Source organism: Dryas octopetala, chromosome 2 (genome assembly GCF_963921425.1).
Source record: "Dryas octopetala chromosome 2, drDryOcto1.1, whole genome shotgun sequence".
In the NCBI taxonomy this organism is placed as follows: Eukaryota; Viridiplantae; Streptophyta; class Magnoliopsida; order Rosales; family Rosaceae; genus Dryas; species Dryas octopetala.
The window spans coordinates 18,834,057-18,953,218 of NC_141367.1; the positions used below are offsets into that span (position 1 = coordinate 18,834,057).

The 119,162-nt window shown below is 35.2% G+C and overlaps 16 protein-coding genes and 2 non-coding genes across 26 annotated transcripts; 6 read left to right on the forward strand and 12 right to left on the reverse strand.

Annotated features, from left to right (window-relative positions):
* Positions 1-1,151: 1,151 nt before the first annotated feature.
* Positions 1,152-4,151, forward strand: LOC147293728 (putative folate-biopterin transporter 8, chloroplastic). Its single transcript, XM_086232586.1, has 2 exons — positions 1,152-1,928; positions 2,567-4,151. The coding sequence occupies exons 1-2, from the start codon at positions 1,424-1,426 to the stop codon at positions 3,718-3,720; spliced, it is 1,659 nt and encodes a 552-aa protein (XP_086088712.1). The 5' UTR covers positions 1,152-1,423; the 3' UTR covers positions 3,721-4,151.
* A 1,498-nt stretch (positions 4,152-5,649) lies between these two features.
* LOC147293729 (pentatricopeptide repeat-containing protein At3g12770-like) lies at positions 5,650-7,700 on the reverse strand. Its single transcript, XM_086234177.1, has one exon. It carries the CDS (start codon positions 7,680-7,682, stop codon positions 5,784-5,786), a length of 1,899 nt encoding a protein of 632 aa, XP_086090303.1. The 5' UTR covers positions 7,683-7,700; the 3' UTR covers positions 5,650-5,783.
* A 1,395-nt stretch (positions 7,701-9,095) lies between these two features.
* EMB1895 (ARM repeat superfamily protein) lies at positions 9,096-13,252 on the reverse strand. Its single transcript, XM_086233717.1, has 5 exons — positions 12,496-13,252; positions 12,345-12,401; positions 12,022-12,225; positions 10,045-11,936; positions 9,096-9,699 (listed from the first exon to the last, which is right to left on the reverse strand). The coding sequence occupies exons 1-5, from the start codon at positions 13,201-13,203 to the stop codon at positions 9,162-9,164; spliced, it is 3,399 nt and encodes a 1,132-aa protein (XP_086089843.1). The 5' UTR covers positions 13,204-13,252; the 3' UTR covers positions 9,096-9,161.
* Positions 13,253-14,888: 1,636 nt separating this feature from the next.
* LOC147293731 (transcription factor MYB24-like) lies at positions 14,889-16,047 on the reverse strand. Its single transcript, XM_086231433.1, has 3 exons — positions 15,891-16,047; positions 15,488-15,617; positions 14,889-15,387 (listed from the first exon to the last, which is right to left on the reverse strand). The coding sequence occupies exons 1-3, from the start codon at positions 16,045-16,047 to the stop codon at positions 14,889-14,891; spliced, it is 786 nt and encodes a 261-aa protein (XP_086087559.1).
* Positions 16,048-22,410: 6,363 nt separating this feature from the next.
* Positions 22,411-26,666, reverse strand: LOC147293732 (transferring glycosyl group transferase). Its single transcript, XM_086232712.1, has 5 exons — positions 26,585-26,666; positions 25,669-25,703; positions 24,280-25,037; positions 23,760-23,923; positions 22,411-23,652 (listed from the first exon to the last, which is right to left on the reverse strand). Exons 3-5 carry the CDS (start codon positions 24,884-24,886, stop codon positions 22,576-22,578), a joined length of 1,848 nt encoding a protein of 615 aa, XP_086088838.1. The 5' UTR covers positions 24,887-25,037; positions 25,669-25,703; positions 26,585-26,666; the 3' UTR covers positions 22,411-22,575.
* Positions 26,667-27,690: 1,024 nt separating this feature from the next.
* LOC147293733 (transcription factor MYB24-like) lies at positions 27,691-28,805 on the reverse strand. The gene is made up of 3 exons (XM_086232452.1): positions 28,649-28,805; positions 28,323-28,452; positions 27,691-28,204 (listed from the first exon to the last, which is right to left on the reverse strand). The coding sequence occupies exons 1-3, from the start codon at positions 28,803-28,805 to the stop codon at positions 27,691-27,693; spliced, it is 801 nt and encodes a 266-aa protein (XP_086088578.1).
* Positions 28,806-48,103: 19,298 nt separating this feature from the next.
* LOC147293734 (Surfeit locus protein 6) lies at positions 48,104-50,471 on the forward strand. The gene is made up of 2 exons (XM_086233178.1): positions 48,104-48,274; positions 49,213-50,471. The coding sequence occupies exon 2, from the start codon at positions 49,213-49,215 to the stop codon at positions 50,275-50,277; it is 1,065 nt and encodes a 354-aa protein (XP_086089304.1). The 5' UTR covers positions 48,104-48,274; the 3' UTR covers positions 50,278-50,471.
* A 939-nt stretch (positions 50,472-51,410) lies between these two features.
* Positions 51,411-52,686, reverse strand: LOC147293735 (AWPM-19-like family protein). Its single transcript, XM_086233974.1, has 3 exons — positions 52,291-52,686; positions 52,025-52,202; positions 51,411-51,885 (listed from the first exon to the last, which is right to left on the reverse strand). The coding sequence occupies exons 1-3, from the start codon at positions 52,418-52,420 to the stop codon at positions 51,624-51,626; spliced, it is 570 nt and encodes a 189-aa protein (XP_086090100.1). The 5' UTR covers positions 52,421-52,686; the 3' UTR covers positions 51,411-51,623.
* A 9,886-nt stretch (positions 52,687-62,572) lies between these two features.
* Positions 62,573-70,565, forward strand: SUVH9 (SU(VAR)3-9 homolog 9). Its single transcript, XM_086232222.1, has 2 exons — positions 62,573-64,891; positions 70,101-70,565. Exon 1 carries the CDS (start codon positions 62,798-62,800, stop codon positions 64,823-64,825), a length of 2,028 nt encoding a protein of 675 aa, XP_086088348.1. The 5' UTR covers positions 62,573-62,797; the 3' UTR covers positions 64,826-64,891; positions 70,101-70,565.
* Positions 70,566-70,952: 387 nt separating this feature from the next.
* LOC147293737 (uncharacterized) lies at positions 70,953-74,808 on the reverse strand. 2 transcript variants are annotated; one of them, XM_086232223.1, is made up of 4 exons: positions 74,461-74,808; positions 72,631-72,691; positions 72,211-72,346; positions 70,953-71,367 (listed from the first exon to the last, which is right to left on the reverse strand). In XM_086232223.1, exons 1-4 carry the CDS (start codon positions 74,598-74,600, stop codon positions 71,282-71,284), a joined length of 423 nt encoding a protein of 140 aa, XP_086088349.1. In that variant the 5' UTR covers positions 74,601-74,808; the 3' UTR covers positions 70,953-71,281. The 2 variants fall into 2 exon arrangements, with proteins under 2 accessions (XP_086088349.1, XP_086088350.1); XM_086232224.1 differs by having other exon boundaries at positions 72,631-72,701; positions 74,461-74,738.
* Positions 74,809-76,595: 1,787 nt separating this feature from the next.
* On the reverse strand, positions 76,596-76,677 carry TRNAS-AGA (transfer RNA serine (anticodon AGA)). Its single transcript has one exon. It is a non-coding gene; the product is annotated as a tRNA-Ser (tRNA).
* Positions 76,678-76,731: 54 nt separating this feature from the next.
* Positions 76,732-83,460, forward strand: GATB (GLU-ADT subunit B). 4 transcript variants are annotated; one of them, XM_086232966.1, is made up of 9 exons: positions 77,398-78,059; positions 78,459-78,671; positions 79,559-79,699; positions 79,817-80,020; positions 80,495-80,692; positions 80,773-80,841; positions 82,461-82,577; positions 82,712-82,803; positions 82,931-83,460. In XM_086232966.1, the coding sequence occupies exons 1-8, from the start codon at positions 77,433-77,435 to the stop codon at positions 82,790-82,792; spliced, it is 1,650 nt and encodes a 549-aa protein (XP_086089092.1). In that variant the 5' UTR covers positions 77,398-77,432; the 3' UTR covers positions 82,793-82,803; positions 82,931-83,460. The 4 variants fall into 4 exon arrangements, 1 of the variants encoding a protein (XP_086089092.1); XR_015120514.1 differs by lacking the exon at positions 82,931-83,460 and adding an exon at positions 76,732-76,950 and having other exon boundaries at positions 77,397-78,059; positions 80,773-82,577; XR_015120513.1 differs by lacking the exon at positions 82,931-83,460 and adding an exon at positions 76,734-77,033 and having other exon boundaries at positions 77,397-78,059; positions 80,773-82,577.
* A 3,387-nt stretch (positions 83,461-86,847) lies between these two features.
* TRNAS-AGA (transfer RNA serine (anticodon AGA)) lies at positions 86,848-86,929 on the reverse strand. The gene has a single exon. It is a non-coding gene; the product is annotated as a tRNA-Ser (tRNA).
* Positions 86,930-90,068: 3,139 nt separating this feature from the next.
* Positions 90,069-91,590, forward strand: LOC147293741 (Adenine nucleotide alpha hydrolases-like superfamily protein). Its single transcript, XM_086234270.1, has 3 exons — positions 90,069-90,107; positions 90,207-90,946; positions 91,443-91,590. The coding sequence occupies exons 2-3, from the start codon at positions 90,525-90,527 to the stop codon at positions 91,588-91,590; spliced, it is 570 nt and encodes a 189-aa protein (XP_086090396.1). The 5' UTR covers positions 90,069-90,107; positions 90,207-90,524.
* Positions 91,591-92,556: 966 nt separating this feature from the next.
* MSH1 (MUTL protein homolog 1) lies at positions 92,557-105,431 on the reverse strand. Of its 4 annotated transcripts, none has more exons than XM_086230572.1 (22): positions 105,130-105,431; positions 104,223-104,358; positions 103,995-104,092; positions 102,611-102,686; positions 102,302-102,421; positions 101,484-101,531; positions 101,054-101,118; positions 100,445-100,530; positions 100,041-100,205; positions 99,567-99,676; positions 99,339-99,444; positions 99,167-99,242; positions 98,796-98,854; positions 97,841-97,908; positions 97,209-97,382; positions 96,505-96,711; positions 95,696-95,952; positions 95,392-95,535; positions 94,616-94,673; positions 94,168-94,467; positions 93,224-93,919; positions 92,557-93,003 (listed from the first exon to the last, which is right to left on the reverse strand). In XM_086230572.1, exons 1-22 carry the CDS (start codon positions 105,246-105,248, stop codon positions 92,773-92,775), a joined length of 3,399 nt encoding a protein of 1,132 aa, XP_086086698.1. In that variant the 5' UTR covers positions 105,249-105,431; the 3' UTR covers positions 92,557-92,772. The 4 variants fall into 4 exon arrangements, with proteins under 4 accessions (XP_086086698.1, XP_086086697.1, XP_086086699.1 ...); XM_086230571.1 differs by having other exon boundaries at positions 98,796-98,869; XM_086230573.1 differs by lacking the exon at positions 96,505-96,711 and having other exon boundaries at positions 98,796-98,869.
* Positions 105,432-106,588: 1,157 nt separating this feature from the next.
* On the reverse strand, positions 106,589-108,500 carry LOC147293743 (uncharacterized). 2 transcript variants are annotated; one of them, XM_086230576.1, is made up of 3 exons: positions 107,992-108,500; positions 107,129-107,200; positions 106,589-106,965 (listed from the first exon to the last, which is right to left on the reverse strand). In XM_086230576.1, the coding sequence occupies exons 1-3, from the start codon at positions 108,466-108,468 to the stop codon at positions 106,885-106,887; spliced, it is 630 nt and encodes a 209-aa protein (XP_086086702.1). In that variant the 5' UTR covers positions 108,469-108,500; the 3' UTR covers positions 106,589-106,884. The 2 variants fall into 2 exon arrangements, with proteins under 2 accessions (XP_086086702.1, XP_086086703.1); XM_086230577.1 differs by having other exon boundaries at positions 106,881-106,965; positions 107,125-107,200.
* Positions 108,501-113,286: 4,786 nt separating this feature from the next.
* On the reverse strand, positions 113,287-114,438 carry LOC147293744 (uncharacterized). The gene is made up of 3 exons (XM_086230575.1): positions 113,916-114,438; positions 113,731-113,823; positions 113,287-113,548 (listed from the first exon to the last, which is right to left on the reverse strand). The coding sequence occupies exons 1-3, from the start codon at positions 114,393-114,395 to the stop codon at positions 113,468-113,470; spliced, it is 654 nt and encodes a 217-aa protein (XP_086086701.1). The 5' UTR covers positions 114,396-114,438; the 3' UTR covers positions 113,287-113,467.
* A 1,841-nt stretch (positions 114,439-116,279) lies between these two features.
* Positions 116,280-117,740, forward strand: LOC147293745 (uncharacterized). Its single transcript, XM_086234436.1, has 2 exons — positions 116,280-116,525; positions 116,924-117,740. The coding sequence occupies exons 1-2, from the start codon at positions 116,292-116,294 to the stop codon at positions 117,575-117,577; spliced, it is 888 nt and encodes a 295-aa protein (XP_086090562.1). The 5' UTR covers positions 116,280-116,291; the 3' UTR covers positions 117,578-117,740.
* Positions 117,741-119,162: the final 1,422 nt, after the last annotated feature.

Below are 119,162 nucleotides of genomic sequence, written 5' to 3' on the forward strand. Positions count from 1 at the left end.
TGCAATTTTGAGTTGAAAAATCTTCCTCATGGTTGCTAAATGTGGTATATAATTATAACTTCATATATGGTAAATCTGTAAAGGAAAAGTAAGGACTTGAAATGCTTGCTATGAAATTTAGAAACCAAGGATCTCCTACTTTCCTCAGTGAGCTGGTAATAATTATTTGTGTAGCATAGTATGACTTCAGTTACAAACTTACTGTTAAATCCAGATGAAAAACTGTCAAATCAGGAATAGTTTTAAGTTACCAAATTTATTAGCTAGTATAGTCTCTTCCAATCAGTGATTAGTTTCATCCTCCTAGAATCTACCATGATAATATTGATACCGTTTGTGTACTATATATCAGATGCACATGGCTTTTTCATGTTCTTGAAGAGTTGTTGCATAGCCTTGAGAGCAATACTATTCATATCCTAGTCCATTTCTATCAAGTCTGAGCATGTGCATGCAGTGTCAGTGTACCTAACTTTTTATATTTGGGTTTGCCTTGTTTCATGAAAGTTATCTTTAAAAAACAAAAAGCGGAGAGGAAATATTATCATTTCTTATTCTTGACTCTTGAGTAAAGGGTACTCAAGAAAGAGACCTTGTTTCTTGAATGACAAATTGACAAATAGGGTGAACATTGAAATACTACTGTTGGGACATGTGATCCAACGGTGGAAGAAGGCCACATATGATCCAAGCCCTAGACTTAAATAAGAATCTCTACCGCCAAAGAAGACGAACCCTAAATAGAAAGCCCCACGCGCTTTGCTCGTCCAAGCGACCTCCCAAACTCCTACAACCGTTCTGGCCATAGAGTGAGTTACAACCGCGCGTGTGGCGTGTGGAACTCCCAAGACTTTCATTCTCAAAAAACAGAACGGCAATGCACGGACCGCCGATCCAATCAGTCAGATCCCCTGAGGGTGGGTCAGAAAAATAGACTCAAAACAAATCTGCACGTGGGATCCACTCCCACCTATCCACGCTCGTTTTGGCGCGTGTGCACGTTCCTGACGGCCCTCTCCAGAGTCCCAAAAGACCCCAAACCCCCCAAGGACAGCAAGCCAATACAGAAACAGACAAAGGAAGTAATGGACAAAGACAAACAAGGCATCAGCCTCAGCTCCTATGCTCATCATTGTCTTCAATCTCTCTTTTCCTATGCTCAAAACTTCAAAATTACTAAAACCCTCCTCTAAAGTCCTACTACACTCTTCTAGATTTCTATCTCTCTCTTCTCTTATCTATCATATTCTTTCTTCTTCTCAGGGCAATTCAACTGTTGGGTTAGTGGGTTTTCTTTGTCTCTGTTTTTGTCTCTAATAACAGGCAGCCCTCTCCCTTCCATTTTTGCTCACTGTTTTCAGTCAATACTGCATCTAGTTCTTGTTTTTCTTGCATTTCTCTCAGTACCCAATAGGCCAATACCATGATTTTTTCATCAATTTCTTGTGAAAATCCATGGATAGCATTCAGCCCAAAAGTCCTAAGCTCCTCAAGAAAGCAACCTCCTTTTCACATAAAGCCCATTCTTTGTATTCACCGCCAGAACCCAGCTGAAACCGCCTTGAACAATCCCACAGAACCCAAAACCCAGCTCAGAAACCCCATCTTGCCTCTAAGCCGAACTCAAGTTGTTTACAGAAAAAGCCAGAAAAGCAGGGCTCTTGATGAAAGGAGTGGTTGTCCCCAACTGGGTAGCCAGCAAATGTTGCTTTTGTGTGGATTTGGGTACTGGGTGCAAGGTTTTAGGTGCTTTCCATGGCTGGCTTTGAACTTCCACATGGCTCACAATCTCAACATGCACCCCTCAACCTTGCAGCTTGTACAGCATTGTGGCAACCTTCCCATGGTGGCCAAACCCTTCTATGGAATCCTCTCTGATGCTCTTTATATTTGTGGTGCTCATAGAATACCTTATATTTCCATTGGAGGTTAGCTGCAATTCCTTTGACTTATCTCCTTGATGTCATTACAGTTTTAGGTCTTTTTTGCTCATATTTCCAAGTTTGACTATATTCATGTGCTCTTCTCCCTCAGAATTCTGTTAAATCTTGATATGTATTTTAAATGTAAAGCCATATCATTTATTTCCAAAAAGACGAGAGGCTTCATCTTGGTTGTTTACATAGTATTGCACTTCTTATTCTTTCCTTTGCTTGGTTTTGCTTTCTTGCTCTTTTCATTTTATTTTTCCCATTTTAACTATGCTATAGATTCTATTTGTCTACTTCATGTTCAAGAATTCTTTGATTCACAATGGAAAGTAGGAGTGATTAAATTCATAATTATAAGGAAACTTCTCTGTATAAATTTGATAAGTTTGACTAATTTTATGCTGTAATTCATGTAGAAGAGTAGCTTAACCTTAACATGTTATCTGCAGACCTGCCCCTTTTCTTGCAAGTTGCAACAATGGTAAAGTGGAACCTAAAAAAGCTGTTTAATGGTGTAAACAATGTATCAATCAGAAAGTAAAATGGACCATATCTGGATTTGAAAAAGGCAATAAAATAAAAGTGTATACTTGAAACCTCTCATGGGAGAATCTGATGGAGTTCAAACTTCTCAGTTCTTTTGCAGGTCCTGTCTTGGGGGCCACTGGCACTGATCCCTGTTGCAGCTCAAGCCCTTCCTACCCTTATGGTGTGTGTTCTTCTCAGTAATCTTGGAGCATCCATTACAGAAGTAGCAAAGGATGCTCTTGTTGCAGAGTATGGCCAAAAACACAATATAAACGGCCTTCAGTCTTATGCATTCATGGCATTAGCTACTGGTGGAATCCTTGGTAACTTTTTAGGTGGATATTTCTTAATGAAAACACCACCCAGAACCATGTTTCTCTTATTTTCAGTCCTACTTTCCTTTCAACTTGCAATTTCGTTGAGAATAAGAGAGGAATCTCTTGGTTTACCACAGTTGTCAGATCCCAATCTTATAAGGAAACCAATCATGGAAAGTATTAGAAAACAATTCTCTGATCTAATGATGGGAATTCGAGAGGAAAGCATTGCTCGACCTCTTACTTGGATTGTAGCTTCTATTGCCATGGTCCCAGTTCTCACAGGTTCCATCTTTTGCTACCAAACACAATGTCTACATCTTGACCCTTCAGTCATTGGCATGTCTCGAGTGATTGGCCAGTTGATGCTGCTTTCCACTACTGTACTTTATGACCGTTATTGGAAAAAAGTTCCCATATGGAAGTTGGTTGGTATTGTGCAGCTTGTGTATGCCTTTTCCCTTCTTCTTGACTTTGTTTTAGTAAGACAGATCAATGTTAGACTGGGGATTCCGAATGAGGTGTTCGTTCTTTGTTTTTCGGGGTTAGCAGAAACTATTGCACAATTCAAGATCTTACCTTTCTCAGTGCTGTTTGCCAGTTTATGTCCTCGAGGTTGTGAAGGGTCTCTCACTTCGTTCTTAGCATCAGCCTTGTGTTTATCATCAATAGCTAGTGGGTTTTTAGGTATTGGATTGGCTTCTGTGATTGGAGTAACAGCAGGCGACTACTCAAGCCTGCCTTATGGGATTCTGGTACAGTTCCTTGCGGCTTTACTTCCTTTAGGATGGATTTATCATTTACCCATGTCAGAAGCTGTTGTTGGGAAGGAGAGGAAGAGAGGTTTCAGTAGAAGAACTCAGAAAAATAGAAGGGTAGGTAGAGTGGTATATGGTTCAGCATATGTCTACAGGCGCGAGAGAGAATCCGAGGCACAGAGGTGAAGAAGCAACTTCTTATGATCACATCTTTTTTGGAGAGCAAAGGGATTGAAAATGGGAAGCATATGTTGGATTGCCTGAGCTACCTCCTATGATTGCAGCTGCTCGAGAGAATGGGAATTGAAGATGGGAGGAAGAAGAATCTAGAGTTGCCTCGGTGCTGTTCATTTTCTTCATACACAAGATGACTTGGAAAGAGGCTTCATCATTCTGTCACAAAGCTGAAAATTGTGACATCATGTTAAGGCAGTCAGTTAGAACTTAGTTGTAATACAACTTTTGTTTCACAAATCACTAATGTAAATAGCATCGGTTCTGAGCTCTAATCCCACGCAAAGAAGAACAAGAACAAAATGAAGAGCTTCGAGCTATGAGGTACTTAATGTGTGGCTGCACCTCATCCTAGAGCAATGAGGCAACTGTATACCTGGTATCTGCATCATGAATGGGGGGAGTCTCTCCTCTTTTGCTCCAATTCAATACCGTCCTTTCCTTGGATGTGCATATGTGCACAGGGTTCTGACAGCATAAACTAGAAAAAGGAACAAAAGAAAAATAGAAGAGTTAATGGATTCTTCCAGAGAACTACTTAGTCTCTTACCTTTGGGGTGAAACATACATTTTGAGATATATCTACTTGTCTAAATTGGAGATAAGGCTCAGGCAAACTCTAGCCTCCTACTTCCTTTTCCCATAAAACCAAGTTAAGAATTGGAGTAACTAGTGAGCAATCACAACAAGGAAAAGGCTAGAAGTGCTAAAATCTTTACAAAATTTAATTTATAAATTGACATGACATGGATATAGATGTGATGCTTATGAAAATTCAGCAGCTTCAGATTTTGGTGAAGTTAATAGAAATGGGGTTTTATTAGAATTACAAATTTTCTCACTTGGCCTCCTTTTTTCCTAATAAAATTACAACTTTATTCTGAAGCTATATTTTTTTATTTCAATTTGTCAGTTTTTCTAAACTAAAAAAAAGTTCATGGCCATTAGCCATGATGGCATGGATGTTAAGATCACTAATTTATGACATTTGTGTCCTCATTACACACATAGATCATGTAGAGTTTTGACATATTTTCCTTGAGGTATACCTAGTGTGTGCTTTGTCGTATTCTGAAGCATATACTCTTGCTCGCTTAGTGTGTGATTTGTCATAGAAAAAGAAGAAAATGACATGACATATTTTATGTGACATACTATGCATACCACAATATTGTACTCATAAATTGTCACATCATTTTGTAAACTAAATTTGGCAAAACCATTTTTTTGTAATAAAGAAATCTCTAGCATCACTTTAGCAATTAATTAAATGCCGAGCCCATCTTGGCAGCCGCTTCTTTCAATCCTTTCGCCAGCTGCTCAAAAGAGGAGCATAAGATTTTATTAAAGAAAATTTTATATATAAAAATATAGAATAATTCTCTAGCTAAAATACAAAAGTTTGGACTAGAAAATAAAAAAAATTAATTCTCTAGTCTAAACTTTTGTATTTTAGCTAATGTCCGAATCTAAATCCCCCACTGTTGACACATTTCACGGCTGAGACTTTCATTTTTATAGATAATAATAAATTGTGACTCAAAGTTGTTTGATTATTATATTGTGAATTTGTATTATTGATTATCTTAAATTTTACTTGAATGTAAACATATTATATTGTCAGACTGTCGGATACGATAATATTACCTATTATAGGATTTGGATTCTCTGCTTATCTTGTTTTTATTAGTTACTATTTAATATGGATATGCCATATACTACTTGTCTTGGTCTCATTAGTGATAAATTTTTCTGTTGGAATGTATGAACAATGGGAAGGAATGGAAAGTCTTACATACAAACACCCTCTCACAATCATCTCTCATATGTGAGGATCACATGACCAGTTATTGGGCATGCAAGAATTTCTGAAAATCTTCATAATAAAAATTAGTGTATGCCGATTTGTCATCAGAAGAATAGATGGTAAGCAACTAAGCAACAATCATTAGATCATATGTTATCTGTAGTACAAATGAAGGCATGCTATCCCTAACTACTGTATCAAAAAAGATCTATGTTGGATGCTCAAAATCAAAATAATGAGAATAGCAGGCTCCCTTCATTACTAAGATGAGGTGATCAAGCATCTCATAGATCAAATTAGAACAAGGATGTGCTTTATCCGCGACATAGAAGCAATGAGTCTTGCCATTGATGCTTATCCAACTGCACCCAGGTGCCTTCCTCAAACCACTTTCTTTCATCATTGTTCTCATTTCAGCTACAACATCCCATCTCCTAGAAGAAGCATAGAAGTTCGATAGTGAAATATAATTTGAAGGGTTTTTGGGTTCTAGTTGAAGAAGGAACTTAGAAGCTAGATCTTGCATGTCAGCATTCCCATGCAATACAGAAGCAGTAATTAAAGCCCCCCAAACACTTGGACCAGGTTCTACAGGCATAGTTTCGATGAAATTTAATGCTCGATCAAGCTCTCCTGATCGGCCTAATAGATCCACCACACAAGCACAGATCTCGACAGTTGGTTTAATTCCAAAATCAGTCATTACAGAGCTATAGACGGAAAGGCCTTCGTTTACCAATCCTGACCTGCCACAAGCAGAAAGGACCCCTACTATTGTTATCATGTCCGGTTTGATTCCAAGCTGAAGCATCTTATTGTACAAAACAATGGCTTCCTCACCCCTTCCATGTAATCCGTATCCTGAAATCATTGAACTCCAAGAGATGGCATCCTTACAAAAAGAATCATCCTCAAACACTTTCCTTGCAAACTCCAAGCTCCCACATTTGGAATACATGTCGATTAAAGCATTACACAGAGATACGTCATGATTCATTTCCCTCCTGATAGCGAACCCATGAATTTGTTTCCCACCCATTAAACCAGCATGCGAACTACAAGCAGGGAGGACACTTACAAGTGATACTCTATTGGGATGTATTCCATCTTCCACCTGCATCCTTTGAAAAAGAATCAATGCTTCATCAGAAGCTCCATTCTGCACATAGCCATTGACCATCGCCGTCCAAGTATATACATTTCTACACTTCATATGGTCAAATACCCGTCTACCCAAAACAACTTTGTTACTCCTAGAATACATATCAATCAAACAACACCCGAGATGAACATCAAAACCAAAATTAAATTCGAATTCATACTTCACAATATAACAATGAAGCTCCCTCCCATAATCCCAATTCCTCATATCATCATCTCCACACAAAGGCAAAAGACTTGAAACAGTAAACCCATTAGGTTTCACCTCATTCATCATCATGCATTTAGCAATTTCCCAAATTTTCTTATCAAAAACATGATCTACAGAACTTGCATACCCTGATATTAATGCATTCCATGAGCCCACATTTCTTTGAGGCATTTCATCAAACAGTTTCCTACTTTCACTAAAACTCCCACATTTACAGTACATAGACATCAGAGAATTGGCAACAACAGTATCCAAAACAAACCCAACTCTTATACTCTTCCCATGAACGCATTTCCCAGAAACCAAGTCCCGAACCTCACCCGAAACTTTCGCCATTGTCGCTAATGTATAATCATCCGGCACTACGTTACAACAACACATTTCTATAAACAACTCAAAAGCTTCATCATAAACACAATTTTTAACATACCCATTAATCAATGAGTTCCATAAATACACACTCTTGAGCTCAACCGAGTCAAAGACGAGTTTCGACTTGGTTCGGTTCCCACAAAGAGCATAAGAAGAGATGAGCTTTGTGGCGAGGAAAGGGTTTTGTTGGAGGCCATGAGTGATAATTTGAGCGTGAGCTTGTTGGGTGAGCGAAAGAGAGTGGTGGGTGATTGAGAGCTGAAGAAATTGGCGGAGATTCGGAGGCTGGTGGAGCACAGTGGCACAAGTGTAATAACGTGAGGTTATGAGGGTAAATGACTTGCGTGCGGAGGAGAGGTTCATGAAGCACGGAGAGGTAGTTTGAATTTGGCGGGGGATTTGGACTTCTGAGAGGCCAAGATAATATGAAAGAAAGGCTTATACGGTTGTACGTGAGAAGACAATTAATTTCAAGGGTTAATTAAAATTATACACCTCAACTATACATCACTTTTCAACTTAATAATTCAAGTTTAAAAAGTTGCATTAAGGTATCTCAATTACGAAACCGTGTCAGTTAGATACTTCCGTTAGCCTGGCCGTAAAAAATGTCATTATCTGATGATGTGATACACCACTAAAAAGCTTCATTTCAATTTAGTACCTCAACTTTATTATATTTTTCAAGTTCATACCTTAAGTTCAAAAACTTGTAAATAAATAAATGTTTTCCAATTTTTATCTCAATTTCACCCCAGTTTTTGACCCATCAAATCTTCATCAAAATTATCGATCTTATATTTATTTTGAAGCTATGAATGTTCTCTTTACAACTATATAAAAATAATGCAAAAAAGAGTTATGAAACCCGAGATAATTGGTCACAGAGTAGGCTACTCAAAACTGCCAAATTTTTCAAACAAATTGTCAATTTCGGGTAGCCTAATTTGTGACTACTTATCTCACGTTTCATAGCTCCTTTTTGAATTATTTCTATATGGTTATAAAGAGGACATTCATAACTTCAAAATGAGTATAAGATTGTTGATTTTAGTGAAGATTTGGTGAGTCAAAAGTTGAGGTGAAGTTAAGATAAAAACTGTAAAACATTTATTTATTTGCAAATCTTTTAACTTGAGGTATGAACTTGAAAAACATGATAAAGTTGAGGTACTAAATTGAAATGAAGCCTTTAGTGGTGTGCCACGTCATCAGATAACGACCTTTTTGACGACCAGACTAACGAAGGTACCTAATTGACACGATTTCGTAGTTGGTGTATCTTAATGCAACTTTTTATGCCCCTTCTACTATTTTAAGACCCAAAAGAGATATGTTTTCTCTTCTGATTAATCAATATTCTTCTCATTTTCTTCTTTTAAATTAGAAGTTTTTTTATTAAATACACATAAATCTAATCATTTATTCTATCTAATTCAATCATATGCATCAAAGGAGGCTTAAGATTATAATATTTGGGTATGTGTTATAGAACTTAACAATGATGGGAATCTAATCTATGCCTTAGCTTGGGTAGCATGGAAATGACGGACAAGGATTAGGGGAAAATTAGCATTTTAGGTCTTATGATTTTCATGTAAAAATTTCATAAGAATGCTATTAAATATGAACATACGTTACCAAAATCAACACGAGACAAAGGGCACAGAGAAAATGAATACCATATATTACAAGAATAAAGAAAATATCATCAAGTAGATCAAAACCAGAAACAATACATCCCAAGAGGGGGAAGGGTTTAGGTTCCAAGTTCAATTACCGATGTAACAAAATGTACAATGAACAAGAACATTTACATGTTTGGCTTTATTAAAATTGAACTTACAAACTCTGTACAGTAAATACAGGTCCAGGATTCAAAGGGGGAAGGGTCCAACAAGTACCCTGACTATCAATACAACTGCTATGCCATTTAATTCTATAGGAACCCACTGGAAAACCAGAAACATCAAGCAGGCAACTTGAGAAACCTTGCCCTCTTTCATTCAGTTCAAAGCGCGCAAATGAATTCACAAACTCACCATCATTAGTACCCCTTCCATGCTTTTTACTCTTTTTTGTACTGCACTCTGTTACATACTGCAAGAGCTTTTCATTCATTTCTACCATGTCATCAGTTTCCCAAGCCTGATAACTTCCCTGCTTTTGCTCCTTGTTTTCTCCACTTCCTCTTGGCTCCTCAAAGCATACTCTACAGTAGAGGATGCAGTACAAATTGTTCAACCGAACTGGGATATCTGGTGGCACATTTCTTAATTGAAGACAAAGATTCAATGACAACTGGAAGCCCATGGAAACACAAATTCCATCTGGGTTTCTTGTTTCGTTGACAGCAAAGAGTTCTGACCCAAGGCAAGGCCTGAAATTTTATGTCAGTCACAAACATTAGAATGGTGATGAACATATAAAAACATAAATCATATAATATGATGATACTAGATAATCAAAATCATATAATATGGTTTGGCCAAAAAAAAAAATCATATGATATGGTGAAGATGTGGAACCCCAACCCATCCTTTTCTCCATGGACAGAGTAAGCCGTGGATACTCTTTCCCTACTCCTAACTCAGATATCAAGTAGTCACAGGGTACTTCTGTGAGGACTCAATCCAAGGCCTTCCAAACTCCAAATCAAGGCCCAAGGACACTGAGAAATCAAGAAAAATATTTTGTAGTTAATATAATTAAAGTGACAGCATACCTTAATTTAAAGAAGTACTTCGGAGTCCGGAAAGGGATCTGCATCCATTTCATAAGAATATTATATAGAAGTAGCAAACCATCCTTGGTTACTTGGGATAGACCTTCCTCATTATCCACTCTGTTTGCCTTACTTTTCAAGCTAGCAATCACTGAAACCGCATAACTACAAACACTGAGAATATCACTTGATTCAGAACCATTCTTAAATGATTGAATTCTTGAGTGGAAGTGACAACAACCCATGGGCTTTCGACCAGCCTCCAAAAGCAGACAGAGATTTGAACTGATTTCATGGTTACTGTGCCACAACCGCCCAACTAGATTTTGTATCAACATTGCGTCTAATCTGTTTTCTAGAATTCCCAGACTACTAAAAATAGCAGAATTAATTAAACTTGGAATGTAGAGAGCAAAACCAGTACATAAGGCCAACAGTGAACAACTTAAAGCAAGTTCTGAAATGATTTTTGAACTTTTGCTGTCCATGTCAATGAAAGAAGTTGAAACTAGATCAAATTCCTGTGCTAACCTCTTCAACTGCAGAGATATCTGAGTAATTTTCCACAAAGGTATAAGGTATTCAACCAAAACATTATTCTCAACCTGTTCTTTATTCATAATATTGTCCTGGTCAAATGGAATGTTTCCCAAAACTTTAAGTATATCCTCCACAAGTCCTAGTACTTTCACTCTTAAAGACAAAAACCACCTCTGGAAATAAAAGGTTTGGCCTGTTCTGACATCAAATTTTAATGTTTCCAAAGAAGAGCAAAGACTGTTGTAAGCCGCTGCTAGCTCTTTACCACAAGTACGCTCCTTGATAGAACTAGCTATGCCCCGGCCAATTTCACCTAATTCATTACTGTAAAGTGTAAAAGGGTATTTATACGTCCCTAACCCTTCTTTTGGCAATAGCAGCAGCTTGAGTGTCCTCTCAGAATGAGCAAATTGAACTAATGATTTCAACCAGCAGCAGCACGAATCAGAACGAACCTTCATTACTAACTGCTCAAATATAAAAGTTGCAGTGAGCCAGGCTCCCTCACATGCTGCATATGTCCCGACTTTGTAAGCAGACCAATTATTGTTTTCCGTCAGCATCCTCTTTGCACATTCAACAGTATGAAATTCATGCTCAATTGAGTAACTAAGAAAAGATATGCCTGAGTTTCTGTCAAGATTGCTACTTCCCTCACTCTCATTCACCATGTGACCCCAAATGGTTCGACAATGCAACAAAAGGGAGTATAATGTGTATGTATAACATTCAAACGAGTTGCTCTGACATACATTTTCGACCAGAAGCTTCACTTTGTCAAATACTTTGGTGGAGATGGCACCAGCTTCACTGAGATTTTCAAGGAAGGTCACCAAAAATCTGTATAAATTGAATACAAGCTTTGTACTGATAGTTTTGCTTTTTTCTCCTTTCAAGGATACATTATCTTGAACGAATGCATCTCTTTCTGTTGTAGCCATGAGTTTTTCATGCATATCCGAGAGAGACCTGATTAAAACAGATATTTGATCCAGCACTAAGACATGCAAATCTGGGAATTCTTGAATTAGAAGAAGAAGAAGATTGAGTAGGCACTTAACTTGTTGAAACACTTCAGAGTCAGTCTGACAAAGATTCAAAACTGCCTTCCCCATCAAGGTGATGCGATCTATGATAAGCAAGATCACCTGAGATGGCAGAAGAGAGGAACAACGCACAAGAGATCCCGACTCTGTGCTTCCTTTTAGTTTTCTTGACAAATCTACCAAAACAGAAATGGCTAACAAGACCTCTGACGTGATTGGAGATGAGGATGCAGTCTCGGCAATGCTTAACAGCTTAGGAAATTCGAAGGCCTCAAAGGGTAGATTGGGTAGCATATATAAAATCATCTGCACAATGCCTAATGTAAGTTAATAGAAATTGGACAACATTAAATCATTAATAAAATTTCATCTGTATGAGCTCAGAAACAACCTTACGCAAAGTCTGTAGAGCTTGAGATAGCACCGGTGACGGGAGTTGAGGTTCATCTAGTATGCTAAACAATGCTTTCACAAGACATGCATTTACAGGAACACGATACATTCCTTTACTGAAAATAAAAAGCAGGCATCTTAGTGCCGTTGCTCGAAGATGAAGAGTTCTTTCTTGGCTAAGAAACAAGAGAAGCAAGTCGACCTGCATTCAGATGTCAATAAGTATCATGGGTCAAGGATTTTGAGAGAGTATGGTATCAAAATAAGTACCTGGTCAGAAACAAGAACTGTTGACCTGTAAGCAAGTTTTGAGAGAGATACCAGCATGGCAACCTGATAATCCTCGTCTGAAGACTCTAACAAAAGCTTTAGACATGTCTGCAATGAAACAGCATTCAAAACTCAGTACAATCATGTCCATAAGTAAAGAACTAACAAAAAGTCTAAAAGCAACAGTTTGCAATAGAAGAACCTTGTAACCATTGTTTGCAAGGGAATGTGAGCACCCGATTTTCGCAAACACTTTAGCTCCGGCCAGCCTTATAGCAAGAAGCGTCCCCGATGAACTCATCATATGACCCAACATCTCCAACACAACACACGCGAAGTCCACCGATAACTCTGCAAAGCACCCTGCTGCAAATAACGAAGCTTTCACCTCCAAAACGTGAGAAGAAACCAACCCAGAAAGCACCAAGTACCGAATACTTGAACTCTCTTTCGCAAAATGCGCCCAACACCCAAATACCCCCAAAGCCAAAGCCTTTTCCTCAACACCCCCATTGTCAAACACAACCTTAACTCTCCTCAGCAACTCCTCCTGCATACGAACCCGAGTTTTGGACAAGACCCCATTGTACTCTTTCCTTTTGCTCTTCCTCCTCTTCCGGTACTCGAAGAGAAAGGCCTTCAAGATGCATAGCCTTGTGGGGTTGTCTCCGGACTCGAAGGCGTTGGCGAGACGGAGGAGGATGGCGTTGGAGAAGAGCTTGCCCTCGTTGGGAATTAGGTCGAACAGGTGGTGGACAGATGGAGAAGGATCTGGGTCTGTGCTGAACTGGTGGAGTTTTGGACCGATTTCGGATATGGCTTCGAGTGAGCGACCTGGTTTCTTGGAGCGCAAGGCTTTGTCGAGCTCTATGCTCCATTGCATCGCACATGCTGCTGAGTTTTTCTCCATGTTGGCTCAAAACTTCCAAATACAACTATAGAATCAGATAACTACTCAAAGAATTGAATTGAATTGAGGTGGGTACCAATAGAAGCACTCAAATAACGTATATCAAACATTCAAACTCATAATCCATCAGCGGCGGCAAAAAAAATATATTTTATTTTCGGTCAAGAATTGGCGGCAATTTACTGTTAAAAATAAGTTATAAGTTATAACACTTAATAAAAAAGTTTACAAATACCTTCACGGCTTCACCCCAAAAAATAAAAGGTTAAAAACGTTAAGAGAGAAATACAGAAATAGGAGAGAGAAGGGAGGTGAGAGTAATATTATCCTTGTTTAATATTTATTTATTTTTTATTGAATCCTTGTTTAATTTTTTTATCGTTGGATTGGATTAAAAATTTAAAAAAGAAAAAAAGGTATAAATGTATAATGAGCAAAGAAAGGAGTGTAAAAAGTGGTATTTCTTTCAACAATATTAAAGAGATTCCTATTTTTTTTTTTTTGGCCGGAAGAAATCCTTAATTTGAATCTTCTATCTTAATCAAAAAACTAAAAATAAAAAAACACTATTAAAATAAATCATTTGAAAAATTATTTTATTTAATTGATGTATTGTTATGTGGTGTAACTAATCTAATATATTATAATATGATCAATATTATTAATATTATATTATATAAATATAAATATGGATGTCACTTTTGTTCAGCAGCACTTGAATACCTGACAACCCCTTCATAGCCTGGTCATGGATTGTGATTTGTGAATGCTACCTTAACAACGACTAGAATGTCAATCTCTATTTTGTCTTCCAATGCCTATAGAGTGAAAAACACAGCTGAAGAGTGTCTTGCTGAGTTTTGGTCTAAGCCCAAATGGGCAGGGGTCCAATATGAGGATTACAATTACATTGGTGTTTTGAGGCCTGGGCCATTTGCTTCTAGTTGTTTTGGGCTCTTAGCCCACCACAAACAAAGACAAAAAAGGGAAAAGATTCACAAAAGAAAAAGAGAAAAAGAAGTCACAAAAGATAACATATAAAATAAGCACACCTAGATGAATCTAGTTCTTATCTTAATATAAGACCCCTATAACATAAAAAAATGGTACAGTAAGATTGCATTTCTCTCAATCCATTATTTAAACCAGCATAAAGAATATGGCGACAAACATGTCACTAAAAGCATGACATGAATAAGCCAGTACAAATGAAAAAAGTATTCCAGTAATCAGGTGTGCTTTCATGTTTGATCTCCAAGTACAAGTCATGTACAATTGGCTTTATTCAGTAAATGACATTTTAATCTTAAACAGGTTCAGTTATTTAATTCCTTGCTTAATTTATAATTTTAGCTTTCCCTTCATAGAAACCTTTTTCTTCTGTTTGGTTTTCAGTAAGGACAAGGAAGAAACTGAGCTAATGACATCTTGATTTCCAAGAGTGTCTGGTGGTACTGATACAATTAAGTTAAACAGCTTCCAATGAATTACATTTCTCATGCAAATGAAAGTGGACCATTTATTTAAGATGCATAAGGTAAATAAGTAGCTAGCTTGGGTTCCATAATTTACAACCCAAATTCAGACCACTTGAATCATTAAAGAGCTCTGGCTTTGAGAGCCTTGGATCAGTTTGATGACAATAGTAATTAAGATTATATTAACAAAATCAAAGCTGCTCAAATTCAACAGAAGGGAACCACCAAGTTGTGAAAACTAGCTTTGCCTGTTGCACATGCTGATGAGCCAAAATTGCCATGCACATCATCCAAGTTCCACAAACCATCCCACAGAAAATTGTCCTCATTGGAGGCTTCAGGCACATACACATTGCCATTTAGCATGGAATGGAAGAAGCCTTGCTCCTGATGATCAGCTGTGTGAGGGTATGCAATAGTACTAGTAGTCTCCATATCTTGCTTCACTTGAGGCCAGGATGGGATTTTAGTGTCAGTTTCATCCAACAAGGCCATGATTCTTTTCATGTCTGCTTGGTTAATCAGTTGCTGCTGCTGCTGCTGCGGTTGCTGATGATGGCGAAACTGTTGCCGCCTTAAGTGGTGAGTTTTTGCCTTTTCAGAGGCATCAGAAGGCACTTTGGCCTTTTTCTTGAAATGGGTCCTCCAGTAGTTCTTGATCTCATTGTCAGTCCTTCCAGGCAAACTTCTTGCAATTGTTGACCATCTGAATTTGTTTAATACAGCAATTAAGCCTTTAGCATATTATCAAATAAGCTCAACATTATAGGAAAAGATTAAACTAATTAATAAAACTAAAAATTTACCTGTTCCCCCATCTAGCATGTAGCTCTAGAATTATGCTCTCTTCATGTGGGGTTATCTGCCCCCTCTTGAGGTCTGGCCTCAAATAATTCACCCACCTCAGTCTGCAGCTCTTTCCATTCCTCTTCAGTCCTATATAACCAGCAAACAAAACATTTTTAGTCCCATTCATTCAATGCATACATAAGAAAAATGGCCAAGACAATAGGAAATAGTCCTAGTAATGTCTTAGCCATAACTAGTTGGTAACAGGACAAGAATGGCCCCTTATACACAAGCAGACTAGCAAAGGGTACAATTGTATGCCTGCACACTTTTAATCCCTTAGCAAATCAAGAATCAAGCTGCAATTAAGTTGGTACATATTTTGAAGGTCTAATATATATAGGGGGTTGAACTGCATACCTGCAAGTCTAGCCACAGAGTTCCATCTTCCTTCACCATGAACTCTTACATACTCAATAAGCAATCTATCTTCCTCAGCAGTCCAAGGTCCCTTTCTCCAACCCTCCTCTTCTATTATACCCCAACCCATATGACCTGCCATCATCCCCCAATACATGTGAAATTAAGCAGAACTATTATGTGATGCTTAGGTAATGCTTAGCTTGGAAAGTTTGTCTTCCAAATCCTATGGCTATTTTTGCTAGTGTTTGTTGCATATATATATCAGCAGCATAATCCCCTACTTTGGTCCATCAGTCAATTTACTGTCATTGTCAAATCCCCCCAATGCTCTCCACTGATCTCTCAGAAATATATACCATCATCAAATCTGAAATGACAAAAACAATCTGCCACAATGGTCTGAGATTGTTCCATCACTTCTTTTTGTCTTTTTATGATCCTTTAAGTCCTCACCTTTGATGTGTGATTTAACACCAAAATGATCAAGTGGCTGCAATGTTTCAATCAAGCAGCATAAAGATGAGGATGTTCAATAAAATATTTGGATCATGCTGTAAAAATTGAAACATCCAACCCAAAGTCTTGAGTAGAGAGGCTCAATATCATATTGAGCCAAAATCATATTAATTTAGTTGACAATGCTTTACTTCCCCGACATGAGATATCACTCTTAACAAGCCCCGTTAAGCCTAACACGTAGATTATTTGTTATGATACCATGTAGAAATTGGAGTATCCAAGTCAAAACCAATCGACAATAGGTGAAAATGACCAATACCATATAAATTATAAGGTATAACTTTATTCCTAGCATGTGGAATTATTACCCTCAACACATACAAGAGCATTTTAGGAATCCAAATATATGCTATTGTATTGTGTGACATATTCTAGTAAGGATCTAAATCTTTCAAATTCTAAAGTGAGACAAAAGACAAAATGAGGATCCCATGGTTTGAGGCCACGTCTATAGAGCTTATGCATCTGGCAAGAAGAATTAGAAGCTCTTTGGCATGGTAAAGCTTAGTCTAAGAAATTTAACATTAAAAATTAAGTGGGTGGTGGAATTTTTTGCTTGAAAATTACTAAAGGGCCAATGGGTTTTCACCAGGTGTGGGATTTGCTTACTTCTTAAGGAGATTGTTTCAGGTAATCACCAAAAAACCTGAATTAAATATGATTTGGTGATGCCATTCTGGGTATTTGGGACATTATAATATTTAAAGTATTGATGGTTTTGGAACGTTACCAAGGGGACACGTGGTGTTTATAATTATTGTTACTAAGGGGACACGTGGTGCTTATCATTATTATTTCTTCTTACTTTTGATAACATGGTGCTTTTTATTATATTTTTGGAATGATAGTGCTGTATGAACCACATGCAACATGGATATTCTATGTTGTAAAAGCTTTGTGGGCAAAGTTCATGAGCTAAGTTTCTAGGGTTAAACCAAGTGAGAGAGTAGAGAAATGAAATATAAAGAGCTCTATTCTCTTTATATAACAAAAAAAAAAAACAAAAACAAAAACTCATGAGCTTCTAGTCGAAGTGGCATAAAATGCAGAGGGTAAGGATAGAAATTTTAGATTCAAATTTGCCTAAATAAAACACAAAGGGGTGATGTGAAAATTAATGAGCTGTCGGTATGAAATATGATAAGACTTTGAAACTTTATTCGTTCAAATTTGAAGTATTTTGAGTAGAAATTAAGCATAACATCACAAGAATTTCTCAATAATCAATAATACAATATAACATTTCAATCTACGAATTTAGCTAATTAAATTGGAAAATTGCTTGCTCCGACCTCTCTCCTCTTCCCGGTTATTTGTGAATAAATACTGCCACAATATAACGATATAAAAACCACAAAATATTCTTGATATGATTTCTTGAATTTTTTGTAAACCTAACAAGAATGATATAAGCATTAAATTAGAAATAAATTATCCTTTTAAAGTGAGAATACATATATGATACTTGAAATTTGATGCTAAGTATTCTAAATGCCTAATTAAATTTTTAATACACGTAACACAATAAAATAAAAAGACAGTAATTCTCTAACCAAATTTCATGTGAGAACTGAGACGAAACTATCATTTCTATTATTTATTAACCAAATCTAGAGTTTGTATTCTCTATTTATATTTTCTGAATTGATCATATACGTTATTTCAAATCTTTATTTAATTATCATTTTAGTACGTAACTAGTCTAACACTAAACCCTAGCTTGATTCCCATTTGTACATAAACACCAAAAATATAAGTAGATAATCCTACTTAATCAATGCAAATTGTTTAGCAATTGGAGTAGCTTGAGAGCGAATTTGCTCACCACCACCTTATTGTGCATCTACATGTGGCTTATAACTTAACCGTAGTTAATTTTGTCTACGATAAATGCAATTTGGAATTATATTAAAGAGCTAGAAACTAATATCCAAAATAGATAAATAAATAAATAAATCAAGAACCCCACCACCCATCTCCACCACCCGCACCGCCCGATCTGACACCGGCGACTCTCCTACTCCGGTGCCAGTGACGTCCACCCTCCCCTTCATCTATCTCCATTTAATTTCTTTCTCTTTCCCTCTTCTTTGTCTCTCATGAGCTTCGTGATATTGAAAATGGAGTGGTTGTGTTTTGTATTCCTCTACAAATCACAAGCGTATTTCTAACAAAATGAACAACCATAATATTTTTCAAGTCTTGATTTCTCCCAAATATCTAAACTTCCCTGTAATAAAACTGACCATGAAACTTCACTATACATGAGCTTCCATATATTGCCCACATTTGCAAGATATTTATCATGAAATTGCAGCAGTCACACGTATTTATCTGATAAACATTTGAATAACAAAACTCATTTTTCACGAAAAAAAAAAATGACCGGTCAATGCTCTGATTTTAATTCATATCAACAAAGACAAACATTAATAAAAGGGTTAATTACATATATATACCTCAACTATACATCACTTATCAGTTGGGTACCTCTGGTTTAAAAACTTTCATTAGGGTACATCAACTTATGTTTTTTGTCAATTGAATACCTCCGTTAGTCTGACCGTTAGGAAGACCGTTAAATGCTTACGTGGCGCTAACGTGGCATACGCGGACCCCACTATTAAATATTAATTTAGCATTTAAAAATAGCCACTAAACCAAAATTAATAATAATAAAAAACCATTAAAATTATATAAAATTGAAAAAAAAAAAAAAAAAAAAGCCAACCCCCACCTAGCACCCTCCCTCCCCCACCCTTTCCCCACCCAGGCCACCGCCCCTCCCCCCCAAACCCAAGCCACCCCCCACCTCCCCTGCAAACCCAGGCCACCCCCTCCACCTCCCTCGCGCTTCCCCCCCCAAACCCTTAAACAATTCTCTCCCAATCCATTCTCTCAAGCCTCTCTATCTGCAGCACCAAGATAAGTCTTTAACAAACAAAGCCAGAAAAGTTTGAGGAACTTTCCAACAGTTGGAATCATTCAGCCACAAATTGATTCCAACTTACCTGGTTCTAGTGTTCCCAAGAGTAAGTTCAAGATCATCCGATACACATTCCTCAATCCTCTCACCTTCCCATGGTTTCACTAACCCTGATGTGTTACTTCCAAATGCAAACTCAGCTGCCATCCCATCTGACATTGGAACATCTACTTCTGTTTGTTTGTTATGGGGTTCGGGCCAATCCCCAACATACTCTGTGCTGAAATCTTCCCTACCCGAGTTCGAGGCCTCTGCATTGCCATTTGCGCCCTTACGTTTTGGATTTGCGACATCATTGTCACTTACTCCCTTCCGGTGATGCTCAAATCTGTTGGGCTTGGTGGCGTTTTTGGCATGTACGCGGTTGTGTGCGTCATGTCTTGGATATTTGTTTTCGTTGACGGCCACGGCGGCGGCGGCTGCGCTGGCCGCACTGGATCCCAGCCCACTTCCCAGTGGCAAGCCCTTTTCCAGAGAGAGGGAGAGGCCGACGGAGCGCACGCCGAGCATCTTCATGACCTCGATGGCGGCGATGCGGGCGCAGTTCCAGATCGGATTCTTGCTGAGCTTCTTGGAATGGTTGCCGGAGATCTCGGAGATGGAGATCTCTCCCGGGAGGACCTGCGGGTCGAGAGTGATGGAGACGAAGTTGCCAAGGCCGTCGACGGCGCAGCCCAGAAAGTCGAAGCCCGGGCCGAGGTTTGCCACGGTGGCGAGCGCGAAGGCCTTAACGGAGGTGTAGACGGGTTCGGGTTTGGTGCTGGTCAGTGAGGGTCTGGAGGGGAAGGATATTTTTGATATTTTTGATATTTTTATTAATTTTGGTTTAGTGGCTATTTTTAAATGCTAAATTAATATTTAATGGTGGGATCCGCGTGTGCCACGTCAGTGCCACGTAAGCATTTAACGGTCTTCCTAACGGTCAAACTAACGGAGGTATTCAATTGACAAAAAACATAAGTTGATGTACCCTAATGAAAGTTTTTAAACCAGAGGTACCCAACTGATAAGTGATGTATAGTTGAGGTATATATATATAATTAATCCTAAAAGAAGAGACTATTCTCTGTCATTTGCCTATCATATATTCTCATCAAATTAATGGGTCACCATAAAATTCCTTATTAATTATTATTTATTACAGCCACCAACCATTTAATTGGATAAACATTCATACGCTTGTTAGTGACAGAATCATGACACCTAATTTTCTTTGATTAATTATTTCTAGACAACACTAATCCTTGTCTAGTACGGAAAATCAAGAAAAGTGAATGAATAGCTTGAACTTGTTTAATTAGCAGCTAAAAGCTAGAAAAGATCTGATCATCATGTGGGTTCCTTATTCTACTACCCTTTTGCTTTGTCTTTCTTTACGGGTATCATTTCAAAGTAGATTAGGATAGAATTTAGGGCCAATTTTTTAACTAATCGTGCCCTTGTGAGTTTCTAGAAACATTTAATTACTGTCTAATCACATTTTGAAAACTTTACTTTGTGATGATCTGTGTATGGTTGTGTCCCATTGATTTAGTACTATGGGAAGTTCTAGATAGAATCTATGTTGTCCATATGGTATATAAAACTCATTTGGTCCTTGATATTTTTGTTGAGTTGGAGTTTCACTAGCAAGCGAGACAATTGGTAATGAGCTTAAATAATTTAATTAACTGCTTCAAGTTTTAAGTAGAAATGATGCTAGAATTAATATGATTTACACAAATCTTAATTAGGATCTTAGTTATATGATTGTATCAACGTATACAAGATTTGATAGCTCAATAGCAATAAATTAAGCAAGATTCATAGATATGGAATCCATACTAGTGGCCTTGTATGTGTCTTTACACTATATTTATATAATAGTTTTGCCCATTTCTTAATTATCAGTGCATTTGTAAGAATATATTTGAAGTCAAGCAACCATTAGTTGGTTGATGCATATTTAGTGAAAATTAGGATATATGCATATGTCCGATTCACATCTTTGGTTATAGAACACATGCTCTTACAGAGCTTTCGTCCTTTTCGTTTTAAGACTTACTGAAACGAACAAAAGGAAAAATGAGCAACTCACTTAAATTTTTTTAGTTCTTTGTTAATTTGTGTTGTCATTTTCTAAGTTTATCTAAGTTATCGTTTGGTCTTTAACCATATCTTGATGAACTAAGAGTACATGTACATGAGGCCTTTTCTCTAAAGTTAATTGCTTTCCACTTTTTTTTTTTTTTTGGGTAGAGTGGCAATTGCTTTCATCTTTGGCTCTACCTATAAAGTAGTATCTTGCTTTTGGAGAACAATCACTCAGTACTGGGCGGCTTTGCAACTGTAATCTTTCTCACTGATCACTGCTGACCTATGTGTGACACAAGACGGAAGCTGTATTATTATGTCGCTACAAAACTCATGCATGCCTCAGCATATCGAACTATTTTTGTAGGCCAAGTACTAAACCAGTGAAACGATGAGCCAATCACTTTGTTTAATTTTTTGAATGAAACTATATATAAATGTACATGCAAAACCCTATTGCAACATTTATGTTTAGAGTCAACATATGCTGCAATATATAGTTGTTTAATTGCATCTTTTTTTATATCATGAGATACCAAAAGCATGCACGCTGCTAGAATAAAAAAATTATTGAGTGTATCCGATATACCATCATGTGGTGTAACTAATTCAATGTATAATTATATTATTAAATGATATATTTATATTAGTAAGATATAATATTAATAACATTCAATTATGTTATGACACATTAAATTAGTTACATCATGTGACAGTGTATCAATTACACAATAATTTCTCATTAAAATATTAAAATGGACCAAGTCATTAAGGCCTCAATTCCTCGTCTAATCATTTTACTTGTACATTTTTATTTGGCAAGTGGTTTAACTTGATCACTTATCTTGGCAAATATTATAAACCCTGAAACCGTCACATCTAATTGCTAATACCCTTCTTATTAAAAATAAAAATAAAATTTACTAGCTCGGAAAAAAGTATACAAAACGCATTATGCCATAAGATTAATGCATAGCACATTTGGCAGATGACAATTATGCCTGGGGAAAAATTGGCCAGAATGAAAAAACAGATGGCTAAAGATAGATAAATTACAATGAAATGAAGAGATACAATTCGTATAAGTGCTACAAGATTCAGATGCTATGATTTGTGACAAAGAACAGCCTTGCAAGAAAAGTCATCATTTACAATCCAAACACCCAATTCTTGAAGCCGCTTCTGAACTAAATCTGAGGCCATATCATTAGACCAAAATACCAACTGTTTTCCATCCCCTAAGGATTGATTGACATTACTGGTACCGATTCTGAGACCAAGGCTTGTCTCATCAAGGCTCCTTACTCTCGCACCAATCTGTTCCAAAAACTTGGCCATTATATAACCAAAACTTATGCTCTGTCTTTTAACTAGCAAAGAGTTCACCATCTTTGCAAATTTGGATATAGTTTCTTTACCCCAAATATTTCGAGCAGAAGATGATCTCCCGGAAAAGAAAAGTTCCGAGCTCTTCCCTATGTAGAAATCATATGAGGGATCAGACTCAATAAATAGGTCACTGCTGACAGGAAGCATGTTCCCATCCACCACCCAGGAATTGTACCTAGATTCTGAACACTTTTTTAATACAAACACCTTGACTAATATTTCCTTCATCATTTCTACATAAGAATCCTGGAAAGAAATCAATTTGTAAGCTCCTACACCCTTCAGAAACTGGTCCGCACCAATCACTGGATGTCCTCTTCTTGCTAGATCAAACATGAAGTCAGACTCAGGGCCAATAAGTACATAGTTCCATAAATTTAGACTCTCAAAGTGGCAGAGCAAGTTCCTTATTACCATCTCGGGAACCCCAAACAGGCTCACAATAATAATGGTGTCATGTTTCTGCACAGAATTAAGAACAGACCCAAGTTCATCAAGGCTCCCAACAACTCTTTCAGGAAATACTTCTCTGAAACAAAAATCATACCACTTAAGATCACTCAACGGTCGCATATCCCAAATATCAAAATCAAGAGAACTTTCATCCAATATATGGGAATCAGGGCCAGCTGTTTTCCCATAGTTAACACCAGCATCCCTGTGAGAGACGCTAAGCGCTCTCTCATGTAAAAAATTGGTGTAGATATTAAAATAGCCACGAGTATGAATAAATTTAATAAACCAAGGTGTCCATATCTTCTCTCCCATCTTTTTGTACCACCCTGTTGTCACCTGCACATAAATTTCCACATCTCTACTGAGTAATAAGTGAAATGAAAAAAATGACCAACAAGAAATCAAGAAACATAATTTTTTTAAATAAAAGAAACAAAATATACCATGCCATCAAGAACTGGCTTAATGCCTTTTGCCTTGTGTTCGTCATACCACAACCTGAACTCTTTCCAAGGTTTAGGAAAGAGAAGCTGACCCCAAGTGCCAACCAGTTGGTACAAGAAGAGTCGTGTTCTATCATCCAATTGTAGTTTGTTCCCGTGTTTACCTATAAGCCAACAACAAATCAAATAGAAGGAAATTACAAAATTTCCTTTCCATGAATAAATAGTCCATGAAATGAACCAAACTAAAAAAATGTCCATTTTATTCAATGGATTAGAAAAGTTGAACTAGTAGCATGACACAATATGCAAACTAGTGTCTTGTAACATTCTTGTATAAATTACACCACTCAGATCGGATAGTCGGTATCAGAGAAAGTACTAGCAATTCAGTGCCATCACTAAACATAGGCCCTTTAACACTTTTTTTTTTTTTTTTATAGGAATTGAATTAAAGAAAAGGCATTCCAAGATTGATATTCCAAGAACTTTAAAAAAACAAAACAAAATAGGATGGTACCTGGGACAAACCTTGGTCGCTGTAGCGAAGCCCCGTAGATGTACGGACGATAGTTGGAGGCATTGTAATAGTAATTCACAATCAGACTTCTCATAAACTTGTAATAGAGCGGCGAGACCTCCAAGTCATCCTCCACAACGAACGCAAACTCGTTCTCGGAGCTGGGCCACCAGGCCTCCAACCATTGGGCCTGCAGGCCCACATTCGTAGTCCGGTAATGCACAAGCTTGCTCCCAAATTTCCACTCAAACCTGTTGACAAACTCCAAAATCTGATGTGATTCCTGCAGCTTGTTGTCAATATTTAAAGAGGCATCCCCGATGGCAAAATGGTCAATGTAGACGTGGAGGTGGACACGGTCGGTGAGGTAGTTGGCAGCAGCAAGGGAACGAAGGCAGCGAGTGACCGAGTCAAGGCGGTTGAATGCGAGGACCTTGACAATGAAGGTGAAATCGGGGTCAGAGCTAGGATTTTGGGCATGGAGAGTTAAATTAGGGTTTGGGTTTGTGGAGGAGAGGGGAAGAGAGGAGTGGTAGTACGAGAAGAAGAGGAGGACAAAGAGAGAGAAGAGGAGGAGTGGGAGGAAGTGTCTCTTGGGTCCCACCATTTCTGTAGGGCTAGGGTTGGGGTCTGAAGGTAAAGAAGGGCATTGTGTGTATGTTGGTGTAGATATTACAACAGCCAAGAGTATGAATTAATTTAATGAATCAAGGTGTCCATATCTTCTCTCCCATCTTTTTGTATCACCCTGTTGTCACCTGCACATATAGTTCACATCTTAACTGACTAATAATGGTGCATTTGGAGTGCAACACTGGAAGCTAGATTGGTTAAAATGTTGGAGAGGATAACTTTAATATTATGTTGCATTTGGTCTAATATGGGATGGAGAAGCTAGATTAGTTAATAATATTAGTTTGTGTTTGGTTTACTATAAAATTGAACTGAATTAAAAATAATAAAGTATATAAAAATATAAACTTCTTATATGTTTTCATAACATTAAATAAAATGATAAATAAATTAAAAAATAATATCTTAGATATCTTCATGGCAAAACAAATTAGTAAATTAAATATTAAAAAAATTAGATATACAATAAATTTATTGGAATGAAGCTTTTATGTATTAAAAAAGTGCTTAAAAAATAATAACAGCCTAACGACATTATCATTTCAATTATTTGCACAACTCATAACAAAACAATGAGTAAATATTTACAAAAATTGATCACAAAACTTTTCATTGCAACCAGGTTTTTGTAACATCCTCTCCATTTCATCAACACAAGAATTAGCACAAAAGTTCACTGATACAAGTCTATCACATATATCTCAACCATCTCCTTATAATCAAATTAAACAATCAGAAAAACAATTATCTACATACCCTGACATTTTGCTGGTCTGTTGAAATCAGAATCCCTGGTGGCATGAGAACAACAAAAAAATGTGAACAAGATAGAGGTTTTTGGTGAAAGATACAATGACCATACATGCAAGCTTCAACACTAAAATCCACAAGACCCCAGCTTATAAAATAATCATTAATTTGCAAAAGAGCTGACAAAGAAACTAGAGTACCAAAAAAAGAAAACAAGTGATATCATGTTGTGATACATCAGCCCAACAACTTGCCTTACCAACTGAAATGTAACCATTCTTATAGCAATAAGAACCTACAAATAATATAACAATCGAAGTTTCAAACTTCTTAAGGAAGCTGATCAACTAGAGAATCTTAAAGAATTAGAAAGATACTTTGTGATGGAAAGGGTCCATTTTCTACCATCTTCAAAAATCTTACTTATGAAACTAGTAAAGCATACATAGTTAAGTTGGGTTTTAGGCATAAGTTTATAACTTATAAGCTCCCAAAAGAAGGAATGTTTCTGAAATATCAAAAAGCAAAAACCTTTAATAGCCAGAGCGCCTAATTGCCTTAATTGACTCCAATTATGCGACTAATTTATGAGAAAAACCTATATAGTCTAAAACCAAAAATGCAATTTAGAGATTGCAGATTCTACTTTTAATCTAAAAGATCATTTAAACAAAACCAAACCAAACAAAAAGAAAACGAAATGCAACACCCAAAATCTTCCTAAATAGGAATGCAACAGCACCCAGAAAATCACATGTAAAAAAAATCAAACAGAGTGAATGAAACAAACCAAAAACAATAGAGATTCATCAACAACCTAAACTAAAAGTAACAAGAGAGGAAACCCAGACTAATACCACTACTAAAAGCATGGAAACACAAGAGAGAAAATCATGTGGTCAGATGTAGAAGAAGAACTCACCGAAATTGAATCGAAGGCAGAGAATTGATCCACAGATTGACAGAGCGAGTGAAAGAGAGCCCAGACAGAGAGCTGAGAGTTTAGCAATGGAATATAACGAAAGGAAGAAGAGGGAGAGTTAGATCGGATCAAGAGGCTGAGCAGAATGGAATGGGCTTTCAATTTTTTTAATTTCAGAAGGCCCGGTTCATGATAGAAAGGGTAATGGGCTAGAGACGCTAGACTGAGTTGTTTTTGTGTTTTTTTTTTGGTAGTGTTTGCAAGAGTTTTTTTTTTTATATTTTTTAAAGGCAAAGCAGGTAATCGCTTTGGACTCCTCAAATTTCATAAATTTTTTATATATTTATATACTATGTTAAGCTCAAATTGTGTACATGTTTATTCATTTCAGACCTCCAAAATCTCATAGCCGACCAAAGACTATTGAGCCATTCCTTTCAATCCTGATTAACTTCAACCAAACACCAATTACACCACCTAAGCCACTAAGCCAGCATAAAGAATATGACGACAAAGCTTGACATGGGTGAGCCAGTAGGCCCAGTACTAATGTGGAAAGTATTCAAGCAATCATGTGTTTTCATGTTTCATCTCCTATTACAATTAGTACTGTACACATGGCTCGGTTGAGTAAATGGCTTAAAAGGTTCAGTTTATCTTATTCCTGCTTAATTTATATTGTTTGGTCAATTCCCTTCATAGAAACAGTTTCCTTCATAAAAGAGAAAATTTGTTTGAAAATAACCACTTTTTAAGTTGTTTTTTAGGAGAGGGATAATGAGAGTCGAATTTTTGTTGTGAAGGTAAACGTAAATGCATGAAATACATAGATTAAATGTGATCAAAGCAAAATTCCATACTTCAAGCCAATGACATTTTGATTTGCAAGTTAAAGCTTCAATTAATTGCAATTCTCAAGCAAGTTAAAGTGGTAGACCACTTATTTAAGAAGATGCATGGTAGACCACTTAGCTAGCCTTGGATTGCATCATTTACAACCCAAATCACACCAACCAGAGCTCTGGCTTTAAGAGCCTTGGGTCGTTAATTTTGATGACACCAGAAATATAACACCAACAAAATCAAATTAAAGCTGCTCAAATATTTCAACAGAAGGGAACCACCAAGTTGTGCAAACAATTAGCTTTTCCTGTTGCACATGCTGATGAGCTAAAATTGCCATGGACATCATCCAAGTTCCACAAACCATCATCCCACAGAACATTGTCCTCATTGGAAGAGGCTTCAGGCACATACACATTGCCACTAAGCATGGAATAGAAGAGGCCTTGCTCCTGATCAGCTGTGTGAGGGTATGCACTAGTACTCTCCATGTCCTGCTTCACTTGAGGCCAGGATGGGATTTTAGTGTCATTTTCATCCAATAAGGCCATGATTCCTTTCATGTCTGCTTGATAATTCACTTGCAATTGTTGTTGTTGTTGCTGCTGCTGCTGCTGTTGCTGCTGATGAAGAAACTGTTGCCGCCTTAAGAGGCGAGTTTTTGCCTTTTCGGAGGCATCAGAAGGCACCTTGGCCTTTTTCTTGAAATGGGTTCTCCAGTAGTTCTTGATCTCATTATCAGTCCTTCCAGGCAAACTTCTTGCAATTGTTGACCATCTGAATTTTTTTAATACAGCTAGCAATTAAGCCTTTGGTATTGCCAACTAAGCTCACTAATACCAGAAAATAGAAAACTCAATTGGAAAAAGAAAGAAGGAAAGAAAGAAAGTTATACCTGTTCCCCCATATAGCATGGAGCTCTAGAATTATGCTCTCTTCATGTGGAGTTATCTGCCCCCTCTTAAGATCTGGCCTCAAATAATTCACCCACCTCAGTCTGCAGCTCTTTCCATTCCTTTTCAGTCCTATATAACCAGCAACAAAACATTTTTAGTCCCATTCACTCAATTAATGCATGTATAAGAAAATGGCTAAGACTGTAGTAATCCTAGTACTGTCTCAGCCATTACTAGTTGGTAACAGGACAAGAATGGTCCCTTATACACAAGCAGACTAGCTAGCAGAGGTGTATATATGTATATAGGGGGTGGAACTGCATACCTGCAAGTCTAGCCACAGAGTTCCATCTTCCTTCACCATGAACTCTTACATACTCCATAAGCAATCTATCTTCCTCAGCAGTCCAAGGCCCCTTTCTCCAACCCTCCTCTTCTATTATACCCCAACCCATATGACCTGCCATCATCGCCCAATGCATGTGAAAGCAGAACTTTTATGTTCTGCTTAGGTATGCTTAGCTAATTATAAAGTTTGTCTTCCAAACCCTGTGGCATTTTTGCTAGTGTTTGTTGCATATTTATACATCAGCAGCATAACCCCTACTTTGTTCCATCAGTCAATTTAACTGTCATTTTCAAATCCTCCCTAAGCTTTCCACTTTTTAAGGGTACAAATGATCTGATCTCTCAGAAATATATACCATCACCAAATCTGAAATGACAAAAACAATCTGCCACACCTTTTCCACTTGTAAATGGTCTGAGATTGTTCCATGACTTATTTTTAGCCTCTTTATGGTCATCATGTATGTCTTATACTTTGATGTGTGATTCAACATCAAGATAATCAAGTGTTTGTCTCTCTCATCATATCACCTGTTACTTGATGACATTAAATTTATTTCATGAAAATGAGTTCGTTTTCGTGCATTGATTTATATTGTCTTTATCATTTTAGTATCCTAAAATTTTAGATGTGTTTGAGAAATGCTAAATTCACGATACACGTATGAAAAGAAGTATGAGTTAGGTATGAGTTCATTGTATCAATCCGGTCAAATATTGTTGAATAACCCAATATAAGATGTTCGACAAAATATTTGGCTTATACAATGACATTTTAGGAACCAAAAATATGTTATTATATTAGGTGACATATTCTAGTAAGAATCTAAATCTTTTAGTTTACAACTTAAAACTCATGAATGCTAAAGTGAGACAAAAGAGAAATAGGAATTTCATGGCTAGAGAGGCCACGTATGCATTTGGACTAGAAGAACTAGTAGCTCCATAGCATACTAAGCATAGTGTAAAAGAAATTTTAACTTTAAATATTAGGTGGGTGGTCGAATTTTTAACTTGAAAATTGCAAGAGGGCCAATGGGTATGGACCAGGTGTTGGATTTGCTTACTTCTTAAGGAGATTGTTCCAAAGTAGTTACCATAAGATGGAATTAAATATGAATTTGGTGATGCCATTTTGGGTATTGGAGCATTATAATACTCAAGGCATTGATGGGTTTGGAACGTCACCAGGGGGACACGTGGCTGACAAAAAAAAAACCAAGGGGACACGTGGTGCTTTTTTAATATTTTGGGAATGATAATGCTTTATGGACCACACGGCACACGCGGAGTGGATTTTTAATATATGTTGCAATGCTTTGTGGGTAAGGCTGATGGTGTGAAAAGCTTGAGTAATGCTATTAGGTGGGTTTCAATACTCTTCTATGTAAACCCTTTTGTTTTATACATGAAATTATTAGAGGCCCTGTGCAACCATTTAAGTTGCTTCTGCTTGGGTGTTTGAAAGTGATCAATGCCATCGCTCCAAGTACCCAATAGGAAGCTTCAGCAAGGATAAAATTATGTGGTTTTGAGTTTTTTTTATAAACTTAACAAATATATACCATTCGCAATGGTTGTTCAATAGTTCAATGCAATAATTCAATTTTTGAACTATTTTGACATCTATTGAATTAAACTATTTACTTGCAATGATACAGTTCAATAGTTTCAGATCAATAGATATATCTTTTAAATGTCACCCGTTCATTGGTTTTATCTTTTTTGATTCTTTCTTCTACAAACTCATGTGACATGTGGGGCCCTTGTCTGGTGCTATTGCAATTCATACTAGGGTGTTATTTCATGCACTCTCTATTTCAATTGCATCAATTGCAATGAACTAAACTACACTGCTGCAAGTGGATTTTAATCTATTAGTTCAATTTCATGTAATAAAATTGCATTGAACACCACCATTGCAAATGCTCTTACTTGCCCCACATGCGCGGGAGGACATGTCAATAGACTTTTCATTTATACATTTAAAAAATGGTTTTTTTTTTTTCAATTTATTGTCTGAATTTTGCTCTTTGTCTTAATTATGTACCCAAACTAATTAATATTTGTCCCAATTTCATACTCAAATTTTTATTTTGCTAAACACATTGAGTTTGGTCATGTGCCTTGCACATGTCTTATACCCATACATATGGTCAATTTAGTCTATTCACAAACCTCAGTTGACTAAAATGCTCTTGATTTTGACACCGCTTGGTAATATTATTTGACGAAAGTCACATGATATACCAAATTGAGATAAAATAAACTTTTGTATATGAAATTGGGACAAGTATTAGTTTGGGTATCTAACTAGGACAAAGACAAAAGTTCAAGTACCAAAATGAAAAAAAAGCCCTTTAGAATAAAATTACAATGTCTTGTTTATCATAAAAGAAATCAATTAAAAAAAAAGATAGATTGATAACTGCAAAGTAGTGAGTAGTGAGGTTTAATCTGCTTGTTTTTTTACAAACTAGTTATTGGTCTAGTGATATTCCTCTTCACAATGTAAATGTCGAAATGTCTCAATTAAGTTCGACTCCCCCTTCCTCAAATAAAAAAAAATGCTTGTCTTTTTCTACTTTCATTTTTTAGTTAATTTTTTTATCTCACAGTTTTTTCCTTAAAAGCATAATATGTTGTTTCATTATTTTTGTTAGATGAAGTCAATTTAAGAAATTTCATTTCTTGTGAACTTATAACATTAAAATTCTATTCTCACTTTATAAGTATGTTGAATAAAATAGTCAATAAAATTTTCTATCTACATATATTGGGACAAAAAATTGCCTAATATTTTGGAAATAATTTGTTGATTCATTGGAATTGTAGAAAAAGTATACAAACATTAGGTTAGAAATTCAGTACCATGAATCCCTTTGGATAAGTGAGAATACCAAAGTGATACTTGGAATTCGATGCTAATACCAATAATATTCAAGTTATTCAACACATAAGTGAGGGACTGTAGCTCCAATAGTAGAGTTCTGCATTTACGTACGTACCCTTTCTGTGCTCTGTTGATTACTTGATTCTAATTAATGCATAAAATAAAAAAGATAAAGAGCTAGACAACAAATCTTCTTGAATAATTTCATGCAAACAGTACTTTATTATAATTGTGTGGCTCCATATATAAATTATGAGCGTGGATAGAGTTCATCTAACATCAGACATGTGACATAAAAATGTACAATAAATAATTCATCAGTAATCCAATGCTAATAATATTAATTGATGCCTCTGAGATAAAAGTTTATAATTATTGGTAGTTAACCTTAATTTAAAGACAATACCAATATACGCAGTAGCTATATTAATAGTGGACCACGCTAATCCATAACACATCCAACCCGCTTAACTTCAAAAGAATCTAGTGTAACATCTTATTTCAGTTCCAATGTAAATTATTAATGCAATCTGTAGCAATCGGAGTGTGGTTTGACCAGTCCATGCTTTCTGCTTTCATTTCATATAAACAAAGACAAATTAACACCAATAGAAAAAGATACTGCTCTCACTCCGTCATCTTCCTTTCTCTTCACTTTCAAAATGTGTCACCACAAAATAACCTTATTTTTATTACTATTTATTACAGCCACCAACCTTAATTGCATGAAATATTCATACGTTTCTTAGTCACAGTATCATATCAGATTTCTTTGTGATTAATTATTTGTACACAACACGTAATAATCCGTGCTTAGTACGGATGATCAAGAAAAGTGAAACCATATAATACTTGTGCTGCTGCATTATTAATTTGAACTTAATTGTTTAATTAACAGCTAAGCATGTGTACTGTGTTTAAAAGCTAGCTATAGCTAGAAAAGCTCTCTCATCGATCTCATGAAAATCCTTCTATTATTCTCTTGCCTTTTGTTTTGATCTTCTTTAGGTACGTGTGTGTCATTTCAGAGAAGATTGGGATAAAAAAATTAGGGCATTATGTGGGACTAAGGCCCAATATTTAACTAATTCTGCTTTTGTCTTTCATATTTGGAGGGAATGGTGTGGCATGGCATGGCATGTATCACACAAGAGTTTCTAGAAATTATTTACTGTTTATCACATTTTGAAACCACAATGATTTCATGATGATGTATCATGTATCATGTATGCATACTTTGTGCCCCATTGATTATTTACTACTTAATTAGAAGTACTGGACAGAGTACGTCTATTGTGCCCATATAATTGTTTTTAATTAAAACTCATTTTGGTCCTTGATATTTTTGTTGAGTTGGAATTTCACTAGGAGAGGAGCCAATTGTTAGTGAGCGTAAATTGCTTAATCAATTACTTTCGGTTTTTATTTGGGTGAAAACAGATTTGATCCTAGATCGAATTAGTATGATTACACAAATCTTTAGATCTAATCGCTATATGATTGTATCTACATAAAAGATTTGATAGCTTAATGGCATACTAAAGAAGGATTCATATATATATAGAATCCATGAAAGTGACCTTTCTGTATATTTGCACAATCTTAATACAGTGGTTTTTTTTTTTTTTTTTTGTGTGGGTCCATGAAGAGTATATATGGATACCAAATTTGTGTATTAAATTCTGTATATCAAGTGATGTCACACTGTTTTCTTGATTCATTTATAAATTTATTTTAGAGTTTATTTATTTTTAACAATAAAATATTAACATGTATTCTGAAATATTATTAGAAATCCAAATTTAATATCCATAACATTATTGTTGTAAGAATATATTGAAATCAAGAAACAATCACTTGGTAAATAATTGGTAAAGTACTTCTTATTCTCTCACACAGAATTTGAATCTTGTTCTCCTCCTATGGTGAGGTTATATATTGTATTATTGTGTCAATTTTGTGTCGAGCTACACAATCTCAACAATCTCCACCTAATGTGGGATTACCTCCATTTAGCCAAGAAATTTAACGACCCCAAAAAATTTTCTCCAAGCACTCCAACGTTGCACCTTTGGATTAGGAACTTCACTTGAGTTATGTGTCTACTCCTGGTTAAATGGCATAGCGAGTTTAGATTGGCATGACTAGGGCTAAGTCGATTTTTTCGAAAAATCGAAGAATCGATCGAAACTGACCCAACCGATCTGAAACAAAATTGTTCGACGAGTCCGAAGTGTCAGTGGCGGTGCGCCCATCGAACCGACGGTGGCAGTGCGCCTACCGAACCGACGGTGGCGATGACAACTTGGAAATCACAAACTATTGGTCCACCGATACCGAACCGACGACTTTCTTCTTCTTCTTATTATTTTCTCTTGTTTCTTCTTCTCTTCTCTAGTTTCTCTTCTTCTTCTTCTCTTCTCTTTGTGAGCATCCCACAGCCACCACCAGGAACCACCATCCACCACCACCACCATCTCGAAACTTCTATAGCCACCACCGAAATTGACCGACAACAATCAAAACCGCCCGTCGGTTTATCGACATTGTCGACATTAGTAGCGGTTAGGATTTGGCTATTCATACAGGGTGTCGATTAGTAGTTGGTACTGGGCTGGCGATTCAGTAATTGAACCAACCCTAGCCTTAGGCATGACGTATGAGTATTATTTTGGTTAGTTTGCATAGAGTTTGGAGTTGTCATGTCATCAAAACTTCAAAAATAATTGATGAATTTACGAATATAGCTTTAATTGCAAATTAAGTAAACGACAACTAAATATTTGATTGAAGTTTTTTTAACGTCGATAAATTGATGCATGAAAGATGTTTTGATGGACTATCAATATATCGAAAAATTCTACGAGACAGTTATTGCATGTCATTAGATGTTGGTAGTATTAGAGTGTAGATTTTCCACCATTAAATGTATTTGTATGTTATATAGATATTGTATAAAAAAAGCTTTCAAACTTTTTATAGTATATGCATGCAGTGATTCCTGACGTTGATGTGATGGACTTAGTGAGCAATTCTTCTTGTTGCTTTTACAGAACTCCCCTCTTATATCATTAAACCGTCACCAATTAATACAACACCAACATTATTTGATTCCAAATTCAAAGCAATGCCTATCATACCCTCTTCAAATTCGACTAATTCACCTGCCATTACTTCATGAAGACCATAAATACGAGCAATGTCATCGCCTACTTGCACGAATCTCGTGCCCACTATAAGGGGGCATAGTAAAGAAATCTATGCATTATCTCAAAATCAATTGGCAATAGGAAGAGAGGCCTAAGATCCTTATAGGGACTTATACAAGGCTATGAGATCATTTTCTTATTACTCTTGTACATGTGTGTCGTCACTCAAGTCTAGCACGTAGACAATTCAACATGGGAGCACGTGGGGCTGTTGTATTGGGCCCAACACATTAATAGCATGCTCTAATACCATGGAGAAAACTATATTTCCATCCCAAAACCAATGAGAAATATAAGGAGAGGCCAAATATCCTTATAAAGACTTATACAAAGCTATATTTTTCCAATGTAAAATAACACACTCCACATTCTCAAATACATATGGCGAACAAAATTTATATATGTCTAAAAATTATACAGCACATGTCTAATTATATTTGTGCTCAATGTCAAAAAGGTGTTACACAACTATATTTTTACCTTTTTGCATCTGCCCAATAAACATTTTTCTAGTAGTGTCCCTAGAATATTCAGTTAGAACTTAAAAGTAAAAGGGTTGTACAACATCATTCTATTTTTGACTATGCTTAAATATCAAAGCTCTACCGGGACACTATCACACTAAGCCATATTGCCATTGAGCAAACACATTGCCGTCTCTTTCACTCACCTAGAAGCTTTAATTTCATTCACCAATATAAGAAATTAAAGGGGAAAGAAAATTAAAGAGGCACCATTAAAGTGAAATTTGATTTTTAAAAAAGTTACAAATTAGCTGTTTTCCATTTTTATTTATACAATTATATTCGTGTAAAGATGAGGCATACTGTGCCAATGGCCCCTTGGAACAAATTAAGACCCCTCAGCTTAATGATAAAAATGTTGGCTGTTGATGCTGCCACAAGCCTGCGATATGTCCGTGACTAAAGAACCATCAACTCTGATAGTACTTGTCCGGGCTCATGTCTCTACTAACATTTCATGTTGTACAATCACTCTGAGTGTGCTTACGTGTGAAGTTCTATATATTATATAATGTTACCTCTTTTATCTAATGTAGAATAATCTCATTTTTATTAATTTAATATATATTATTGATCTGTGCGTTTTTATTTAAGTTATTGAAATTAATAGTATCTGAAAAAACACTTGCATGTAACAAGTGTATATATTCATTATCTCACAATTAAAGGTCACATGACTAATATGTGAGGAGTTTTGAGATATAGAGTTGGCGTATATACCCGTTACATGTAAGTTTTTCTCGTGATATTTTGATTTGATATTTGAAACATCAATCCTTAATCTCCCACTTGATTATTTTCACTTATTTGTTGTAGCGTGGGAATCTATTTGTCTCTTTTTCATATATTAAAGTGAAGAAATCTAAGTATTTATTCAAAAACTAATTGACAATAGAAGTAACTCAAGACCCTTATAAATTACTATGCAAGATTATACTTTTTTAATATAGGACAAATAGTAACCTAAGATCTTTATATGTCACTATAAAAAATTATACTTTTTCAATGTGAGACAACACTCCACATTCTCACATAAATTAAGTAGGCCCAACAAGGGCATTTGATGCATGTATGCTAAAAGTTGCATTGGTATAATGGTATACCACATAAACTGCATGCATTGTAGCTAGACTGTTGATCCGCAGAAGCTACTTGAGAATTGAGATATAAATGTTCAAGGTAGGTAAACTGAATTAAGGTTGATTAATTAGTGCAAATCTTAGTTGTAGAGCAGACTTAACATAACCCATTTGGATTTGCAAGTTAATTTGACTTCAAGTCTATGGGGTTGACCGTTGCTATCTTAACAGGTAAAAAGCAAATCTTATAATACTTTATTATATACATGACCAATTGCAACATGTTCAAACTGATTCTCAATTTCTTTGCCTGCCATATTCCTGCTTGTCCCTTTGGACCCCAAAACCATGGCTTTCGGTGTTTCTTACACTATTTTGCTGCTACGTACTCATACAGACCTAATTTTAAGTTCAAACTTTATCCTCACCTCCTTCACAATGGTCTGTGGAGAAAAAAAATAAAAAAATCTTCAATGCTAGTCCAAAGATTCATTATGAATGTGCAAGACAACTTATTCTGTCATTTTCTGAATAAAATAAAATGCTTTAAGTGTTTATGTGTAAGGAGTCATTCCTACTTAAAAATCAGTCACAATTTGGCATGTAGTGATTTACAAGAGAAATTAGACATTGAATTAAATTGATAAATAAATAAGAACTTGTCAAATAATGATTCACAATTAAGTTGTTAAGCTCTAAACTGTAAGCAACAGAACGGGTGTTGATCAACAAAGAAATGAAATTTTTCCAAAATTTTGTCACATCTAATTAAATTTTGGAAAATATTTGGATCACTCTATTGTTGTTATCATTTCACATTATATAAAATAAGCTAGCTACAAACTCATGAGACCACTCATGAAACCAAATTCAAGATTTTGGATCAACACATTTTATCAAAAGAAAAAAAAATTTAGATCAACACATTATCATTGATATTGGGGAAGTGGGCATCAAATTGTAGTGGACAATGGGTCAACTCCTAGTCAAGACTCTTGGAATTTTATCCTTCTAATTCAACTCAAATTGAAGTATTGCTAAACCTTTGAGCATCTGATCGATTTGTGGAGTCAACTTAATTAATGAGACCAATAGTGTGTTAACTAACTAATGTGTGGTTCTTATTGAAATTAATGGGATTCTCCACATGTATTTTTCCTTTGGTGATATTTTTATGTATTTATAACTAAGTAACATGAGTACTGCTATTTGTATTATTTCAACTATTCATTTTTTACATAATTTAATTAAAGAGGTGATATTTCATACAAAAATTTATTTATATTAAAGATATGGTATAAATAATTTTATTCAAATGATATTAAACAGCGGATCAAAATTTGTCATTAATGTTAACACGATACATATTCGTATAAAAAATATGCGTTAAGGGATCTAAGCTCATTCCATGTCACTTGACCTAAAACTCACGGACTGGTTTCATTAACATCAACACAACATAATCTAAGGAGGGGTTGCAATTGCTCTATTTTCACTCATAATTTCACTACAAAATGGTGAGATCTTGCCCAACTAAAACAAAAATTGTACGAAGCTTAATGTTAAATGCTGCAGTTGAATGCCAAACTAAGTAATGTACTAGCTAGTTCTTTTCGTGTAAAATTAAACAAAATAGCATCATTAAATTCTTGTTTTAATTTCTTTCACTTTTTGGAGCCGATCCTTATCGATCTGAATGCATCAACATCAAAAACTTTTAGGATAAAAAGGGGTAACCAAACTTGTTGTCGTAGATCAATCTCGACATATGCTATCAACTTCATTGCCGACTAATCGAGCTTAATGATGTCTGGTTTAACTTTCAAACACACATGATATCACACAAAAGTAGTAAACACTACAACTCATACCTAGCTACAGATAGACTAATTAATTAATTAATTAATTGGTTGTTGTTTATCCAAATCTTTCATTAAGCACTGAATCATGTAATTTGAGTGCAGCTGGGTTCAAGTTCATACTAGCTAATACTTTGACCCCATTAAGCCCTTTACAGTATGCACATACGTACCTTTCTAAGCAAACTTTTTGACCCTTTTAGAATGAGACTATCAACTATGCTCTAATCTTGGTCAATCAGTCAACCCCATTGGGTTTGTCTTTACCATACCCTTCCCGCACGCTTGGGTAGGCACACATTGCCATCATCCTACCTCACCATTATATTTATATGCATATATACTTAATTGATTTCTGTATGAATCCATTTCTGTATTCTATGTATATGTTGCTCTTTTCGCAAAAAGGATAAGTCATTCAAAAATGTTCTCAAGCTGTCATCAATTTTATTTGGTAACAAACAAATAAAAAAACTGTAATTGATTTATCTCTTACAAGGTTAGTGCATTATCTATTAAAGAGGGATAAATTAAAGTAATATTGTTTTGATAGATAGTCTGATAATAAAAAATGCTTATATTGCCCAATAATTGTCTGACAAGAAAATATTCTCTATATTCTTAAATTTTGTTTATTGCAAATTAAATTCATGTACAGTAGGGAAGGTTACACATGCTCTATCATGCATGACAATCTTTGTATCTAAATCGACATGTTTATGTTCATTTATTAAAATATATAAGATGCCTTATTTATAGTAAAAATGATATAGTCTTAGGGTTTATAAATTATGTGACAAAATTAGTTGAGGATTCATGAATGTTTTTTAATAAGGGTAAAATGAATACTCTCAAATATTTAATTTGAATAGAAATGCTAGATATGTACCGGACTTACTTCTTCTCTTCTCCTTACAAAATTAGTTGCCTCTTTGAGACATTTCTATATACATATTGTACGTTCCTAGCTAGATTTTAAGGACCCAGCCAATATATCAATGGGTTCAAGCATCTGGCATCTTAAAGAAGAAATCTGAATTCATGGGTCAATTAACCCATGTCCCTAGACAAAACCCTACATTTTCCATCACAAAGGCAATAAACTTAAATAAGATCCATGGACTTTTGTGAAAGAGTGATTGAACCTATAAAAGGTGGCCGGGATTTGTACTTGTGGCAGGAGATTATCGGGTATAAATTGAAGGTGGAAAAAAACCCAAGGAAAGTATTTGTTCTTTTTCCGGAATCTCAGAGTAGCATGAAACACATTCCAACTCACATGCTAATATTTTACTTATATTTTGTATACCAATGCTATGCTTATTATAGTAAAAAACCACATCATCTTAGAATTTATAGGGTTATGGTTATATATAATTTAATCATCATCAATATATATATAACATCAACACCAAAATATAAGCAGATAACTACCCATCATATACATCATCTAATGCATCTTTTTATATATAAGACCAATCATGTAGTTTTAGTTTCGAGTCTACATGGTGAGAAAATACAAATTCTCAAAGAATTTAAGTAACTGGAAGAATTATTGTGCCAGCTGTCTCAGTGTTCCAATATTTGGTAGAACCTCACTAATTATAGATAATACATTATTGGCTAGCTTATAACTATGGGCTCATCGATCAATCGATCAAATTCAAAAGTCCAAAGATTAATGGTTTGGCATATTTCGTTTTCACCACTTTTAAGCATGCATGGTAAGCAATGGACTTGGATCTTTTTGCTTACTTTTAAAACAGTAGTAAAGCCTAAAATTATGACCCACATTGTTATTAATTGTGTGCTCTCAAAATAATTCAGATCCTTCTCCACATAAAGAAACCATTTTGCTTCCAAAACCCCAGATGTGTAAAGTTCGACAAATGAGAGTACTCCGACATTCAATATTAGTGAGTATTTTATCTTGTTTAATATTTTTTTGACAGTTCAATGGAACAAGTCCAGACGTTTGTAACATAATGCAGTGTGGAAGTAAGTTCTCTTTTCAGACCTTAGAGGATGCACAATGATTTTTGCTATGCTAAATTGCTAAATGCTATATATATTTAGTATAATTGTTTAACTTTAGCTATACCTAGCTTTTGTAGATTTTGCTCCAATGACACAAAAATTATAGCTGAAGCAGCCCAATAGGAAGCCGTCACATGGTTTCCACTCACAATATTTTCCTTCACTTTATTATGGCCGGTCCCATACTTGTCTTAGTTCAAGAGATTGCTATGCTAAATTAGCATTTAGCAAACCTCCCCCATTGTAGTTCATTTTTATCAAAAAATGTTATCTTACTATAGCATATATTTAGCATTTAGCATGTCCATTGTGCATAGTGGAAATGAGAGTACCCAATTATGTTTTCAAAAGGAGACTGAGAACAACCCCTTGCTCTAATATACTTCATCTCATACCCTTGTATAGTTTGACAATTTTTGGAGTAACAACACATTAATATGTCAAGTGGTGTTACGGTCGTATAAATTTTTTTTTGTATAATAGATCTCAAGTTTTCAAGACTCCATTCCAAGAAATCAAGTCATTAGATTTGATCGTAGTCTAAGTAAAAGAGTGTTGTAGGCAAGGCTACCCATCGGTTGGTTCGGTTCAATAATGGGGCTTATCAAAACCAAAACAAAATTTCGGTATTTTTCGGTTTCGGTAATTTTTTCAGTTCGATAATTTTTTGTAAACTTCGGTTTTCATTCAATTTCGGTAATTTTAGTGTCTAATATTTTCAGTTTAATTATAATAATACTAATTATATACCAATATAAATTGCAATTTAATTAAATATGATGCATAACATATATATAATGTTTGATAAATATTAGGGTTGCCCATCGGTCGGATCGAATCGGTAAATGGCCTTGCCGATTCGATTACCGAAAATTTCGGTATTCAATTTTGATGCCGATTTCCGAATTGATTTTTTCGGTATTCGGTATTTTTCGGATCCTTCGATTTTCGGCATTTTTCGGTATTTTCGGTATTCATCACCAAATACAATCAGTCCTGCAATTCCAAAAAAACCATTAATCAAAACAAGATTTACCTGCAATTCCAGATCGGCGACTGAGTTGGGTGAGGATTGTGAGGTAGATCGAGAGTTAGAGAGATGAGAGATGGAACAGTGAGAGTCTGAGAGAGGCAGAGAGAGAGAAAGAGAGAGGGAGCCTCCGACATCTCTGGCTTCGATCCGCCGCCGTGGTTGATCGGATGGAGAATCCGAGCACACCATCGTGTCGATAGGAAGAAGACTTGGGTGGTGGGAAGCCTTGACGCCGCCTGGAAGGAAAGTCAACGCCGGCGACAGTGCCGGATTATGGGTTCGGGTTCGGGGTTTTCGGCTGGGTTCTGGGCAATCAACGCTCATGCGAAGAGAGAGGAGGGAGAGAGGAAGCTTTTGGGACTGGTCTCGTCGCCATCGACTGCTGGACGAGAGAGTTCTCGTCGGAGATGGTGATCGGCGCAAGGAAAGGGAAGAGAGAGAAGAAGAAAAAAAAAACTAAGAAAAGAAAAACTAAGAAAGTGAGGAAGAGAGTCACGGGGGGGGGGGGGACTCTATACAATCAAGAAGATGGAATTGTTTTCAAAGTTGATTAAGAAACCAAAGCATCGAGAACAAATTAAATAGATTGATTCATATACCCATATTTATGAACCTTGGAATTGAAACCCATCCGTTGTATATAGGGGTGGGTGGGCGCAAATAAAAAGAAAGGAAAGAAAAAAATGAAAAAAATGAAAAAAAAAAAATGAAAGGAAAAAAAAAAAATTTGGGGTTTCGATTGAGATTTTGTTTGAGGTTTTTTAGTTGTTTTAATTTATGTAATACATTTCTATATAAATAAATAATTAAAAATATCCTAAACCCTAATATAAACTATAGTATAAGACTATAATACCATAATATTAAACCCTAATATAAGACTATAATACTATATGTTATATGTTATATATGTTACATATATAAATTATAGTATTATAAACTATGTAGTATATACTATCAAATATATAAACTATAGTCTTATAGTATTATAAACTATATACTATCAAATATATAAATTATAGTCTTATAGTATTATAAACTATATACTATATTATATACTATTAATTATATAAACTATAGTCTTATAGTATTATAAACTATATACTATCAAACTATAGTAACTACTAAGTACTAATTAGTTTATAACTTTATAACTTTATATATAACTATATATTATATACATAAACAATGTTAGTTATATATAACATTATAGAGTAATTAACAAATAATAATAGACTTAGTGTATAGAGTTTACTATTTAGAAATTAAAATTGTATGCCTAATTGGGTTTTAAGTTTTAAGTTTTAAGTTTTAATTATAGTGTATAGGATATTAATAGAGTTTAGTGTATTTAACTTTTAAGTTTTAAGTTTAGGATATAAGATAAAGTGTTTAGACTATAGAGAATATATAATATATATATAAGGTAAAGTGTCTAAAACTATAAGTTATAACTAAAAGTCTAAAACTATATACTAATTCGTAATTTTATTATATAGGGTATAAGTATAACTAAAATTATATATTAAAACATTAATGTTTTAACTCTATATAGTATTAGTATGCAGTTATATCATATACTATATACTATATAGAGTTATAAATTATATGCGATATAAAGTTAGTAAAGTTATAAACTATATATTTATATAAACTATATGGTATTATGAACTATATACTATATAAACTATATACTAAGCATATTAATGTAATAATAATACATATAAATATATATAACCATATACTAACCATATTAAATTATTAATGTAATAATATTACATATAAATATATATAACTAAATTTCGGTAATTGTTTCGGATTTTTCGGTATACATTTCGGTTTTTTCGGTAATAATCGATTCGGTTACTTTCGGTCATAATTTTCGGTAATCGGTCGGTTTACCAACTTTTTTTTGTTTTTACCAAAACCAAACCAACTTTTTCGGTAATTTTTTGGTTTCGGATTTTCGATTTTCGGCTTGTTAAAATCGATTTACCAAACCAAAAAATTTCGATCGGTAATCGGTCGGTTCGGTAAATACCAAACCAATAGGCAGCCCTAATAAATATATATTTGCACAAGTATAGTATTGGTAATTTAGTATAATACTATTATTAATAGAAATAATATTAATATTAGTATTTAAAAGAATATATACTAGTATAAGTAGTTTAATAATATATATTAGTATATATTATATTTATTTAGTATGTATATATACCGATAAATATGAATACTATGTATGATATATACAGGGGCCTTGAATATTATGTATGATATATACAGAGCCTTCCAATAAGGGATCCCTCATTTAGTGTTAAATGAGGGATTCCTCTGTGGGGCTCACACGGGTTGTTTTGTGTCGATCAGAACCGTCCATTTTTTACATCTCAATTAATAAATCATCCCTGTAAAAAATCAGCCAAATCGGAGACCGTTAAGATATCTAATTTAGACCAAACAAATGGACGAACAACAAGTTCGTTTATAAACACCTAAACTTTGACCACTTAATCAAATGGGTAAATGGTTTCCAATTTGGCTAATTTTTTGCAGAGATGATCTATCAATGAAGATGTAAAAAATAGATGACTCAGATCGACACAAAACGATTTGTGTGGGCCCCACAAGGGGATCTATCATTTAACACTAAATGAATGATCCCTTATTAAAAAGCCCCTGATGATATATATATACATTACTTACCTAACAATGAGGTTCTTATTTTCCTAAAAATGATAACTTTTACTTTATTAGAGAATAACTCTATATTTTAACCCACACCTTTAACATTATTAATATGATAATATTATATATACATATAATATTAGTTATATTATATGATAACCAAACAATATTAATAATGTGATATAATATGATATTAATATTGTTTAGTTATATGATATACTATTTTTGATAACTCGATTAATATTGTTCGAAATTGTTTAGTTATATTATATCATATTATATCACATTATTAATATTGTTTGATAACTCTACATTATATATACATATCATAACCGAACAATTACCGAAATATTTAACAATCACTACAACAAAAACAGGATATGACAACGTCAATAATACAACGCGCGAAATGATTGTTGTTGAAAGCACTCATTAACAACGTGCAATTAAGTGCCTGTTGTCGTACACTATTATTAATATTAGTTTCACAACGTGCATAAAATACGTTATTAAAAACTTATACGACAACACATAGTGCGTGTTGCGAAATTTTTTCACATATGACCACTTATAATAGCTCGTTGTCATTTATTTAGGAAACAACAACGTTCGTTTGTTGTTGTGAAGTTCTCTAATAATGACTACGTGCATAAATTGTTGTTATATCCTGAAATTATTGGTGCCCAACCCATCACTGAAAAGAAATATTTGGCGCCTACATTTCAGCTCCAAGTCAGAAATCCCACTCTCACCTCATTTTCTGTCTCCTCTCTCTCTTCGGTTTCTCTCTCCCTCGCGCTACACAATGCAGCCGCCGCCATCACCGGCGCGTGAGGGCGCGTCCGGCGACGGCTGCCAGAGGTCAAAGGCCCACCAGCCTCGTCGTCCCTCCTTCTTGCCCTGCCTGGTCTCCGTTCAACTTAGAATATCCCAAAAACCCGAACCCAGTTCAAGGCCGATCGGGCCTCCGGCGACGACTCGTCTTTTCCGGCGGATTTGAAGGCGGCGACCACTTGGGTTTTCTTCACCAGGCCCCGGCGATTTCAGCCATGGCCTCCCCTAGCTCCGACGACCCCTCATGGCGGCAAATCGAGAAATTTCAGGCCGGCGGCTTCTCCGGCCAGTTCGAGCTTTTCCGGCGAGATTTGACCCTTGATCCAGTTATGAGAAATGATCCTCTAGGTATGGGCTTTCTTTCCCCCTTGTTCTTGCGTGTCAATTTTGAGAATCTGGATATTTGAAATTTTAGGGCTTGTACCCATTTCGGGTTTACCTTGAATTGAGCATATTTGAATGATTTTTCTGAGTTGTATTTCGTCCAATTGAAGTGCCTAGGTTGATTGGGGTTGATTTTTAGTTGAAAAACAAATTTTTTTTAGGATATATCGCCGCTGCCACCACTGCCTCCGCCACTTGCGGCGGCGGGTCAGCGGTCGTTTGTCTCAATTTGCCCAAATTAAACTTCTAGGAGACCCTTGGAGGTTGTTTGGTGAGTTCTGTGAAATTTCCGCGGTGCTTATGTATTTCTATTTTGGACTATGTAATTGCTTAATTAAATTAAAATTGGACTTTGCCAATTGCTTGATCCTCACAAGAGATATAAGAGATCCATAAATGATTTGTCCAATGAAGTCCCAAGCTATTTTTAGATTGCTTTTGCAGTATGAGAGCCCTTCTATTGAAATGTGACTTCAAAATTAAAGGGAGAACTTGGGAATCACTTGCAAGGCCTTCAACAATTAAAAGGCTAATTTTGCTTGATTGAACAAAAAAATGTGCATCTTTAAAAATTTGTTGACATTTCACTAAGGCTAACTTGTTGTACATTTTTTTTTATTGAAATGGCAGGTTCATGAAAAGGAATTGCTCAAGAACTTGTGAAAAGAAGTCTTATTTGGTGATGACAAAGAGTACCTAAGCTTTATTGGAAGAGAATTATCTTTTTGTAGGTGGACTTTTGCTATTTTTAGGTATTGTAAGGTGGAATTTTGCTGTTTAGAAATGTCAAAGAGTTTGACACAGTAGGAGCATGTGTTGGATTTTAGGTGTTAGATTTTCAAGTAGACATTGAGAGTATATTTTGTGCTGGTATGTTGATTAACATGGTTGACTTGTGCTAAATAGTTGGTTTTTGTTTTTGACAGTTACTTGGTTGGTTGTATAAATGATATTAGTTCTATTTGGTCTATTTAATGAATGATATTGGTGGCTGGAAGATATGTTAATGATATTTAATTAGAAAATATTGCACCTTGGATGTGTTCATGAACTAGGTTTACAAATTTAAATTTGTTTTATTGAAAAAATGTAAATTTTTATTTAATAACATTCATATTTATGTGATGCAAAGAACAATGACAACAATAAAAGCATGTTGTCAAATGCAATAAGAATAACAACATGCACAAGATGTTGTGGAAAATACAACAACAATGTTTAAAAAACGCAGTTATAAGATACAACGTTTTTTACACGTTGTAGAAAAGTATTTAGCAACGTTCATTAACATTTTAGACAACTTCAAAAGCGCGTTGTTGAATGAGCAAAACTTTTAACAACTTCAAGATACGCAACGTGCATGCGAACGTTGTTAAACTGCTTTGACAACATTTCTCGCGCGTTGTCATATCCTGTTTTTCTTGTAGTGAATATTTGTGTTATCATATTTTACAATTACCGAAATATTTAATAATATTAATATGATAACTCTATAATATGATATCAAACATAGTAAACAAAATTTGAACAATATTAATGCAGTTATATGATATAATATAAGTAAACAATATTAATAGAGTTATCAAACAATATTAATAATTTGATATAATATGATATGATAACCAAACAATTTCCAAGTTAAGTAATATCATATAATATTGTTTGGTTATCATATAATATAATATGATATGATATGATAGCCAAATTTCGAAGATAAGTAATATCATATAATATGATAACCAAAACAAAATTAATAATGTTAGTTTAGAATATTAGTAGTTTAGTATTTATGTTAATAACATAATAGTATTATATAAACATATATTTATATATATAACTAAATTTAGGTAATTGTTGCGGTTTTCTTCGGTAAATATTTCAATTTTTTCAGTAATAATCAATTCAGTTTCAATTTTCGGTAATCAATACCAACTTTTTCAGTTTTTACTAAAATCAAACCAATTTTTTTCGGATTTAGATTTTTTGATTTTCAAATTGTGAAAATCGGTTTACCATACTAAAATTTTTTGCTTAGTAGTCAGTCAGTTCAGTAAAAACCAAACCAAAGGGCATCTCTAATTGTAGGTATTTAGTGGTAACAACTTGGGCCTATCAATTATGAGGTTGAGTTTGAGATAAAAAATTTCACCCTAGTTTGGCCAAAGTTGCTTTGTTTTCCAAGCCCACCTAATTGCTTGGGTTTACAAACTTGAAACCATGCAATCACGAGAAAACCCTTAATTTGATTGTAACTTTTCATTAATTATTTTCTATTATATTAAAAAAATCGAACTCTAAATCTATCATAATCTTAATCCATTATTCACTATTACCTTCACTACTTGAGCAGTTGAGCTAACGTCAATTAACTCAACCCAAACTTTACAAATTTGAATATAAACTCAATTCAATTTGTAGAAAAATTGTTGTGTATGACCGTAACATTACGTGGCATAATGACGTGATATTACCAATCCATTCAAATTATAACATGTATATAATAATTAATTTTTAAAACCCTAAAATCTAGAAAAAAAACCCTAAAATCTAAGAAAAAACCTTTAAAATTGTCCATGTGTTAATTTGAGTAAATTAGTAATATCACATCATTATGCGACATAGTGTTACGATCACATACAATAATTTTTTCAATTAGTCATATGCGCCTTTTCTTTATTAAATTTTAGCGTCTCATTGTCCTCTCTCCATTTATTTGGGAAAAGAAAACAGCACCAATTAAGTTTGGGCTTACTAGGCTGAAGCATAAGCTGCTGGGTTCACAAATGGGTTTATAAGCTCTCGGGTTCAGGCCCAATGTGCGTTTGTTTTTTCAATTACTCATAACCGAAACGGCGCCCTTTCTTTGGGCGAAACGACATCGTAGAAGGTTTTGAGAGCTCTTTACCCTCTAGGGTTTCACTTCCCTCCTTCCTTTCATTCATTCATGCAATCTCACTCCCTCTCTCGACCTCACTGAATCTTCAACCCACAATCCCATTCGAAACCCACCAACCCGTTTGAAGCTCCTTCACCGTCTGTGACTTGTCTGCGTCTTCTTGCTCAGTAAGTAGTTTATTTTTATAATTTTTCGGTTTCTTGATTAATTGATTTTTTTTTTGTTCGGATATTATTCCTTTTTATCTGTAAAAATGTTGTTAATTATTATTGCCTGGGTTCGTGAATAATTGAAATTTTCTTGTCTGTAAATGCTATTACTTATCTTCGAATTTTGAATTGTTTGGTTATATTACATTGAATTTCTGTGTCTATAAGTTTTCTTATGTTGAACTTTCAGAAGTTCCAGCTCTAATTGAAGCCTCAGAATGCTAATATTAACACCCTTATATTGGAATTTTTATGTCTCCAGATTTTCCATTTCTTTTAATTTTTTTCAAATAAAGCTGCTCTCTGTTTGTCTGCATAGCGCTCATTCAGTGGTTTTATTTTATTTTATTTTTTCTGTTCGATGCCTATAAGCAGATGCTTAATTATGTTTTAGTGATGGGTAGTTGCTTTCTGTGTTGGTTGTTAATTTCTTTGTGGATAATTATATCTACTTAGATGCTTAATTATGGTTTAGTGATTGAAATTTCCTTGTGGCTGCCTCTTTGTTGACACTAATTAGAAATATGACTTTTATTTAGTCTTTTGTGGAATTAGTAGATTTATATAATGCAAGAGTTTTTTCTTTCTTTATTGCTAGGCTATATGTGTTTTCTCTGCATTGAAGCTTCTCTCAACTTAGTTAATCTTGGTAAATGAGAGGTTCTTAATTGGTGATTGGGCTGTATAAACTAGTCATGGTTTAGGCTTTTTTCATTTTGATTTGTTTCACAATTTCATCTGCATGAAATAAAGGAAAAGAGATATATTTGTGTGTGTGTGTGTGAGAGAGAGAGAGAGAGGGAGAGTTATGGAATTCTTTGTACTGATTTGATTTCTTCAGCTAAACATCCCTGCAACATTTTTTATGCCATCTGACTGATTTAATCACTTTGCAGATGAAGAAAAAAACAGAAAAGCACGCCTCTGGTTCCAATCCAATTCTTGATTTGAAGTCTATTATCCATCAGCATTCTCAATTCTTCGACAAGTTAGTTGAGCTCATCCCTGCTAGGTTCTATCTACCTGTTGATGATGAGGAGAAGCCATGGTTTCAGGGCCTCAGCAAGTCTGCAAAAGCTTCAGCAAAGAAGGAAACAAAGGAAAACATTAAGAAGGCTCGAAGAAATCGATTGGATCCAGAGAAGTCTTCCACGACAACCCTTGATTTGCTAAAGCAAAGTTTGGAAAAGGAGAAGTCAAACGATGAGAGTGACAGTGAGGAGGAAGTGGAGATTAAACCTGTGGTGCCTGGTCTGGATGGTGATGACCGGTCAGTGACATATGAAGAACTCCAGCAACGGCTTCGTCGTAAGATTGAAGAGTTTCGGGCTGGTCGGAATTGTGGAGGTTCAGAGAGAGCAAGGAAGAGGAATGAGAGAAACGAGAGATATGAGAAGAGAGGAACTGATGAAAAGAAACGGAAGAGAGAAACTGTATCTGATGAAAAGAAACCTACTAATAATGATTCAGTGGATAAAGTGGAGAAAGATGCTGCAGAGGCTTCGAAGGAGCTTGCATTCAGTCATGTCAAACTTGGGGACGACGATGAGCTTGGGAAGAATAAGAAGAGAAGACTGTCAAAGTTGAAGGAGCTTGAGAGGGCCAAAAAGTTGGAAGAAGCGAAGAAAGATCCAGAGAAAGGCGAAATTATCTCAAAGAAGCATTCATGGAAGGCAGCAACGAGTAGAGCTGCTGGGATGAAGGTTCATGATGATCCTAAGTTGTTGAAACAAAGCATACACAAGGAGAAGAAGAGGCATGAGAAGAATGCTGAGAAGTGGAAGGGAAGAGTTGAGACCACACACAAGATGAAAGCAGAGAAACAGAAGAAGAGATCAGAAAATATATCACAGAAAATGAATGAGAAGAAAATGAGGAAAATTGCAAAGAGAGAGAAAAAACTCATGCGGCCAGGATTTGAAGGGCGCAAGGAAGGTTATCTCAATGAAGGTTCATCATAAAGTTCTTATTTTTGAGTGATACGCTTTTAGCATATGGCGTTTTTGTCTGCTTACTTGCACAAGATTGAAGGGTTTTGTTCTTATCGGGCAGCCCCTCCCTTCTCCTTGGATTTTGATTTTCTTCTTTTTGCCATTTGTACTTTTAACTACTTTTTAGTAGGTTTTTATGATTAAAAAGTGCTGTTGTGGTCTGATGTCCTTTTTGGCCATAAGAAGTTATCTAATGCTTCTTGTTGTTATTGGAGTGTTATAATGCTGCTAACAGGGCCTTATTGCCTTGGATCTTTATTTGAATTAAATTAAAATCTATAATAGTATTCTATTTTCCAGATGAAACAGATTTCATTTCAATAGGGAAAGGAATTGCATCAAAACTTATTTAAACCCTTCAAACAGGAAGGACAACCATCTAACCAAACTATGGTATCCCACTTCCATTGCCAATTTAGCCCCAGCCATGAAAGCCTTGAGTTCTTTTGGTTTTTATTTTTTGGGGCAAGAAGGCCATGAGCTCAAGTTCAACTATTTTAGCCGAGAAACTTCCTTGTTAATGCACCATCTGCCAAGTGCTTTGCTGTCTTGCCTGGGTGTTGCCAAGCAAATTAGATTGCAGTTCCACATATACCAGCAAAAAGAGCTTTTGGAGTTTTGGGTCTGGCTAAAAAACAAAAGAGCTTTTGGAGTTCTGGGGTTTTTGGACTGTTGCCATGAGTGCTCCTCCTTTGTACAAGTCATCCAGACCTGGTTGAAATGATCAGCCAGCCTGAGCCTAAACCAACTCATAACTCGTTGTCACTGTTTATATAGTGGGATTAATTGCTTGGTCCACCCTACTATATTAATTGCTTGAACCCTATTACCTGCAACTTCAAAACATTCTATGTTCTATTTTGAGTTGAATCATAATGAAATTTCTAATAGTTTTTTCATATTTCAAGGTCATTAATACGTGATTTGGCAAATGGCAAGTGTTCTTACATAAGCATGTGTTGTAAGGGGGACCACTGCACTGTGACATTTGTAAAATGGTCAACACAAGTTAAGTTAAAAGAGGATGCTTAAATCTTGATTACCATACATTACTTATAAAGAAGCCATAGTCATCAAACATATTATACACATAATGTTGAAAATCTAATTCCCACATAGGTGGCACAACATGCACTAGACACCACCTTGATCACTAATACCACAATATACACAACCCACATAATCACAAAAAGGAAAACTAAACTTCCCACATTAAATTATGAAATACACAACCCCCCTCCCATAAAAGAAAAAGGAAAGAAAAAAGATAGTTAATCCCCATCTAAGTGTGGGAGTTGTAACATCATGATCACATCCTAAACAACCCTAGAACCAGGGGCTCCTCCAGCTGTACCCTTATGGATCGGATCTACCCCGCCAACCGGGTGCTCAGTGTTGCGGTAACCGGGCGGGTGCTCAGTGTTGCGGTAACCGGGACCATACTTGCTGCTGCAGATCCCAGCATGAAGCAACAAGAGGTAAAAAAACTGAGTGAATGCCAAAATTATTATAAAAGCCTCCAACACCCTCAGCCTCCAACCTCTGTGCCCTCCAATGTTTATTTGCTTGCATGCCAACCTGTTAAGTATTAAAATTAACAACACAATAATTAAAGTTTGAATAATTAAGTTGATACATAGTTCTTAAAATTAATTGGGCTCAAGTAACTATTATATATAAATGATTATGTGAAGTGAAGTAGAGAATTTATAATTACCCCAAGGCTAGTACAGTGAAAACCCAAGCCACAACTGCTGATGCTCCTGCTGCAGCTAGACTATCACTCCTCCAAGCTCTGAGGTGGTTTGCACCAGCCAGCTTTGATGCTACGCCCATCACACCAGCCAATATGGAGAAGATAAGGAAGAACATTGTTGCACCATTTCCTCCAAAACCTGACCCAATTAATTCAAGTATAATTTCAAAAACCCAAAATTAATTACTAGGTGTTAAGTTACTGGGATAGAGAGAGAGATTACTTACTGGGGTGGTTGGTCTGGCCATTGATGAACTTGTTGAGGCACCAACTAGCAAACCCCACTACAATTAAATACATGATCAAGTTGAGAAACAGCAATGGAGCTGCAATGGTCCTTCCCACTGTCTGAGCCATATCTGCCTTCAATTCCTTTCACAAATTAAGCAACGAAACGAATCAACACAAAAACCAAGCTCGATCTAGCTAGCTACTTCTCTTTGCAATGCTTATGATTGACTTTGTTGAAGAGTTCTCTGGTAGGAGCAGAGAAGCTGCTTCAGAGGGTCTATATAGAAGAGGCAGGGGAGGTGAAAGTGAATGGTGTTGGATATTTTCAGATACGTGTTGAGCAGCAGGTGCTCCATGTGGATCATTGATTCATTGGTTAACAGGTGGTCGGATACTTGTCAAGCTCTGCTCTTTTACCTCCCATGAAACCCTCTTTCTGTCGGTGTATCTGATCAGCAACACTGCCACCTAGGCTTGTCCAACTGTACCCTAGTGGAGTAGTGGGCCCACTCCAAGCAAACGGTGCAAAATCAAAATCCCCCTTTATACTATTAATGGATTGTGATGATCATCAAGTACATTTGAAAACAACTAATGGTATCAACAGGTAATTGTTCTAGCTAGCTGGCAAGCTTGGGAAGTAGTCGTGTGCATTTTTGTCACTTTATGTCTAGAGTCAAGAGCTTTCTTTCTAGAATGATCCTTTAGTATGAGTCATAAATGATATCAGACAATAATTTACCTGTCGGCAGATGTTATCCTAATTAGATAGAGAGAGGGACATGTTATCCTAATTAGGGAGAGAAAGAGAAGGAAAGAAAAAGAGAGAAAGAGATAGGAAGAGAAGGGGGGGGGGAGGGGATAGCTGGTGGCATACCTGGGTAAGTCGTTCTCATGATATCACGGTGGTACCTGAGGCTGATGTTATCCTTCTGTGATTAGCAAAATAATGAGAAATTCATGACACTTTTAATACCGGAAACAAGTCCAATAAACTTAATGGAGCTAGCTTCTACTTTCAGTGGTGAAATATTGATTCTCCACACATACCCTTGTATTTAAATTTTAATGAAGTACAAAATAATTGAAATGTAAGTACGCTCTAATCTAATTGGAATGTACAAATTCTATAGTGATGTAGACTTTCACTTCATCTTTCAACTTTAATAAAACAATGCATTTTTTATAATCAAACTAATAAAAATTTAATTTTCCTTTTGATATTGCTTATTGTCTCATGTCATGTGCACTCATTAATTTCTTTATAATTTGTAATTGCATTATATAATACAAGTAGAACCTGTATGGCTGTATAAGTGGGTTCATTCTTTAATGAACTTACAGACTGACTTTGTTGAAGTCTTTAATGGCCAAAAGAGGTGTCCAATGAACTGAGCTTTAGACGCCATAGTAAACTCTGTATTTCCCTTTGTATGGACCATGTTTCTTGAATTGTCTTTTTTGCAGCCTCTCATGCTTGACGACCAATGCATTTGTTTCATGAAATAATACGTGTTCTAAAAGTAAATTTTGCTGACTCAAGTGAAATTCGAGATAAAATTTACAGACTGTTGCTATAATTAACTATAATTGAAAATTTATCATACAATATTTGCTTTGTAACAAACAACGAAAAACTACCCCTTATGGACACACGTGTATTTAAAGGCAAGAATTAATAAGAAATAACAAGACTTTTAGGGTGTGATGGGTGGGATAATTAGAACACATAACAAAAAAGGGTTTTCATGTGAACTTTTCTCTCTTTTCTTTCTTTTCTTTTAGAATATATGTCATGCAATTCAAAATTTCAAACATCATTTTTTCTCTTTTTCCCCTAATATCATTTCAGTGTTCTCGATCACATGGTGTGGGCTGTGGGTTATCTATTAGGAAATAATGCTAGGGTGTTTTAATTAGCAAGCACAACTGATTTTGTACCTTATTTTCATGTCAAACTTAGAAGTTAAAACCCTAGACAAGTCATTTTGTGCTGGCCAGCCATAGCTTCTTTGATAATGCCAGAATGGTGAAGAAAAGAATGGCAATTGTAATTAGCTACAAGAAAAGGCGAGAGTACGTCCCTCTCGATCTCTCCACAATATCCTTAATTAAAGACCTCACTCGTCATTTTGTGTAGGCAGAGTTAGGGCCAGTTTGGTACTGCTGTGTGAAAAAACAGCTGTGAGGTAAAACAACTGTGAAGTAAAATCAGTTGTAAAGTAAAGCAGCTGAATGTTTGGTAAAGTATGTTTTCAAAAGTGCTGTGAGTGCAAAAAACAGTATCAAAGTGTTTGGTAAATGTTAATGTAAAAGTGCTGTGACTGTGTATAATTACTAAAATAGACATGATGCTAAAAGTGTCTTTCACTTATTTGTTTGGTAAATATAAAATGTGTTTTACTTGTTTTTTAAATTTTTTGCTACAAATTTTTATTAGCATTAATTTTTCTAAGAACAACATTATTAAATAACTATGTCTATTATTTTTTTAGGTATATTATAATTTTAATCATGCAAATAAAATATCATAATTAATTATCACAATATAAAATATAACTAACAATGAACATATTTTTTAATTTAAAATAAACAAATTAAAAATATAGAAATCAATGAGGATATTATGGATAAAATAAAATATTCATTGTTGCTGTGATTCACTGTAGCTTTCAAAAGCACCTAGAAACCTGCTTTCTGTTTTATTTGTGAAAAGTTTAGAATTGTGGGAAAAAGCAGTTTTTAATTTTTTTACCAAACACCAAAACTGCTGTAGGTGATTGAGAATTATCATCCACAGCAGCTTTTGGGTCTTCCACCGCAATCCCAAACGGGACCTTAATCCCTGGTTCAAATAGTCATTTCCTAAGTTTGCACAAGGCATGACATTGGGTTAAATGTAAAGGGATATGGCTATCCCTTATCCTTCATTTTATTTTCATCAGACTGAAGATCCACCGGCTTGTCGTTTATGTTATAAATCCTTTTCTAAGTTTAATTTCTTGTCACCCATTATATTTGATTTTTTTATATAAATTTTATAAAAATATTAGATTTTATTAAAAAGAGCATGAGAGTTGAAAATATTTATTGAGATAAAGAAGGCTAGTTTGTGTATGTGTATGTATGTATCAATTAATAAATATCTAATTAGATTATGTAATTAATAAGTACCTCCTTATGTTGAAGTATACCTCAACTTATTTATGTTGAGGTATGACCTTGTTGGGGCCCACACGAGTCGTTTTGTGTCGATCCGAACCGTTTGCAAGAATCATCTTCATTGATAGATTATCCTTACAAAAAATTAGCTAAATCGGAAATCATTTGCCAATCTAACTTTGATAAAACAAATGGATGGTTTCATCGAAAATATTTGGTTCGTCCATTTATTTGATCAAAGTTAGATAGGCAAATGATTTCCGATTTGGCTAATTTTTTGAAAAGATGATCTATCTATGGAGATGTAAAAATTGAACGGTTCGGATCGACACAAAACGACTCATGTGGGCCCCAACAGAGTATACCTCAACATAAATAAGTTGAGATATACCTCAACAAAAGAGCCTGTATGTGTATATATATATATATATATAAGTATTGTAAAATGATCTGTTCATTTCGCAGTAGTAACTAATTAGGTGAGCAGTTTTTACCTTTGAACTCAAGTAAAAGGGGAGCTTTGATACAATTAATTCTAAGCAATAGACCCAAAGTTGTATGACATTGGAGGCGTCAATCAGTGAATGTACCAATTATTTCTTTTCCTAACATTGGTCCACCAGTTTGAAATTCTGTAAACCTTACCTCCTTTATCTTATTTTCAAGATCGATGATCCAATTAACAAGCCAGTATTCATCCAATTAACAAGCAAGTGCATGCACTACATGCATGGAAATGACAAATGTGTACACCTAGCTAATATTATTTGACAAATGACTAATGAGTAATGCATGCACTCAGCTTCACTCAACTTTAAAAAACCAATAAACGTGGCAGCATTTCCTTGTCGTCCACTCCTTAAATGTATGTAATTGGTGATTAACCATTTAGAGTAGTAAGGAACAAATTTTGAGCACCAATAAACACAAACTTAGAGTGGTAAGTGTCATCAAGTGTAATATTATTGCATGATCGATTTTCAATTGCATATATAGTCAAATGTGAAGATTAAGATTCGATTCGGATGCCTAGCTTGTTATTGTGACTCTATTCCGTTGCTTCAATTGCAGACACCACTTCACGATATCACGCAGTTGATTTTATATCGCATAAATTAATTTAGGTCATCGAATACGGTTAAGCCTCATGAGTCATGACCTTGCTGCAACTCGCAAGTCTTGTCAGTTAGTTGTAGGAATCAATTATCCCTAAGAATCATTTTTCTTCCAAGATCTTACTTATTGTAGGGATTCTCTATCTTTTTAATATGAACTTCGAATATTATAGAGAGATTGAGATATCTTTAATTTCTATTTGATCATTGGAATCAAGAATTGATTTCATCAACAACGTGTTACGAATTTATCACACTTTTTGTTCACAGTTGAAAACGACAAGCAATTACCTCTTTCTTTCCTCACGCCTTATGCCACATCTTTAGATTTATAATACACGGCTAAGATTAAGGTCCCACTTGGTTCATAGAATGAAATTTTTGAAAAATCAATTGATCATATGCATTCTTTTGGGAAAAGAAACTACAAGATTCTCTTTCCTATGTTTAGTAATGCTGAGCAAGTAATCAGAAAATATCATCATATTATTTTTGTTTCCAAGTTTGGTTTGTGCATGAATAGGAACAAAAGTTGTTTGGTTTTCTAATTGTACCTTTAATAAAGAATACCAACTATTTTTTTAGATAGAATTAGTATTTTCTTTTTTTTGTGAAGACATAATTAGTATTTTTTTCAATTGTTAACAAGGGTAATTTGGTCTTGAAATTTCCTAATTAATGTTCTCCATAAAAATGGAAAAGTAAAACCAAGCTAGCTGGAGGGTTTCAATTTCCCCATTTTGGGGCATCATTTCTTTTGAAGTAGGAATTATTTATTGGTATTGAAATCAATTGTAAATATGGGCAATTTAATTGGTCTTGAAATTTTGTAATTAATGCTTTTCAATGAGAAAGAAAAAGCAATAATAAATTACTCTAAAATCCTGTTTTTAAAAGATTTTAAACTACAAACCCAACCAATTAAAAAAAGTAAATTTCAGTCCAATCTATCCGTGTACACACAAGTGGAGACGAAAAAATGCACTACAGAGCGCTCGGTGGATGTAGATGCATCTTTCTAGTTTGCAGATGCATCTTTTTATGTTGCAGATGACATGTTTTAGGTTGTCGATGCATGTTTTAGGTTGTAGATGCAGCTTGCAGATGCATCTGCCGAGCGCTCGATAATTCCCACCTAGCGCTCGGTGGATAGTTTGAGCTTCAACTTAATTTTTGGGCCAACTAGGGTTTGAGTTAAATTTCTTTCTCATTTTGAGTTTTTAAGCAAAGCACCCAATAAACAAACCCAAGTCGGCTGGAGGGTTTCCTCTTTTAGAGCATGAAGTATAACTTATTCTCCCAATGTTGCACTTAACAAACTTGAGAATGAAACTGGTTTCTTATTCTCAAGCCTCTTAATCTGCAAACCAAACGGAGCCTAAAAGTCAAACAAAAACAAGCACATAAAAAATAAGCAGGGGATCCAGATCCTTTTTGACTTTGCACCGTGACTCTAATTTTTATTGTTTAAACAAACAAAAAATTGTTGAAGGACAAAATCAAACTTTTGTTATAAATTTCGAGTATCTTAATTCATATATATCCTTTACAGTAATAAATTTGTGACCTACCAGATTTCTATGAATTGATGAGATAAAATAGTTAAAATCATAGGAATGGTACGATTATTGCACAAAATCATAGAACCCAACCAAGAATTTCTAACGAAAATTTGATTTATCCTTATTAGACAAAGAATATTAATTTAAAATATAATTGAGAAAAATTAGAGTTTAAGTATAAAATTGTGACACAAATCAAATTTAAGAACTAAAAGAGAAAAAACTAGTGGTTTTCATTTGGATGCACTACAATATATTGTTTTGTATGCCCCATTTTAAACTCTTTTCCTCAAAACTTCATAGTTTACTCCTAAATAAAATTAAGAAAAAAAAAAAAAAAGAATTCAACCACCCCCACCCTTATTGTCGTCGACCATTCCCTCTGGTCAACAACTCTTACACTCTCTCTCACTGGACCATACTCGTCTTACTCTCTCTCTCTCTCTCTCTCTCTCTCTCTCTTTCTCTCTCTGTGAAAGTTGTCACCATTCTCTTCGTCTCTCTCTTTCCTCTACAACTTTGTACAAACCATTCACCATGAAGTATAAATTTTTTATAGGAGCAATTTGGTCTTAAAATTTGTAATTAATGCTTGCCAATGAGAAAAGAAAAGTAAACCTAATATGGCTGGAGGGTTTCCCTCTTTGGGGCATCATTTTCCCATGAAGTATAAATTATTTCTTAATGTTGAACTTAACAAACATGGGATTGAAACTGTTTTCCCATTTCTAAGCCTCTAATTGGTGCAGCAAGCATCACACATGACTATTAGCTTCGAAGTGGTAGGCTCAAATCTAGCCATTAGGCTTCCGGTGTTCGATTTTTTCACACAATACCTTTCCGGAAAGGGATCGACGAGGCGAATCCAAGTTATGGTGGATTTTGGCCAAATAAGGCAATTTTCTAGGCCAAAATCGCATTTAAAGTTTTTTCGAATTTTTTGGACATTTTTAATTGTCTTTTATTGCTTTCAGTATTTAATTTGGCCATTGAACTTACCATTTATGACCTCTCGGGAGTTACCTAGGGTTTTAGTGGCCGGTATTTAAACAACTTTTACCAATTGTAATTTCAGTTTTTTGATGATTAATGAAAATAGAGATTTTTCTCTAAACCTTCTATCAACTTGGTAATCTTCGAATCAACAAGGTTATAGACCCCCTTGTTCTTGGCACTCTCAATTTAGAGAATCAACAAGTCTAGGGTTTGTGTGTGTGTGTTGTGATTCTTCATCTACGCTGCGTCACTATTCCATGAACCAAATGGAGCCTACTAGAAGTTGAGCATACACATAAACAAGTAGAGAGTTTGAAACATTTTTTACTTTCACTTTAACTCTAATTTGTCAAATTAGTGTTTAAACTATTTTTTTTTGGCCTTTAATAAAGATAAATTCAAACTTTCGTTATATCTTAATTCATATTTATCCCTTACGATAATATTAAGGTTTGTTCCACAAAATCATAGAAGCCAATCAGAAATTTCTAACAAAAATTTGATTTGATTTTTATTAGACAAAGAATATTAATTTAAAAAGAATTAAGACAAATTAGAATTCATGTACCAAATTGAGACACAAATCAAAATTTAAGAACTATTAGCAAAAAAACAGGTAATTCCATTTGGACCTACTACAATTGTTTAGTATACCCCTTTTAAAACTTTTTTCCTCAAAAGTTTATTTTTTTTTTTCAATGAAAAACTTCATAGTTTACCCACGTATAAAATTAAGTAAACAAAAAAGAATCCAGCCACCCCACCCCACCCCACCCCACCCTCTTTCATTGTCAGTCGCCTTTTTGTAAGGATAATCCTTGGGTGGGGGAGTGGGGACCTAATAAAGGGATTGTTCATATCATTGAATTGCATTAATAGTTAGGCCATAAATGTGATTCTATTTTATTCTTATAGAAAAAGAAAAATCCCTTCAAGGAGCTTCTCCTTATTATAATTAATATATGAAATAATTATTATGTATAATTGTAATGCTGGCACGTGTCCACATGTTATAATATCGATAAGTGTTATTAATATTATATTCTATAAATATAAATTAGTCGTATATCCATATTATAAGATATGAATTGTTTACACCACGTAACCGTATTATAGTACGTTTACATAATAATTTTTTTGCTATATATAATGTATATATAATACGCATTATATATTAGTTTTAATATATTGTAATAGTCAATATTATAATTACCCTATGATCCAAGATCAACATTATACTTTTTTATGATAGACCAACATTATTCTTTTACTAAAATAAAAGAAATGTTAGCTTCATGCACTCTTACTGCGTGAGTGCATTACGTCATATTTGAAGTGCATATATCATCTTTCTAAAATAATTGAAAATGTTACCATATAATTATTTATGGCAATAAATTCAATAATTAATAAAAAAATAATGGGACTTATTATTTTAAAATTAATACATATTTATTATATAAACTTTAGAGTTAGATCAAGTGGTAAGAATGAATGTGATAAAATAAATAAATAAATTCTACTGACTGGTGAGAAGGTAAGTATTGTCTAAATCTATTAGAGTTTGGTTATACTTGAACTCTAAAAAATGATTTTGAAGCCCCTTTACTCATTTGACTCACCCATGATTTTTGAAATTGTTTACGGCTGGTTCGGTAACGTTTTTTATTTTAATTTTTAATTAATAATAGAATGAAAAATGAGGAAACTATAAGAAAGATGGAAGATATGAAAGAGAGAGATGATAAAATCAAAATGTATATATATCATGATTCATACGTAGAAATAAAAACCAAACAATTTAATTATTTTTTTCAGTTTTAATTCTATGAATTCTCCTCATTTATTCTTCTATCTCATTTTTCCTCCATCATTTTCTCTCATATATGTTTCTTCTATATCTTTAACTAAAAAAAATCGAAAACCCAAAGACATAAACGTCTTAGTTTACTAAACAAAACTTACTTCTAATTAAACAATTTTATCTTACTATCATATTTTTCTTTTTAAAGCTAGCCACCAATTTTTCTTTGGATTCAAAATCCATGAAATTTAGGGTATTATAAGTTTTTTTTTTTGTTTAGTTTTTTATGGGTGATTGCGATGCATATAATCGAGTTATTTACATTTACACCCACTTAGATTTATCGTTTTTTCACATACACCCTTGAGGGTTTAAGAAAGTATGCATATACCCCTTGAGGTTTCAAAACTGTTGCAGATAACCTCCTCCCTCTTAATGCATTGACTCCTCCACTCACTTTTCATCTTCCCCTTGAAACATTCACACTACCTCTTTGCACCCCTCCAACATTCTTATTTGGACACCTCTTCTTATTATGGCCTAATGTTTTCTCTTACAGGGGGTTATATGCAACAGTTTTGAAACTTCAAAGGGTGTATGTGTCATTTTTGAAACCTCAGGAGGTGTATGTGAAAAAACAATATGGTTGTTATTGACTGTCACACAATTATCATTTTAAAAAAGTATGTGGTTGTTATTGACTTATATGTACTTTTTTTTAAAAAAATTTAGTGATGTCAGCAAGAGTCGTAAATTCATTTTTGTCTTTGTTTCGTTATTAATTCACATAGTTTCTCTTAATTTCATTTTGGTCAACAGTGACTATGTATTATTGATTTTTTTTTTGTTTGGCCCTAAAATATATTTTACTTAAATTTTTTTGAAAAAGTTCATTGACTAATTTGTAATATTGAAAATGTTTATTGATTTTTTTTTTGTTTGGCCCTAAAATATATTTTACTTAAATTTTTTTGTTGAAAAAATGTATATTTTTTTCTTAACGAGTGAAAGGGGTCATGTTGTGTTTATCCGTTATTTTTCGTGTCGTGTTTATCTTGGTATTTTTTTTTTCATGCTTTATCTTAACGGGTCGTATCGTGTTCACCCATTACTTTAATGTATCATGTCGTGTTTGACCGAATATGCAAAAACACAACATGTTACAAGTCTAAGGAAAGGGGATATGGTGGGATGTCTTAGACTTTCTTTTTTGAAAATTCATTTAGTTTATATATATATATTTTTTTTTTCCCACACAAATTTAGTTTATATTTTTTATTTTAAGGATAATGTGGGAATTGTCAAAATGAGGGGTGCAAAGGGTAATTTTTGGGGGTTTGAATGAAAGTTATTTGAAAACTAAAACTCTTTGGTACTCAAATTATTTGAAAAAAAAAAAAGAGGTGAATTCAAAGTGGAATTTTTCAAAAAAATGAGGTAATTCAAAATTAATACTTTAAACAGGGTGGGACCCAAATATTGGTGGTATATGTAAATGTTGTAATTGGATATTGCTGTCCTAACTCCTAAGCATCCAATGCTCAGATCAGAATCAGATGTATGTATCTATCCAAGCTTGTGAGATAGAGGGGTAATTTCGTCCAACAAAAGTCAGTTTCATTCAATTAATCACTTTTTTTTTGTTACAATTCAATTAATCACTTTGGTGCCAAAAAAGGACGCCAAAAATTGATAACCTTTCTAACCTCCATTTCCAAATCCGCCATGAAAGTAGCTTCAAATTTCTCTGCGGAACCCTAAAGAGAGAGAGGGAGCCCCACCCACAACGCACGAGGCACAGTCTTCCATGCCCAGCCTCCACACTCTCTTTCTAGTAAAACCCACTTCATTTCTCTGAGGAGAAATGGGCTCTCTCATCCCAATTCTTGACCTCAACCTCCTCCCAGAACCCAACTCAGGTTCAACCCCAACCACCACCGCCATGGCTATGACCTTGAAAGTCCCCAAAATCGAACCCAAGCTCGAACCTTTCGACGAGCCGATGGAGACCCATCAACCCCAACTGCCCCAAGAACCCTTCGTTCCCAGTCCCACCCCTGCCCCTGAAAATTTCTCTAATTCCCAACTCACCCCCTTCTTTGACCAGAACCACACTCCTATGTCCCAACCCTCCGCCATTTCCATGGACCAAGACAATGTCTACTCCGAGTTCCACCGCATTTCCGAGCTCTTTCGCACCGCTTTCGCCAAAGGGCTTCAGAGGTTTGGAGACGTCGACGTTTTGGACCCGGATTCAGGGGCAATTGTCCCGGTTTCGCAGGAGAATCAGCTCTCGGAGGTCGTCGTAGCGCGGCGAAAATACCAGCAGCGCTCCAACGAGCTCGTCCGGGTCACCGATCTCAGCGTCGAGGACCACCGGTACTTCCGCGACGTCGTTCGGAGGACCCGAATGCTGTACGATTCGATTCGCATTATTTCAATGGCGGAGGAGGAGAAGCGGACTCCGGGGCTCGGGCGGCGAGCCCGAGGCGATTTGCGAGCCGCCTCGGTGCTGAGGGATCGCGGGTTGTGGCTCAACCGCGATAAAAGGATCGTGGGTTCCATACCTGGTGTCTATGTTGGGGACATCTTCTTTTTTCGAATGGAGTTGTGTGTGGTTGGGTTACACGGCCAGGTCCAAGCTGGAATTGACTATCTTCCGGCGAGCCAGAGTTCGAACCGCGAGTCGATAGCTACAAGCATTATCGTTTCGGGTGGGTACGAGGACGATGAGGATGCTGGGGATGTTATTATCTACACGGGTCATGGAGGGCAGGACAAGTTCAATAGGCAATGTGCGCATCAGAAGCTGGAAGGTGGGAACTTGGCATTGGAGAGAAGCATGCATTATGGGATTGAAGTGAGAGTTATCAGAGGGCTCAAACATCAGGGCAGTGTTGCAAGTAAGGTTTATGTTTATGATGGCTTATATAGAATTGTTGATTGCTGGTTTGATGTGGGCAAGTCTGGCTTTGGTGTTTATAAGTATAAGATATTAAGAATCGAAGGGCAAGCTGAGATGGGTAGCTCCCTTCTCAGGTTTGCCGAGAGTCTTAGGATTAGGCCCTTGACAGTGAGGCCGACGGGTTATCTTAGTTTGGATATTTCTAACAAGAAGGAGAATGTTCCGGTTCTGCTTTTCAATGACATTGATGCTGACCAGGACCCCTTGTATTATGATTATCTTGCGACAACTGTGTTTCCGACGCATGTGTTTCATCAGTCCGGGCATGGTACTGGGTGTGATTGCGTCGACGGTTGTTCTGATGACTGCTTTTGTGCTCTGAAAAACGGAGGCGAGTTTGCTTATGATCAGAATGGGTTTCTCCTGAGAGGGAAGCCTTTGGTTTTTGAATGCGGCAACTTCTGTCGCTGCCCCCCACATTGTCGGAATCGTGTCACACAAAAAGGGTTGAGAAATAGACTGGAAGTGTTTAGATCAAGGGAAACAGGTTGGGGAGTTAGGTCCTTGGACTTGATACATGCCGGTGCCTTTATATGTGAGTATACAGGGGTTATTCTCACGAGGGAACAGGCTCAAATTTTTTCAATGAATGGTGATAGCTTGATTTATCCACATCGGTTTTCTGAGAGATGGACAGAATGGGGAGATTTATCTCAGATATATCCTGATTATGTACGTCCATCTTATCCTGCAATCCCACCGTCGGATTTTGCAATGGATGTATCAAAAATGAGAAATGTTGCTTGTTATATTAGTCACAGTTCAACTCCAAATGTGCTGGTGCAATTTGTACTGTATGATCACAATAATTTGATGTTTCCTCATCTTATGCTTTTCGCAATGGAGAACATCCCTCCTATGAGAGAGTTGAGCCTTGACTATGGGGTGGCTGATGAATGGACAGGGAAACTTGCTATCTGTAACTGAATAATTTTGAAGGTGTGATACTTTTTGAATCATGCAGACAGAGTTATCGGAATATGATGCACTGAGGTAAATCCAACTTCTATTTCAATAGAAGCTTTTCTAATTTTTTTTTTTCCTCTTTTTGCATCATATCAGCTTGCCCTGTTTTCTTCTCATTGCTGAGAATCATTAGTAGTAAGTTTGTCTTTTCCTGTACTTTGTTGTAGCTCTAGGTAAACTTCACTGTCAGCTTTTCACCTATTTATAGGTGCTGGGTGTGTGATTCCTTGTGCAATGATAACATTTGGATAATTTCTCATTTTTGTCTGCCGTTGCATGAAATATTACTATTTTCATTGAGCATCTGTCCTTGTCACTTTCAATGGTTTCATTTTCGAAGTTTTTTTTCCCCTATTATTGAGATTCCTTCCTTTTTAATTTGTGCTTCTTTGGAGCAAGGCTGTTTCATTAATTTCCATTGTAGATACTATGTCATGGGACATAATACTGCCTATAATTATGGGACATTATTTAATTTTTAATTTTCTGGGAACGGATGTTCATTCAAAGATAAATGCTTGAGGGATAACAGTTTCTGAATTCTTATCTGCTTCATGGTTGCATATTGTATGTATGTGGAGTAGTGCTTTCAAATTTGGTGCTTTAGAAATAGTTTTTGGATTATTGTGGTGAATCTAGTTATTAGTTTCTACATATAGAGGATATCATAGTCAAGAATTAAGAGACTATGATGGTTAAATAAATAACTGCAGTGAGAAAAAAGAGCAACAACTTTAGAGGAGTCAAGGGGAACATGAATGCTGTTTAAAACCAGTACCAGAATAGTTTGTCACCAACAGTGCTTATGGCTAAATTTGTTACTAGTAGTCTCTGACATGACTTTTTCTTGATATTTAGTCTTGACTCCTGCAATATGACACTGAGTATGCAGGAATTTGTCGTTTAATCATGAACCAAAAGAGAGAAAAAATTCCCCTTTCTAAACCACAACTATTTGATTTGTTTTATGGGAGGCAATTTTCGCACTCCTCTTTTCTCTGTTTGCACTCCATCTTTTTTTTAATGTATTTTGTATATTTTTATTATATATTTTTCCAAATCTACCCTTTATGGCTGTTGAATTTTTATTATAATTATCTTTCAGTAATGATTACTTTTTCCTAAATTCTCTCATCATTATTAAAAAATAATAATAAGTAATTTTCTCTCCCCTTCGTTGTATCTTCTTCATATTGCATCTTTTTTCTTTTGTAAACCAGTCTTGTTCGTGCTTTCAATCATCATTCTATACTTTTATTAGGAAAATATTTAGTCTGTCATATTTTTTTTTTTCGTTTTCTTCATGAGGTTCATGATTTATGTGAACCAGTCTTGTACGTGCTTTCAATGATCATTCTATACTTTTATTAGGAAAATATTTAGCCTGTCATATATTTTTTTTCATTTTCTTCATGAAGGTCATGATCTATGTATCTTCTTCTTCTTTTGATGGTGGGTTTTGTGTTATGAAATTAATTAGGGTTTTCAATTAGTCCACTCCCTCATTTTTGGGTCTTTTGACACTGCATAGCAACCACTACTAATTTGTAGCATATTTGATTTTAAAAAAAATGAATGTCGCATGATAGCTTAATAAGAAAAGAGAGCTAGGTGTACTATATATCAAGAAGACGAACAGAAGTGTAGAGAATTACATAAGTTTTTCTTCCTTTTTAAAAGAGAGTTTTAAAAATAGATATATTATTATAAAAATTTTAAAAAATTAAATGTGTAGGATATAATGTTGCATAGGTGACATTCTATAATTAAAAGCTAAAGGGTGTATGTGGAAAATAAATAATAAAAATATATACAAACATTTAAAAAAATAAGGAGTGCAAATGGAGAAAAGAGGAGTATGAAAATCACCTCCCTTGTTTTATTCAATATTGCTCTTTCATCAAAAGTTTCCAGTTGGAAGTTTTGTTAATTTTACTTTTACATCCAATGATAAAGTAATATGGAATTATGCTTAGCAAGAGCAAGGGGATTGGTTTAGGTTGAATTGGGTTAGGTAGTCCGGCATGGCCAGATTAGGTTGACTGTTTCATATGCTTTTTCTTCTTCCTTTTTTTTGGTCGAATATATGCTTTTTCTTCAACTAAACAGTATTTATGCTTACAAAAAGTGGATGAAAAAGTATCAGCATACTAAGATATTTTAATCTGGGAATAAAACCACCAGTAGGTATATATATGTAAAACCCATGAGGCTCTCTCAAAATGCTGACTCACATATGTAGTCATGAATGTGATGGGGTTCAACAAGGTATACACCCACCTATAACCTTTTTAAACAATTCAGTCTGATGGTATTTGCTAGTGGAACCTGAAAGAGAATTATGTGGGTTAGTTAAGTAATGCCTAATTTTGGAGTGGTTGGAATCTATTTCTAGTTATATAGGACCACCTGTTCTGGAGTGTAGCTGTTATAATTTCATCTCTAAAAGTGCTTATGTCGGTACAAGATTGCAGGCTTGTGTTAGATTTCGCCATCCTGGGGTTGTATGTTTATGCCAGCAGGGGCAGATCTAGAGATTCTTGTTAGGTGGGCATAGTAGCCAGTCACTGATAAATAAAATCTTATTGATTTATTTATTTTAGCCTCCCAAATGATGAATATAGATTTATGAAAAGAGTCTGAAAATTATGTACTTTTTGGTTCCAAAAAAAATGCTACTTGTTATTTGTACATTCAAACCCATTAGAACTAAATTTTTCAGTGCCCACAATTATATGCCTTTCAGTCCCAATGACAATGATACTATCCTGAGATTTTATTTTGCAATAGGGTTATAAATTATTTGGTGCATCTAGCAGGAGTGGTTTTGGCATATTTAGTCGTTGTCCCATTCCTTGCTGTCATTTGGGTATGTGCGTGCCATATAACTAATGAGCTCAGCTAAATTTGATATTGAGCATGGGTTTTGGTTGCACTTTTGGATTCTGGAACAGTTTTTGCATTGGAGTTCATATTTGATACATGCAAGCCTCAATAGATAATTGTGGCAAATTTATGGAATAGATGTTCCTTGAAGCAATTATAGGACTAACCTTTAAAGCAGATGCCTTTGTTGGCAAAAGCTATGTTATTATCCAGCAAGCAGGAAAAAGAAGCTATTTCAATTTAGTGTTTCTGGGATTTTTTGAAGGGAAGTTTAGTACAGGGAAAAGGCAAGAGATGCATGTTGGATTTGATAAGTCAGAGTGTAATGAAAAGAAAAAGCATTGAATTATTTATGGAGTATAAAGAGCAACAATTTGAGTTATTGCAGTAATCGTGAGAAAACCTTAAATTTTATACCTTTTATTACCTGTGGAAATTGAGTTAATTAAACCTTTTTAAGTGATCAATGGGAAATATATTTAAAGGCAAGCAGTAGTAGTCCCAATATCAGTTCAACTGACACATAATTAATCATCAGCCAATATAGGAACAATAGCAAATCAGATATCTGGCTTAGAAAAAATCTAGTAGCATCAATTAATGCTTAGATAGCTCAATAATTTTTACCCATGGAACTAGTACTTTTGTTTTAAAGCAAAAATTGTAATGCAAGGCACGCAAAGTGTTTTACAACCTGTGTTGCAAGCAATAAGCCACATGGCACAAGGTGATGGTATTTAGCATAGTTGGTGTGTGTACAACTTATGAAGTGTGGATGAGGATTTGGGGTAAGGATGCATTGATATTGATATGCCCATTAAATAACTCTTGAAAACCTTTGCAAATTTTTTTTTGTGGCTTCAGTTAGTGTTGAATTTCTTTCATCATATGCTATATGCTAATTTTATATATGCATGCTATTGTCTTCCGAATTCAAAATCAGTTTTGATATATGCCATAAACATTATATACACTTCAACAACTCTAGTCCTTTTGTATATTAGGAATGTCATTATAAAATTCAAGGTTCAATCAATGATATAAACTTTGAACTTCTATGAAGTGTTGGATATGCTTTGTAAGTACTTGGGAAGTAACCTTATCTAATTTGAATACGATACTAGTAAGATAATATCTATGTTAAATGATGTTTACTAAATTAGTTACCTAATATCTATGTTTATACTAAAAGGGGGAACACTGACAGTTCGGATGGGGAGATTCAATATAGTTACATATTCATCATTTGATTCCTTTTAGTATCACCATAGATAGAACCATCCACTGACAGTTTGGATGGGGAGATTCAATTATTGCTTATTTAGTATCACCATAGACCCTCCCAAATATCAAAACAATTCTTATCACTTGCCTTGGTAATGATTGCAGCCTAGAATTTCTTCACAATATAGGAACCTTTCCTGAATATTGAGTGTGATACCAGTCCTGCACCTAATGGTGTGCCTGCGCAGGTACTGGGGCAACGTGCAGCCTTGCAAGTTGATTGGGTTTGGGGTGTTTGTGTTTGTACTCTCTTAACTTGGCATCAATATTGTAATTGGTGTCCATTTAGTTGAACATATAATTATTTTCTCATTGAAATTGGTAGGCTTTCTGTACATGAAAGTGTATACAAATTTGATCTGTACGCCCTGCCCTGATCATATTAATTAAATGAATAGAAAATTAGATTAAAGTCCTTGGTCAACATTTTCTTTTAATAAAAACTGGGCATCATTTTGTTTGGTTGTTTTTTTTCTTTGAAAATGTCAAAAATTAAAACATACCTTATTTTGGTTGTTGACTAAGCCTGACATCTGAGTATGTAATTTGTTTCTTACTTTTCCAGAGTACCCTCTTGTGGTATAAAAAAAAGCACTTATTTTGGTTGTTGACTCAGCCAGACATTTGAATTTTAAAAATTTGTATAGCAGCGATTGTCTTTTTTTGGTTGCTATATTGTTTGGGATCATCGTTGTTAGTACATTACATACCATCATGCATTATTAACGTACATAATAAAGCATAGAATGTGTCTAGGTACATAATAAACCAAGTTAATATGTAGAATGAAGATGTGGTACATTTTTCCTAATAGTATAAAACCTATATAACGTATTTGGAATCTGCTATATTGGCTATGTATTTTAGGCATGGTTTTCATATTATATAGGTGGGTGTACATTGAAAAAGAATGTGAAACTTGTTCTTTTGTTGTTTTTTGCTAAGAGAATCTGAAACTCTGGTTATTGGACCATGATTGGATATATTTGGTTATTCTTGCAGATTGCATTAAATTATAAGATAACTAATCTTCATTTGTGCTCAATAACTTTGTTATCTTATGCAGATGGTATTCAGACTACATATTTACGGAGTTCTGTTATCTGGCTTCCGAATTTTCTTGTCCATAAATTTTTCCTCGAACGTAGATGCGGAAAATGTCAATTTTGCTGTCAGATCATCCAAAGCATTGACTTGGCTCATGTACACAGCAATTGAAGTCTGAGGTGGAGAAAAAGGAAAGAAATTGAAAAATGAACTGGAAGTAAGAACTAAGCTGTCCAAGCCATGGATGCTGATGTGCTGATTTGCTGATTTGCTCTGACATTTTAGACGTTTTCCGGTCTGTTTCCTGGACTTGTAGTTTGTAAGCCTTCATACATGCAATTCCTCTGTGACTGATGGTTGCCATTAGGTTTGTTAAGCTTGTTAGCACAACTGTACTAATCTTGTGTACTTGTAGCTTGTATATATATATAACGACCAAACTGGCTAAAGTTTGTACAGGAATTGTATAATTAGTGCATCCATAGATGTTTGGTAAGTGTCCATCTTCTTTAATGCCTTAAATAATTCATTGGTAGTGGGTGGTGATTAAGGATTTAGGGTTTCAGGTAACTCAAAGGCAAGGGTAAACTGCTGCGCTCCAATGAGTGTTTGTGTTGTGTATCAAGCCAATGCTTCATTTACTCCCTTGGGTAAATGATCTCTTCTTGAAGCAAAGTGGCATTAAGAAATTGATGCTCTTTTGTGGTGCTTAAAACTAACATCAGGGGTCAATTTATTGAGCTTATATGACTTAGGTAAGTGGCTGGTTCGTTCCATGATGGGTACCTGTTTATGATTCTGTTTAATCTATTTGTACACTTTAAGAAGAAGTTAACAACGATGATATAGACAAAAAGAATAAACACAATGGTTGGGGAAAGCAAATTATTCATAAAATCAGGCCACCAGTTGCCTAACAGCAATTACAAAACATTAACGTTTAACATTTAATCGAACTCACACAGGTCAAGGAACATATAGTGTATATTTATATTACACAGAGAGCTTTTGACTACAACATCTGTATAAGAATGGCAATGACTGCCAAGTACCATTTTTTCTCTTGGTACAATTTTGTATGGTCATACATAAACCTTCTTTGTTATCAAATCAGAGTTGTGATATGGACATGTATAAAGCAGTTTCCAGACAATTCCGAATTCCAGTATATAACCAGCAATAATATGTGAAGGATACAGCTCAAGCTTGAGACGTGAGTGTTCCATTTTTCTCTAGGTCACGTAGTCTTGCTCGTTCCATCTTCCGTTTACGCCACTCTACCAAGGCTGTTAGACATTATGCAAATTGGTAAAATCTAGTTCATAATATTAAATAAAACAAGTAACAGGAAAACAAAAACTTGCTCGAATCATGACTTCTTGTATTTGCAGACCTCCAACAGAGGTCACAAGTCAACTAGTGGATATATGAGAAGTAACTGCACAGGTTACGAGAGATAATTTGATGAAAATTTAATAAACAGGACCTACTAGTGTTATTCATACAAGAAACAAAAAATGATGAATCCATCTACTCCAACAATAGAAAAGATATTATGAGTGAAGCATGTCCAATGAGTTCTCTGACAGGTTATGGTTAACATCTAACTTAAAATGCGAGCAACTATCTGATTTTTCATCAAGAACAAGTCACTTCTAAGCAAATTTTAAATCAAACAGAATGGAGGAGTATCTTATCTATGCACAGGTAGAAGACAACACACTCATAGACAAAAAGATGAGAGGATGTAACACTAACACAGTGAACACATCTAAGGTCAAAATACATCCAGAACTGCTCACAATATAAATTAAAGGGTTGAATATGCAATATTGCACATCAAACAAATACAACCCTAGAAGGTGCATATTATGAGAGATTTGGTATCCAAAAGTTCCATTTCATACAACTCTTCTGATAAAGATATAACTGACACAAAAACATTCTCAACTCCAGAAGCCAGAGTGACCAATATAATTATGATACAAACACAGGGACGGAGGGAGAGAGCATATAATACAAACACTGAGAAGGAGGGAGGGAGGGAGGGAAGGAGGGGAGGGAGAGAGAGAGAGAGAGAGAGAGAGAGAGAGAGAGAGAGAGAGAGAGAGAGAGAGAGAGAGATTCACCTTTCAAGCTGTTTGCTTCATTAACAGAATGAAGATCCTTCAATCTTTTAGAAAGGTCAACTGCAGCGGCCTGCCTTGTGTCTTTCTCTTGGACTGTTTCCGGTTGTGCATATGCTTCTTGTTGGATTTCCCTCACCTGAATAGGGAAGAAAATTGAACAACAATCATAATCTACTCCAATCCATGAACTTTTGCAAGGCTAGCTGTTTGTTTGATACGGAAATAATTTAAAAAACAAAAAGTTCCAACCTTAATGGAAAGTGCACATATATAACAGACAAGCAGGCAGTGCATACATTATCAGTTCAGTTTTTACATGAGGAACTCACCATTCATTTGTGTTTGAACTAGAAGTAGCAGAAAATCTTAACCAGAACTATAACTAGTGAACCACAGATATAATGTTGATGCCATACTTACTCTTTTTATCAGTTCCATGGGTTGCATAGCGAGACGAATCTCTTCAGATTCTCTGACATACCTGAGTGTGGCTGCAATTGGAAATATTAAACAGTGTGTACGAGTCAATCTGAAAGTTCAATGCTCATAAAGTGATGTTTATATAAAGGAAAAGGATTAGAGGAACCCAAGTAAAGTCAATAAAATATCACAATCAAGCTTATGAATTATTCCATGTGAAGAGAAGCAACTTTTTACAGTTTCATGATTAGAGTATATTTAACTTCAAAACTACAACGGAGCATCAAAGTTTGTCCAAGAATCATGACTTAAACGAAAATGTATTTTAAGTCATCCAAATGTAGAATTCATGCCATTGTAATGCCTACATTCAAGAAATGACTTAACGATCACCATGTTGTACCACTATTCCATTAAAATTAGCTCATTATTAATTTATTACCATCAAGTTAAATCCCATGCATTTACAGTCAGATGAATCTGGCCCAAAAAATATTCTCTGCTATAAAATTTTGAACCAAAGAGCTTATTTGATTTTGAGTTGTATACTGAGCTCTAATAGAGACCTCTTGCCAGCCAGGTACGAGAATTGATTGGTGAAAAACACATGTGCCATCCCCACAGCATGATAGAAGGCCAACTGGTAGCTCTCCTCCTTATTAAGGGGCAGTTCCTAGGTTTACTTTTGATGGAGTAGGTAGTTGAACTGTAGAGGATCTGGAAGGTTTAGGGAAAGGGGATGGCTGCCTGCTGTTTTTGTAACCCAGGCATTGGAACCAACAGAATGGGAAAATTAAATGACTAGTGAACATAAGTAAATAACTTATTATCCAGGTTTGAAGAAAGCCAAGACACAGACATCACTATGAAACTAAACATATTACTAGAGATGACAGCTAAATGACTCCTCAGAAATCTATGATGGGTACATTTACAAAATTTTCTGACTAAACAAAAATTAATCTTGGGGGATTGGGGGAACCAGACACAAAGATAGAAAAATATTCCAAGGTATGAACTTCCTAGAAAGCAACTTAAACATGGAATTAGGTTACATGGTTCTGTATTTCGGTCCCTAATCAAATTTCATAGCTGTTCAATAATGTCCAGTTGGGGTTTGGAAAGTTAAGTACATGGAACTAAAGCCACAAAATTAATGGATTTGAAATAACAGCTACGAAGTGTCACTTTGTTTATTTATTTAGTTTTCAGAATTGAAGCCGATCTAAATCCAAATTAGGAAGAAAACCTCATAGAATTAAAATTAAAGGATTCAATGAATGTATTGGAATAAATACAAAAAACAAATACTGAAATAAATAGAAGCCCTCAATCACAAAACTCTCAACCCTAAAATCCTAATTAAGAGCATATTCTTAAACTTTTTAACATTAAAATCCTTAACATGTCTAGAAATTTGTTACATTCACTGGCAATCTACCACAAAGCTATACAAGAGGATCATAATACATGTATCATCCACTCCAACCAAACCAAAACAACTTGTTTCACCACCAGTTAGCAAAACCATTAAACCCCACATTAAAAGTCCAAATTTTCCCCAGCCCCAAACGAACTGGATCACCAATCCAACCAACAAGAAGAAGAAGATGTGAAAAATTGGATTCCTCATAATCCAAGAAAAATCCACAACTTTATCATTAATCTAATCGCTCAAACAAAAAGGTTACAAAATTCAGCAAATTTAAATAATGGGTCCGCATGCTTTGCAACCATATAGAATACCCATGTCAAATTGCTGCTTGCAAAAACATTAGAGCTCCTTCATAATGAATGAAAAACAAGATGGAGGGAAAGAGAGAAACTGGCCTGAATTGGGTTGAGAGGTAGAGAATTTGGAGCGAGAAGAAGCAGAGGAGAGAAAGCCCTGAAGCAGTAGAAGAGCTGTGACCACGTTCAGCAAACACATCAGTATGGTGGCGCTCCTGAACGATAGTCTTGGCCTCCATGATTGCTGTCCCTCCATTCCCTTGTGTCCTTGTTGTTGTGGATGATTTGAGAATGGTATTATAGCATTGAGCTGGTATTCATTAGCAACGAAGATTAAGAAGAGGACCAAACAAGACCAATCCCTCCACCGCCATCCCCGGCATAACTATGAGTCGATGACTTCAAAAGTTTCTAATGTCCGAAGACCATTGGCTTGATTTTACTCCAGTCAACAACTGTAATGTTGCAATTTGCAAGTGGGTGCTATTCGAAAAACAAAAAATGAAAGAAATAAATTAAGGGTCAAATGTTCAATTACATCAACACCCAAGTCAACTTTCTCTTTTTTTTTTTTTCAGGTAAAAAAACAAACATTTTTCTTTAATTTTTATTTTTACATTTTAATATGAAAACTTTGTCTTTTTCCATTTATTTTTATGTGACCATAATTAAATTTTATTTAAAACTCATATATTTTAAAACGAGAGATCATCTACAATGCAGAGACCATATGTTATGGAAACATATTAAATAAAGGAAAATCTACATTATAATAGTGAAAATGTGAATTAACCCATCAACATTGAAGGGTCAATAACTATTTGCATGTTGAATTTTCCTTGAAATAGTTACTTTTAAGTTTGTGACGAATTTGAAAAATTGAATCGAGTTTAATCCATGAGTTTCACTCCTAAAAGAACTTTGGTTGAAGTGAAAGAGTAAAAAAAAACTTTGGTTGAAGTCAAAGAGTTGATTCATTCACATGCCATACATGTTGGTAGTTATAGTTAATACAAGAGTACCAAGCATCACACATGCATGTAATATATGTGGTGTGATAATATGAAGAGAAAAAGTGTGATATGAGAGTATGAAATAGGTAGGAAGATGAAGATGCGTGAGTAGAAATTAAAATAGTGTGTAATTACTATGACAATTTTATATTTAAGTCACGAGGAGCAGTTAAATACTCACCAGTAAATAATTTAATAATACACTAAGCATTCTTTTGAGTCCATCCAACAATAATACACTAAGCATTCTTCCTTGCCCATCCTTCATGTTTTTTTATGATTTGAATTGTTATGAAATTGTTGGATGGGCTGGAAAGAGTAATTAGTGTTTTACTCTCTTTTTTAAAGACAAGAAATTCTTCTCTTAATAATAGTATATGTATATATTAGTTGAAAGTAGTAGAATTAGTTGAAATTAGAGAGCTAGAATAAAAGTAGTGGTAAGAGTAAAAACAAGGGAGATCTGAGATGGGGAGATGGAGATAAGAAAAAAGAAAAAAAGTGACAAATAAGTTTCATTTTTTTTTTTTCAAATTACCTTTAAGAGATGAACGGTGTAAGATGATACATTTGTCTTAAAGAAATAAATTGGCATTTTTCTAACAAAAATATACAAACACTGCTTTTCTTTTTTGTTTTTTGATAAAAAAACAATAGGCTTTTAGCTACAATGGTAATGAAATGATTTACCTTTCTCTATAAAAAAACAATGAATGATTTCCAAAAAAAAAAAAAAAGGAATTATTTACTTCGAAGTAATTTGGTCTGCAAGTCAATATGCTTTAAAAAAAAAAAATAGTTTTAAAAATGCTTAGATGTGACTTGTGAGGAAAAGGGCCTACAGGGTGGGCTTGTAAGGTTGAGTGACCCGAGTCCGAGTCCATATGGCGGACCTAATGGAGCCAAAGTTTCGTTTAAGCTGGTTTTTATCAGTCTTCATTTTTTTCATTTTTCTTTTTTTGAACCATGGCAGTGCAAAGCAAAAAAAAAAGAAGATCGATTCGATGATTGGGAAGCACACTGTGTATTTTGTTCTTTATCAAAATTTTAAAGATAAAATATTCCCAGGAAAAAAAAAAATGACAGTTTTAGGCTTTTTAGCTGAAGTAGTTAAGGAAATTACTTAAAATAATTTGACACGCAAAGTAGTTTCATAATTTTCCAACCAGAGGAAGCTCATATTGTAACTTAAAAAGTTATTTGAATACATTTGACCAAAACCGTGAGCGGCAGGATTCGAACCTGCGCGGGCAGAGCCCACATGATTTCTAGTCATGCCCGATAACCACTCCGGCACGCTCACCACATGGGGACTTGGCCTTAAAGTATTATATTTAATCGTCACAGCTGCCTACAGGGTTGGGTTGTGACTTGTGAGGTTGAGTCAAAGGTTCATAGCTTGATAAGGCATTGGTTTTATTCAACTGGGTCATCCCATGGTCGTGTTCAGTGTCCACCATAAGTTAACTTTGCATGGATGACTCATCTCATGGTAGGCTAAGCCTATCTTTGGCTCTCTACTCTCTTGTCTGCTCCTGAGCGAGAGCAGCTTAACCAGGTGACTCTTCATTTCACTGTAAGTGCAACAGCCTAGAGCAACTCCAACGTACTTCTCAATTTAACACTCTGAACCAAAGCTTTTAACTTCCGGAAGCACAAGTAAGTGTTTGTGTTTTCTTTATTTGAACTTTTTGGAGTGATTTTTTTTTTTTTCTTTTTTTGTAATGCAATGAATACCCTTTTGCGTTTTGTTTTGTTTTTGGGATAATTGGGATGCCGCGAGCTGTTTTAGTTGGCTTGATGTTGTTTTTAGGGTGAAATTGGAATGGGTTTTGTGTGCTTTTGTTTATACAGCGGTAGGTTGAATTGGGTTATGTGCTTTGATACGAATATATTGCTTGAAAAGATGAATGATGTGGTGGTTAGGATTATATTTTCAATTGTAGCTGTTTCTTTGAATCAATTTAGATTCAAAATCTGATTTTCAGCTAACTATGCATTGCTTGATGTTTGCAAAGGCAGCCTGTGCATTGTTGGATTTCCAATTGGATTAAGAAGATGGCTTCCACAATTTTTAGAAGCTTCCAAACCCACCCTTTTTTGCTCTCTCCAACTGTTGCATTAGTTAGAAGAAAATATGCCATTTTGTATTGCACAACGAGAAGCTCACAAACCCAGACAGCCACACAAGAAAAGGTTAAGCCACAAGTGAAAGTTTCACTGGATACCCAGAACAAAACACTTGAGAAAGCCTTAAAGGACTATGAAGCAATCATAGGTATAGAAACCCATGTCCAGCTATCCACTCTTACCAAGGCCTTTTGTAGTTGTCCTTATAATTATGGCTCTCCACCAAACACTACCGTCTGCCCCATTTGTATGGGTCTACCCGGTGCTTTACCGGTTTTGAACATAAAGGTCATTGAGTCTGCAGTGAAAGTGGGACTTGCACTCAATTGCAAATTGTCATTGAACTCAAAGTTTGATAGGAAACAATACTTTTACCCGGACCTTCCGAAGGGCTATCAAATATCACAGTTTGATGTTCCAATTGCAACTGGTGGCTACATTGATTTGGATCTTCCATTAGAATTTGGTGGTGGGCATAGGCGGTTTGGCATTACAAGGGTTCACATGGAAGAGGATGCAGGGAAGCTGCTTCATTCAGAAGGTGGAAGTTACTCACAGGAAAGTACCTTTCCCTTTATACTTGTCATCAGCATTGTTCTGCTTATTATATGTTATAATGGATTGAACTACATTCTGGTTTTATTCTTTTGTAAAATGTCTTTGTTTCCTGTTTTCTTCTATCTGTGATTTTACTACTTTAAAATCTTAAATCAGTCTCAGTATAGTCTTTGAATTGTGGGTAAATTCAGTTTTGCAAGTACATTGAATTTTACGATGGAACAACTTTATTTGTGTGTGTGTGTGTGTGTCGATATAAAGTAATTCTTATCAGTTTGCATATTACCTAGGAGAATTGAATATCTTTTTTGTATCTCTTTTCCAAAAGATTCTCAAAGGCTGAAGTTGACTCTATCTTCTATCATAGACTCCTAGATACTATTTGTTTCTTTTCTGCAGGTTGATTTAAATAGAGCAGGGGTGCCCTTGCTAGAAATTGTTTCTGAACCTGATATGAGAAGTGGTATTGAAGCTGCAGAATATGCTGCAGAATTACAGAGGTTGGTTCGGTATTTGGGAGTAAGTAATGGCAATATGCAAGAAGGTTCACTTCGTTGTGATGTGAATGTCTCTGTTCGACCATTTGGGCAATTACAGTTTGGGACGAAGGTAAGTAACTTTTATTTCCTTGCACATTTAGTGTTATCTTGGCAACTAAAAACCAAGTATAAAGAGAAATTCTTTCAAAAAAAAGAAAAAAAGGGTTCGTTATCACAAGAATCTAATAACTAGAAATCAGGAAAATGATAACTAAGGATGACATAAATCAGTGATCCTTATGTTTGCAACTTTTCATTAGCTGTTTGGAGAATTTGTTAATACTTGGTAATCATTGCAATATCATGTTGGCATGCATAAAGCCATAAATTGTAAAAATTTCAGCTATGACAATTGATGAGACTGAGATGCTGTTAGTGAAAATAGGGCAGAATTTGTTCTTAGCAAAAATTCCGAGATTTTTGTCGTAACAGCTTAAAGGAAAACACCGATAATTAGAATATTTAGAATGGAACTAGTATTAGTTCTGTTTGTGTGATTGTTTGTTTTATCAAATTAAAGAAAGCATTGTTTTTTTAATTTTTTTAATTTTTCAAGATTCCTGCATTGAAGAATATTCATTGAATGTTATATCTTTTGTCATGTGGCATTTTCCCATTTTATACTTGATCAATATCTTACTTGAATGTCAAAATGAGATATGAAAAATTTGTTTCACTTAAATAATTCACCATAAAGTAAGTTATATTTATGCCTCTACATATTATACACTGTAGAAGTCACATTGCAGCCTTGCAATTAAAAATCCACTTGTTACAAGACATACACACCCTCTCACGAAAAAGGTCAAAAAGGTGTGGAGAAGTAAAAAGTTGCGATGTATATATATATATCGACTGTAATGATTGTTTTTCTGTTTGGTCAACTTTAACTATAATGCAATTCTATATATATACCTTTTGGAGACTGATATAATTTATCCTATTACATATTGGCAGGTGGAGATAAAAAATTTGAACTCGTTTTCCTCTGTGAGCAGGGCAATTGATTATGAAATTTCAAGGCAGGTGCTTCTTCATAGTCAAGGCCAAGGTAAAGAAATTGTACAGGAAACTCGTCTATGGGAAGAAGGAGCTCAGGTCATCGTACCTTTTCATCCTAATTGTCTAGTTGAACGACTACAAGATTTATAGCTCACATCACATGGTTCCTTTGTGTCTACTTACATCCTCTGTTAACTTTGTTATACCGTACAGAAGACGGTTACTATGAGGAAGAAAGAAGGACTTGCTGATTACCGATATTTCCCAGAACCAGACCTTCCAGGAGTTTTCCTGACCAGAGACTATGTTGATGATATTCATAATTATTTGCCTGAACTTCCAGAAATGAAGCGTCGGAGGTATGAAAAGATGGGCCTAAGCATGCAGGATGTTCTTTTCCTTGCCAATGACATAAACGTGAGTCCTCTGCATTATTGTTCTGAATGCTTGTTCTGTTAAACGAAGAAAACAGAAGTAAAATTTTATGACTGAATTCAAATTTTGTTTGTAGATTTGACTTAGTAGCTAAGTAAATATAGAAGAGCAAACTTTGTAGTTTAGTTCTACACAGATATTTGTTACAGAAATATTCAATGTAAAATAAAGTTCCCGTGAGAAGTAGATCGGTGATGTTTTAGAAGTAATTGTATGCTCTTCATGGGCTGGGCATCTGTCTCTTGAGTGTCTCTCACTAATCACTATGAGATGTAAACCAGAAGTTTTTAATGTCTATGGATGTGCCATGAGGCATTTCCCTTAAGTATCACTTCAAGGAAAGCCTTGATCAGTCATATATGAAGACCTGAAGTGCTACAAGGTGATATGATTATCTAAATGGTATATTATGGTAAATGAACTGAAGTGGCGCTCATTGCTTAATGTATACCTTAGGTTGCAGAATTTTTTGATACTACTATTGCAAAGGGTGCTGATGTAAAGCTAGCTGCCAACTGGATAATGGGTGATATTGCTGCCTATATGAAAGATGAAAAGTTGACCGTCAATGAGGTTAAGCTTACCCCCCAAGAGTTGGCTGAGTTAATCGCTTCCATAAAAGATGGGACTATTAGTGGGAAGATAGGAAAACAGGTAATAGCTTCTTTTTTTTTTTTTTTTTTTTGCACAAGTCTTACAGCTTTATTTATTTCTAAGATCAAGATAATTTGCAGATATTGTTTGAGCTTCTAGCCAAGGGTGGTACTGTGAAGGGACTGATAGAAGAAAAAGATTTAGTTCAGGCAAGTTTTATACTTTATTTCCAGGCTCATTAACATAGAATTCTTTTCAAATGGTCAGCTATATGAAATGTGATTCGTTTAGCAAATTATCTGTCTGTTCGTTTAAGCTTTTATTTCCAATATTTCAACAAGATATGCTTATAGGGGGTGCCTAATTTTGGGTGGACCTATAAATTGAAAGCTCAAGTTTATAGAATAGATGCCAGTGGGGATAGTGTTCGGTTATGGACCTCTTTATGGGTTTCAGTTTCTTCTCAATTTCGAGATAAATCATTCTTCTTTATTTATGCGGATTGGCGGGCTGCTGTCACATAAAATATTGTTTAATTTTTTTTTTGTATATTCGATGGACAGCTAGCTTTTCCGCTGTGCGTCGTGCTGGTACTTATTTCTTCAATTTAATAAAAGTATTATTTCCTCTTAAACATAAGGATGGCAGTGACAGTCAACTGATGAAAAATGTAGAGTTGCTGTATAGAAGAAGTATGAGTTTAAGTGAATGCTTGTGCATCTATGAATTTTAATCTACCAGGATGGTTATATTGATTTGTCCAAAGAAAATTTGGAAATTAAGCATAAAAAGAAAAGCTATTTCGATTAAGAAGTGTATATGGTAACCATCTTTTTGGACATGACTCCGGGTGAGGTTGGTCAATTGTGAATATCATGAGGCACATAATATATGCAATATTTATTGTAGCTTTAGATATAGTATTGGATAAGAATCAAATAGGAAGTATGCAGTGAGGACCACAATTTAATAGAGTATGCTATGGCCTGTAATGCTGAGATTAACTACCTGTCCCTTTCATGCTTAACAGACAGTGGTTAGCTAGTCTTAATTTTGCATTTTTCTTACATAATTTTCAAATATTGACAAAGATGTAAACAGCAACAGAAAGAACAGTATATTGCGCATTTATCGGGTGTCAGAATATGGGTGAAGCGAAGCTAGCGTACATGTAATTGCTATGCTCGCTAACTTGATCTGAGATCAACTTTTCCAATAAAAGTTAGATTAGATGTGTGACCTGACTGCCTGAGGCTGTGCAAAATAGCAATTTTTTTTTTTTTGTGTGTGTCAAATTCAACACCTATCACTGTAAAATTTGTGAAACTAACATACAAGATTATTCCATCCATCCCAAATTGGTAGTTTTGTATTTTATTTTGGATGTTCCAAGATGTCTGGTTTTGAGAATTCAAAAACATTCTTTTTCTCCTGGCCAAAAAAAAAAAAGACATTCTTTTTCTTTCTTAGTATGCCCTCTACTTTATTTGACTTGAAAGTCAATGGACAGAGTTATTACAAGAGGGATTATGGAAGCCTAAACATTTTCTTTCAAAGGCAGTACAATAAATGTTGTTCCCTTTAGAAAGCTGGTTTATTCTAAACAGGACTAACATTGTGGAAAGAAGGGAATAGCTTGCTGGTTCTAATGCATAGCTGATTGAATTTGTTGATTTGTCTCTTTAATAAGTTTTTCAGTAGAGAGTAGTTCTCTTAGCTGATGCCCTACAAAACTAATGCTCTTCTGCAGAACAGTGAGAAAAATCATCTTATGATGATAACAGATAGTAGAAAATTAAGGGTTCTCTAATGAATTTGGTTCTAACAGATAGTAGATCCTGCTGAGATTGAGAAAATGGTAGAGAAGGTATTGTCGGAGAATCCAAAGCAGCTGGAACAATATCGTGGTGGAAAAACTAAGCTGCAAGGTTATTTTGCTGGCCAGGTAAAATTTTGTCAAATTATAATGGATTTTTTCTTTTACCCATCCTTACGCTTCCTTTTCCATGCATTATTACGCTGTTAATAATGTTTAATTTACTTGAGTGAGATGGTTTTGAACACTTTAACCCTGTGCAGATTATGAAACTATCAAAAGGAAAAGCAAATCCGGGCCTCCTAAACAAGATTCTTTTAGAGAAATTAAACGCCAAAAGCTGATAAAGGTGTAGGTCAGTATCTGCAAGCAATTTCTGTATTTCTGACATAAACAATTGCTGATCCTGCTGCTTCTCTTACCATGTTCCATTATGAATTCTGATGTGTGCGTGCATGTGTGTAAATATTGTTTGTAACTAGATGATTCTATAACCTGGCCACCAATGGCAAACCTGCACCGTTGTTGAAATCAGAGGAATTCACTCACACTGGAAGCGTCATGGCATTCTGTTACATGAATTATACCTTTCCTACAATTGAAGGATATCTCAACTTTGACATTTTAGGTTGCGTAGATACTTCTGAACTGGATACTCAACAGCCGCTTGAGATTTTATCTGCCCTATCTGAAGTATGGATGAGACTTATTTGGATAGCTTAGAAATGATTTGCTTCAAATTTTATATTTCTTGCGGCTGTTTGATTGCTCTACACGCTAGCAAGTTGGATGGATTAATATTGAATTGTAACCTCATCTTCTCCCAAGATTTAATTTATTTTCCAGAATTCAAGCTCTTAAGTTTGGAGTTCATTTTCTTTCCCTAAATGGTTATGTTTGGCAGAAAGGCATACCATATATGTTTTGATATTCAATGTGCCTGTTTCCTTGTTACTGTAATGCTTCAAATATTCATTTATTCATTTTGTAATAAGATTCTTTATTGTTGGCATAGTAACTGTTGGGCACAGTGCATCGATCTTATTTGCACCTGAATGATTTGAATTTGACAGATATTCTTAATAATAGAATGGATGAGTATACATGACCTGGGAAAAATAGTTGGCTTTTGAATGTTTGAAACTAAGATGAAATCTAATTGTACCGTAGGTCGAATACAAACAAAAATACTAGGATTAAGTGTATATTATTCTGTTTGAAATAGAAGGAAAAGAAAAAGATCATGACAGAGACTTTTAGCTACAATTCAAAATAGCATGACCAAGAAAATGAACCAAATTGATAAAAATCTTTGTATTGTATACACAGGATTAGGAACAAGCCAAAGGGGTGGTCGATCAATCCTCGGTTACCATATTGATAAACTGGCTTCACAACTTTATATTTTAAGCTGTATACTCCATCGGTGGGCACTTATTACAGTTTGAAACATAGGCAACTAACTTATAGTTACTTAGCAACTAGAAACAACAATATAATTTATAAGCTCATCTTCTCCCAATAATATAATTTATATTCCAGAATTCAAGCTCTTAATTTTGGAGTTCAATTTCTTTCTCTAAATGGTTATGTTGGGCAAGCAGCCATCCCATATATGTTTTATTATTCACTCTGCCTGTTTTCTAACAACTGTAATTATCAAATATATTGACAAAGATGTAAACAGCAACAGAAAGGACAATATATTGAGCATTTATCTTAAGCAATTTCTGTATTTCAGACACGCACAATTGGTGATTCTCTTACCATGTTCCATTATGAATTCTGATGTGTGTGCATGCATGCGTGTAAATATTGTTTGTAAATATGGTCTCCCCTGCTATGGAGAGAGCAGAAGTTAAAAACTCACTGAAACGACACCGTTTCCACATGTTGCGTAAAGCAAAAGGCGAAGTCGAACTTGAGGTTCCAACTTCCAAGTTGTTTTGGGTATTCGAAACGCACCGTATAGCTACTTCCCTAAACCAACCATTTTATTTGGCCAAAAAACAAAAAAAACCAACCATTTTAGGAATAACTGTATATTTCCTACTACTACTTGGAAAACCTTGTCCGACTAGGACTGGGATAATGAAACTCACACTATTTATAAGGGGCTGTGCATAGTACCTTTCACACAAATTTTCACTCACCTACATTTTTATTCTTTCTCACTAAATTCGATCCCTTTCTCTTTTACTCCCTGCTCTCTTTAGTTAATTAGTCATGGCTTTTGGAAAGAGCACACTCATTATTTTATTGGTGACAATTATGGCTTTGTGTGGTGGTTGTTGTGGTGGTGTTGTTTACAAAGTTGGTGATTCTTATGGATGGACTTTTAGAGGGCATGTCGATTACAACAAGTGGGCTTCAACGAAAGATTTTCATGTCGGCGACACTCTAATTTTTTCTTACAACAATCAATTCCATAGTGTCATGCAAGTTACTGACCAAGATTTTCGATCTTGCAACACTACATCTACTATTGCAGTCTATACTTAAAAGGCCTGGTCATTTTTACGTTGTTTGCGGTACTCCTGGCCATTGTCAAGTTGGACAAAAGATTGATGTCAAGGTCTCCCTACCTTTAACAAGTCCAACTCCATTACCTTCAGCCTCTCATCCTCCAGATTCGCCAAGCTTAGTTATAAGCAATTTTGCTCTACTTCTCCAATCATCGAATCTTGGATTGGCTGTCACCATCGTCGTGTTATGTCTTCTCGGTTTCGGATTTTAGAGATACTTCAAAATGTTTTAAGAATGTTTGTTGTTGATTTTTTCTTTTTTTTTTGGTAATTATATAGGATGTTTGGTGCATTGGATATTAATCATAATCTATTTATCCCATCAAACTCAGCAAGCCTCATGTCATGCATGGATCGACAATATATTTGACATGGTCATTCGAATGCCACAAACCCACCTTCTCTATATTGTAATTACTAATTACTTTAGAAAACCATAACAATACACTTATTTATAATTTTTTCTTGGAGGAAAGAATTTATTCAAAGTCATAAGTTCTACAAAAGAAAACATTATATGATTAAGAATAATGCTATATTTACCACATTCTTATACCATATTTTTATACCGTTTTACGTGTCATTATTTTATTGGACAAAGTTTTTCTTTTTCTTTTTGTTTTTATTTTTTAGTGTCCAATGTATGAATGCCATGTAAGTTGCCATATAAGGTGGTATGAAATTATAGTATAAAAATATGGGATGTCTAGCACTACTGAAAATATTTTTTACTTTGTCAACCAGAAGTTTACTTCTATTTTGAGTTTAAAAGATCATTATGGATTATGAAAAAAAATCAAAATAATAATTCGACTATATATTGTTGGATCGAATCTAATGGTGGTCTTTAATCTTAATAAAATCAAACTAATTTTTCATTCATAAACGCTGACATGCTTAGCCAAAAAAAAACATAAACTTCTTTGACTTGTTGCTTTTTTACTTAAATCTCCATTCTAATCACTTGGTTCCTATTGATTACAAAAATACATGGTCACCAATCGTTTGCATCAAAATTCAATGTTAGAGGTTGTATCCAAAGAGTAAAATACGTTATTAATTGGCATTTAAATGTCAACTACTAAATTTTGATCCAATTAACCGCTCCCAACCAAGGAGTTATATCCTTATATAAATAAAGTCTTCCATCTTGGAAGGAGTTCATGGTAACTAATGTTGACCTAGTGATCAACACTTTGTAAAATCTAGTGTCATGTTTGCTCGTCGCACAACAAACCTTATGATTTATGAATGATGAGTCCTCTATCTGACAGATTGTTGATTCCGATCACAAAACTGTATTTATCTCAATCATAGAGGCATGTATGTACGTATGTGGCTTGAATTGTTCACAAGATTTGGGCAATCAGATGAAAATCCTAAAAAAGAGGAAAATTGTTGATGGCATTTCATTCTTTGAATGAGAGAACAAAATTAATTGGAGATCATATGATGGGTTTAACATTTGGAACTCCCACTAGAACCATAATTATTAATTACCACAAGGCTAGAATCCCACGTTGAAAATAAATTAAATGACTCAATTCTATGCTAGACTTTATTATCGTCGAGCCTTGTAGCGTGAGTTTTTAACTAAACATGATATTCAAGTGATTGGTTGTATGTGGCGACAAGCTAGTGGACAAAGTAGTCGTAGTCTTCTCTTCAAACAAACGTCTTCATCTTCACCACTCACTCACATCCACATTCTCATTCTCCATCATATGAAAATAACATAGGGGATGACAATAAACAAATTTTCATTCTGATATACTCTGAAAACTTGTTGTCCAATCCTAAGGATAAAGTTGTTTGCAAATGCATCAAAATGGGCGCTCTCGGTGAAGCAAAAAACAGATCGATTCGATCAAAACCGTGAGCGGCAGGATTCGAACCTGCGCGGGCAGAGCCCACATGATTTCTAGTCATGCCCGATAACCACTCCGGCACGCCCACTTTCCTGGCAGTTCGGCTTTCCAATAACACCTTAAACGTAAAAGGGCCTACAGGGTCGGCTTGTAAGGTTGAGTGACCCGAGTCCGAGTCCATATGCCGGACCTAATGGAGCCAAAGTTTCGTTTAAGCTTGGTTCTTTCCGGTCTTCATTTTTTAGTTTTGGTCTGAAGTCTTCATTCTTTTAGCTGTAAGAGCAACTCTGGCAAACTCTTCAGCTCTGGCTCCATGGCTAAAATAGCGAGCCTGAACTAAAAGCTTTACTTCTGGAAGCACAAGTAAATGTTTTTTGTTTTTTGGTCGAAATAAGTGTTTTCATTTTTATTTTTTTGGGTTTACATTTTGTTGGGTGCTGCTTGTATTGCATAAAATACCCTTTTTCATTTTGACTGTGCTTCTGTGAAAATTGATCGAGGCTGCCTATAAAGTATAAAGTTGTTTTGATGAGTTATTTCAGTTGGCGCAAATATATGTTGCATGCTTTTTGGGTGCAATTGGAAATGGGTTTTGTGCTTCTGTTCTGGCTGTACAGCCTGTACACTTGTACAGGGATTGCTTAAACTGGTTTTACCTGCTTTGAAAAATTGAATGATTTGGTTACAGATAGAGGGGGCAAAACATAATGAACAAGGAAAAGTTTTGACTTTTTAGGTATAAATGACTCCAATCTTTCATGTGGAGTTAATCCCAAATAGAGCCTCATGGTGATAATATAATTTCCAGAGAGTATCACAAAACTAATAAAGCCAAGTTTGTTTACATTGCAAATAAAGACCAAAAGAGTGGACAAGAGAACAACAAAGCCCACAAATTATTAAACAGGTAGACCTGAAGACTGGGATCCAAATGAACCAAGTGAAAGAAGAATCCTTAAACAAAAAGTCTGTCTAAATTTAACAATAGACCAAATGCCTTTTTAGGTAAACACTTAGCATGTGCAATGGTGATCAATTGGCAATTCAATTGGCATTTATTGACAATTTGAAACAAAAATAGTTTGTAATGGGGTGTCAATTGGCAATAGATGAATTGACATGATAATTGATAGGTCAAAAAATTAACTTGCCAATTGCCAATTAATCTAGAGTTGCAACAAAAAAGTGGAGGGATCCACCATGGAAAAAAGTGAAAGAAGGAGAGTGATTGTGTCATATATGTGACTTGGTGTATCAATGTTTTTTTTTGCCATGAATTATATATGGTTTTATAACTTTTATTATATGAATTAATGTATCAATGTTTTATAATATGAATTATGGTTTTTTATTAATATGGTTATTTTATAGTTTATAATATAAAATAGAGAAATTTAAATTTGGGTTTTAATTTAAATTATTAAAAAATATTAAATATTGGGCTCATTTTAAAGATCTCATTGAGATAATTTCAATGGTATAATTTTTAAAATAAATAAGTTTATAAATTTTAATTTGTAAGAGAATATACAAAAAATATTAAAAAATATATAGCTATTGATCGACTTAAACCATTGCAACAAAATAGATTTGTGTCAAGTCAATAATTGAAAAAAGAGGTCAATAGACTTGTATTGAATTGCCTATTGACCTCAACCATTGCACATGCTCAATGGAAAACCAGCCCTTTTCAGGTTGATGGGTTCTAAGACCAAACATATGTGTCAAACATGATCAAACAGTTGGTGTCCTAAATATTGGTTGATTGTATGAGCTAGTCACATGGACTTCCATGTCATTGTCTGTATCATGACCAGAAAATGTGGAAGAGGTGTCTAATGGACATTGAACATTAGCTCAAGATGGAAGCCCTTCCTTTAGCTTAGACTTCTAGGCACATTTCTTTAACCATAGGTTAGGGTGTCACAGGTATTCAGTAACTAGTTGGTCTAGCCAAGTTTCACCCTTCATGGACACCTGGGAGTTCACTGTATGCTTTCTGCATTGTGTGAGGGAATCAACCTCTTTTGTGAACGACTACTATACTTCAGATGAGGCTTGAGTTGATGTGCACAATTGCACATCAACCTCTAAGAAAATAAATAAAATAAATGGTGATTTTGATATTAGTCCATCAAATTGTTTTTTTTTTTTTTAGCACAGGGAAGGAGGGAGGGTTCGAACCCGGGGTGTGCAGGGAGAGCTGCTGTCCTCGACGACAAATAGGCCAACTCCATTTCACCTTTTTTTTTTTTTGCTTTATTACACTTTACCCACTTGAACTTTGAATTCTTAAAAACATAAAAGTTTTCAAAGTTTTGAAGGCTCATCTAAACCTTTGGCACAAGATGGAACAAATAAATTAAAGAAAGAATCTTGGCTTTTGAGAAGATGACGTCGGAGCTTCCTGAGTCAATTTGTTAGGAATTTTCTAGCTGTTTAACTCACACAATACTACAATCACACAATTAAAACACACACAAATGGACACAAAGATTTATAGTGGTTCGGCTAAACTGCCTACATCCACTTGGAGCACACACTTTCACTATTTCTGAGAATTTACAAAGAGGAGGAGTGGCTCTCTCTGCACACTCAATACTCTCAGACTCTCTTGTTTTTCTATCTACTTCTATGGCCTTCATCAAAGCCTCTTTATATAGGCATGCAGGGGAGGAGGCCATTTAGTCAAGGCTCCAACCACCACTGTCAATCACATTTAATAATGGGTTGAAAGCATGCACCGGCCTACTGGAAATGGCTAGGAGTTTCAACAATTCCAACTCTGCCAAATAACTTTGTCTCCACATTGATAACACAATTCTCGTACCTGGAAGGATGATGATGATGATGTGGCTACTGATGATGTACCCTCCCACTCAAGGCCTTTCCTTCTTTATCTTGGGATGTTTCCTAAAGGAGAATAACTTGCTTGTCCCCGTTGTAGGGGACGTGGCATCACTGACAAGACAGAGACAGAGACAAAGAGGAGAGAAAGAGAAAGAGGAGAGAGGGAGAGAGGGAGAGATGCTCCTCTTCATTTCATTCTCACTTCATTGGCACTCCACATTGGATCGATGGCTCCACAAGTTATTCAGGAAAGGTAAAATTTCTGCTCTGCACAGAATTTTACTTCCTTTGTGTTGCTTCTTTCTTCTAGGCCCCTATATATACAAAAGAAAATCCTTTTGTTTTTGTGCACTACTTTTTTTTTTTATTTGTTCCAGGTGGATGTATGGACTCTTGGTGTTTCTGCAATTGAAATGGTATGCCAGCATGTAATTGTTCTTCAATTCTGTGGAAAATTTAAGAGGTGGCTGCTTGTGAGTGTTTTTTTATTTCTTTTCCCTTTTTTCTTGTGGCAGGAGGATTAAATGTATATTGTTCTTATATATTGAAATAAAAGGAAGATAAAAAAGTTATGAGTCAGAGTTTTAGTTAAACATCGAAACTCTTTCCCTCAAAAGAGCTTTGTTGGCAATTGACCGGGTCTCAAGGATATGGATCTAACAGCCTCGCCTAATAATAAGCATAGACAAAATGAGAGTAATTTGTGAATTCCTTGCTTTCCTACCCTCCATTGCAAAACCCTTTGGAGTTTTTTGTGGCAACATTGGGTTGATGTGGTGGCGGTTGCAACCGGAGTAGTGGGCGGTTGATGGTGGTGTCAATAGCTGTGGGACATGGAAGGTGGACGTACGGGACGGAAAGTGATGGTGGTAGCAGATCCGACCCCAGAGTCAACAGGTGCACTCCAATATGCACTTTCTCAACAGGTGGCTGAGAATGATGAGTTGATCCTCATTCATGTTGAAAACCCTAGTTCATGGAAAAACACACTCACAATGTTCCTTAGAAAACCTAACCTCCCTTTAGGCCCTGCCACCACAACCTTTGAAGCAATACTAGGGGAGGTGGATTTTCTTGAAGAAATGAACAAGGCATGCAAGCTTGCACAACCAATACTACGCGTGCACGTGGAGAAGGTGGCAATGGAACAAGGCAAGGACAAAGCAACCACTATTCTTGATCAATGCAAGGTTCTTGGGGTCGATGTCCTAGTTGTAGGGCAACGAATAAAGACTCTTGCTACAGTAATTTTAGGGTGAGTTTTCTCATAAACATTCTAGTGAGATTGCATGCATGCACAATGACATGGATCCTCTATTTATCGTGGCACTTCCGCATTGCTTGACTTTCAATTCCGAGTCTTACATTATAAATCCTAAGATTTGTGCCATGAATATATCTCGGACTTTCTCACCAAGTAAAAAAGAAACCAAATATGATTAGCCAAAATGAACCTGTTTAGCTGCTTTTCCTAGAATGATCTATGTTTGCAAATGAATATCCTTTTCAATGAACATTTTGAAACCTTTAAAAAAGGAAAACAGAAATGCCTGTCTCCTAAAACAGAAGAAAATGATGATAGCTTTTATCCTTTTCTTTTTTTGCTGTGATAAATGCTGATAGTTTCTTGAAGGAGCCATCAAACTTTTTGTTTTAGGTCCAACAGTTCTATTGAGATTTGACATAGAAAAACAGATTCAGCTTGAATTACTTGCTAATTCTTTCTGGTATATGTTTTATACCACTTACAGATACACGCGAGGGATGAAACCAATAGACACAGCAGAGTATTTGATTGATAACAGCAAGTGCACATGTGTTGGAGTACAGAAAAAGGGCCAAAACGGAGGCTACCTTCTCAATACAAAAACCCACAAGAATTTCTGGCTTCTAGCATAAACACTCAAATCACCTGAGGATCACTCTTGCTTCATACTTTTTTTCTTGCCTAAATCTGTTGTATTAGTTTAATGATGTATCAATTGTTGGGACAGCAGGAACAGATCAAGTTAACAACTTCCATTTGCTAAATCAGCTCACTGCTAGATTTAGCGAGCGTGATAGTCTTCTGTGTTGTTTTCTCTTGGTTAAGGAGTCAACCATTTGTATGATATTCTTCAATTCCAATATTGCCAAAAATTTTGGCTGTACATATTTAACAATGAGGGCTCCTGAAAGCCAATATGAAAGTGTGGCAGTAGAACCAAAATAATGAGCAGCAACAGAGGACAATTGATACCTTACATCATTAGATTTCATTTTCTCCTCAACCAAAAAGGAACATGCATAAAATTGATATCTTCACCTTCGTACTAGTCATATATGAGTTTGTTTTCAGGACTTAATAAAAATTGGTAGCTCATCATTATTCAAACGTTTAAAATGATAATCAAGGACAATGATGAATGCCAAACCAAATTGAAATTATCAAGTATCATGTTCAATCGCTTGATGTGCCTTAAATTAAATTCACCAGTGTTTACAAAGACAGCAATTCTTTAAAAATATTGGATAATTTTTGGAGGTTCTTAATATTTTTCTTTTTCTTGCTAGAAAATTTGACATTTATCTTGATAACTACAAGTGTAGAAGTCTGGAACATACAAACATCTTATTTCTTTCCACCTCCGCAGCTGAATAGGAACCTTTCAACCAACTTTTAGGTTATGACAAATGGAAACTCGATCCTTGCAGCCAACTAATTCAAATTGCATGTAACATGCAGATGCACCACCAAAACGAGTTTTCGTTTTAGATCAAAAGAGTCGGAAGCCTCTACATCTACAATCTGCTTGCGCAACAGAGTACCAGAAAATTTGTAATATAGCAAAATCCCAAATGTGAAGTATAATGAATTGGGTAGAATGGAGAAAAATGGCGTAAATAGCAATTAAATATATTACCAATACCAACAAAATTTCACCTCCGGGGCGACAAACACAATGAGTGGAGCAACAGAACAAAAACAAAATTGTTGCACCCACTGCTACTACAATTGCATGCATATACAAGCTTCTGGAATACCAACCATCTCTCCATTTCTCTAAAAAGAGGTACCTTGTACAAAAAGAAACAGCAGATTTATGGACAAACGGCTGCTCCTTCCAAGGAAACATTGGATGTGCCAAAATTCCTATGTTTACCATCAGCCACATTGGCTAGATGGAATCCTTGATTAGGTAGCTGATTGATGAGAAGAGTCTCCAATTGGCAAGCCAAGCTCTTCCCTGGGACAGTGAAATAAAGGAAATTGGCTTTCTGCATTCCTTCCTTTGAACGATGTGCGCGGACTCGGCCCTCCATATCATCCGTCTAATGACAACAATTTGTAGATGCATTAGATTGTCATATTTAGCATAAGAAAACATATATAATAAACAGGAGCCTAACGCCACCATTTTTCAGCCAATTTGAAACGAACCCTTATAAGCGTGGAGTAATAGACCAACCTTGATACTAAAATTCATGACCACTTTTTTTGAGTTTGAACCCAGAAATAACTGAACAAAAAGTTATGTCAAAGAAAATGTACCTGTCCGACATACAGTTTCTTATCAGGTCTGAACATCACATATACACATGAAGCACCTATGGTTGACGGAGGTGGCTGTTCCCTGGCAGCAATTGGAACACAATGTATCTCAGTAAGCTCTGATTTCTTTTTGCAAATCACAGTGATTGCACTCTCAACCTCCTTCTGTAAGACTTTCATTCTGTTCGTTGATCCTGTCTTATGGACAGCTTCAACTTTAGCACTACTTGATTGAGAATGGAATCTATCATCATTGTTAAAACCTGTGGAACAGTACTGTTCCAGTTTTGTGTCAATCTTTCCTGGAAACTCCTTGTTTGCATAAACTGAACGATACAGGTCTTCAGCTCTTTCGATTATTGTTTCGGGAATTCCTTCCCTCTTAGCCGTTTCAAATGCAAGGCTTTCACTACAAATCCCATCCATCAACTTCCAGGTTGGTTTTGTTTGGCCATCAACATATACAGTTCCCATTGCTTTGTATACAGTGTTCTTTGTATTAAGAGGCAAATTAAATATCCCATGCAAGTGAGTAGATATGATACCTAGACAACCTATTGTATCAAGAGTTTCAACAATACTACCAGCAATACATGTACCCTTTGCTGTTTCTGTTCCTCGGCAAATTTCATCTACAAGCACGAGGCTTCTTTTAGTGGCTCCAGAAACAATAGACCGAATTTCTGACATTTCCACCTGACACATTGAAACTGAGTACGATGAACAGTGTGTACAACTGCAACAATTAAGTTAGATGAAATGTTCTGATGCTAGCCTGGATGGGAATCAGATGACTACATACTTATAGGGAATAAGCAAGATTCAAATCAAACAAAATGCCAAGGACACATTGCTTTTAGATTATTTCATATTTTCTCCCAAACAATGTGATGTGGAAGATGGAAGAACGAGGGAGTAAGAGAGAGAGAGAGGTGATACCGGACCTGGAAGGAACTTTTCCCATCAGCAGGGCTATCATAAGATTTCATGTGAAGCATAATAGAATCAAAATGAGGAATCAAGGCTGACTCTGCAGGAACCATAAATCCACATATTCCAAGTAACGCAGCAGCACATATTGATCGTAGCAAACTGGATTTACCACCACCATTTGGTCCAGTCAAAAGGAACAATGATTGCATATCAACAGTGTTATTTACAGCACTGCCCTCTGCTACATCCAACCAGTACGGCGATAGACCAACTATCTTCATCCCATATTCTCCATTCAATGGTTTTACATCCTGCGTTCAATGCATTAACATATAAGACACTACAACATCGTTAAAGACCATAGATGAAACATCGGAACAAATGGAAACTAGAAATTTCAAAAACTATGGCTAAAAGGAGTACATAATTTACTTCCCACATTGGTTTATTGAATACTACCTTAGACGTACATGACTCTCCAAGGGTGGGAAAAACCCATTTCCTTCTTCTCCCTTCACTGCAATATACCAATTACACAAAGTTAGAGTACAATGCATATCATTATGAACTAGTGTAGATTGAACAAGACAGTACTTCGAGTATAAAGATGTGAGTATAGAAACATGGCCAAATACAAAATGTGTGAAAATTTAAAGAAATAGGTACTAAAAACATAACATGGATAATGTTCTTACTGTTGGTCAGTTATTAACTAACAACTTGGGGATTGATAAAAGCTTCACTTAATTTTAGGCTGAACTTCTTAAGTAATAATTTCCATAAGAACTTTCAACCTATATTATACATTTAACAAGACTGAAGTACACCAACCTCCCGATGTCTAGTGAAATTACAAAACTGACTTCATTGCAACAAGGGAGCAAATGTAATATCTGAAAATTGGAATAAGTTTCGGTAATTTCATGAAATCAAATGGGAGATCTGTGTAACTTACGCTTAATTCAATCAAAGGATCCTAAAATTTACTAAACTATAAGGAAGAGGTTTCTGTAATTTTACAAAACCACATGTCTGCTCAGTTAATAAATTGTGAAAACTGGTATGATATTTACCAACCCAGAAAAGTAGAATATAATAATACAAACATACCATAGATGCAGAGATATCACTATATATTTGTCAAACCAACCATCTAACGATGAAGGATAACATTGATTATTGTTACAGATTATAGTAGTAATGTTAAAAAGCTTAATAAAGTCATAATACCCAACCTCACATGAGCAAATAATGCCTTTGCAATAACTAGAAGCATTGAGGCAAAGACAAGGATATTGATCTTTTCTTGTAAATCAGAAGAAAGTCCCCTCAACAATTCCAATACCCTTGTTTTTGCCTTGGAGCCTGCCTCATGGTACCTACAACAGAAAAAAAAAAAAAAAAAAAAAAAGAAGAAGTAACTATACTAGACATCGAAGTCAAAACATAAAAAACTAATAGAAGAAATAAAAAGTGTGTTAAATTGAAGAGGTATGGAAAGAATTCCATGAATACATAGCATCAGGGAAAATAGCACACCTTGTTAAAGCATCCTCCACTTTCATTGTGGTAAACCACTCTTCTCCAACCTTTCTACCTTTTGAATCTAGAGCAGGTTTAAGCTGTTTAATTTGTTCTTCCCCTGGGGTACCAGCCCAAACAGAAGGCGCAAACCGTTTTCCCTTAAACCAAACAGCTTCATGCTCCCGTGCATATAATATTTCTCCTTTTGGGCCTCCAAGTGGAGCAGTGATAGCCTTTATTCTACAAATAATGGGCAGGAAATCTTCAGTAACCTGCACAATTTTAAATCCAAGTGAAATAAACATATGTACATGAACACATAAAAGAATATAGGAACAAAAAAACAAATATGTACTTTTTTCAAATGAAAGATCACCAGATCATATATCTGAATAGACGGAGTCAGTAACAGAATGTTGCAAGTATAAACAATCTATAAAAGAGATCTGAGGTTGTCCAGTCAAACTTAAAATCAACAGCAGAACCATCATCCAGGAAGAAGCCCATTATGTTTCGGTGTAATTATTAGCTGGGAGAAGGGGAGTAAGAAGTTTAGGCTTGGAAGTGCATGAAAATTTGGACTACATTATCATCGAGGGTATATGCAGATGAAGGAATGTAAATCTCATAGACAACCAATAAAAAAAACAAAAAGGAAAAGAGATAGCTACACCCAACAAAATTACCAAGAAAAAAATGCTTATAATTGGGAAAACAAAGGTTGAAATTTGAATGCAGTGTGTTCTTGTAGGACATTATACAATTTAAAAAGAAATTTTCAGACATTCAACAATGTCCAGAAAAGTTGAATGCTGAAGACCTACTGCAAGAGATAAAGCCTCAGCAGCCTTTTCCACTTCTGCAAATGCTTCCTCTATATGGATTCTCTTTATACGACCTTTCCATGAAGACTCCATATCCTCAAAAAAATCACTAGGAACAACAGGGAAGGAACTAGGTTTTTGATCATGTTCACCATCTAGGGAGATCATTTCACCAATTCTACCTGAAGCGCTTTCACATTCATTAACCTGGCCAAAAATGGACTAGCGTCATATGCATAGAAAACAAACAGAGAAGACATAGACAAGCCATGCTTGAGAATTAGACCCATCTCGTTAGATTGAAATCTAATAAGTTTATAATCCTCCAATCACCAAATAGTGTGTCAAGTGCTTCTGAAATTGCAAAAATGGAAGACATACCAAAGCCTTCAAAAGATGCATGCTTTTTATAGAAATTAGCAACTAAATTTATGATTATAAAATATAATAAACAAAAAACTAAGACCTTCATAAAGAATACAACAAAAATCATAGATACGTAAGTACACATTGAGGCTCGAACAGCAAACATTTCATGAACAAAAAATCTCTAGTTCTCACAAATCAAATGCATCCAGTTTGAAAATTGCTTATTGATTAACTCATAACGCAATTAATTATATTTTTCTTTTGTCAAGAAGTGGACATTAAAAAAGAAAGAAAAGGAAAACAGTAAACTAACTCAACCAAATGGCTCTACTTACAAATGTCTCGAAGTCAATTTTCAACCCAGTAGCCACCCATGTAGGATCCATCAACAACTTGAGGATTTCACTAAGCTCAGGATTTTTATTCATGTGCATTATTTCATCAAGAACATTTTTAATTCTGCAAAACTCAATATGATTGGCCTCCCTCATTTCAAGAAGCTTCACCAGCTGTGGAACATACAGCAAGTCAGGAATTATAGACTGCAGTACGACAAGACAAATGTGTGCCACTTCTATATAAATGCATAGACGGGTGTTTGTGTCTAGACATGTATGCATAATTGCTAAAGCATCCATGTACTCATGCAGCAAATGAAACAAACCAAAATTGCTTGACCATACATATGGGGCAAAAATCCGTATACTCACTAAATTTAAACTCCACAGTTTAATAATAGTTAACAGGCTATGCGGGAAAAAACACCAAAAAGGTGATAACAAAATAAAAATAGAAGTATTACAACCAGCAGAAGATCAATTGATGCAAAGCAAAAGAGTTATTCTTAACAATCACCTCTTGATCTCATGATAGAAATTGTAACACATAAATGGTAAAAGACTGACGTCTGACTGGGGACAAGATTGTTATGTTCAAATCTAAGTCATTAACAAGGTTAGAATACAACCTTTGCAGGTGAAACACAAGTAAACTCAGGAATCGAGCACGTAATCTTGCTCATATGTCTGCACGTTTCTGGTTAAAAAAATACAACTTGTCAGAAGTTTTCATTAAACAATAAAAAAAATAATATAAAAAAAAAAAATAGAGATGGCACTCCATACAGGTAAAATATAACATGTTGAATTGCTATTAGAACGTGCAGGCTGGGGAACAAAATACTGTAATTAGTAAATTATAAAAAATTAGATCATTTACAACCTTACGGACAGCTTATACGTGAATTACGCAGGTTAGTGGCTCTTACTTCTTTGACACTTTTCACTTCCAAACCTTTTTACATGGAACTCACCATCCATATACTATAGAGAAAAGTGCACCATTAGTTATTAAAACTCTGTTGTTTTATTGATTTCACCCCACCCTTCTTTAAACTATATCATACAAATCATGACCATTTTATCAAGTCTTATTGCACAGTCAAATGGATCCTAAAGCATACCAATAGTAACCCAAATTCTCATTACTGGAGAGTTCACCAAATTAAACGACCCTACTCACTCACTCTCTCTCTCGCTCTCGCTTGCTCTCTTTCTCTCTCTCTCTCTCTCTCTCTCTCTCTCTCTCTCTCTCTCTCTATAGATCTTATTTTATTTTTTCATGGTATTTTCTTCGTCTCTATAATTAAAGTTCTAAGAATATTTATAATTAGTTAAGAAACAAAATCTGTAATGAGCCATTCAAAAAGTTCCATCAATCATGTCCTAGTTTAAAACGCTCTAAACATTATGGACATCCAGAAACAGTATGTAAGAGTACAATTTAAAGTCAACCTAACAATCAAAAAAAAATCCCACTTTATTAACTAAGATCAAAGAGTGAGCCTTAAGGGGAAAAAAACTCGGAATTCTATAATCTAATGCTGGACCAATACAAAAAGTATATCATATATCCCAACTCACCTTGAATTGTGGATGATATATCATAGGCAGGAGGATTAAGAAGAAGATCTCTAACATACCTGAGAAATCCAAAACTAATAAATCTAAGGAACAAAGAATTATGAAAACATGTACACACACAGCCGCACAAGTGTACTTTATCATATTATGAGAATGTACATTGAAAAGGACTGAAAGAGTAAAAAGGAAATTTGGAGGACTGTCATAGTATGAAAACATAATTCAGTCGTGATATAAAATGATCAAATAGTGGTGATACACACACAGACACAAAAGAAACAAGCTTGCACACACATACAGCCCCATTGTATTGGATCTAAAGATACTGTCTTGAATAAACTGAAACGAAAAAACATACAAATTATACTCACAATACAGGTAGGCCTGTGCAGTTTGAAGGAAGCAACACCTTCAACAAACAAGGTATACCCTCAGTGGGTATGGTACCTGGAAGTATACAAGACAGAAATTAACATGACTTAACTTGAGAATGACTTCATATCATGAAAATGAAAATAAAATGTCCAATACAATTAGACCAACCAATTTGAGTCGCTGTCCCTAGGGTTAAAGGCTGGGGTCTGTTTTCTGAAGACACAGTGACATTCCTAAATGTAACTTCATCATCGAGACCATAAAGATCTTTAACCTGAGAGCATTGAAAGATAGATATAAATATATAAAACATACATTTATTAAAAGAATTTATCTGATATAATATGCTAGTGAACAAAAAGTAGAATAAGCAATAAGATCTCTAGATATGTTAACCTTAGACAAAAGCTCAGTGACAGGATTGCTTTCAAACCATTCAAAATGTCTACCACTACATTCTCCCCACAGTAGGCCTCCCTCGCCAAATTCTCCCCAACGACATGTTCCTGTAAAGGATCCTCTAGATATAATTACAAAGCAAATAAATTACTTAAGGAATAAATATAGAAAGATATTCTAACTATATAAAGTGGTCAAAAAGAAAAATTTCATTTAATTGGTTTAGAGCAAGAAAAGATTAATCACCCAAAACTCATTTTAGATGAAATTCTTTTCCGGAAAGCATTTTCAAAGAATATGAAGGTAGACAAGCTTCAAGGTATACAATAACAGAAACACAATTCAACCAAAACTAGACACCCTCTACACAGTTTTCCCCATACTTTCACACTTAATCAAACAGGAGAACCCAACAGGCAATAAATGATGGTACTGACATTTTTCCACAAAAATTATGAAGTTTATATGAACCTGAGAAATTGTTCCTCAAAGACGTATGCAGAAATAAATGATGGTACCGACAAGTACGAAGCTTGGTAACTAAGGCCGCTTCAGTCAAACCATCCTCCGACGAATAAGTTTTCATAGTCTCCAGGACAAAGTTTATGCAATACCCTCTTGCAGAACGAGATATCCCTGCCACATATATTTTACAAATATTAATGAGCTTTCCATAGTTAATAATAGATAGTTTTATTTCCTTAAGAAAGTGACTATCATTTTAGGCACTGATTTTTTGGCATAAAATGAAGGGAAAAATTCACATCATATCAACATGAAACAAAACTCAATATGAAGCATAACTCAAATAGAGAATCTAAAAGAATATCTACTGGAACAACTTTTTGATGAAAGAAAATTTAGGGCGGTCGTACCAACAACAGGCATTGGTTCTGGAAAGTCAAGATCGTGATCAACCCCTACAAGTCCAAAGACGTAAGGACTACCAGGATGTGCATGCCTGAAATACTTAACAAAATTAGTCAGGTGCAACATATGCATGTCAAGCATTTTGAACATCAAATTCAAAAACAGAACACTGTCCCAGAAGATATAACTATACTGAACCCTAAATAACATGAAACTTTCTTTCATAAAAATATGGAGAATCATGACAACCTTTGTTTTTTATTTTCATTAAAATTCTAACGGTTTTTATAAAAACAACAATTTATTTGAATTTTCCAAGAAGCAACATTTGCGTGACATGGATAAGTCTTGAAAGGAAAACCGACCAATGAGAAGGTTCCAACATTCTAAGACAACAGTACTAAGTGTGTTGTATCAGAAGACACCATAATATGCTTCAGATTTGACAAAATCTTGTTATCCCTTTCCTCCAAATAAGCAAGAAAATAAAATAAATTTATATCAAACACTTCAAAAAAAGCCAGACAGCCAAAAAAACGTCTTATTAAGGATATATAATATATGAAACAAATAACAGATTAAATTGAAAGAATGAGTTATTGACATGTAATTACCCAGATATAAAACGACCTTTACGAGAACGAGCTTGTGTTGGACCCTGAACTTCTTCCACTATGCACTACAAGAACCAAAACATGAACATTGAACAAACTAGTCCGATAATAAAAATAAATGCTTTGACATATGCGTGCATGACAGAAAGATGACTAAATAAGGCAATGAATGCATAATACACCACTAGAGGCAATAATATCTAACAAGAATTACAGGATGAACACCCAATGAGGCATGCCTCAGTGTTTCACACATGGAAACGTACCATTTAGGCATTGAGCCTCCAGTCCATGAATGGAGCAGAAAATAATGAGGACTCAAAGGCTGAATTGCATATTCCACAGAACAGAATGGATATTTATAGAAGAATGTTAAAACTCCAATCTTGAATTTCATGAACACAATAAAATGATAAGTACAGATACTCACCACCGAAAACCCATTCCGTGTCAGATCATCCAAAGTTTGTCGAAGATTCTGGAAATCATATGCAACGAAACATCAAATAGAATAAGCACATGATTAAATACATCCTAAATAATAAATCATAGAGAAGGAATTGATTGCTAAAAAATTGACTAGGAACATTTTCCTTAGATTGGGTTGAATGACAAAAAAGAATTTGGGTTGAATGACAAAAAAGAACTTGTGTAGGCTAGCAGTGGCAGACAACAGAACAATATAAACATAGAAAGAAAGATGCAAGAGAAACAGGGATAAATTATGCTAGTACCAATTATTGAACATGATTCCCAACATAAGATCTCAGAACTAGGAAAAATAATGACACATCTGAAGGACCTCTTAAGCATCTCATATTTTTTATGCATGGTATAGTTCCCAAAGAAAAGAAAAGATTAAAAAAAAAAAAAAAAAAAGAGGAACATAAAATTCATACTTAAGTCCACACAGATGCCGCATGATTTGCTTGCTAACAAGGTCCCATGTTTCGTACACACTTATGAGCCTAAACCGCCTTCCTTTATATTTATTTAAACCACAAGCTGAACTCATCCTCTTGACTCAACCATTGGAAATCCATTCAAAACATTAAATCAAGTAATGCCATGAAAATGGCCTAGTAGGCTTTTACTAAGCAAAACATCCATTTAATTATAGACAAGTTCCTCAACATTAGGAAAGAAACTGACCAAATAAGAATGTGAGGCAGAATGAAACATAATGTAATAACTATCTGAAGTTCAAAGAATCCCAATGTAACATGCATATGAAAATAAATTTTATACCACAACCGGGCAACCAGCTCTTGGAATACTATCTGAACGAAGACCCCCAAAAGGGTTCAAACCTGCAAATTCAACCAAAATACAAGCATCTATTCCAATGGCTTCATAAAAGTCACCAACCTGAAAAATAATAAAATAAAACACTTGCTGCACCCATCATTAATGAACAATAGATAAAACATTAAAGAAAATACAAAGAGATTACAGTGAGGCAACCCAATTGTAAAGTAGAAAAAGTCTCATAAACAAATTATGAAGTAGAAAAAGCTTCTAATAACCAAGATGGCTAATTAAGAAATAGTTACATACTCTGCAGAGCAAAACTTCACGTGGAAACTTTGACTTGAACTGCAAGATCTCCCAGTTGAGTGTTCCCTCTTTTAGACTAAAACAAACAAGTTTTACTTAGTGAGCTTTACCAAGAACGAAACAATTTTTTAAGGCTTCTAAGAGAGCAGGCCATTTATTGTGTTTGTATTCATAAAACATAAAAAATTATAAAAATAAAAACCAATTAGCATGTAAATTTTTAAGAGAAGGTAACTTAAAGAATACTCTAGTATGGCAAACCCTCTTAGAGACCAGACCTTTCACGTAAGTAAGCAAATAAAGTATTTATATTGGAATTCATACCTTTGAGATGTAGAAGATTTGTTAATATGTGAAGAAACCAGAAAGAAAAAAAAAAGGGAACTTTTCTTGAACACATAGTTGCAATGCCTGTAACACCAATTCCAACCCTTTCTTTGGAAAAGTGATGAGTTGTACTCTTTAAAAGAACAGCAAGCACAACTCATGTGTATCATAAAGATACTACAATGAAAAATTTATTTAGGAGCTTCCTTTCTGTTAATTTTCATTTTTAACTTGACTCTTTATTTTCAAAATGACAGAGATAGATACTTATACTAATACAAAAACTATTAAGAATTAATTTTCAACAATTTACTTTGTCTTTAAGTCCGCCTAGAAATTGAGTCCATGCTCTGCCACTATTTTCTTTCTTAAATCCATAAATTATAAGGAAAAGAATGAGGTGAGGTGTAAGATGAGACATTTATGTACAGAAGGTAAGCATGTCATACATATCTGTCTTAACACTCCCTTGATATCAAGAAGGTTGAGGTACAAAATCCTAGGTGAACATGAATGTGAGTTGTGCAAACAGACCTACATGTTTTAAACAGCATTGAATAGGTCCGTGTAAGATGCTTCAAATTGGGTTGTTTTGACATCAAGATGTTTATAATCCAAAATAAACAAAGCTCAGTAACCTCCTGGCGTCTATCCAGGTCCACATTGGCATGGAAAAAGAGATATAGTCAACCTATGGTCAAACCTGTTAACCAGTCCTAGTCTTCTCATTTCAAACCTTCTAACCTGCACTTTTTCAGGTTTGATACTATGACCATCATTGACATTTTTGTACCCCATCCCACCCCGTGGTAAGGAAGTTAAAATTTTGAAAACTACAGTTTGGTCTTTCATGTCATCTAAGCATGCAAAAAGACTTCATAACAATAATTATAGTAAATTTTGCAAGATAAAGCTCACAGGACCAATCAATAAGAGCAGAAAAGAACAACGCATAACCCACTTAAGTCTTTTTCTTATCCTTGTTTGTTTTCTGAAGACATAAGCATACAGTTAAAATAAAAATAGGATAAATTTAGTATCATTAAGAAAGTCGTACCTCCCATTTTTTAAGTTAACATCCAAGCCTAGCAAATTGGAATACTCGAGCCTTTTAACCAGCTGGACAGTTGAAGGCTTCCTGCACATCTGCAACTTCTGCAAGTGAAAAAAACCAGGACAATGAAAGATCTTAATTGAAGATCTCAAGAAATCATTCCCAATGAAACCTGTAACAAAAGAAGAAAAACATGTCTAGTCACTTGACAAAAGGTATGAAGTAGCAAACCTCTTTCCACCACAGTATGTTAGAAAGAGACCTTTCGTCACAAAAGTTATTCAAAGCATTAAGTTTCTTGGTATCTTTTCTGCTTCCTCTTGAAGCCTTTTGATATTTGAAACAATGAATCCTCCGATACTGTCCACTAGTCATTTGTACAACAAAATCCCCCATTGTAGAAGTTAAATCACAATGGTAAAGAGCAAGAATTAAATATAAAATGCAAATTAAAGGGTTGCATAACTAACAATAGTTTTACTCTTCAACCATTTCCTATGATTAATCAAAACAACCATTTCCTAAGGCATCCATGAATCATGATTTGTTTTCTTTTATAGCAATGTTTGACAACATAAAAACGAAGTATCTTGTTGAGTAATAACTTGGGTCATTATGGTTTCAGTTTTATTTCATTGCTTCCAGATTAACTAGCTTTCAATGAAGTTACTATTTCTTTATATAAACCATTTCTTAAAGAGAATTTTCCAAATTCAAAGTACCTGGCACAGTGGCACGAATCCAACAGACAAATACCCAGAACCCGTCTTTCAAACTCCCTTTGAAAGAACCAAAGTTCACATTTTGGGAATCTTATTCCATGGAAATTTAATTCTCATGTATATATAAATGAGGCATATTCCCCACAAGTGAATAAGGGGCGTTCTTCTTACCAAAAAATAATAATAATAATAATCATAAGGCACGTTCTCTCAAGCTTCAAGACAATTTCTTTTAGAGAAATTTCAACGACCCAAGACCATATACAGCACAATAAATTCATAATATAACAAACAAACACACAAAGACATCAACAAGCATAACTTAAACAGAAAGTGATTACAGTAGCAATGGTATATATATGTATACGTGTGTGTATGTATATATGTAGAGAGAGAGAGAGAGAGAGAGAGAGTACAGGAGCATCGGAGAGGGAATTGGAGAGCTGCATTGGCGAGGAGGAGAGCGAAGAAGAAGAGCAAGAGGACGACAGCGAGGTAAACAGACGACGCCGTTTCGAGTGGCGAACCAGTACATAGCGAGCGGGGAGGTGATGACAGTGTACTATTTAACTTTTGGTTGATTTCTAGGGTTTTAGAGGAGTTTTCCCTCTCGCTAATGCCGAGCTCGGCTCTGCCTCAACTTCCCGCCAGACAGCAACGACCAAAAAGGGATTACTTGGCGACTGGACTGGACAGGACTGGACACGAGTGTGGAGGATATTTTTTTTGTCTTGGGATGTCAAAGGTTCGTGCTAATTCCTTTTTCAGTGTAATTTATTAAATAGTTAAAATTCAAAAAACTAAAAAATAAAAATAAAAATCTTATTAGGATCTGAATTTTATTTCTTTAAACCTATAAATATAGGGGCAATGAAAGAAAACTCAAATATTGTAACCGGAAAAAATAAAACAAAAACTCAAATACAAAATGGAAGAACACTAAAAGACATAAAGATGACAACAAATGCAAGTTTTTAAACTGGAAATACACCTAAAAAAAATTAAGCTAAAGAATATTACGTGCACATACACGCATCCTTCTTGTCGAGGGCTTGACAAATGTAGATGCAGCATGCATCTGCATCTGCAGTGTTTTTTGAGATGCAAATGTAAAGTCTACAGTGTTTTTTGAGATGCAAATGTAAAGACATTTGCATTTTGAGTTAATTTTGAAGTTAAATGTACATATGTATTTTGAGTTAATTTTAGAGTTATATTTGCAATTTTTAGAGCATTTTAAGCTAAATTTTTAGTTGCATATGTAGGTTGTAGTAGACTGCAGGCCTGCAGCTGTTGAGTGCTAGGCAAGCACTCGGCAAGAATTGTCGAGCGCGCGCTTAACAAGCACTCAGCAATAATTTTGTCCTACGAGATAAGTTTTGGATCGAGTAAATTAACTGTGAGTTAAATTTTATTTTTATTTTGTCATGCTAGATAAAAAACCTAAGAAAAAATCATTTTGGTTTATTTTTAAGTTGTCAATTGATAGTCAACGAATCAATACGCAAGGTTGCCAATCGATGAGCTAATGTTATTGTTAATTAGTAATTTCATGTTGTTGTTGCTCAGTAACATCCAGATAATTAATCACATAAAAATGGAAACCGTGGTTGGAGATGCCCTAAAGTTTTTCTTTTCTTTTAGTATAGTCTTAGTCCAACGAATTTCTTTGAGTGTTTCAGTTTATTGAATGTCACCATATTTCCCGCGCCAAAAAAAAAAAAAAAGAATAATGTCATCATATTTCCTGTAATCCTATAAAACATATGGAAAAGTGAAAAGTCACAAAATTTAAGATCCTAAAAACTACATTTCTAAGATTATAATAAACTTTCCACAAAACAGTGGAGTTTAAATTGAAATTGTATTCGACCAAAAAAAAAATGAAATTGAAATTGAAATTGTATACATTTACAATAAAATTTTATTACAATGAAAAGAAAAATTCCAAAACACTTCTTAAAAGACGTAAATGTTGACATCCAATAAAAAATGTCAAGATCAGCGGTAAAACTATTAACCTTAAACTTCTACAACATTTCCCTTCAAATAAGACTTGTCTCACCCAATTTCTCAACTATGAATCTATGATATGTGATGCCCATTTAATTAGATGGAGTCAATACTCTAACTAATGAAATGGATTCCATCAAACCCTTGTTGTAATAACTTCACATAATTGTACAATTAGCAGCCACACTTGCAGCAGCAATAGCCATCTCAAATAGGCGAAATGATTGGAACCAGTTATTCTGAAAATATACAAACAAAAGAAATATCACGTTTAATATCCAAAGAAAATTAAGTATGCAATGCGAAAATGTACCCTTTTTCTTTTGAATAATGTGAAAATAAAAAATTAGTGTGTGTAACAATGAAATGGACATGAGAATGAAATCAAATAAACGTACTCACCCTTTCAGGTACATCTGAAACGTAGTAATTATGATAAATCACTAGAGGAGTCTGTGAAACTGGAGTGATTGCCTACATCAATGATAGAGCAACTTGAATCAGCAAATAATTAGGTTAATTTTTAGAGGTATATTTCTTGCATGCGTACATTTCGATGGTACATTTGAATGGGATAGAACCGGCCGGAATCTATATTCCAATCCTAATTAATTAACATTTTTTACTACTTCTTCTCTACTACTTGATCAGCTAGTTGGTTTAATATTAATTAAAGACTTAATTCAAACTCATTGAAAATTAAACATGGTACCATGATTAAAGCATAATAGAAATAGCAAGTTTGGCCATGAGTTGACATTCAAGTCAACCGAATGATTCTTTTTTTTGGGGTACACAACAACCCAATGAAAATTGGTCCATGAGTTGACATTCGAATGTATAGGAAAGTGATAGGTTCCAAGTTGGAATCAAAGTGATATTATTGGGTTGAACGAGTTTAACCCAACTCAAATTCCGCTTATTTATATGCTAAAAGAATATAAAATGTCACATTGTACATTTTATATGCATATATGAACCACACGTACATGACATCTCTAACTAAGACATTGAAATATAATAGTCCACATATATATATATAACCTATACTATTAAATCTCAGATGTGATTCATAAATTAATATTGTTTGTATATAGTTAATTTATTAAAAATGGATATATATACATGACACGAATATAACTATTTGGAACACGTTTACTAAACGAATCATCTATTTCATATAAAGATTCAATATATATGATTAGCAAATACTGTAATTTGTAAGTAAATTAATATGGTCCAAATAGCAAAAGCTGGATGCTTACCATGTTGAGATTTGGTGTAGCACAAGGAGGGAGCCCTCTTTTGGAGCGCAGCAAAATGTGGTTATCCAAGAAAAAGCTATGGTGGTGATGGAAGTTGCTATTGCCATAGCACACAGCGCAGAGGTCGTACGGGCACTGCCCGTCGAAGCATGTGACACACGTGAAGTACAAGCCGCAGAGGTAGTCGCCGCAGCCGTGACAGCAGATATTGCTCCTGGTCTTGACGATGTAGTAGAAAGTGAGCACTTCCGCGAAGTCCAGCCCGCCGTCCCGGTTCCGGTCGAGTTTTGCGAAGAAGTTGGGGTCGTTGATGACCCAATTGTACCCGCTCTGCTGGATGAACATGGAGAACTCGGCCAAGCTGACTCGACCGTCGCGGTCCGTGTCCATGGATTGGAAGAAAGACCGTGCTAGGCCCTGGAGCTCGGGAGTGCCGTGGGTATAGTAGGCCCAAGCTGCTGCGTGTAGTTCTTCCATTTCCAATATGAGCTTAATTAGCTATAGCTGTCTGGTGGTTTTATAATGGTTTTTTGGAACTAATTTAAACAAATTACTGTGCTGGTTTGGAATATATCAATAGCCAGTTGCTAGATGTAATATGATCGTTGACTGAATCAATTCCAAAAATAGACCGAGTCTTATGTTTAAAGTATGAAATTAATTATTATATTTTGGGTTTACTTTCTAATTAATAGTTTCTTCACCAAAAAATTATTCTAATTAATGGTTTAATCGACTTTTAGAAATAATGACTACCTAATTATCCATATTTTCTGTTTTGTAATGCATATAGTATGCGCAGGAGCTTCAAGAGTGTGGACGTTTTCATATATGGAGAAATTATTGAATAGGGTTGCCTAACCATGTGTATGGTACTACCATTCTATGCTACGGCATCATATATATATTGTTTATTTTAAGAAAATGTAAGCTTTAATTGAAATAAGCATACATATACTCATAATTGGAGGTTGTACAAGGGACCAAGATTTCCTAACCATTTTCCTACCATGCTTTAATTTTGGCCATCAAAGAGAGAGTATAGAGAGATATAAAGGGGAAGAGGTGGAAGGATTGAAGGCCAATATTAAAAGCATGGTACGAAAATGGGTTGAGGATCATGGTCCTTGCACAAGACACGTGGCACGACTACCCTATTAAAGAATCATTTTGAACCTTTTATATGTTGTAGGTTATTTTTTCAAGAATCATTTCTGAAAAAAAAAAGAAAATAATGATAAATTACTTAAGATTTGTAATATAGTGAGATCTATTCGAGAAAATTGTGTTCACATTCAATATAGATTTTTTTTTAGGATATATATATATATATAATATAAGAACGTTCATTTAAAATACATTCTAATCTGTTATGGTCGAAAATGCTTCTGCCACATGTAAGATTAGGATTCGATCTATATTACTGGACCTCTAGCGTCCTTTTAGTGCAACATTTATAGTCGAGGTGGCCCAAAACCCTAGTCTTTCCCTTTTGGGATTGCTAACAAGTTTACACTCTATAAGTAACTTGAATTTATGGCATGATTAAATGAATTTTTGTTTAAACTTATTTATTTTTTACGTATGAGTAGAAAAATAAACCCTACCCTTCTCATCATTGAACTGTAGACACAAAACAAAACGTTAGACATACACATATATTCCTTTTTTTTCATGCCTTTTTAATTATTTTTATAAATGTATATGTCGACGCTCCCTGGCTCTCTGTATACACATAGATACTTGAAATGAAGGCTTGGAAGACAAGACCAAGACACAGTCCAACACAGGAAGACCAAGAACACTTGACTTGCAGCCTGCAAGTGCAAGTTGACAAACCGTGTTCACGATCGATCGATCTAATTATTCATTAACAAAGAAAATGAAAGCAGAAAGCAGGACAAGACAACCCGACAAATAAGCTCTTTCATAGCGACGACTTGCGTCAAGTCCACTCCTTGCGTGTATGCTCAGTCGTCCACTCGTCCTCTAGAAAGATTAATGTCCTTTTTTTTAAGTAAATTATAAATTCTTACTATATGTAAATTATTTCTTAGACTTTTGGGTTTTGTTACAATTATATAACTAGTCCCCAGTTGTTTGTTTGACCAACAAAAAAAAAAAAAAAGTCCCCACTTGTTTGATTTCTGTGATACAAGCCTTAATTAATTAGTCACTGGGCAATGTTTTTATATTTTTTTTATCCGTACGTTAACAATTGGGCAAGTTAGAAATTAACAATAGTTAACAATATATATTTAATTTAACTATTGCATGCAATATTTGTCTAGTAATTAAATTTGCAGCAAATCATTTGGCTTCCCTTTGCTATGGCTTGGACCCTGGTGTTCACTGGATGCAAGTGCCTCCTCCTTCTATCAGTTGTATTTTTATTTCTGATTTTCTTGGTGTCTCTATTGCTAGAGATGTTGTAGTATGGTTGCTTTGGTTTTGGGCTTCGGTTTCCAAAGCATCCAAAAAATTAGTGATTAAATTTATGTCTATATGTGTAGAATTTTAGAATTAATTATATATATATATATTATATGTGAAAATGTGAGTGTACGTGTTGTCCCACGTTAAAAAATTATAGCCTTATATAATTGCATATAAGAGTTTTGATTTATCCTTCTATTGTCAATCAATTTTGAGTTAAGTATTTTATTTTCTTTTATGGAATCATAGTACGTTCACCTATGTCACTCAATATGAGTTGATGTGTCCAATTTCCTTCAATATCATTGATACTAATATTCAACAAACTTTTATTAAAGTGAAAGAACACACACAAATACACGAAACTTTTATTAAAAAAAAAAAAAAAAACACATTTAACTAAATGTTGAAGTTCAATAAAAAGCCTCTGGAGCATTATTATTTAGTTCTAGCATAGAAACTAGCTAATTAATAACTAGAGTACTCGCTCCAAGCAAACCTTTGTTGTATATAACATCACATAATTGCACAATTAGAAAAAGCAGTAGCGACACTTTGCAGTAGCAATAGCTAACTCAAATAGCTTGAATGCTTCGAACAATGATGACCATCTATTCTGAAAATATACAAACAAAGGAAAACATCACATAATATATATATCAGTAGAAAATTAAGCACATATGCAATGTGAAAATACACCTTTCTTTCTTCTTTATTTTTTAATTTTTTTGTCGAATAGTTCATATATATACACCTATATATAATCCTTAATATAAGAAGCTATTAATTAGTTGTATTACTTGTTGTTTCTTGAAATTATTGCCCCCCTCTCAACAAAAAAAAGACAAAATGACCAAGACATTAAGACACAGTCCAAGAAAGAAAGACCAAGACATGCACATGGATCTAGGACCTACAACATAACTCGCTGACAAAGAAGCTCTTTCATTGCGACTTGCGTGTCAACCACTGCGAAAAAACCAAACATATGATCGAAACTCTAGCTAGTTTGGATTAACTGAACACTAAAAGCTAAGCCATATATCTAGGAAAAGTAGATAGATGAGTTTTAAGTCTATAAATATTCTCACCATAGTCACTCCGCAATATAGTTCAATAGTTGGAACTTGCCATCGTGTATGTATATAGCTAGCTAGGTTTATTTAAGGGTATGGTCGTCTTTGTAAAAATCAGTTAAGTTGAAAAATGTTTAGTTATTTAAACACAGACAATAATAACGATCTATTTGATAAAATTGTGCAAACATCCCATAGGATCCTTGATTCCTTGCTAATGATATATTTTTTTTGTAGAAAATCAAACAAACTATGATCATTTAAACTATGCACACAAACAACCTAGATCACACAAACAACCTAGATATATTTAGCTAGTCTACTGGTCAAGTAATATATATGTCTTTTTTTCAATTAAGAGCTTCAAGTTCAAACCTTGCTTCCTTATATCAAAATTAAAAGATAAAAAAACTCTATATGCAAACACAAATGTCTATCTAATAAAAATAAAATTAACGATGATGATATTAAAATGACCAAAAAAAAAATGAATGGCTCTCATTATTAATGGATGGTTGGCCAAAAATATGACCTCTACGTTGGAGAGGAACTCGGTCAAAGAAAGCCATATGTTGGAATAGGCTATACTGTATAAGAAGCTATTAATTAGTTGTATTACTTGTTGTTTCTTGAAAGGTTATTATTGCCCCCCTCTCAACAAAAATAGACAAAATGACCAAGACATTAAGACACAGTCCAAGAAAGAAAGACCAAGACTTGCACATATATGGATCGAGGACAACATAACCCGCTGACAAAGAAGCTCTTTCATGGCGACTTGCGTGTCAACCACTGCGTTTTTGTGCCAAGTCGTTCACTGGAAAGGTAGGCCTTTCTCTTGTTTAATTTTTTGGTCAAAAAGTCCTCTCTTTTTAAATTATAAATATATAATTCATTTAATTATTGCAATATTGTGTAAATTTTAGTGAATTTATGATCGAATTACTATCAAATGTGTTTATGATGTTCCTATTGTTGTATCTGATCTTATACACTGGGAGTCCCTAGGTTTTGTTACAATTATATAACTAGTCCTAGTTGTTTGATTTCGTGATACAAGCCTTAATTAATTTAGTCACTGGGCAATTTTTTTATATTTTTTTATCTGTTAACAATTGGGCAAGTTAGAAATTAACAATAGTTAACAATATATATGTATATATATATTTCATTTCAGTATTGCATGCAATATTTGTTTAGTAATTAAATTTGCAGCAGATCATTTGGCTTCCCTTTGCTATGGCTTGGACCCCAGTGTTCACTGGATGCATGTGCCTCCTCCTTCTATCAGTTGTATTTTTATTTCTGATTTTGTTGGTGTCTCTATTGCTAGAGATGTTGTAGTGTAGTTGTTTAATTTGGTTTTGGGCTTCGGTTTCCAAAGCATCAAAAAAATTAGTGATTAAATTTATGTCTATATGTGTAGAATTTTAGAATTAATTATATATACAAGGGCGGAGCAAGATTTTTAAATTTTGGGGGGCCAAAAACAAATCACAAAACATTATTTATGGAGAGTGGGGGGGGCCAAATGCTTAGTTATTGAAACTTTATTTTCAAATTCATTATTATGTCGCATATATATATATATATATATATTAAAGGGGTTGAAAAATATTGGTGGGGGGGGGGGGGGCATGGCCACTTCTGGCCTCTTTTATGTTGTTTGTATTGTCTGTGGACTTCGTTTTTTAATGGAATTCTTCACTTGGTCAAAAAAAAAAAAAAAAAAAAGAGACCTAAATGTTGAAATTCAATATCAAAATGTCATGATCCATGGGATTTAAAACGTAAATCTTAAACATAGACTCTTTCCTTCAAATAAGATTTGCTTCGCACAATTCTCTGACTAATATGTAATATTGAAACGAAATTTGGTGGTTCTAACAATATCATTTAATAAATGCATGTATAGAGACTAACTAAATTCTAATGAATCCCTTTTTTGTAATAAGATCACGTCATCACATAATTGCACAATTAGCAGCCAGAACTGCAGCAGTAAGAGCCACGTCAAATACTTCGAACAATGATGGCCATGTATTCTGAAAATTTACAAAGGAAACATCACATATATATCCGAAGAGAATTACCACAATGTCATGAAAATGCACCTTTCTTTCTTTCTTTCTTTTCTATTGGTTGAATAATGTGAAAGTTAACTAGTTCATGTACACCTATATATAATCCTTTTAACACTGTATGAAATCAAATAATTGTCACTCACCGCTTGAGGTACGGCTGGAACAGAGTAAAAATTATTACTATTATAAAAATGAACATTATTGATTGGAGGAGTCTGTGGAGCTGCAGTGATTGCCTACATGAAAGAGATGACACAGCATCTTAAATGAGCAATCAGGCAAAAGTAAACTAGCTTGAATCGAAATAACAACAACGTACATTGCTTACCATGTTGAGATTTGGTTTAGTAGATGCATGAAGGCCTCTTTTGGAGCGTAGGAAAACGTGGTTATCCAAGAAATATGAATGGGGGTGAACGAAATTCCCTGTGCCATAGCATACAGGACATAAATCATAGGGATGATCAGCTCCATCAAAGCAAGCAACGCACGTGAAGTACAAGCCGCAGAGGGGCACCTGACAAGTCCGGCAGCAGATGCTCCTCGTTTTAATGATGTAGTACAAAGTCAGGACTTCCGGGAAATCCAGGCGTCCGTCGTTGTTCCGGTCCAGTTTTGTGAACAGGGTCGGGTCGCCGGTGATGATCCATCTGTAGCTGCTTTGCTCAAGGAACTCTCTGAACTCGGAGCAGCTGACAGTTTTGTCTTTGTTTGTGTCCATGGCTTGAAAGAAAGACCATGCTATGTTCTTTTGTTCTTGAGTGGCATGGGCATAGTATGCAGAAGCTGCTTCATGTAATTCTTCCATTTCCAATATTATGTAGATCTTGTTTTTTGTTTTTAAAGAATTGGCCGGGTTTTATAATGGCTAGATTAATTTGGAACTAAAATAAATTGATATGGTCCTTCAAGAGAGAAAGAACAAAACGCGTGCACTCCAAGACAAAAGACCAAGACTCTTGGACACAATCCGACGAAAAAATCCCTTTCATGGCGACTTGGGTTAACTCAAGTCCTTGCATTAATTGATGCTAAGTCGTCCTGTGAAAGGTCGCGCTTTTCCTTTTTTTAAGTAAATTATAATTAAATACTTAGACCAACATAATAATTGTGTTAAGTGTTAACTATTTGAAATGATAACCATTGAATTAAATGATTAACAGTTTTTAATTTATTTAATTTGTTGTATTGATGGTAATAAAGATTTAGAAAATAAAAAGTTTATTCCAATCATCAAATTACAATTCAGAATGAATTGAAAATTAATACTTCATTATGGCTTAAATGTATATATACATTGTTTAAAACTTCTTGTATATACCAAGGACGGATTATCATAGTGCCAACCCACCCTAATATATATATATATATATTTTAAGCTATGTATGTATTCAGGCTATTCAGCCCACAGCCCACCTCCAATTAAAAAAGACAACACTTACACACGTCCAGACACTGCCTACCTCAATTTTTTGTTTTAAAAAACTATGTATTGAAGCCCACAGCTCACAACCCACCCAAATTAAAAAGGAGTAAACAAAAAAACATCACCCCAACATATTGTCGATCATCACAGAGACAGAAAAGAGCAAACAACCAAAACTTTCTTCTCTTGTCTCTATCATCGACAAGCAGTGGCCTGTGGCCCCAATCTCTCTAGTGCTCTGCATCTGCTCTCACGTGCTTTCTTTGCAAGTGCAACAATCAATACATCTTCTCTTGCCTCTTGGTATTTATAATTTCTAACTCTATTATATTTTTTTTTGTTTTTAAATTTAATTTAGATTTAAATATTTGGGCATTGGAGCTGAATTTAGATTTTTTATTCTATTATTAGAAATTTAATTTAAGGTGTGAAATTTAGTCATTTAGGGATTAAATTATGCATACATTGAGATATGTATTTTGAAGGGTAAAGCTCACTATATCCCTCCCTAAGGCCTTCCACTATGCTGCCGGATTGTGTGACCCAAAACCCATTTTGGGCCACAAATGGGTCACACTTTAACACTACGGGCCGGAATGTGTGACCCAATTCAGGGTGTAACCCAAAGTGTAACCCAGAAGTGGGTTTCATGTGTGACCCAAAATGTGTTGTGACCCAAATCCAAAAGCAGCCCACGTGAAGAGAGAGAACCGGCTGCTGAGCTGAAAAGGAGGTGGGGCCCGCGCCTGTTGCTGCTGACGGAAGGCTGCAGTTGCTGACGCAGATGTCGGCTGACGTCACGTGCTGGCTCGGTTGCAGCGCCTGGCGAGGACGAAGCTTGACGCGTGGCTGGCTTCCTTCTCACCAACGGTCCAGATCGGCCGACCGTTGGTGATCAACGGCTGCTGCGTTTTGCCTTTTTTTTTTTTTTTTTTTAGATGGGCCGGGTGATGGATCAACGGCTGAGATTAATGGACCGTTGATAATCAACGGTCCAGATCGGCCTTTTTTTTTTTTTTTTTAACAAATATTTAATAAATCATTTAAAATAGATATAATATCCGAAAAATTGCCAAAAAATTTCGAAAAAATTTTAAAAAATTCCCCAAACCCTCCAACAGCTATATTTTCAAGGATGTCTATATATATCACACAACACTCATATGGTTTCATCACAATTTACAACCTTTGTTTACCAAATTTACACAAAATTTTTTTTTCTTTCTCATGGCTCCAAGAGGAAGTGCTTGGTTGGTAGCTGAAGATGAAGCCCTAGTGATGGCATACCTAGAGAGGTCTCCCGACGGTTGTCTTGGTGCCCAAATTAGAGCCGCCATGCTTTGGGAACAAATTTATGAAATTTTCAAGCGTAACATGGGGGGTGAAACAATTCGTAAGGTTGGCGGTGTTAAAGCACGATTCAAAGATATTGCGCGTGATTGCAACAAATTTTATGCTTGCTTATTGGAGGCCGAGCGAATGCGTGCAAGCGGTGCAAATGATGCCAATGTGGTAAGTTTTTATGCATTTATATATTTGCATGATTATTTTTTGTTTTATCCAATTATCAAGCATATTTATATATTTGTATAATTATTATATGTTTTGTTTATAAATGAAGCATACTTTGTATAATGGTATTACTATTTTATTGTTTTGTATATGTATCAAACATATTTATATATTTGTATGCATATTTTTGGTTGTGTTTATAAATGTAGCATATTTGTATAATGATATTATTATATTGTATTTTCACTATTTTGTTTATCTATCAAGCATATTTATATATTTGTATGATTATGGTTTTTGTTTTGTTTATAAATGTAGCAAATTTACTATTTATTTAAGTTATGTTTGCATTTCCACAAGAAAATTTATATATTTTAATTTTTATTTTATTATTGTAGTTTACGCAAGCACTTGAAGGCTTTCGAAACAAGACTGGATTCAAGTTTCCATGGGTGCACATTTGGGAAAAAATAAAGGAAAGTGCAAAGTATGCTGCCGTTCATGCTCCTGTTCGGGTTAGTGATTCAGAGACCCCCGCCACCGACGATGCCGACACTCCCGCCGATGATGATCCCGAGGAGACCGATCCAGTCATACCACTTGGCGAGGACGAAAACCCACCACCATTCCAACCATGCGGTTCCTCGCGGCCAAGGCCACCAGGGAGAAACCATGCAAAACGGGCCAAGGCAGCCGAGCCCGTCCAAACTCATATGGTTGAGGCAGTAGATCATTATAATGAAAATTCAAGGATTTTCATACAAACGAGAGTTGACAGAGAGCGTGCAAGGAGTGAAAGAGACGCCGCAAAGGAAGCAAGAGAAAGGATGAGGATCGAGAGGCAGCTAGAATGGGAAGAACAAAATATTATGGGCCAAGACCTCTCCAAAATGAATGATGGGCAACGGATGTATTGGGAGCAAAAGATGGCTGAAGTCATTGCAAGGAGGCAAATGCGTGCTAACCACCATTCGGAGTCCACTCCATCTGGATACTACCCGGATCTTTCCAACCTCACTCACTCAAACCAGGGGTACCCGCCTAATAATTAGAATTAGACCTTGCTCTTTAATTGTGTTTTTTAGTTTGAATGTTAATCTTGTTTTAAATTATGTTTGCTCTTTAATTGTATCCTTTAATTTGAACGTCAATCTTGTTTTAAGTCATGGTTTGCTATTTATTCAATTAATGTTTGCATTTCCACCCAACATTGGATTCTCCCTTATTAACCACAGACTGATGCATGCTTTACAGTAGATAAGACTGATGCATGCTTTACAGTAGATAAGACTGATGCATGCTTTACAGTAGATAAGACTGATGCATGAAATGACTACACCATCATAAAGCAAATGAATGTGGACTATTCATTCCTTATCTCAAATGCAAGTGGTTTCAGTATAAATACCACTATATTTACCATGTTACACTCAATCTTATTTCAGGATCATTTCTCATTCCATAAACACCCAAATGAATACTTTGTATGTGTATTCATCCTCCTCCTCGTCTTCGGACTCTGATGCTGAATGGGATAGGGAAGAGGATGGAAGGGAGATGGTGGGTAAGTTGATTGTGTCAATGGGTCATACCGTCGTCGCCGGTACACCAAGGCATGGCGGTACTTCTTCAAATCGCCGGTACACACACCGGAATCGAGAAGCCGCCCACGAACGTCTCATGGACAACTACTTCATCCCCTCGCCAATCGAGGACACCGTGACTTTCCGCAGGCGATACCGCATGCACCAACCGCTATTCAATAGAATTCTCGAAGCGGTCTGCCTCCAGGATGAGTATTTCCGGCCAACAGTTGATGCCGTCGGTAGAGTGGGTTGCACACCTCACCAAAAGGTGACTGCAGCACTGCGGGTGATGGCATATGGCATTCCATATGATTTGGTCTCAGAGTCAATGACCATTAGCCAAACCACCATACGACAATCATTCTTGAAGTTCGTGAGAGCCATCACTGACGTCTTCGGACTAGAGTATCTCCGGAGGCCTACTCCGACCGATTTGAGGAAACTTTTGCGAAAGGGGAGCCGTAGAGGATTTCCAGGTATGATTGGTAGCTTGGATTGCATGCATTGGGTATGGCAAAATTGCCCAATGGCCGAGCAAGCTGTGTACCGTGGGCATTATCGTGTCCCAACAGTTATCCTTGAAGCCGTTGCTGGGTACGACACGTGGATATGGCATGCAAATTTTGGTATACCTGGGTCGAATAATGATATCAATGTGCTGGACTGTTCTCATCTCTTTGATGATATGATTTCCGGCCGAAACCACAGGGTGAAATTCACTGTGAATGGGATAGACTACACCATTCCATACTTTCTTGCAGATGGGATCTACCCTCAATGGTCAACTCTTATCACTACATTGCACAGTCCCGTTCTTCCCCACCATAAGTTGTTTGCCGCTCGACAGGAGGGATACAGGAAGGATGTGGAGAGGGCGTTCGGAATTTTAAAAGCCCGGTGGCAGATTATAAAACGACCTGCTCGTTATTGGCGTCCGATTGAGCTTGGGTATATCATGAAGGCGTGCATAATATTGCACAATATGATCGTGGAGGATGAGCGCCCTGAGGATGACGGTAGGGATGACCCAATAGACCCAGAAGCGAGCACT

What these genes read in the sequence shown, in the direction of transcription:
- LOC147293745 (XM_086234436.1), top strand. Translation starts at nt 116,292, where the DNA reads ATGGCATACCTAGAGAGGTCTCCCGACGGTTGTCTTGGTGCCCAAATT. An exon ending in GTGCAAATGATGCCAATGTG is followed by an intron (nt 116,526 to 116,923) that starts GTAAGTTTTTAT and finishes TTATTATTGTAG; the next exon opens with TTTACGCAAGCACTTGAAGG.
- LOC147293735 (XM_086233974.1), bottom strand. Translation starts at nt 52,420, where the DNA reads ATGGCTCAGACAGTGGGAAGGACCATTGCAGCTCCATTGCTGTTTCTC. An exon ending in TGGCCAGACCAACCACCCCA is followed by an intron (nt 52,203 to 52,290) that starts GTAAGTAATCTC and finishes TAATTGGGTCAG; the next exon opens with GTTTTGGAGGAAATGGTGCA. An exon ending in TTCACTGTACTAGCCTTGGG is followed by an intron (nt 51,886 to 52,024) that starts GTAATTATAAAT and finishes AATACTTAACAG; the next exon opens with GTTGGCATGCAAGCAAATAA.
- LOC147293734 (XM_086233178.1), top strand. Translation starts at nt 49,213, where the DNA reads ATGAAGAAAAAAACAGAAAAGCACGCCTCTGGTTCCAATCCAATTCTT.
- MSH1 (XM_086230571.1), bottom strand. Translation starts at nt 105,248, where the DNA reads ATGTACTGGTTCGCCACTCGAAACGGCGTCGTCTGTTTACCTCGCTGT. An exon ending in CACGGAATGGGTTTTCGGTG is followed by an intron (nt 101,119 to 101,483) that starts GTGAGTATCTGT and finishes TGGTTCTTGTAG; the next exon opens with TGCATAGTGGAAGAAGTTCA. An exon ending in AGAAACTGTATGTCGGACAG is followed by an intron (nt 93,004 to 93,223) that starts GTACATTTTCTT and finishes TGTTGTCATTAG; the next exon opens with ACGGATGATATGGAGGGCCG.
- LOC147293729 (XM_086234177.1), bottom strand. Translation starts at nt 7,682, where the DNA reads ATGAACCTCTCCTCCGCACGCAAGTCATTTACCCTCATAACCTCACGT.
- LOC147293733 (XM_086232452.1), bottom strand. Translation starts at nt 28,805, where the DNA reads ATGCATTGGGCGATGATGGCAGGTCATATGGGTTGGGGTATAATAGAA. An exon ending in CTCTGTGGCTAGACTTGCAG is followed by an intron (nt 28,453 to 28,648) that starts GTATGCAGTTCC and finishes CTGGTTATATAG; the next exon opens with GACTGAAAAGGAATGGAAAG. An exon ending in CATGCTATATGGGGGAACAG is followed by an intron (nt 28,205 to 28,322) that starts GTATAACTTTCT and finishes AAAAAAATTCAG; the next exon opens with ATGGTCAACAATTGCAAGAA.
- LOC147293741 (XM_086234270.1), top strand. Translation starts at nt 90,525, where the DNA reads ATGGAAGGTGGACGTACGGGACGGAAAGTGATGGTGGTAGCAGATCCG. An exon ending in CTTGCTACAGTAATTTTAGG is followed by an intron (nt 90,947 to 91,442) that starts GTGAGTTTTCTC and finishes TACCACTTACAG; the next exon opens with ATACACGCGAGGGATGAAAC.
- LOC147293737 (XM_086232224.1), bottom strand. Translation starts at nt 74,617, where the DNA reads ATGGAGGGACAGCAATCATGGAGGCCAAGACTATCGTTCAGGAGCGCC. An exon ending in CCATGGAACTGATAAAAAGA is followed by an intron (nt 72,347 to 72,630) that starts GTAAGTATGGCA and finishes TTCCCTATTCAG; the next exon opens with GTGAGGGAAATCCAACAAGA. An exon ending in TGAAGCAAACAGCTTGAAAG is followed by an intron (nt 71,368 to 72,210) that starts GTGAATCTCTCT and finishes AATGTCTAACAG; the next exon opens with CCTTGGTAGAGTGGCGTAAA.
- LOC147293743 (XM_086230576.1), bottom strand. Translation starts at nt 108,468, where the DNA reads ATGGAAGAACTACACGCAGCAGCTTGGGCCTACTATACCCACGGCACT. An exon ending in CTACACCAAATCTCAACATG is followed by an intron (nt 107,201 to 107,991) that starts GTAAGCATCCAG and finishes TCATTGATGTAG; the next exon opens with GCAATCACTCCAGTTTCACA. An exon ending in TTTCAGATGTACCTGAAAGG is followed by an intron (nt 106,966 to 107,128) that starts GTGAGTACGTTT and finishes GTATATTTTCAG; the next exon opens with AATAACTGGTTCCAATCATT.
- GATB (XM_086232966.1), top strand. Translation starts at nt 77,433, where the DNA reads ATGGCTTCCACAATTTTTAGAAGCTTCCAAACCCACCCTTTTTTGCTC. An exon ending in CAGAAGGTGGAAGTTACTCA is followed by an intron (nt 78,060 to 78,458) that starts CAGGAAAGTACC and finishes GTTTCTTTTCTG; the next exon opens with CAGGTTGATTTAAATAGAGC. An exon ending in AATTACAGTTTGGGACGAAG is followed by an intron (nt 78,672 to 79,558) that starts GTAAGTAACTTT and finishes ACATATTGGCAG; the next exon opens with GTGGAGATAAAAAATTTGAA.
- LOC147293731 (XM_086231433.1), bottom strand. Translation starts at nt 16,047, where the DNA reads ATGTATTGGGGGATGATGGCAGGTCATATGGGTTGGGGTATAATAGAA. An exon ending in CTCTGTGGCTAGACTTGCAG is followed by an intron (nt 15,618 to 15,890) that starts GTATGCAGTTCA and finishes CTGGTTATATAG; the next exon opens with GACTGAAGAGGAATGGAAAG. An exon ending in CATGCTAGATGGGGGAACAG is followed by an intron (nt 15,388 to 15,487) that starts GTAAATTTTTAG and finishes AAACAAATTCAG; the next exon opens with ATGGTCAACAATTGCAAGAA.
- LOC147293732 (XM_086232712.1), bottom strand. Translation starts at nt 24,886, where the DNA reads ATGGTGGGACCCAAGAGACACTTCCTCCCACTCCTCCTCTTCTCTCTC. An exon ending in GCGACCAAGGTTTGTCCCAG is followed by an intron (nt 23,924 to 24,279) that starts GTACCATCCTAT and finishes GTTGGCTTATAG; the next exon opens with GTAAACACGGGAACAAACTA. An exon ending in AGCCAGTTCTTGATGGCATG is followed by an intron (nt 23,653 to 23,759) that starts GTATATTTTGTT and finishes ATTTATGTGCAG; the next exon opens with GTGACAACAGGGTGGTACAA.
- LOC147293744 (XM_086230575.1), bottom strand. Translation starts at nt 114,395, where the DNA reads ATGGAAGAATTACATGAAGCAGCTTCTGCATACTATGCCCATGCCACT. An exon ending in CTAAACCAAATCTCAACATG is followed by an intron (nt 113,824 to 113,915) that starts GTAAGCAATGTA and finishes TCTTTCATGTAG; the next exon opens with GCAATCACTGCAGCTCCACA. An exon ending in TTCCAGCCGTACCTCAAGCG is followed by an intron (nt 113,549 to 113,730) that starts GTGAGTGACAAT and finishes GTAAATTTTCAG; the next exon opens with AATACATGGCCATCATTGTT.
- SUVH9 (XM_086232222.1), top strand. Translation starts at nt 62,798, where the DNA reads ATGGGCTCTCTCATCCCAATTCTTGACCTCAACCTCCTCCCAGAACCC.
- LOC147293728 (XM_086232586.1), top strand. Translation starts at nt 1,424, where the DNA reads ATGATTTTTTCATCAATTTCTTGTGAAAATCCATGGATAGCATTCAGC. An exon ending in ACCTTATATTTCCATTGGAG is followed by an intron (nt 1,929 to 2,566) that starts GTTAGCTGCAAT and finishes CAAACTTCTCAG; the next exon opens with TTCTTTTGCAGGTCCTGTCT.
- EMB1895 (XM_086233717.1), bottom strand. Translation starts at nt 13,203, where the DNA reads ATGGAGAAAAACTCAGCAGCATGTGCGATGCAATGGAGCATAGAGCTC. An exon ending in TTGCAAACAATGGTTACAAG is followed by an intron (nt 12,402 to 12,495) that starts GTTCTTCTATTG and finishes GTTTCATTGCAG; the next exon opens with ACATGTCTAAAGCTTTTGTT. An exon ending in CTCTACAGACTTTGCGTAAG is followed by an intron (nt 11,937 to 12,021) that starts GTTGTTTCTGAG and finishes GGCATTGTGCAG; the next exon opens with ATGATTTTATATATGCTACC.